Below are 143,227 nucleotides of genomic sequence, written 5' to 3'. Positions count from 1 at the left end.
AAAAGTCTAAGAACTAGTATTGAAAATGAGCTTAAGCACACTCACTTCATCACTTTATTGGGATCAATAAATACTTGATGAATTCTTCATTACAAGAGACAGTTTCATCTTTTTAAACTAGTCTTTTTGCCATGTTCACAAATCTTGAGTTAAAGAATCCTCTACGTATTATAAAATAGAAATGTCTTTATTTAATGGGCCCTACCATTGGGCTTCAAAGTTCTGGAGCACAAATAAAGACTCCCCCAAACAGAATTCTGAGTTAATGAGGTTTATTTCTGTTGGGTGTGCCGTATGTCACCGACACTCCCCTTGTCAGGACGCTGGTGGCCTTTAACTTGGGCAAGTCGTAGCACTCTATGACACCCATTACTGTAGCCTTGATTTGCTCTTCAGAGCCATCACAAGGGCATGGCACCCCGCCCTTTCCCACTCATCCCCACTCCAACCTCAAAGGGGAACTGAAAGAGGAACACACACTCTGGCAGAGTGGAGACAGACCAGAGAGCGTATGCACAGCCCTAAATACCCACGTAGAAATATCTACGTGTGCTGTACTATGAATGACCTCAAATCGGGGTCCTGAAGACAAGAAATCTGTCCCCTCTCTTGGTTACTCAGGACCCAGCAGTAAATGTACTTCACAAACAGGGATACCTGCCATTTCCCTGAATCACAAGAATAGCCGACACTTACTAAGCTTTTCGTATGTGCCAAGGACTGTTCAAAGTCTGTTATAAGTGTCTCAAGAGAGGTTAAGTAATTTGCCTACACTGACTAGTGGTCTAGCTGGGATGTGAACACCAGCAGTATTACGCTAGAACCAGACTCTTGTCATCTTTACACCATTCTCCCTCCCTTAACTTCTCTTTACCTCTATGTCTTCAAAATAACAGTAATAGTACCTTATTATAAGGATGTTGTGAGGATAAAAAAAAATCAGTAAAACACTTGACACAGTGTCTAGTACAGGATAAAAGCTCAGTGAGTGTTAGTTGCTAGGAATAGTAAACTTCCCCAAAGTCACAGGAGTAGGTGGCTGAAGTAGGACTCCAACCGGGAAGACTGCTCCTGGGGTCCATTCTTAACACTACCTGCCCTGCTGCTCCGAGGCAGTGACATCACAGGTGAAGTGCCCAGCTCTGTGCCTGGCACAGAAGGAGCACTCAAGAAGTGTCAGCCTTGATCCTCTCACATCTCTCCTTCTCCTTGCTGAGGGACAAACCAAGGCACAGAAACATTCTTGTTTAAGGTAATGACCAAACTTTGAAAAGAGAAGCCTGATTCAAATTCCACTTCACACTTCCTGCCTCATGCTTACATATGAGACAAAAAGTAAAGTACATGACATAGAAGACAATTTTTTTTTTTTGGAAGATTGGCCCTGTGCTAACATCTGTTGCCAATCTTCCTCTTTTTCTTTTTTCTCCCCAAAGCCCCAGTACATAGTTGCGTATCATAGTTGTAGAGTTGTAGCTCTTCTTTGTGGGACACCACCTCAGCATGGCTTGATGAGTGGTGGTAGGTCCGCAACCAGGATCCAAACTGGCAAACCCCAGGCCTGCCCATGCGGAATGCGTGAACTAAACCACTTCTCCACCAGGCCAGCCCCAGAAGACACAATTTTTTAAAATATATAAAAAAAAAAAAAAACAAAAATATATCACGTATTTAGCTTCGTCATCCTTCCCTGTTATCATCTTGCTTCATTGTGTTAAAACTACCAGGATGGAACGTGTCCCTAGTTAGTCATGCTGCATCATCTGCCTCGTGTCCGAGTGCGTAGCTTACTCACAGACCCATAGTTAGCTGTGTTAGGCACGTTGCACATTTAATTGTGCAATGACAGCATCTACTGTAAGCATGAACACTCAAGTTTCAGTTTTGAAGGAATTTAGTAACCACCTGGTAAGTCTTTAGCAATGTAATGCGCACTTTTAGGTTTTTCTCCTTAAGAAATCTTGTACTCTACATAGTGCAGAAAACAATCTCCTGACTTGGTCCTCTGATTCTCTCGCTGTGATGGAGTCATCTTTAAAATCATGAGGTGATCACTCTGGCCTTCTTGGCTTATCTAGATTTCAAATCAAACCTTAAATATATCCTCAGAAAATTCTTAGCAACTCAGAGTCTTTCCAGGAAGAAAATAGCACATGGTTCCATTCTTCACCACTCTCTTGTCTCTCTTCCCTCTTCCATGGCCACCTCCCCAGATCAGTCAGGAAACATCTCTAAAATTGTAATGATCTTCCTGGTGTCCACCATTCCCAGCAGCCCTGAACACGCCTTGCTGCCATACTTTAAAAACATGGATCTAGTGGAAAACATTTTACTGGTACGTCTTGGTACCTGAAACACTTTGTTTCACTCATTGCGCACATATCCATCTCGATTGTAGACCCTTTGACCTCTTGAGAGTGGAGGCCATCTTACTTATCTTAGCAGACACAGATCCTGTACTGGCCTAGCACACGGTAAATACATATGATATATTGTTGAATAGTGAATTACATATCCAGAGCCCATGTGGCTCAGTATTGGTATTATGTTTACAAAACACAGTTCAACTGGCAGAAATAATGAAAAATAAATTGCATTCTTTACTCAAATATCTTGAAGGACATTAAAAGAAATCCAAACATATCATCCACAGCAACACTTACTAAAACCTCCATTCTTCTCTTATTCATTTTCACCTTTACAACTGCTCCAACTCAGCCCACCTTAAGCTTCTCTCCAAAAGAAAAATACTTTCTCCACCATCGAAGTTTCAAACTTTTTCCTCTCCTCTTCCTTCTTCCTTTTCTCCTCAATAATTTATTATGTAGATGGATTTAGCTTCTGGACTAGCAAGAATGAATCCTTCCTTGGACAGGGAGGAAGTCCCTGGGTTGGGAAACTGGGTTGAAAATGATAGGATTCTTAGTAGGGGCCTGGAGAGGCAGGGAAACATACAAACACTCCTATATTCAAAATTTTATCTCATCACAGTTTTAGTAATAAAAAAATTTGACCATCCTTTTAAATAAGGAGGAGGGGGAGGGGAAGGGAGATGAATCATTGGTCTCTATAACCAATAAAGAAGACCTTGTCGTGTGCTTGCCCATGACTGTGTTCAATAGCTTCAAATCCACTCAATGACTCTTCTAAAACTTTCATCAATGCATATCTCTTTTGTATTTCCTTGGGGGAGAAAATGTTTCTTAAATCATCACCAAAGAGCACTTTTGTGAAGGCGGGATAGTTTAAATTGGTTCTGACATATTGGATTCTTTGTAAATATTGCTGACAAAAAAAAGGTCATCAAGAAATGGACCCTCATCTCCAGTTAGCTCCTACTTGTACACTCCACTCTGAGTTTTGTTGAACTGGAATCATAACCACAACATCAAGCTGAATATGTCTTTGGAGTAGAATGAAATAAGGGAATGAGGGACATCCTAAGAATCTAGAAGCAATTTTCTGGCCCTGGTAGTAGATGAGGACAGGTGGTAGTAGGTTTCCAGGTCTTAGAATTAATATATAACAGTAAATTAGGTAATATAGAGTCTCAAGACTATGCAGTAAAAGCATGACTACTTTTATGCTTTTTCAGGTATTTTCATGGGGTGATATTTTTTCTTCTGGATTCTTTCAGATTTTGGTAAATTTACGTTTGAAAATCCCAGTATATTTTAACTGGGCTAAAGGGAAGTAAGAGAAGGGCTTTATTTTGCCTCTTTTTGGGTCTGGGAAAAAATAAGAAGTAGTGATATCTGGGGAACTTGTAAGACCTAGATATGGAGTTAAAAATGAGAGAACTTTATAGTTTAAAAAACGTGTGTGTTTTAAAAAGAGATAATGAGGGAATGTAAAAATTAAAGAAAAAATGTTCAACCACCAACTTTTACCAGAATTTTTCTAATGAGAGATCAGCCTTGGGGCCGGCCCTGTGGCTTAGCGGTTAAGTGCACATACTCCGCTACTTGTGGCCCAGGTTCGGATCCCGGGCGCGCACCAACGTACCGCTTGTCTGGCCATGCTGAGGCCGTATCCCACATACAGCAACTAGAAGGATGTGCAACTATGACATACAACTATCTACTGGGGCTTTGGGGGAAAAAAAGGAGGAGGACTGGCAATAGATGTTAGCTCAGGGCTGGTCTTCCTCAGCAAAAAGGTGGAGGATTGGCATGGATGTTAGCTCAGGGCTGATCTTCTTCACACGCAAAAAAAAAAAGAAAGGAGAAAAAAAAAAAAAAGGAAAAAAGAAAAAAAAAAACAGATCAGCCTTTCTCATCTCTAGCTTTGTTCATCTGCATAAACCTCCCATCAATGTTCTTGCTACTTCCCTAGTTTTCCGTATTAGTTTCCTATCGCTGCCATAACAGAGTACCACAAATTTAGTGGCTTAAACAATGAACAGGGATTATCCAACTATTATTGGAGGTCAGAATTCCAAAATGGCTCTCAATGGGATAAAACCAATCCATCAGCGTGACTATATTCCTTCTGGAAGGTCTAGGGGAGAATTTGTTTCCTTGCCTCTTCTGGCTTCTAGAAGCTGCCTGCATTCCTTACCTCATGGCCTTTTCTTCCATCTTCAAAACCAGCAGGTAGCATCTTCAAATCTGTCTCTGATTCTGACATTCCTGCCTCCTTCTTTGACTTTTATAAGGACCCTTATGATTATATTGGGCCCACTCATGTAATCCAGGATAATTTTCCCATCTCAAGGCTTTTACCTTAATCGTATCTGTAAAATGCCTTTTATCATGTACGGTCATATATACACAGGTTCTCGGGATTAGGACAAGGACATCTTTGGGGGACAATATTCTACTTACCACATTTTCCTTAACTCTCTGATGTTCTGCACTTTCTGTGACTCCCACTTGACTGTTTTCCAACAAGACATTGATACATGAGATAATAACTCAAGCCACTTGCTTTCTCCACCAACCTACAGCGCTTCTGAGCATCAAAAACACAAGCAAACACCCACTCCACAAACTTTCTACTTGCAAGTGCTTTTCCTCTTGCCTCAAGCCTCTTCCCTTCCCTTTGCCTTCATCTTCATCTTTAGAAGTCTAATTTTCTGAGTCCCAATTCATATCATACCTCTTCCATGAAAATTTACCAGATCCCTCCAACCATGAATCAGGTATTCTCTTCCCTTTGAAATCCCATCACATTCTGCTTCCCTTTAAGTATATACATAATATGATACCTGTGTACACATGCACCGTATATATATGTATGATACCTACACATGTGCATGTAGTGTATATGAGAGCAAGTTTTTGTAGGCCTCAACTACATACAAAATTCTTTCATATATGCTTTTTCTTTGAAGTCTTACAACAACGTAAATTTGGTTTTAATAGCTAATTTTAGCTATAAGAGAACAAATCAGAGAGTTTAAGTTAATGTGCCCAAAGTCATACCCTTAAATCAAATTTTCTTTCTTCTGTGCTATGGCCCTTGTGGTCTCCATCCCATGGGTATGGTTATTTTAACCCTCCCTACTAAACTGAAACTAAAGTTACAGATTGTATCTTATCTCTTACATCTGTTATTATTCTCAACGCTCAATAAATATTTCTTGAGTTCTCAACTATAATTAATCTTCCAGGATTTTGTGTGCTATTCTATAGTGTACCTGTTCACTTGCATATGGAGGGTACCCTTTTACCCCATTAATTCATAATTTAACGTGGATTAACATCTCTTCAGAAATAGAATGCATGGTGTTAGCAATAGAAGAGATCATCTCAGTAAAGAGTTATTTGTTCTCTCTGTTACCAGTGAGAGAAAGTAGGAAAATTGGTTACGGTATGCTAGCTGAATAAACCTCTGAAATGTCCTGAAATTGTTAGTCAAACTGACCAATTGCCTGGTTGATGAGAAGTGCCCCATGGTGCCTAGCCAGGTACTAATATTTAACTATTTAATAGATCACTTAAAAAATATTGACTTAACTAATAAATACTTTAGTTGTGACTACTAAATACCAAAACAAGAAGTCAATTTGCCCAAATATTTTAAGCAGTCAACTCAGTGAAAAATATCAATCAAGCCAGTTATTTACTTGAATCAATTTGTTGTTAGATAAACAAGAAGGAGTTTATCAGTTAAAACAGAAGATCCACATGTAAACTCAAAAATTGTTTGAAAAAGAAGACAACTTCATTCTCAGCAAAAACCCTTCCATAAGTTGTTGACATGTTTTCAGGTTAAATATGGGGTTTGTTAACATGTACACTTTAAACTTCATTAAAACGCATGAAGTTGACTCCATTCAGTTTTAGGAATAAAATTTTATTTTATGTATTAATTTTTAAAAAGAAAACCAGATTTACCATTTGAATTATTCATGGAATCTGATTACCCAGACTACATTTCATTTGATCAGCCTAACCTTTAGAATCTATTGAATACAACGACTATTGACAGAGAATTTTTTTAAGCCAGTAGATCACATTAGATTGAATTCAGTACAATCCAAGTTCACAGGATGTTCTAGAAGGAAAACAACTATGAGTGATTTAATTATAAAGAGTAGAATTTACCAAAGTTAGTGCTGCCCTTTCTTATTGTTTAACAAGCTATGCAAGTTTGCCAGTTCTCAAACACTAAAAATATTACACATGCTGAAAAATGCCTGCCATACACAAAACTACATTTGTCAAGGGAAAGAAATCTAACTTCCACAATTTATGTAAGATTTTCCAAATTTGCACAACTCAAACTCAATATTCAATTTGCTATATACTCACAAATTGCTTAGTTGAAACTATTCAAAACAAATATTTTCATTATGCTCCTATGGAATAGCAGGTCAAACGGCATTTTTGGTAAGGTGCAAAGTGATGCTCTTAACTGTGCCTTATTTAAATACAGTATTCTCATATATGCTTTCCTTAAAGTAAAGAACACCATTGAAGGCCCTTGCTCTGTCTTTTTCACCAGGAACCATTTTAAACAGAGGAAGGACCTGAGGCTTGGTCCAGGTATCTTCCTCCTAATCTCACCTCCCTCAGCCCCGGTTGCCAACCGGCCTATTTTTACCCCCAGCTGCACCGTGGAGCTTTCCAGGGACTAGAGCTTGCTAGAATAGTCGAGTTGGGTTACATTTTGTATTCTCTAGAGTCAAGAATGCATTTCTTGAAAGAAGGTGTGCCCTAGATTTTAGAGCTAGATGGCTAGTCCTAAATTTCACTCTGGAGAAAAAAGTCTCCTCTGTAGAAGCCAATATTTGCATTACTAAGTCTTGTTAGGAGTCTGATTTTTTTTTTGGACAAAATAGAGGAAATGCTTTTCATGCTGAAAATGGGATCTTTGCTTTATTTATTTTCCTCACAAAACCTCTACTACCCTTCTACCCCTTCCCTAGGAACAGCCTTAAGATATTAAATATGCACTTATCACAGTGTACACTAATTACAGGGAAATAGTTCAAATCTGCTTTGAAAATGTTCGAATTCTCAAAAATTATGATAGAACATATTTTCCTTATAAAATGCAGTATATTGGAAATGTTAATTTACTACCATCAGGAACATATTAAGTGTTATTACAATCTCAATTCTGAGAAGAGAATAATAAAGAAGATTAAAGCCAATGTACGTTGGATTTGGATTGTTGGTAAGCTCCCTCGCTAGCTGAGAGTTAATTTTCTCTGACACGTGGGCCTCAGTAGAGAAACAAATCACTACCCATCATGTGCCTTCCAGGCAGAACGGTAAATTTTAAATGCTTGATGAGAAGGATCAGCTGTGTTTGTTTATACATCTTTTAGCCAAACAAGATTGTGAATTCCAGGAGAGCACAGTCTGTGTCTTGTTTCCTGCATGTAGTACCAGGCCTGTCTTAAGGTAAGGCTGCGATAAACGAAGGAATGAGGGAACATTTACCCAGATCCTAGGGTGAAGAGCTCTTGACTTTCCAGCTGCTCTCTTACTGCTCATATTGTGAAGCATCTCTTTAGTCTTACTTCCAGAAAATAGACAGGCAAGCAGGTAGGCACCTTTGGGCACTGAACTCCTAGTGAGTAATAATATTGTCTGTAGAAAGTCCACCTACAGTCCCAAATCTAATCTTCTCCAATCACCAGTTTAACTAGGAGAAAGTTCTGATTGCTGTGGAGAGATATCAGACTCGTTAAGACATGCGTTATTAAATTTGAATTTTTCAATTAAAAATGCACTTTTTAAATAACTACTGTGTGCCAGGCACTGTGCCAGCTGGTTAGGACACAAAAGTAGGTTATATGAGAGAGAGAAGGAGATGGAAGGTAGAAAAGAAAGAGAAGGAGAGAGGGGAGAGAGAGAGAGAGAGAGAGGGAGAGGGTAAGTGGTCAGAGCTGAGGAAGTGCAGAAGAGAGGTACTTAGCCTGTGGATCTAAAAGAGGCTTCCTGGAGGTGATGACTCTTGCTCTGAATGTTGAAAGATGAGATAGACTCATCAAAGCAAAGACATGCAGAAAAGAGATTTCAGGCTAGAGATATGGCTTGAGTAGTGGCAAAGAATCTCCAGTCAGCTGGAAAGGGGTGGATATTGGCAACCAGAGCAGCCACTTATTGCCAGAGTAAGGAATGTGAGGCAGGAATGTGGGCATGAGGCTGAGAGGGAGGTGGGTGCCCTTGTAGACCAGGCTGAGACTTTATTTGGAAAGCTGTGGTGAACCACTAAAGGATTATGTGGGCCAACTCTACCCATCTGAATTACCATGTGACCTCTGACTCTCCCTTTGACCTCTCTTTTTCCTCATCCTTCACCTCATGTATTTCTTATGCATGCTGGGTGTCCTTACCATGCTTTGGAAAGCGCTGTAAGCAAAAACATAGCCAGCTTAGACAATCAAGTTTTCTCCCCTAGAGATCTGGTATATTGTCATACGGGACAAGATGGCTTCCAATGCATTATGGTTCACAGGCTAGAATGCTCTGCTAAAACCAAGGACATTCACATGGAAAATGCCGAAGACCTCAACCCTTTATTCAAACTTTATGTTTAACAATTGACTTAATCCCACTAAGATCCAAAGTGGAGAAAAGAAAGGGAAGTTCACTCAAAAATTGAGACAATGAACTCTTTCAGGACACTGCTTTATTTCATCAATTACTTTGTTTTGTAGATAATCTTGCACGTTCTGGAAGCAGTGAAATCAGAGGTGGTTTGTGATCACATGTCCTCATATGATTTTTGGACCTAGGATGGCAGGAGCAGGGGTGGGGGTTGGTGATAGGACATGAAGGCCACAAGCAATATCAGCTCCAGAGTTGACTGCCAACTTCTTCCCCAACAATCTCTTGCTCCAGTTCTGACCTCACCTGCTTCTATTGGTGCCAAAAGGATCACAAACCCAGCACTCTTGGATGTGTGAAAGGCCAGGCTGATTTGAAAATACGTTGGTGCTCTAAAATTCACTTATCAGGTGTTATGGACTGAATTGTACCTCCTCAAAATTCATATATTGAAGCCCTAACCTCCAATATGACTGTGTTTGGAGATAGGGCCTTTAAGGAGTTAACTAACCTTAAACGAGGTCATAAGGGTGGAACTCTAATCCACTAGGCCTGGTGTCCTTATAAGAAGAGGAAGAGACACCAGAGATCTCTCTCTCTCCATACGCACACAGAGGAAAGGCCATGTGAAGAAACAACGAGAAGGTGGCTGTCTGCAAGCCAAAGAGAGAGCTCTCACCAGAAAACAACCCTGCTGGCACCCTGATCTTGGACATCTAGCCCCCAGAACTGTGAGAAAATAAATTTCTGTTGTTTCAGTCATCCAGTCTGTGGCATTTTGTCATGGCAAGGAAGACTAATACACCAGGATTATCAATACATTTCATGTAACCTCTGCCTTGCAGAATTCAAAGAGCTTGGCCCACGCTGGAGTAGACCCAGAGTACAGTCATGTGTCCCATAACAACGGGGATATGTTCTGAGAAAGGAGTTGTTAGGCAATTTTGTCGTTGTGCAAACATCACAGAGTGTACTTACACAAACCTAGTGGTATAGCCTACTACACACCTAAGCTATATGGTACTAATCTTATGGGACCCTCATTATATATGCGGTTCATCGTTGACTGAAACGGCTTTATGCAGTGCATAACTGTATACACAGTGAAGTCTTTTTTCCTGAAACAAAAAAATAAAAAACTTTCTTATTAATTTTATAGGAAACACACATGGGCATAGTAAAATGTTCATATACTACATATGGATTTGAAGAAGTTTCAATTCTTCTCATCCCAGACCCTCACTCCTGCAGTCCTCCTTTCCCAGAGGCAACCACAGAAAAATGTTACTATTAATATACTAGATTATAGACAGATAGATGGATAGATATAGATCCTCTTTTCTTATATGGATGAGAACATTCTGTATATACTGTTCTGAATCTTCTTTTTTTTACTTATCGTTATTTCATATAAACTCATTTCATAGTAGATATACATGTAGAAGGGCCTCATATTTTAAAAGTTATGACATATAGCAGTTATAAAGATGTATCACAGTTTATATAACCTGTCTTCTGTTGAAAGGACAGTTCAGTTTTTTTAATCTCTGTGCTTCAATGCAAATGATGCTGCAATAAAATAGCTGTACATTCACCTTTGGCACAAATACAAGCAGTTACATAAGATAAATTCTTATAAATGAGATTCTTATAAAATGAGATTTTGAATTCTGAAAATTCAAAAGGTATTTACCTTTTTAGTATTTTATATTTATTTTAGAAAAATTGCCAAATTCAGCCATTCTTCCATTCTTTCAAAGACAGCAGGTGGCGTTTAGTTGGGTTCATGGCTACCTCTCCATGATGTCATTATCAAGGTCTTTCCTAAACAACCTCCGTATGTCTAAGTGTCATATGACTAACCTCTTCCTGAAGTTGACCTAGGGAAAAATCCTTGAAGGCTGGGTCACCAGAGAAGTCATCTGATCTGCTGAGCAGACAGGCCTTCCCTCTGTTATTACACATGCCCCTGGAATCTTTTTCCCCTTCCACCCTGCTGCCGTGGGAATTGTTTTGACTCAACTTTTCAGATTCTTCTTAGTTTCTACCTGGGAACAGAAGAGACAGGGAATCAAAATTAAGGGCTGTGTTTTACTACCAGACACTAGGGAATGTGTTTCGATTTCTTTCCTAAGCCTTGGGGAGGGAAGATTATTTTCTTGAGAAAATATTCAGTGTCTTCATAGACACTTTGAACAGACCTGGCCTGCTTCAGAGGATCACATCAGGTTTGCTCAGATGAGTCAAATGTGTTTTAGCTTTTTATTCTCTTTATTCCCTCTGGGGAGGAGGAAAGTAATAAGAATCATTTGCACTACTAATCTCTACCGAAAGACCTGAGACTGTGAGGATTTTCTGGACTCTAGATGGATATTTTTCCCAACAAAAGAGGATCCCCTGGATAAGTGAGAAACAAACCCTGACCAATTCTTACTAGTTTCCTCTGATTTTTTTAAAACTTGATTTGGCAACTTGAAGACAGAAGTGTCAGGGGATTTGTAGTTTACTAAAATATCACACATTCTAGTCCATTCTACAATCCATAGGGGCTTCCTGAGCTTTTGGTACTGCAAGTGAACATTTCTCCTCTTGCTAAAATTATTTTTTATGTAATGTTTATTTAATATTTGAAATAAACAGCATTTGAAACATCTTTTCTTGGGTTAAGTGGGTTTTTCTCATCCTTCTGCTCTCAGCTTAAGAGTCACATCAGGGAACACTGATGACCATGACTAGGTCAAACCCCTGACTTTAAGATCACAGAGCAATACCTGGTCTTCTCCTTCTTAGCACTTAATACAGTTGAATTTTATGTTTATTTTACTTGTTGGTTAATATTTGATTCCTACCTGCTGTAAGCTTCTTGAGGGTACAAAGAGTGTTTGATTTTCTTCAACATGTGTTCTCAGCATCCAGCACAGTGTGAGGCATCGAATTGGTGTTCACTAACAATTAGTGGATTAACGTGTTGGTTATAAGTAGAGTCCAACAAGTGAATACAGGATCACAAGGATAATTGGGCGCCCAATGTAAAACTGAGAAGTAATTTTAGGTCATTTCATTAAATTGTAGTCTGATGTCAAGGGATAAATTAATCCAGAGCTGAAGGCCCAATACACAGACCCACATATATTTAAGTAAATCCATGGCTTATCGAAAAATATAGCCTCCAGCTGAAGCACCCTTCTTTGATGTGTATCAGTGGTTCCTGGATGTTTGGTCCCTGGATCAACAGCATCAGCATCATCTGAGAACTTGTTAGAAATGCACATTCTCAGGCATCAACCAGACCTACTGAATCAGAAATTCTGGGGCTGGGGTCCAGTAGTTTCTTTTAACAAGCCCTCCAGGTGGTTTTGGCACACTGAAATTTGAGAACCATTGACATATACCAATCTTATCACTTTCAAATGATGGAAAAGGAAGACCCATGGAAACATGAAGGCTAAGGTTCTTGGTGGAAACGAGAATAAAAATGAGGGAAAGAACTGGAGACCAGAGTCTACACGAGATTTTTAGCTGTGTTCAACAGCTCCCTGCTGAAAAAGCCTTGGAGAGAGGAGCTCCACCACATTTCCATTCTCACCATCATATCACTGCTTTTGTACAGTCTCATTTAGAGCCTTGACTATCTGCATACAACACACTTAAAATTCCCTTGTATACCAAAGATGATCTGAGAATAATTCCATCACTTAGAAAAGTTTGTTGAGATAATAACATGGAGACAACTGTAATATAAAATAGTAATAATAGACAATATTTATAGGAAAGAAGTAGCATATGATTAAGACTGCAGGCTAGATTTATGCTGCCTGGTTTTGAATTTTGACTCTACCACTTCCCAGTTGCATGATTTTGGTCCAGTTACTTTACCTTTTTGTAACTTGCTTTCCTCATCTATAACATGGAGTTCAAGAATAGTACCTTCAGTCCCTACCTCATAGGGTCGATGTGAGGATTAAATGAAATAATATATATGGCCTTGGCACATAGTTCATGTTCAATAAATATTAACCATATAATATGCAGAATGTATGTATATATTCTTACACACACACGCACAAATTGTCTTGCCCTCACAGCCTCCTCAGGTCGAATCTCAGGTAGTGTCATGTCAGCAGGGCTTCTGCTGTAAGTTTAAGATACAACAGTAAAGAGAACCTAGGCCTCTTACGCAAGAGAAACCATATGCGTCAATGAGAAGACACCCTGCTCTGCTTTCCCCCAACCCCTCTTTAACATACACACACCCCATCATGTTGAAGCAGCTGTAACCCCGGAACTGGAGCTGTGTTATGTCTGTTGTGAGACAGCTAACCTCCTAAGAGGAAGAGGCAGAGAAGAGTCCAGAAATTTCTGTCTTCCCTTTCTCCACCTGGGCCCATCATCAGCAGGGAATAAAAATTACTGGTGGGCCTGAAGGGTTCTTGTGACTGGGAGAAGGGAAAATCTCATCAGAAGGATGTGCTGTGGTCACCTCCAGGGCTGGGTGCGGATCCAGCTACACCTCGGTGGATCATCAGCATCAAGGAACCAAGTGAGAATGAGTCAGTCCTGGCTGAGAAAGCCCAGCTGCCCTTTTGGGGACTTCCCTGAGAAGAGAAAGAGGGTTCAGACGACGAGCAGCCAAAAAGACAATTGTTCACCCTGAATATCACGTATAGTAATCCCTCAGCAATGGAGGAAGATCATTTCCCATAAAAGTACCATGTTGGCAAAACCACATTTGATGAGAAAAACCTATCGTAATGGCGTTAAATATCTATATTTTTAACTGTAAAAAGAAGTTCTGGAAGGACATCAGTTTTCACAACATGTTAGATTCATCAAAACTCTGTGCAGCTGTGCTAGCAGGTGACCCTTCTGCTGAGTAAACCTGGGCTTCCATTGTTTGGGAAACATTGTGTCTGCGTAGGTAGCTGCTGAGGAGAGTTTACTACAAATTTTACATGGGAACCCTGCATCTCTTTCAAAAGGGGAAATTTAGAGTCATTCACATAGTCGCCCGTTTCCCTTTCAAGCTTGAGCAAGATGCTAGGGTAACCACCAACCTTTTCATAGATTATCACGACTTTTTTCAGGGCCTGGGCTACACGTACGTAAGAAAGTGGAGCATAAACAGATCTCCTCTCTCCGTTGGGACTGTCCTTGTACACTGTGAGAGAGAGAGAGGCCATAATTGCAGTCCTGATCTTCAGTTTAACTCTGCATATGGAAAAAGCATCAAAGAAATCCTTGGCATACAGATGCAAAGCCATGTTATCTCAAAACAGCACTTAGGCACAGAAACAAAGATTGTCTCTTTGGCCATATGTATTAACATGCACAGATGGATATTTGGAAAGATGTTCACCTAAAAGCCAATTGTTACCTCTAAGTGGTGATATTTTGGGAAATTTTACTTTCTCTCTTATGCTTTTCTATCACATTCATTTTTTTTATAATAAACATTTATTATTTTTATAGTCTGAAAAATGAAATAATTTAAATCTTGGGAAAAAGTTTTATTATGTATGTTGAAAGCCCTAAAATGTAATAAAAATGCAGAGTCACATTACTATGTTCCACCCAAACAGTGAAAGATACTCTCATACAAACACGTTAGATGAGGTTGTGGAGAGATAGGCACTGTCCCATGCTGCTGGGGGAAAGGATTAGATACAATCTTGCTGGGGAGTAACTTACCCATGTGTATCAAGAACATTAAAAGTGTGCATTCTAGATGGTCCAGAAATTCTACTTTTAGGAGTCTATACTAAGAAAACGGTTAGATAAATGTGCAAAGACATATAGTGAAACATGTTCATCAGAGATTTGTTTATAATATTTTCAAGTTGCAAATCATCATGGCAAGATGCAAATAATTATCTGCCATAATTATGTATGATTAATTATACATCATATAATTAAATAATATGCAGTCAATGCAAGTAATGCTATAAATGTACATTTTTTAAAAATCTGGTGTTCTGTTCACAATATTGTTACACAAAGAAAGTAAGTTACAAAAGTTGTGTAGTGTGAACTCATTTCTGCTTGACAAGAAAAACACACTACACACCTGTAGATTCAGACTCTTCTTTTTGCTTATCTATATTTTCTAATTTTTCTACAATCAACACGATTTACTTGTGAGATTAAAAGTTAAATATCAGATGGACTATTATTTAGAAATGTTTAAATTTGTAAAATAGTTCATGTGACACTTATGTGCGCGCGCGCGCGCGCGCACACACACACACACACACACACACACACTCTCTTATAATACAGATGGTTACTTGCTCCAGGTTCTGGTAAAGCCTATATATGATCTAGCACCAGCTTCGTGGGGTCCCCCTGCAACCATAAAAATAGTTACGTAGAGCTGATTTAATCAAATGTAATCTCTAGAACAGCACTGTTCATTTAACCACCAGTCAGCTATCTTTATCTAGAATTCTGTGATCTATTGGCACATCTAATGAGATTTTCTCATTACTTGCAAACTTGCAAAAGGCTTTTAACTGAGACTTCATGTTAACCACAGTTTGTAGAGAAGGATGCATTCAATAGGCATTTATTTTTGTTTTCAATATGTGCCTTCCACTTCAGTGTTCTTTAGGTAAGTGAGGGTTGGCTCCACGTAAGGGAAGAAAGAAGAAATTATGTTTTCAAGAAAAGTTTCATTCAGGGACAGAATGTCTAAGCTTCCAATTTGATTGACTGAGTCATTCCCATTAAGAGCAAACTGTAATTTTCATTGGAATAGAAATCAGTGTGATTTAACACATTCCTTTTTATGGAAGATTACATTTCACAGTCTATAAGAGGATCGCAAGTGTCAAAAAAAAGCAAAATTCTAACCAGTACAATTTTATGATGAAAATCCCTATTTAGGGCTGTATTTTATAGAAGAAATAAAAGATATCATTGAAGGGCAATACATTCTGTAAAAGAAACTTCAGTGAGAAATGCCTACAGAGAGAGTGTCAAGAGCTGTGGGGACACATAAAGATTGAGTCGTTTTTTACCTTATCTTAATTCTGATAAAGGTAGCTCAAAAGCCAACACTCATGCTTATCCTTTGGGAACGAAATGATCTGAACTGTGATATTTCTCCTTTGGTGCAGCAAATAAGTTCATTTTCTCACTTAATATTTTATACTTAAAGTTTTTCAAAGATCCACAATCTTCAGATCATATTCTGTTTTATGATCTGTAATCCTGTATGGAATCGCTGGGAGGATGGAAATCAAGAGGTAAAGAGTTAAAATATCATTGATAAATTAGAGGGTTTGGGTGGTAAGTTATTTTGTGTTAGTATTGATGCCTAGATATTCCTCTTTCTTTTAAATCATTTATTCAAACACATCATAAAAATGTTTTAAAGATTTGAGATTCAAGATAGAATATGGTCTTTCTCTAATGAGAATCTTGTCAGTATAGTAAAAAGACTGCTGAGTTGTATTATTCTGAAAAGGAAACTATGCAATTTTTCCCAGAAGTCCGAGTTTAGAGAATTGGTGTAAAGTTAACCATCTTCTTTCATAAAAACATATGTGTGCAAATAAAAGCATTTTATTTCAAAAAGATCAATAAAAATTGATGTTAGTTCTTACCCTAGGAGGAAAAAAGATTGTGTTCTTCTATTTAAGAAAAGAAAAAAAACTATTTATTAGGTTTATAGGCACACACGCAATTTAGGAAAAAACACTACTGTTACCTTGATATCAATGTCCCAATCTGCCTGTGACCTGTATTTACATGTTTAGTACTAGTGCTTGTGGTGATTTAAGAAATCCTATTGACGGTGGAGGTTTTTGTGTTTTTAATGAGAGAGAAAATGGACAAATGAGTCACTGGCAAAAGAACAGCACAGCTGTGGGAAAAAAAACTTCACCTCTAAAAGGAAGGAGGAGGAGTTTTTATAATAGTCAGAGCTGACAACTATAGACCACACTGAAGAGTGTTTGCCTTTACTGATATGGCTGACCGGCTTATGTAAAACAGGGGAGACTTCAGACATTTCCCAGCTAGTAGAGAATTGAAGACTAGAAGAGAATTGAAGAATTAATGGGTCAACTCTCAGAATGACTAATTTTATAATAAAAATTAACTTTAGTGAGAATTTGTAAATTATCAGCTGCACAAAATATGCATATATACATAGCTGCCATGTCTTGGTGACTGGGCCAAATGGCAGTCAATCATAGGCTGGCAACAACCTGGTTCTTGAACAAAAAGATAAGGTGAGCCAATCAATTTCCCTCATGAATTATAGCAAAGAAATACCTAGATTTAGGTATTTAGTTAATGGTGGGAGCTACAGCTTGAAAGCAATGACAGAAAGATGGAACCAGAGAGGCTCTCATGAGTCATGTGCATGCTTAAGTTATGAGGGAACAGAAATTATGGGTAAAGAAAGGAATTTGGTTGGTGGAAAAAAGACACTAGAACAAATGTGTAGAGAGAAGCAGAGATTCAGAGAGAGAGAGAGACAGAGACAGAGACAGAGATTTGTTCCAGAGCTTCCTGAACGTCTCTGGTCCTAGTTTAGTCTATGTGAGCCTTGCAATAACCTCTTTTTTTTTTTTTAAGGTAACTTAAATGACTTCTGACCCTAATTATCAAAAAGCTCAAACCATTAGGTTTGTTAGCATTAAACAAAACAAAATATGTTATATTTATGTGATATAGAATTATAACCAAGAGGATATAATCATTAAAGAACAAATTGTCAAAAATAGGTCGTCTAGTTGACCTCTGTCGTGTAGGCTTGCCCACAACGCTCTCACCTTTTTCTGATAACACCTTTCTGATTTTCCTTCAGGGACTACCCCACACCCACTGACCTCTCCCCTCTGTCACCACCTCCCCAAGTAGGCATGTGACTCAGGTCTAGCCAATCAGTGGATCCCAACGCCCAGACCACAGTGATAGATAATGGCCATAAAAGTCTTATATAAATTTGAACTATTTTAATTCTTGACAGAAATGTGGCAAATAATGTGTGGAGAAAGAAGGAAAAGTTGCAATTAAGATTTGGGGCCATAGGGGGCCTGCCCCATGGCGTAGCTGTTAAGTTCGTGTGCTCTGCTGTTGGCGACCCCCGTTCGGATCCCAGGGGCGCAACAATGCATTGCTTGTCAGGCCATGCTGCTGAGGAATCCCATATGAAGTGGAGGAAGATGGGCATGGATATTAGCCCTAGGGCCAGTCTTCCTCAGCAAAAAAAGAGGAGGAGTGGCATGGATGTTAGCTTAGGGCTGATCTTCCTCACACACACACACAAAAAATAAATTAAAAAATTTAGGGCCATAATAGTCTCCTAAATAATAAGACCAACTTCCAGCTCTGCTATTAATTACCCAAGTGACCCAAGTCAAGTCCTTTCCCTTTTCTGGGCTTTGGTTTCCTGTATATAAAATGAGGAGCTCAGCGTAACCGTGATCAGGGTCTCTTAAGGCCTTTCCTTCCTAAATCTCTAAATTTTTCTTAAGTTTAGAAATTCAGCAGTCATGTAAGCCTCTCCTTGTTGGGCATTTACAGAGGACCCAGTGCTGAGCCCGGGGATAGAACAAAGATCTGGACACAGTCTTAGCCATCAGGGAATTTGCAGTGGATGATTTTTTTTTGTTTTTTTGTGAGGAGATCAGCCCTGTGCTAACATCCGCCAATCCTCTTTTTTTTTTTTTGCTGAGGAAGACTGGCCCTGAGCTAACATACATGCCCATCTTCCTCTACTTTATATGGGACGCTGCCACAGCATGGCTTGCCAAGCAGTACGTTGGTGCATGCCTTGTATCCGAACCGGCGAACCCAGGGCCGCCGCAGCGGAGTGTGCACACTTAACCACTTGCGCCACTGGGCCATTGGGCCAGCACCTACAGTGGATGATTTTGAAGTAAGCAAAGTGTCTCCTCACTCTTCCTTGTGGTCTAAGGTCTTTACCTTACCACTCTTCTCAACCAATAAAACTGCCCTCTTTAAGAGAATTAATCAGAAAACGAATCTCCACTAATACGTTGCTTTATTTTTTCCCCTTGGAGAGGTTGCTATCTTCTTTCCTTCCTTCATTGCAGGAACACAGATGCATTTGACAGTCATTGACCACAGTTTCTCCAGAATCTGAGAGAAATAATGTTTTATTCATTTTTGATTTCCAGAATACCTCAGAATCCAAAAGGTGGAGTGACCCACTGAGTGGAGGCAAGATAGTACTATTGCAGATCAGAGCTATTTTGAAAGATCTCTTCCCTCAAATCACACTATATATAAGGATGGTCCCGGCTGCAGATCTCTTCAGCCACTTAAGCTGAAAGAACCAAACTGTGGCCTCTATATCATCAATTAGTTCTACTATTGCAGAGTAGACATTGTGGTGACTGGTTGATCTAGTTTTTCCAGGTGGATTAGGAACTCAGATCCACTGTGAAGGTCTTTGTATCAGACATCAAGGCTACTGCAAAGTCTTGGATCTGCGAAACAATATTACTCTTCCCTGCCCCAACTGGCCACTTTCCTTCTTCCTCACTGGACACTAGAAATTCCAAATACCTTACTAGAGCTTCCAGGTTGGACATGGAAGGCCTGGGCATTTTTTTTTAAATGGTCCATGTTAGCAAGTTACCTTCAGCTAGAAGGTGAGGGGAAGAGTTGGCTTCTCCCAGGGAAGCATTAGCACTTTTTTACTCTGCTGGATGAATTGTCTGCTGAAACTAGAACTGAATTTTCTACTGGCCTGACCACTCCTGGGGCTACTGGGCGATGGAATGGTTGGTTGGTAAGACTCATGTTCTGCAGCCTTTGCGCCCTTACTTCTGGGAGAACTGGGCCATCAAGGAGTGGGCACTGCAGGTGAGAGGTGGGGGGTGTGGGCAGAAATAAAGTTCCCAACACACCATTATATTTCCAAGGGTGAGCAAGTCCCTAGAAGGCAGAGTAGAGGACTTACTGGCAGAGGGATGAGGATAGGGAGGAAAATACACCTGTGAAGGTGAAAAAGCAGAAAAGTTGGAAACATTGTAGGAATAGGGTGAGAATTGTCAAAGACAAATTTACTACCCTCACAATTTTGCTTCAGTCAGATGTCTCCACTAAGTAGTAAACCACCGATTGTTCCAAGGTGGGGCCATCAGAACTCTTCCGGAACTGATTCTTTCCATTTGGGGAAGGGGAGAGTGGGAGATCTCAGGAAGACACAGACAAAGACTGTGACATCATTTACCCCTATTTTATCTAGGCATCTGTTGAATGTTTTTCCTCTTTAAGTGGTTGGAGACAATCCATGGGCTTAAAACCAATGAGAATGAATTGAAAGCTAAAAATACTCACCTATTTCACTGAGGAACTGGTTGGATTAATTAGGTTCTCTTTGTGTTATTTCTGGTTCAGGTATATTTAAATCTTTTTTTTTAAACAAAGCCACATTTTAATAAGTGAGCAGTTAGCAGTAGGGGGCCAACAAGCTGCTATAAACTCCTTGTAGTTTCTCTGATTCTTTGCGATGTCCTTCTACTACAAGTTATCATAATTTATTATAATAATGGAAGCCCTGATTTCCTAGAGAGACTGTGCTCTAACTCTTCTGAGAAACTAGGAAAAACTAAAGACTTAAAATTTTTTCTTCTTTCCTCTTGGTGTCCAATCTTGTTCTCAAAGCAAGTTTTGGTAACTGTGTTCTGGTTTTTATTATTAATTTTACAATTTAATCTTCATGAAGACAGAGATTGTTGCATGTTTTCTTTACTTCTTATCCCCAGGGCCTAAAGTATAGTAGGTATTCAATAATTACACATTGAATGAATGAATGAGTGAATGAATGCATGAATTATATAAGTAAATGGCATTTTTTGGCACCAATAGGTAAAAAACGCTAAGCTGAAATCACACTTTAGGTAGAGGTGTTAAGCCACAACTTTGAGCAGTATGATAAGGACATTCCAAAAGACAGTACAAAGTTGGAGTTCAGCACTTAGTGGAGTTTAAAAAATGCTAATTACATAAAATGAGAGAATATCTATGGAGGCACTTCAAAAATATTAAAAGTTATATAAATACATTATGACTACAATTTTTACACGTAAATGATTTGCAATCTTATTGTTTATCATGTTTTATTTGCAATAGATTTTGTGACTGAAGGCACTGTACTGTGATCAAAGGTGCCAAATAACATTTTTGAGTCTGTGTTAAATATGTGAAGTTTCCACAAAGGCATGAGGGTCTAAAACGTTTCCTAAAGAGGCAGATGAGTCAATGTAATAGCAAAGGGAGACTTCCATTCCTTGAGAGGCCACTGGGTAGGAGACAAACAGAGGCAGCCTCATTAAAATGGCTGGGATGCACTCATTAGGTCATTGGAAGGAATTCAGCAGTACAAGTGAGAGCTACATAAGCAAAAATTTTGAAGTTCACACAAGAAAGTCACATTTGAATGCTTTGCTCTTTTGGAAAGGGAGAAGTCCCTAGGATTGTCCAACTTCCTCAACAAAGCAGAGCTTGGTAAATTCCCATCATCTGGGAAGAGGAGCCTCTTCTTGCTGAGCTATCTGCAGATCTTCTGATTGTAGGAGGAGGCGAAAAAAGGTCATCAGATATGTAGGTAGACCAGCTGTGAACACAAGAGACTTGACGTTTTGGGGGAAAGCGAAATTGTCTAGGGATCAAGCTGGCCTTTGTGTGTCTCAGATTTCAATGATTTTAAAAGACTTTTAATTCACCTATTAAGTGTGGATAAATCCCTGAATTCTGCCATGCCGGGTCCCTGAAGCTCCAAATGTTTGATATAGGAACAGCTGTGGTGTGAATTAGTTGGTCTAAGCTTTTGGGCGGCTTCCAACTTGCCATTGCTCATGCCCTACAGGTCAAGGAAAGAAGTGATGTAATGCACTTAGCTGGGCCACTTTAATTACAATGGAATGGAGAGGGGGAGGGGTTACAGGCAGTGACAAGTTTAGCGCATGACTTGCCCTAGGGATGCAGGAAACAAAAACATCGACAACCATTGGTTGCGTCCACTTCCGACCCGGGTATCTAGCTGAGTCTGGAACCTTGAAACACTTATTTCCTGGGAAGAAGGGTGGCGCTAGCCTACAGAGCGTCAACCATAAACACACACATAACAGACACCCCCCACGGAGGCTGCCAGCGTCCTCCCTGCTGGGATGTGCGTGGGGCCGAGTACTTGGCACACGGTCCCCAGAAGGTTCCCCCAAAGCCAGCCACAGCGGCCCGGCTCGGCGAGCAGAGCCCAAGGAGGACCCGCGTCCGCGGAAACGGGTGTCACCCGGGCTCGCTCCAAGTGAGCCTCGCTGTCGTCATTCATTCGCAGTGTCCGGAGCGTCCTTCCAGCGGGGAGCTGGGCTTCGCCGCGGGTGCCAGTGCCCCAGCGTGGAGTGTTAACCGCGGTGGCCTCCAGGGCTCTGAGCGGCTAGAGATCAAAGGGGCCCGGAGCTCTGGTCGGCGCTTCGGGAGCAGCCGCGCCCCAGCCCAGCTCGGCCCTAGCCGCGGGGCCGAATCGGCTTGCGCCGCCCGCAGCCCTGCCCGCCGCCGAGCCGGATCCCGGGACTGAGCCACACCACTTCCTCCTCCCCCCGCTCCCCTTCCTCCACCTCCTCCCGCTCCTCCCGCCGCCCTGGGCCCCAGCCGGGCTGCGGAGCGGCGGGCCTGGGCGTCTGCGGCCGCGGGCGCGCGGGGGGCGGCGGCGCGGCGGAGAGGATGCTGCTCGCCGTGCCCGCGTCCTCGCCGTCCTCCTCGGCCGCCCGCGGCGGCTTTGTTGTGGCTCGGGCGCCGCGGGCCGCCGCCTGGTGAAGTCGCTTTCCGCCGCCGCACCTAGCGGGCGGGCGTGTGCCCGGGAGTGCGCGCCCCTGCGCGCCGGTGTGTGCAGGACCCGACCCGCGGCCCCATTGTGCGTCCGCCCGCGGCGCCCGGGAACATGTGGGTGAACCCCGAAGAGGTGCTGCTGGCCAACGCGCTGTGGATCACCGAGAGAGCCAACCCCTACTTCATCCTGCAGCGGAGGAAGGGGCACGCGGGCGATGGAGGCGGCGGCGGCGGACTGGCGGGTAAGGACCCGCGGCCGGTCTCTGCGGGAGTGGGCCAGCGCCCTGCGGCGCCGCCCGCGGCCCTGGGCTGCGGGCACCCGAGACGCCGCCCGGTCCCCCGGGGCTGGGCGACCCGCCCCACTTTGGTGCGTGGGAGGCATCAGGAGTCGTGATTTTCAGACTGGGCAAGAGATGCTTCTTTTCCTACCCTGTCAGGCTATGGGGCCCTTCGTCTACTGGGCGCCCCATAAGTGGGTGATGTTGATGAGAATGGAGATGAGTGAGTCTGGGGTGGGGGGAGTATGGGCCTGTATGAATTAAATGCAGTACGTCCCCCCGGCCCCCTTTCTAATAAATATCGCTTTATATATGGGCAAGAGGAGTGAAGGACGGTTAATTTTTACTTCATTTTCTTTACTGGTAATGGCAGGATCAGGTATAAAATGCTCTTTTGTTTCCAGGGAAGCAATCAGTAAGGAGCTGGTGTGGTCATTTCCTATATTAGTTATGACCGAAGAGAATGAATAAGGAAAAAGGAATTTTTTTTGTTGCACCTAATTAGACATAAAACAAACCAAGTTATCTGGTTGTGAAAAGAATTAGCTGTGTAACTGCAGTTTAACTATTTTAACTCAATCCCTTCTTCCTCGAACCCCCTTAGGAGTATTATTAATATTCTAACTAGTATTACTAAAGCCGTGTCATATCATTCAGGATTATAAAATCAGTCCGACTCGTATCCCAAGTAGTGCCATATTAGAAAGATCTTTCTTTATTAACCGACTAGTTTGCCTGGTGGGAGGTTACAAATAATCTTGAACTCATACCATACTAGAGAAATTGGACCTTCCCCTCTCTCTCTTGGTTAGAATGAACAGAACTGGGATAACTTTTTACAGTGAAAAAGTTAGAAGAAATAGCAGAGGTTTAACCAGGAAAGGGACTGCAGAAGAGAGATGAACCTTGACCTCTTCAGAGTTCAGAATATATCACCCCCAGGAGCTTGCATGCTAGGTAGATTGTTGCTTTCAAAATGCCCTGGTATGAACTAAAAATTCTTGATAAAGTATGTATTTAGCTGTGATTATAATTTATGAACTAGTTTTCTCAAGATTAAAATTCAAATGTCACATATTGGTTTGAAAGATCTTGCTAGTCCATCAGATAGCCTGTAGGTAATTTGATTTTTCTGCACTTTTTCTACCATAAAAGAGAAAGGAATTGCAGAGCTTCAGACCCTGTTCTTGAAATTCTGATTAGTGGTCTAGACTCAGAATTTTCCAGTTTATTTTATAGAAGTTGTCTGTATACATTAATATATAACTTGCATATCTAATATTCGGATCAGCCCAGATTATCCTTGTTTAAGTCTAAAACAACAATATAGAGTAGATACTTGACTGTATTAACAAAGAACATTTCCTGCTGGAGTTAACCCTCGGACACCATGTAACTACAAGATATTTATTTTCTAGAGTCATTCGCAATAGGTTATGAAAAATTCAGAGATACAGAGCCTTGTTTTTCTAGTTAACATTTTTATTGTGTTCCTACTGACTCTTAGAGCTGTAACTAACTACAGTCCATTTGGAACCTCATCACTGATGACTTATTTCAGACAGATAAAATTATATCTTTTTAATTGAGAAATCATAGCTATTGCACTTGTCGCTAGAAAAACTAAAATTATTGTCATGAGTAAAAATATTCGTGCCAACAAAGGCTATATTCAACCAACAGAGGTATTTGCTCTGATATATTGGTGCCACGTCAAATGTAGCAGGAACATTTTAGAGATCCTTGTACTAGGTATAGTATATTCTATTTCTAATGTGAGTTCATTCATGCATTCATTAACTCACTGAATCATTTAATAGATATTTGTTGGCAACTTCTGAAGTGTCAGTGTCATGAAGCTCACAGCCTAGTGGGGAAAGACAGATGTAGACAAAATAATCACATAAAGTAATATAAAATTGCCACTCCAAAAGGTCTCAGCAGACAACAGAATCCAGCCTAGTTCACATGAAGAGAGTTGAGTGAAAAGACAACTTAGAAAGAAGGAGGCAGAGTTAGCAGAACCAGTGAAAGTCACAGCAGTGGGGAGCTGTTAGCACCCTAGGCCTGAAAAACAAGAGGCAGGAATGATGCTACTGGAGTCCCTATGAGCTGGAGCCAGGTGGGAGGAGCTTGGGCCTCCAGAGAAGCAGCGACCCCCAGAAACACAGATCACAGCAAAAAGAGGGTGGAGAGGACATGCCCGGACTTCTCTCTTCTCCCACCCGCCCAGCCCCTGCCATTGCCTCTCATCAGTGGAACCCAGTGGAAGCCAGCTGGACAGGGTGTCCTGGTGATCTAGTCTCTAGAGATCAGCTTCCCAGAGATGGATCTGGGAGGTGGGGGCAAACTGAGAATGACGAGCACTGAGAACAGAGCATAATATTGGTTACCCCAGTCAGGGGTGGGGTGGGGTGAGGGCAAGGGAAGATTCCCTGAGGAAGTGACACTTGAGCTGAGAACTGAAGAAAGAAAAAAATCAGCCTGTGAGGACAGGAGGGAAGAGCAAGGGTTGGGTACCAGTTGTTGGAAGATCTCAGAACCTTTATATAAAGTGCATTATCTGGCCCAATGCCCCATTGTCCACTTAGCAAATGGATGACAGATGTGTGGGAAACCTGCTCAGTGTGAACTGGCCAGGAGCACTCAGTGTATGTATAGTCTATGTGCTTGGTAAGATGTTAGCACAGAAAGCTATAACAAATAATGGGCCACGGTGAGGACACTTGCGTTTTTATTTTAAATTGAGCGATTCTTGTCCCAATTCCAGGAAATACTGTAATGCATATATTGATGCAATGAAGTCTTCCATTGTAGATGCATCTGACTTATTTATTTAACCCTCTTTAACTGAGATTTCATACATATGCAGAAAAGTGCACAAAATAAAGATGCAGAGTGCAATGATTTATGACAAGGTGAACACCTTGCAGCCAACACCAGGATTAAAAAATAGAATATTGCCAATGCCCTAGGAGCCCGCCTTGTGACGCTTGCCCAATTACTACTCTCACCCTTCCCCAAAGGTATAAAAAACTATCCTGATGTTTTTTGGTAAATATTTCCTTGCTTTTCTTTATAGTTTTTCCAACAAAGAACATATCTTTAAACAATGTTTTGGTTTTGCCTGTTTTTTGAGCAAGGAATGAAATGGAATCATAGAATATATATTCATTTGTATGTGGATTCTTTACTCAGCATTGTTTGTGATATTTATGAATGTTCTTGCTTGTGGCTGTAATTCATTCATTCTCTATGCTGTACAGAAAACTATTATATGAATATACCACGATCATTTATCCACTATTTAGCCACTGTATTGTTGGTAGAACTTTGGATGATCCGTTTTGGGACATTATGGATAAGGTGGCTATGATCATTCTTGTATGTGTTTCTTGGTGCCTGTGGGCATACATCTCTATTTGGTCTAGGGGAATTGCTAGCTTATAGGTTATGTATATCGTCAACTTTAGTAGATAACACCAAACTGTTTTCCAAAATAGTTGTACCAATATACTCCCACCAGCAGCATATGGGAATTTCCCTTGCTCCGTATCGTTGCCAATATTGTCATTTGTAATTTTAGCCATTCTAGTGGTTTTGTAGTAATATCACATTATAGAGTTAATTTGCTTTTTCCTTACTGATGAAGTTGAGCACCTTTTCATGTTTATTGGCCATTTGATTTTATGACAATATTTTGTGACATGGTTTTTCAAGTCTTTTGCCCACTTTTCAATTGCGTTGTTTTTTTCTTACCGATTTGTAGGTATTTTTAACATATTCTGGATATGAGCTCATTGTTGGTTAGATGTGTGGCAAAATATTCATTCTGTTGCTTGCCTCTTTCCTCTCTTAAGGACGAACAGTGCTGCTTAATTTTAATGTCCAAATCCTTTATAAATTCTTTTTCCTTTATGGTTTGTGTTTTATTGTGTCCCGTTCAGTAAGTTGTTTCCTACTCTGAGGTTATAAAGATATTCTTCTATACTATCTTCTAGAAACTTTACAGTTTTAACCCCCATATTTATATGCAATTCACTGGGAATTAATTTTTGCATATTGTGTGAGGTAGGGGTTAAGTTTATGTTTTAAAGAATTTTATGGACATGCAGTTGCGCCAGCATGATTTATTGGTGAGTACATTCTATTTCCACTGCCCTGTAGGCCTACCTTGATCATAAATCAAGTGCCCAGATGTGTGTTGGTCTATTTGGGCTCCCTAGTCTATTCCTTTTGTCTAATAGCTATTCTTGCATCAGTACCACACTGTAGTTTTATAATAAGAGTTTACATTCATTAGATCAAATCCTCTTGTTCTTTGTTCTTTAAGAGTTTCTTGGCTATTCTTTGTCTTTAATATTTACACAACATTTTAGAATCAACTTATTAAGTTTCATGAAAACAAAACAGCAGCAACAAAGACTTCAACTGTTGGGACTTGGAGATTGCATTGAGTCTATAAATAAATTTGGGCAAAATTGATATCTTTATAATATTGAGTCTTCTGGTCCATGAACATGGTATGTTCCTCCATTTATTTGGATCTTTCAAAATTTCTCTCAGTGATTCATGGTTTTCTGTGTAGAGGTCTTATACATCTTTTATTATGTTTATTCCTATGCATTTCATATTTTTTCACTCTGCTGTATATTGTGTCTTTTTAAAATTTCATTTTCTAATTCTTTTTGCTGACCTGTAGAAATATGGTTGTTTTTTAATACTGACCTTGTATCCAGAATCTAGCTAACTTATGAAATTAATTCTAGTAGATTATCTGTAGATTTTTTTGTATTGTCTACATACATAATCATATCATCTGAGAATATTGACATTTTTATTTCTCTTTTTCCTAATCTTTATGCTTTTTAAAATTTTTCTTTGTCTTTTTGCACAGGCAAATTGTACAATGTTGAATAGATGTGTTGATTTTACATATCCTTGTCCCTTTCCAGGTCTCAAAAGAAAGATTTTCAACATTTGTTCATCAACTACAACCATGGTGATTTTTGTAGATAATTTTTTTTTATTTTAAAATAGTTAGTATTTCTAGTTTGCCAAAAGTTTTTAATTATATATGGATGCTGAATTTTTCAGACGCTTTTCTATATTTACTGAGGAAATCATATGATTTTTCTCTTTTATTCTGTTAGTGTGGTGACTTATATTAACTGATGTTCAAGTGTTTAATCAAGCTTGTATATATAAAGTAATCCAACTCTGCTGTGATATATTATTGTTTTTATATGTTTGTTAATATCATTTGTTAATCTTTTATTTAGGATTTTTGCATCCTTATGAATTAGTAGGATTGGCTTATAATTTTTCTTTTTTATAACATCCTTGTCAAATTTTGGTTTCAAGATTATACTGGCCCTAAAAGAAAGTGTTCATTCTTTGCTCTAGTTTCTGGAAGAGTTTGTGTGATAGCAGTATTATTTCATACTGACATGTTTGGCAAAATTCACTGGTGAGGCTGTCTGGCCAAAATTCACTGGGAAGCTTTCCTCGTGGGTTTGTTGAATAGAATGACAGCTATTCAAATATTTAGAAATTTTCTTTTACTGTCAGTTTTATAAGTTAAGTTGTTTATTTCTAGGATCTATCTTTTTCATCTAGATTTTCAAATATGTTGGCATAAATTTGTTAATAATATTCTCATATTTTTAATGTCTGTAGGATGTACTGTGATATTCCCCTTTTTTATTCTTGACATTGTTTTTTTGCCTTTCCTTTCTTAATTGCTCTTTCAAGAAATTTATCAATTTATGTCTTTTTTAAAGAATCAACTTTTGGACCTCTTGACCTTCTCTGTTGTATATTATTTTCTATTTTATTAGTTTCTTCTCTTTATTATTTCCTTCTTTCTATTTTCTTTGGGCATAAATTGTTATTTTTCTAGCTTCCTGAAAATGATGTTTGGTTAATTGATATTCAGCCTTATTTTCTAATATATGCATTTTAGATAAATTTCCCTCTAAGCATGGCTTTACCTACACTTCACAGCTACGTTTTGATATATAGTATTTGGTGATTATTTCATTTAAAATAGTTTCTATTTTCTATTATGATCTTCTTCTTTGATCTTGAATTATTTAAGTATATAGTTCTTAATTTCCAAACATTTTGCTATTTGTTTTATGGCGGTCAGAAACTGTAACTATACTTTATATGATTTCAATGCTTTTAAATTTATTAAGACTTGTTTTATGCCCTGTTGATCAGTTATTTGTAAATGTTACATGTTGTGCTTGAGAAGAATGTGTATCTTGCAGTTGCTGGATAAATGCTTTCTTTATGTTCATTTGGTCAAGTTTGCTACTTGTGTTTGAATCTTCCATATCTTAACTGATTTTTTAATCTTCTAATTTTGTCATTTACAGAGACAGGTATATACAATTCTTCCACCATAATTGTGGTTTTGACTATTTCTCCCTGTAGTTCTTAAAATTTTTGTTTTATGTTTTTCAGGCTATATTATTGGGTGTATATGCATTTATAATTGTAATATATTTCTGGTGAATTGGACATTTTATCATTAGGAAATGTTTGTCTGTATCTCCAGAATTGCTTTTTGCTTCATTATTATAGTTACAACAAATTTATTTGGTTAGTGTTTGTATGTTTATCTTTTTTATAATTTTACTTTCAACCTTTCTGTATCCTTGTGTTTTAGATGTGTCTTTTATAAATAGCAGATAGTTGATTTTTTTCTTAATCCAGTCTGAAAATCTTTGCCTCCTGTTTGGATTATTTAGTCAATGTACATGTGATTTGGGTTTAAATCTATGATCTTATTAAATGCTTTCTATTTTTTTCTACCTGCTCTATATTCTTTTTATTTGCCTCCTTTGCCTTTTAGTAGGATGTGGGGGTTGATTTTTTTTTTTTTTAATGATTACATTTTAAGCCTCTATCAGCTACAAGTTGTATATTCATTTCACTATTCTTTTAGTGGTCACTCTGGAGATTATAATGCATTCTTGACTTATCAAAGTCTATTTTATAATTGGTACTTTAATTTTATTTAAAAATTTTTTTAATTGGTACTTTTAATCTTTTTCCAGATAGTGCAAGAACCTTGGAATACTTTAACTCCATTTACCCTCCACCCCCAGTTTATATGCCATATTGTAATGTATTTTAATTCTTTATATATTTCAACCTAAAAACATAATTACAACTGTTTTAAAGTCTATATTCAGTTAGATTTCCACCCGTGTTTACCATTTTTGTTGTACTTTCTTCTTCCATTTCTGCCCTTTTTTCTGGAATCATTTTTCTACTGCCTAAAAAAACATCTTTTTCTCTTTCCTTAGTGAGAGCCTGTTGGTGATAAATTTTCTCAGTTTTTGTATATCTGAAAATGTCTTCATTATGCTTTGATTCTTGAAAGATATTTTTGCTTTGAATGGTTGGCAGTTAATTTTTTTAAAGCATGATTAAAGATATTGTTCCATTGTCTTCTGATTTACATTGATGATTTTGTTTTATTTTTTTTGAGAAATAAATTGTCACTCTGAATTGTTGCTCCTTGATAGATAATATGTCTTTTTTCTCTAGCTGCTTTTAAGTTTTTCTCTTTTTTTTGTGAGGAAGATCAGCCCTGAGCTAACATCCGATGCCAATCTTCCTCTTTTTTTTGCTGAGGAAGATTGGCCCTGAGGTAACATCCATGCCTATCTTCCTCTACTTTATATGGGACGCCGCCACAGCATGGCCTCACAGGCAGTGCGTCGGTGCGCACCCGGGATCCAAACCCACGAACCCTGGGCCGCTGCAGCGGAGCGCGTGCACTTAACTGCTTGCACCACCTGGCCAGCCCTAAGTCTTTCTCTTTGACTTTGGTTTTCTGCAGTTTTACTATGATCCAGCTATTTGTGGATTTTTAAAAATCCAGTTTGGGGTAGTAAAACTTGAATCTGTCATTGGTTTTGTAAACTTCACATCCACTGTCTCTTCAAATATTTTAAAGTCTCTGTTAACTCTAGTATCTTGAGCTGATGTGGGTCTGTTCTATTGTCTGTTAGTTCTCCTAGTTTTCATTCATGTTATTATATTATCCTTTATGCCTGACTACTTTTGATTATGTACTAGACATTTTATTTCTACTGTGTGGAAGTAATCTGATGCAGAAGATGATGTTATATTCTATAACAGAGATTTTTTTCTGCCAGTTGCAAACCAGAATCACTTTAATTTTAGGTATTCATTTATTTCAAAACTGAGCTGTAACCTGGGTTGTTTGTTACCGAGCCCCAAGGGACCCATGACCCACAAGTAGGTTCTTTTGCCCGGAGCCGCCCGTGCCAGTATAGAGACCAGGTTCGGAATAGCAGAGCAGAAACGTTATTCATTGATCAGTGAATGAAGGAGGCAGAGCTCCTGCTCTAAAACACCTTCTCCTGGAAGGGAAGTTGAGCAGGGTTCTTATGGGATGTAAAAGGGGAGGGGTCTCTGCACCTTTGCTTGGGGTGGGGCCGTTTGGGGCATGTGCAGATCTTCCCTTTTTGCACACGGCACCTTTTGCACACATTTCCTTTTGGGCACAGTACTCCATTGCCATCTTGGACATTTCTGGTTTGGACTGGTTCTGCTGTTTGACCACCTGGCGTTGTTCTGCCTTGGTTCCTATGAGCAAGCACAACATAAAAACAAAGCATTAGACATGGAAAATGTTTTCATGGCTGGCCCCGTGGCCTAGTGGTTAAGTTCGTGTGCTCCACATTGGCAGCCTGGGTTCGTGGATTCAGGTCCCAGGCATGGACCTACACCACTCATCAGCCATGCTGTGGTGGTGACCCACATACAAAACAGAGGAAGATTCGCACAGATGTTAGCTCAGGGTGAATCTTCCTCAAGCAAAAAGAGGAAGACTGTCAACATGTTAGCTCAGGGCGAATCTTCCTCAGCCAAAAAAAAAAAAAAAAGTTTTCAAGACTTCCCTGGGTGACAGTTTTGCCCACTTAAGATTCACATTTATGGTTAGGTTGTAGGCCTCTAAAGTCTCAACCCAAAAAGAGGGGGACATCATTAGCTTCTCTACCTGTTTGGTGGCACTGATTCCTCTCCTTGTCTTTCCAGTCTATGATCTGTTAAAAGCACACCCAGACTCTCGGCCACTCAGCAGCCCTTTCTGGAAGAGGCTAATGCCTCTCAAAATAAAGGTGCCCCACATATAGGGCTCTTCTCTCTGAGCCTGTCTCTTCTACAGGTGAGATAATTTGTCTCTTTTTAATTCTTTGATATTTTAAAGTATATTTTGTTCAGTTTGTATGGTGGTCTTCACTAGTGGATACTGGTACAAATTACCTCGTCTGCCATTGTCATGTGGGTGCTATTATTATCTCCATTTTATAGAAAAGGAAAGGAAAGTTATAGAGAATGAATGACTTGCTATGGGTCACACAACTGATAAGTAGAGGCCTATTTGCTTATGTATTTATTTATTTTTCTTTGCAAGACTAATTATAATGATATACATTAACGTTATTTCTTCACCACCCAACTTGAGGATCTAAAACACTCAAAAAATTTACATGCAATTTTAGGAGGTTCATGGATCCCAGGTAAATTAGAACATAGGCACTTCAAGTTAGAGGATGTCACCAAGAGATGGAGACAGTTTCTCGTTACACAAAATCAAAGAAAAATAATATCCTCAGTAAGCTGTTCTGTCAGAAATGTGTTTGAGTTCCAGCTGTGTTTAGAGTGCTGAACTTTATAAAGATATAAAAAAGAGAAAAGGCAAGTTTCTCTCGCTGAACCATTGCTAACTTAGTGATCAAACCTGGATGAATACATTTGGGAGGGCTAAGAACACAGGCATGGAGATGCTGTAAGGCTGTAGCAAATTGTTCTATCTGAGATAACAGCATTGGACTGTCCATGAATTAGACTTTTTGCACCATATGGAAACCTTCAGAACAAGGGAAATGCTCCATTTGATAACCAATGGAGGAAACCAGAATGTTACCCCCAAATATGCCTCTTTGACATAGAAATTATTTTGAGCTGAAGGCAATTAAGAAGCAGTAAATGCAGAAAAAGCCCCTCCTTTTCTGCCTAAAAGCAGGAGATAAATTCTTCTTTTACTGGAGACAGATTCTTATCAGCCCAGAGGAATCTGCAGACAGGCCTTGTTAAACTGACCCTGTCTTCCTAGTTAAGGAAGATGAGGGCTGCCTAGCCCTGGTTACTCTTACCCCTTTGTCTTGTCAGTTCTTCACAAATATATTGTTTCTTTGTCTACAGGTGTAACAGCTTCCTGCTCTGGTCACTTGTTTAGGTCTTCATTGTCTTGTGAAGGCTCCCATGTACTACATGTAAAAATTTAGTAAAATTTGTATGCCTTTCTCCTGTTAATCTGTCTTTGTCAGTTTTAATTTTCAGACCCAGCCAGGGACCCAAAGAGGGTGGAGGAAAACTTTTTCCGCTCCCGTACCAAACGATCAAAGAAGCCCCAGTGGTGACCTAAATAACAAGGCAATGCGCTTGAAGCTCTGTCTAGTTAACAGGTGCCTGTTTGGGGGCTAAATGCTTTCATTTGCTAATTTGTAAATTTTAGCAAAGTTGCTACTAGTTGCACTTAGCAGTTAATGCTTTTCTTTGTAGATTAATTATATATAAAAGCAAATAAAATTTGTGTTAGTTCCTAACAGAGTCTAATGTCGTAACTGGTGACTTCTGTGCCTTGGAGGGGGCAGTGGTCTATAGCTGTGTATGGGGTTGGCTCATAATACTTGCATAATAAGCAAGTGCTACTAGCAAGAAGCATGGTTAGACAAAAGCAGATGTTGCTTGCTTGTTCCATGAGTTCCTCCCCCTCTGCTTGTGATTTTGTCCACAGAATTATTTAGTCTCCCATTCCAGTTTGTCCTGAGATTACTTTATTCTACAAAGAAGCTATAAGAATAAATGCATATAATTTGCATAGGATTCTAGATGGCTTTTGACATCTTCTGGGTGTTTGTAAACTGGTTGCAAAAAAGTAGAGAAGAGAAAATTTGTGCCAAGCTTTCTTTCAGAAATTTGAGGGGCCCGCCTGGCATAATGGGTAAGTTCACACGCTCTGCTTCCGCAGCCCGCGTTCGGGTGTTCAGATCCCCGGCGTGGACGTAAACACCACTCATCAAGCCATGCTGTGGCCACGTCCCACATACAAAATAGAGGAAGATTGGCACAAATGTTAGCTCAAGGCCAATCTTCCTCACCAAAAAAAAAAAAAAGAAGGAAATTGGAGGGATTGAGGCTGACTTCCTGTTCTAGAGACACTGCATCTACTTTCCGCTTTGCTACCATCATGCACGCAGAGGACCCACTTCATGAAAAGATGAGATTTTAAATTATGGGATGGTTCCCAGGCCTGCACCCAAAAGCCTGTTTTGTAGTTATGTGCAAATCAGGAGTTTGTCATTTGGATCTAGGCAGCTTATGATGCTAACAGTTGTGGAGGGTGCCACCTTGAGGTCTGGGGCTGGAGACCGAAGCCCACGCGTGCCTCGTGGCTGCAGTGGAGTGCAGCGACTGCCAGGGGCAAATTGGGAAACCACCAGGGTTGCTATTTGCACAACTTCTTTGTGTTCTCCACCCCCTCAGAGAGCTCCAGTCTTGCAGTCCTTCCCTTAGTAAGCAGACAGCTAGATTCAAATCCCAGCCCCATCAGCTACCAGAGATGTGATTTGGGAAGTTTCTCCTCCTTTCTGAGCTTGATTTCCTATCTCAAATGGCTTACCTTCTAGCACCCCTTGCGAAGACTCTCTGAGATAAGTGATGTAAAATACAGAAAACATAAAGAGCCGTTCGTAGATGATGGCCCACCATTATTCTCCCCTTGCTGATGTTGTCCTGTGGGTGTTAGGAGGCAGCTGGCTCGGACTGCTTCACACCAGTGTGTGAGTCACTGAAGAGGACTGCACTTTACAGAGACCTTGCAGTTTTTAAAGCATGCTGTTAAAGCAAATGGATGACTTCTGATATTTCAGCAGCTTAAAAAAGTTAAGTCAAATGTTCAGGCTTTTTGGAGAAGGTAATTTTTGATCAGTAACTTTAAATTGTTCTTGTATCTCTCCCTCCTTCCTTCCTTCCTGAACATGCACATTTTGAAAGCTCTGCCAGTAAATACCGTATTCTCTCTCCTTCCCATCCTCTATCCACTCTCCTCTCTCTTCTCTCTCCTCTCCCTCTCTCTCCTCGCACAAATGACTCTCTGACAGGCAAACGGCGACTCCAGGGAGAGGACTGGGGTGGGAGGCAGGGGAGGGGCCACCTTTTCATATTGCTTTATATATATATAAAGATATTTGATTAATTAGTCAATCAGAAATTTGTGGTTTAGAAACATTGTCTAGTTGTTAAACCAGAGAACTGTGAGGAAGTCATAACCCACTTTCCCCATTTCTTTGTTTTCCTTTCCTGTCAGGTATGTGCTCAGAGGATAGGTCAGTCATTTTTTAAGGTGTTCTGCAGTCACTGGCTTCTGGTTTGCTTCAGATGACATTTGAGGTCTGGGCGTGAAGGTTATTTACACATCCCTTCAGGGAGCTAGGTTTCCTAGCTGTGGGAAGGTTCTCCTAACTCTCTGTGGTAGACCTGGGTTAGAAACTTTCATTTGGATGATTCAACTCTTCTACTTTCTGTTGGAGTCCAGGGAGCACAAAGCTAGGTGAATGACTATCCAGCCTCTGAGGTGAGGTCTGTGAAATGCACTCCTACCTTTTCAGCTCCATTAGTCTAAGGCTTGCCGGGCAAGTATTTGCTAGAGGGAAGGTCAAATAGAACATTAAGGACTTGATCTCTGTTTACACTCTAAAGAAAAAAAAAAAAGTGACTTTGTTCATCTCATTGCCTTTTTTCTAGATTATTTGCCTTTAATACTTCTTAATAAGGAAAACTCGTTACATTTCAGCAGTACAAATGAATTTTTTAAATCTTTGTGTTAACCTAGGAGCCAAGGTAGTCACTCATAAAAGTAAGTGGGACGTAGATTGACATTTGGACTCTTTAATTAAAGCATAAAAAGCAGAAATCATTAATAAGAAATCATTAATTCATTTATTCTCTTTTATTCCGTTGGCACTTTATAACATCTACATATCTATTACTATAATGAATAATGTAAAATACATTATTTCTAAAAGCATCTTTGTAATTTTCAAATCTATGGGGTCTAAAGCTAAATTTTAAAAAGTCATTGTTATTGTGGTCATATTATTTTATTAATGCCTAAGTATATGTATTTTTTATGAATTTTACAATTAGCATAGAGAGAGTATCAAGGCAAAGGAGCTAACAATTGCTGGAATCCCCTGTGGTTCAGGCATGCTGCTGAGAACTTTTCATACATCACTGATTTGATTTTCATAGCAGCCTTGTAGGTTAGACGTTATTCCCTCTATTATAGATGAGGAAACTGAAGCTCAGAGAATTTTAGTATCTTACTTGAGGGGACCCTGCTAGTAACAGGCAGAGTTTGGATTTGTAGTTAGATTTGACTGAATTTGGAAAGAGAAGGATAAAAAGCAAGAGGAAGGTGACATTGCAATCCATCCTTTAGAAAGCTAAAGGAAGCTGAGACCAAGTGAGTCCAGTCTTAGAAATGCAGTCTTGAGTCTAGAAACGAAGGGAACAGGCAGAGCAAGGCTGCACCTTCTCCCATGTTGTGATGTCATTGTTGTGATGTCATTGGCTGGCAGCTGGCATGGGTTACAGTTACATGACTCTCTATGTCGGGGAGGAAGTCTGAAAACTGACTCTGGATTTTCCTAAAAAAGGTTTTCAAACTTGCTCATTTCCAGCCTTCTAGCTAAGCTGTCTTTGGGCCCACAATATGGAGCCATTCCCAGTTATACAATTAAGACGGCATTGAACCTTGGAGTAGAGGACCAGACAAGGGAAAGGCGTGTTTGTGTGGATATTCCACAGAGACAACAAATATCCATGTTTATTGTGAGGGAGGTCAATCTCAAAAGGTTTATGGCTACCAAAGGAGGAAAAATGTAAATTTGACATACGGTATTGATTTTTATTAATGTAATTTGTGTCAAATGTCATAAAGATTTTCTTTATTTAGTACCTGCTTCTTTTCTCTTTGTGGACATAAAAACATTGAGCTTTTTATAGGATCATTACAACAGTTTGGCTCCCCAAACTATATTTTCTTTTGGAGATGCTTAAATGGGTGGGGATTTCAGGAGGTCCTTGAACAACAAGAAATCATATAATAGACTGGTGGAATTAATTAGGAATGTGTATTTTTCTGGAACTGAAGCTCCACTACTTTCGTCAACTCCTTCAAGTGAATTTTGAATCAAACAAATGAAGAGCCAATACGCTAAGGTCTTGCCTTCCTCAACTCTGAATTTTCTACCCAAGTGATTTTCAGGAATTTATTGCTATTGCTTGTACCAGGCTTACTGTAAATTGTAAAAAGTCTTATACTCTTTCCAGGTAATTCTGTTAGTCTTTGAACCAGTTAAAAATGTTCAGTTTGCTATACAGTGTTTTAACAATGGAAATATATCACTGTCTTTGAATACAATGATGAAAATGTTAGTGCTCTTTCTTACTGTTATCCTAATACCCAGATGTGGGACCCTTCAGCTACAGTTCTCAGTTTCTCATTGTGGGGAAGACCCTCGGGGTGTGAGTTTTGGTGGGGTGTGTTGTGTTGGTGGGGGAGAGAGAGGAGCAGCGAGGGTGGGAGTAGGAGGAGATGGAGCATGCCAGTGGAGGGTCTTGGTTCAGTCCTCAGGCTGAGGTTGCCCTGGCTGCTCCCTTCCCTGCAGATGCTCCTCTCAGGAAGCCTTCCCGGGGATGCTCTGTAATGTGGAGCACGCAGCTCTGACAGGTAACTCTCCTGGTTCGCCCTTGGTAATTCTCCTTCCCTATAGGAGGGAGAGAAGAATGGGGTCTGAATACAGAATTTTGCTCTCCAAAATTCAGCTTTCAGCCCAGTCAATGTGCACTTCTGATTGGATGGCCTGGCTATCATTACAGACCACGCACTCTGCTTCACTTAAGGGTCAGGATGCTAATCCTCATAAGAACTGCAAACTCCTCTTTCTTCCTATATCTTTATTTTGCATCTGGACCACCTCTAGTCTCTCAAATATGGCCCTGACTGAAGGTAACCTGTTATCTTTAGGAAGAGGGTGTCACATACCCTCTGAATTTAACCATTTATGTGCTGTCACCTGTTTATCTGAGCCCACTGTCCCCCTCCTTTCACTCTATCTGATAAAAGCCAGTTTTCCCCTCTTCTGACAACCCCCATCTTCATGGGAGATTCCATGGAGTTTTCATAAAGGCATCATGTAGTTTTGTTTTTGAAAAGATTTATAAATTTATGGGTTGTTCTTTTCAGAGCCCTGCTAACCTTATCCATGTGATTCCAGTTTCAGGGTGTGTTTGATCAAGCAAGCACCCCATGACTTTCACAACTTAAATAACTTAGGTTGTGCTCTTGATAGAAATATCTATAGTGAGTTGTGATCTGTCCCTCTTTTCTCAGTGCCAATAAAAACTTTTGCTTAGCAGAGGACACCTCTTACTCTTTCGTTTTTTGTGGACATTTCAATTTGTCACAGGGACTGTGTATCATTGGATGTTACAGTTGTGCTAAACTTTAGCACGTGTGCTTTTAAATTTTATTTATTTATTTATTTATTTTTCCCCCCAAAGCCCCAGTAGATAGTTGTATGTCATAGTTGCACATCCTTCTAGTTGCTATATGTGGGACGCGACCTCAGCATGGCCGGAGAAGCGGTGCGTCGGTGCGCGCCCGGGATCCGAACCTGGGCCGCCAGCAGCAGAGTGCGCGCGCTTAACCACTAAGCCACAGGGCCAGCCCAACACGTGTTCTTTTAAAGGCTACTTGCAGATTTCTGTTTCTATTGTGCTTATAACCCATTTTTTTAAAGTTTAGATGAACACAAGGATTTTATAAAGTCCTTAGATGAATACTTTTTTTTTTCTTGCTCTTACCAACTAGTTCTTTGTCTTACAGGATCCATAATGCGTACACAGAATGGGAGTATTTTCAAAAAGCTTAGTAAATGGGGATGATCATCTTTGAAATGTGCTTGGAAATGTCCTTCAAATAGAAGGTAAATGTCAAAGAGAGTATCTCTCCCTATTTGAGATTATTTATGGCAGATAGAAAGAGTTTGATAAAAAGACATTCTATATTTGTCTTTCATTGTAAATTATATTTGTGGTGAAGGAGTTTGAACGTTTTTGGTGGTTGCTATCTTAAAGGACTTTCTGGAATGGAGGAAATCCAACAACGCCATCTCCTAAATATGTGACCGTGGTTCTTAACTTTGAGACTGGTTTTTATCTGAAAATGGGGATGGTTTGTCCTACCCACTTCAGGTGTTTATTGTGACAGTCAAATGAGATGCTGAAAATCCTTTGAAAGCCACAAAGCATCAGTCAGGTTGAATATGATATTAGGATTCTGTGTTTCCAAATGAAGTCCTCTCTTATCAAAGTATCCTCCAACTATCCAACAAAATCAGGAACAACCACAGTGGCAGTATCCAAAATCTGCTGAGCACCCATCAGCTCAGTGGCAGCATGTACCAAGTAAAAGTAGTAAACAGCCTTATCACTGAGAAACAGTTAAAGAAGGAAGGAAAGAAAGAAAGGAAGGAACAGAGGAAGGAGAGAGGGAGGGAAGAAGGGAGGAAGAAGAAAAGGAAAAAAATGAGAAGAGAAAGGAAAAGAAAAGAAAAATGTTTGGTTAGGGGCCGGCCCGGTGGCGCAAGTGATTAAGTGCGCGCACTCCGCTGCGGCGGCCCAGGGTTTGCCGGGTCAGATCCCGGGTGCGCACCGACACACTGCTTGTCAAGCCATGCTGTGGCAGCCTCCCATATAAAGTGGAGGAAGATGGGCACAGATGTTAGCCCAGGGCCAGTCTTCCTCAGCAAAAAGAGGAGGATTGGCAGGTGTTAGCTCAGGGCCGATCCTCCACACACACATACACAAATTATGAAAAAAAAAAGAAAAATGGTTATAGTAACTGGGATGATAAATTGTCAGACATTTTGATTTTTAAATCTAGGTGAAACTGACTGTGACTAGTCCTTATTTCTTTGGAAATAGAGTATTGCATTATTTTTATATCACACACAAAGTTAAACACAAAGTGTAGGCAGTTCCATGTGCCTTGTGATTTCATGTAACTTTAGATTCCATGTACCTTGTTACCATTTCATTCCAGGACAGCTAAAGTAGAAATCCAAGAGAAAGCCTGCTTAACTGTCTTTGGGGGGCCTTGTGTCCAGATTGCCCCAGTACAATCAGGAAGACTCTGGCTTTATGGATATGAGTGTGTGAACGCACGTAATAAGAATTTACTGTTGTTTAAAGTTGTAGGGTTGTTTGCTGAAAGTAACAGGGAAACTGAAGATCCAGGCATTAAAACAAAGTTACAGTCCCCCCAAAACCCTGAAAGATCTAGAAAACATCCCTCAGAAAGAGAAATTTCTCTGGAAAGACTTTGTTTTCCTGGGCAAGTCTGGGCATAACACCAGCTAACTAAGGGAGGGATTAGTACCTGATATTTAATAACTCCTGGCCTTTTAAACTCAAATAATTATTTTTGAGGAGAGTGATGAAGGAGGAGATGGAGGGAAGAGGGATATTGCCTATAATTTAAAGGTCAGTTTTTTTTAAACATTTAACATTTAGGGATATTCTTTATTGCACAAAGAAATATTTTTTCCCAAGTATTTTGAAACACGTAGTCCTCTCAGTCTATCTTTTGTTTTTTCCACCTTTGATAGAGAGGTAGTTTATAGTTATAGATATACCTTTCATTACAATGAACAATGTTTAGTTTTTTAAGAGTACAAGGCAATGATAAATAGAAACTGATGGTCACCTCCAGTGTTAGGGAGACAACAGGGAGTGATGGGGACCAAGGCAAATTGGAGAGCCCATGCCCTATCGGAATAGCTAGTCACAGGCCATTATTTACACTGCAACTGTATGGTGTCACCATGATATATCTTATCATAATTTACAAATATATGCTGTTCATTGGATTGTGTCACTAGGAATGTTCATTCCCTGATAATCATTCAACATCTTCGAAATTAACCCTAAAGTATTACTGATTCAAATAATCACACTTTCCATAGAAAACCTGGTTCCCTAATACAGTGAGAGAATTCTGGGGCTTGGGAGAGTGTTGTATCCCGTGCTATAAACAGCTCTGGAAAGACTTGAGTTCTATAATGGAACCAGTTTTAACTGGCAAGGTTTGTTTCTTGACCAAGACCAGATTTCATTTCAGTTAATTAAATAAGCACTTAATGAGATGAGGTGAGAACTGAGCAGGGTTTTATTTATTTATTATTTAATTTTTTTAATAATTTTATTTATTTATTTAATGTTTCCCCCAAAGCCCCAGTAGATAGTTGTATGTCATAGCTGCACATCCTTCTAGTTGCTGTGTGTGGGACGCGGCCTCAGCATGGCTGGAGAAGCAGTGCGTTGGTGTGCACCCAGGATCCGAACCCGGGCCGCCAGCAGCGGAGTGCGCGCACTTAACCACCAAGCCACAGGGCCGACCCACTGAGCAGTGTTTTATTTAGGACTTGGAGAACATGGTTGAATAAACAATAACAATGTCCTAATTGGGAAAGGTGTTCTGATTTCCCATAAATCTTTTTGTACTTGTATTTGAGACATCCTACATTAGTATCCAGCTATTAAGGCAGAATGTATTTGCATATTTGAATATATTTGCGACAGTACAAAAATATCTGTGAGTGTTTGGTTTTCTTTCCAAACAAGACCTATGACAGGTATCTGACAAGGATGAGCAACTTGCTGACATCCTGACAAGGATGGAGACTTGCTGTCCTGGAAGTCAGCCAGAGAAGATGGGGTATAATTTGCCCCATACATCTAAATCCTATTCCCCTTTAATAGCTTAGAGCCCATTAAATATTATATATTATTCATACATTCATCAATACTCTTTTGAGTTTATATATATTTTTTTTTGTGAGGAAGATCAGCCCTGAGCTAACATCTGTGCTAATCCTCCTCTTTTCGCTGAGGAAGACCGGCTCTGAGCTAACATCTATTACCAATCCACCTCCTTTTTTTTTCCTCCCCCGCCAAAGCCCCAGTAGATAGTTGTATGTCATAGTTGCAGATCCTTCTAGTTGCTGCATGTGGGATGCGGCCTCAGCATGGCCGGAGAAGCGGTGCATCGGTGCGCACCGGGGATCCGAACTCGGGCTGCCAGTAGCGGAGTGCGCACACCCAACCGCTAAGCCATGGGGCTGGCCCTTGAGTTTATATTTTCAACTGGTATCACCTCTAGGGACAGCAGTCTAGTGTTTGAAAGTGTAGACTTGTGGTTTGGAGCCACTACCTGAGCAGGTGCTACACAAGGCATCGTGCACTTAGAAAATGGTGTCCCTTCTGAGCTGTGCCACGGGGAGGGCACAGCCCCCCGGGCAGAGCTGGGGCTAGATTTCAGCACCATCATCCCTCTTATCCAGGTACCTTTATGCAATGCACACACTGCTCAGAGATATAGAATAGACCTGTACTTGAGTTTGAAACCCACTTCTCGCTTCCAAACTCGTGTTTGGGGGGCAAATTGAGTTTCCCTGCCTCGGTCTCCTCGTCTGTAAAATGAGGATAAAAGTAGTGCCTATGTAATGGAGTTGTTTGGGAAAGTGTTTACAACAGCCGTTGGAACCTAGCGAGAGCTCCGTGCGTCATGGCTGTTATTATGAGGAGTTAGAGAGTGAGGAGTGAGGGGGGGTTCAGCCTACTGCACCCGGCTCCGTTCTGTTAGAGGATGATTTCCATTATCTAAAAGAAGTGGAGGCTCGAAGTGGCCATGCTTCTTTCTGGATTCAGCCTTGAGATCCAAAGCACCAGTCAAGAAGCATTTTCACTTCATGATGTAGTGGAAGGAGAAGAGGATTTGGAGTAAGAAGCCCTGGCTTTGAGTCCCAACTCTGCCAATTTCAGATTTTTCATGTAGGTATAATGTGAGAAGAATAACTGCTTCTCGGGATTTTCACTAAGATCAAACGAGTAATGAATCTGGATGCGCTGAAGTGCTCTGCGGATGTTTAGTTTAGTTTTGTTTTACTATGAGGTTGCATAGGGTTTTAGACCAGGTACTCATTCCACGAGACAGGCACCAGCTTGAAAACCATTTACCCTTTGGTGAATCAATCAGTTTGGTGGTTTCAAAGGGTTTTTTTTTTTTTTTTTAATGAATCAGAAGAAAATTTCTGGATTTTGGCAGTGAGACTCCTCATAATAATTAGTGATCCTAATAATAATCGTAATAACAATATATAATATCAGTTGAGTGCTTATTGAGAGTCTGGCACTCTCATTTGACCACCACAGCAACCTCAATAAGTAGCACTTACCATTATCCCCATTTTGAGGAGAGGGGGACTGAGCCTCAGGTCACTCAGCCAGTAAGTGCTTGAGCTGGTGGTGTGTGAACCCAGGCCGTCTGCCTTGAGTCCACCTGCTGAGACACTGCAGCCTACCTCCCCATCTCCCTGGCATTTCTGGAACCTCAAAAGCAATTTTAAATGGCCCTGTGGTCTGACGAAGAATGTGGCTGACCGTCTTTGGATAAAGGACAGATATCGTTTAACTTGAATTCATTGAGGACAGGCAAGTACTCTCTGACTGATTGCTTAGAATAACAGTTCAAAGCATATTCAGGGTGGACAGAGGTTGTTCTGGCAGTCGAAGGTCTCTCTGCAGTGTTCTCCATTTTGGAGTGGAGAGTACTCATTGTTCACATTTGCTACCTGTGGTGCTCAGCTGCTTACCATTGTGTGTTGGTGGCTTTGGTGTGCAAGGTGATGCATGTCCTATTTCTTGTTGATGTCTCCGATAGACAGTGCCATCAGCCCCATTATTTGTCAGGGTATCTGACATCTGATTTCCCCTGGTTCCAGCAGTTTAAAGTGGAGGCCTTTGTCCTGACCAGATCCCCTTGGTCTCAGAGTGGCCAGCTGTAGGAGAGGCGTTAATTGTCCAAGTGGTCTGGTGAAGAGCTACTCGTGATGGACCCGTGCAGGCTTACTGATCGTGTCCAGGACTGAACTCTCAGACAAAGCTTTCTAGTGCCTTGAATCAGAGTGGGACTCAAGGGTGAAGCTCTGTGAAGTTATGAGAAGAGATCAAGTGGGTGAAGGTATTTTCTACCTAACTAGCCAGGAGTCTGTGCAGGGAAAGACATCATTCCTGCCACTCGTTAACACTGAGATTTTTGGCCCCATTGAGGCCACAACAAAATGCCTGGGCAAGTTGGTAGTGATATCCCTCAAAAGAAAGTGCTTGCCCAGGCCCAAATGAACTAATTGCACCAAAGGGGATTTTTACAAAGGAACTTGGTAAGGGGAAAAAACTCTGTTGCATCATTTTTTATTCTATTTTGAAAACCAGGAGGAAGAAAAGCACAGACTCTTAAATGGAATTGAAGTTATCATCTCTCTAGTGCTTTCATTGGGCCCTTTGCTGTCATGATGGACAAGTTGAACTTTGGGAAGGTGGTTGAATGCAATCTCATTTTCACATCATTGGAATCCTCTAGCATTGGTTAAATCTCATTAAAACTGGGGATTTGTTCAAACCCTGAATATCTCTAACACCTTAGGAAAAACAAATAGCTAATGTACACCTTTACCCTCATTGCTTTTATGAGAGCTTCACCTTCTAAAATCAGTGAGGTCGTTTCACCATGTTGTCACATGAAACCTGAAATGTCAACTGAGAGAGAGAGGGTAACCAGTTAATGGCAGTTCCATAGCTATGGTGAATGAGGACTGTCTGACATTAAGAAAATTCAAAAAAGAGAAAGAGTAAGAATTAAGGATGCAAAAGGGAACAAAACAAATGCTAGAAGGATCTTGCATGGATCCCTGAATGGCACTAAATGCTGCCATATATTTGCATTACACATGCCTAAATTTTCATCCAAGGAAGTAGATTTCCACCTTTTCTAAAGTGGCTAACCTAAATTAATTGAAAGCTTTGGCAGAACTATTACTTCTCACCATTTAAAGTTAAAAAAAAAATTCTTCACGCAACTCAGAAACTTCTTGAATTTGAGAGAGAATTGTTTCCTTCTCCCCTTATGTTGGGCTGTGACCAACATTCCTGACTGATGTTAAACATGCTGTCAAAGGAATGTGCCTGAAGTGTGTAGCCAGTGACCTTCATCATCACTGTGCACATTGAGTGGGAAAGTGTTTACCACATTACATCCTTTATTTGCTTAAGTCCAGTAGAATTTACTTGTTTTAGCTTTAGCCTTGGCAACAGGCCAAATATCAGAATGACTCCCTATATGGCACCTGCAAATGACTTAAAAATAAATGCACATGAGAGCTCTACTGTATTTTTCTAGTAGACTATGGTTTTTGTTTGTTTGTTTGTTTTGTGAGGAACATCAGCCCTGAGCTAACATCCATGCCAATCCTCCTCTTTTTTTGCTGAGGAAGACCGGCCCTGAGCTAACATCTATTGCCAATCCTCCTTCTTTTTTTTTTGTTTTTCCCTTTTTCTCCCCAAAGCCCCAGTAGATAGTTGTATGTCATAGTTGCACATCCTTCTAGTTGCTGTATGTGGGACGCAGCCTCGGCATGGCCGGAGAAGCGGTGCGTCGGTGCGCGCCCAGGATCCGAACCCAGGGCCGCCAGTAGCGGAGCGCGCGCACTTAACCGCTAAGCCGCAGGGCCGGCCCCTAGACTATGGTTTTTAAAGAACATTATATGTGGAGAAAGATTTTAATTAGAAACGGGTACCGCTGCTTCTGCGTAATCAAAGAGAGGTATTAGAGATATAAAAGAGAGATCTGCTGGTGTGCTGGCGGAGTCTACAGGCATGCAGCTCATTTTTTTTTACCTTTTCCCCAGTTTCACTCTCTGGCTAATTCATCCCACATTTATTCATTTTATTCGTCCATTCACTCACTCACTCATTCATCCATCAAACAGATATTAGGTGCTTACCACATGTTAGGCACTGAAGACGTGAAAATATATGACATCATCTCTATGCTTGAGAGACTGGATTCAGCAAGAATCTGAACAGATGTTTAATACTGAAATGAGTTTTTTGGTTTTTGTTAAGACTTAATGAGAGAGGCTTTGAAACGCAGATTGAAATGTATGTGCCCTCTTTGGAGAATTGTTAATTGTGCTAAATGGGGATTATATCATCACGGATTGTCCACACTCTCATCCTAGGCCATAGGTGATTCGAGACTCTGCCCCAGGCTGGGGTTTGAGAGCCTGAAAGTGGGCACAGGAGTGGGGCCACGCTGCTCCTCAGCTGTGGGCAGGGACACAAAGGTGGAATCAAAAAGGTGAAGGCAGACTCAGGGACCAACAGTCTGACCCCTCAGAGGCTTGAAAATCAGATCCAAGGCAAACTTAACTTAAACCACTATGCCACCAGGCCTGCCCCTATATTTTGGTTTTATAATTGTAAATGAGCTTTGAGCATAAGAAGTTCACACTTGGATTTATGTTTGTGTGTATTTAAGTAACTCCGTTTTAAGAAAATGTAGTACTAGGGTGGGTTATGAGACTGTTTCTACCTTTAAGGTCCATAATTCGCATTTGGGAAACCGTAAAAGAGAAGAAGAGACCACAAATGATGATGACCCTTAGCAGCTCTCCCTCAAGCCTCCCCTAATGCTTGAGGTTAATGATTTATTAATATTCTCAGTAAAGAAGACCTTTGACACAGTCACAAAGACACTTTTTAAAATTTAAATAAATTTTGAATAACAATACATTCCTACGGTTCAAAAACCCAACAATATTAAAAGCTATACAGTGGAAAATTTCTCAGCCCTGTCGCCTACAGTATTAATTTTTTGTGTTCCCTCCCCAGATCCTTTTTGCACATACAAACACACACCAATGTATAGCTTTATCCCATCCTTTCTCCAGCGCTTTGTACGGAAGGGATTTTCTGCACCGTCCTTTTTCAGTGCAGAGTCTATCTTCCTATATCAAGACATAGAATGTCTTTTTCTTTTTTATAGCTGCTAGTTATTCCGTTATATGGCAGTGCCATCTCTTTAACCACTCTTCTATTGATAGGCATTTATGTTGTGTTGAAACATGGACTATAAAACTCACGCTGCAATAAATAACCTTGTACATGTCATTTAGCCAAGTGAAGCACATCTTAGAATAAATACCAAGAAGTGAAATGGCAGGGCCATTGGGTACATGCATTTGGAATTTTGATAGATACTGCCAAATCACCCTCCCTCGGGGTTTCACCAGGTTATACTCTCACAAGCAATGTGTAAGGAGTGCCCGTTTTCCCTGTCTTGTTAAAGAGAATGTCTTATCAAACTTTGGATTCTTGCCATGCTGATAAGCGAAAATGGCATCCCAGTGTATTTTTAATTTGCTTCTCTAAGTGATGTTGAACATTTTCCACATGTTTACAAGCCATTTCTGTTTCATCTGTAAACTGTCTGTATTCTTTGCCCGCTTTTCTTGAGTGGCTGCTCTTTTTCTTACCCACATTTAGGAACTATTTATACTGTGTTAGGAACATGAGCCCTTTGTCTGTGATCTGAGTTGCATCTTTTTTCCCCAGTTTGTCTTTTGATTTAATTTATGGTGTTTTTGCCATATAGAAATTTGGGAGTTTTATGTAGAAGAATATGTCTTTTTTTAAAATGGTTTCTGGATTGTGAATCATAGTTAGGAAGCCTTCCCACTCCCAGATTCAAAGGGGATTTTGAAAAAGCCTTTCAGAAACATTTAGTCACCACTACTGCTTAGGTTGCTTTCCTGGGCTACATTAGAGCCATGGGGCTTCAGAACTTACTATGGCTCCTCCTCCATCAGTCTTGCTATAGCATAGTTTCAGGGAGCTAAAGGTGGATGAGGATATTTTCAGTTGCCTATTGAACCAGTAACAGACCAACTCTGTCCTCAGCCCGTATTCTGTTTCTTTTTCTTGACACTATTTGAGAGGGTGGTAAGAGAGAAGAGTAGAGCAGAAATGGCCAGCTGACCCTGGAAACTGTGCAGTGACCTTGCATTAATCAGGCCTGTTTGCATGAATCAGACCATTTCACAAATGTATCATCACTTGCTATTTTTGTGACTTTTATTATCTTAAATTTATTGGGAAAGTAATGGTACCTGTATAGTTGAAAAGTAGCACTTTGATCATAAACTTGACATTTTTATGGAGATTATACATTAATATTTTCACAGTTCAGTAATTTTAAGAGCCTGTCCAGATTGGAAGGAAGCTGTCAAAGTCTGGGAAGTAATGATGTAAATTAGTTAGTTTGAGGCCAGATCTGTTGGTGATGCCTTCTCATGTTAAACCCTTCAGGGAAGGCCATGATGATTAAATTGTGGTATATGGACATCGTTTTTGTTTATGCCAGCCACCCAGGGCCTTGAGAAGAGAAGCGGAGAGTGCACAGCATATAAAGGGTAATTACTAGGAGTTATTAGAGTTTGTAATTCAGGATGCCACAATCATTCAGACACAGTAAGGCCTTTCTCATTTGAAACGACTCTAATAAGTAGGTACTATGATTTCCATCATGCAATGTAATTTGATAGTCTAAGAAAAAATGAAAAGCTCACCCCTTCCCAAAGGAGTTTGAAAGAAATAAAGAAGAGGGAGGATAGGAAGGGGGGAGAAAGAGGGAATGAGAGACGATGAGAGGGAACCCCAGGAGTAATGAGCCATAATTCAGTGAACAGGGAGGAGAGTTACTGGAGGAATCCCATGTTCTGGGAAGGAAAGAAGAAGGAGAATCAGAGACATACCGAGGAGGGGACAAGAGTGACATTTCAGACAAGGTGAGAGGAGTCTCTTCAAAGTAAAATGAAATAAATAAATAACAGCAGCATGGAGCAGAAAATAACGGTCTAATTGTTTTAACAATAGTTGAAGAGTGAAAGGTTTAGCATGGTATCACCTTTAAGAATTATCATATAGGCCAGAATCAGTGTTGTGTATCATATGTTATTTACCAGACTAGTTCCTCTCCATTAAACCAAGGGTTTCTTAAGCTCAATGTAGCATTACCATGACCCAGCCCAATACCAGATATATGGTGAGTCACTGTGTAAATGTTTGCTGGATGAATGAATGATTGGATGATAAATGAATTGTCTGTTTGGGGCATATTTAGATCTCTGACCTAAGTTCAGACTGAATAAAGATATTTATGGTCTTAGCTTTGTTATGATTTACCTATCTGTTTGTAGATTACCAATCTGTTTGTAGATTACCAATCTGTTTGTAGAACCAGATGGAAAGGTTAATAGAACGGGTTTCAGCAACCGTACTTGGGCACAGTTTACCTGCCACTGCTTCTTCTATATGTCTGAGTGTCTTTTCCCCCACATTGATGGGGAATGAATGAATGAGTTGAAAAACGATCAGTGATCATTGGAATTTCTCAAATGACCAAACACCTTTTTTAGTTGTGACATTTATTGTGGGCCCCTAGTTAGAACAGTAATTGGTTCATATACTCATGTGATATTATGTTCCTTTCCTTGCTTTCTTGCCATTGGAGCTATTCTGATTGTTGAAGCTTGGCTGGAGTAAACCTTTTCTCATCCCTCAAAGGTTTTGTGCTTCCATGGATTGGGCATCAGTTATTACTTCTGTAGATTGAAAAACAGCCTCCAGGCCTTGTGGGAATCCAGGACAGGAAAGGGATAAATCCTGGGTTGGTGATGGACAGGCCAAGCCTGGGAGAATGGACCTGGGAATGTAGACCCACTGAGACTAGGCATGTTGTCTGAGAAAGTCTCTGCAGAGGGCAGTTGGGCAGGACCTAGGCAGAGATGAGCAGGTATCAGCAAGAGAGAAGACTGTGTGCTAAGAGAGTTGGGATGTTGGGCAAGATACCAATATTCAGCCATTGGAGAATAATTCTAGACACTGGGTCAAAATGGTTCTAATCGGACCAGCAGGAAGATGGGGGTTCCTCAAATACTCTTTGTCACAAAACAGATCCCATGTCCAAGTGCCAGTGTTTCATGTTCTCCTACTCTAGGATTTAGGAAGATGAAGAAAGAGGAGATGAAGGAGTTAATTAGGCTCACAGGCTGGGCAACTAAATCAGGGTCAGAAACAGGCTAACCAGTTCTGCCAGCCGTCTCAAGGTTTCCAAGGTAATGTCTGTTGTGTTTCGTTTTAGCGGTGAGGCATGTTTATGAAAATTTCTAACAGTCACACAAATGGGGTTAAGGGATAAGGGGTTAAGCAATTTTTATAGATTGTTAGAAAAAAAATGGAAATAGGAAAGATGGCTGTGGGATCTAAAGTAGATAAAGACTGAAATAAGGTTGAATTTTCTGGAACTAGAGAAAGACCTTATTATTACTCTTTTTATTCTTACTACTTCCCTCTGAGCATCCTCAACTCCCTTAAAGAAATTATTCTAGAAGCTGATGAGTGAAACTACCATGGGCTTTGGAGGTCTACTGCCCTGGGCCTAGTGACTGGAGCCACAGCCTAAGTGGCTACGTGCCCACAGGGCAAGTTAACTTCACTTCTCTAAGCCCCAGTGTTCTCATCCATCAAATAGGGATAATAGTTGTATATATGTCATGGAATGTCGTGAGGATTAAATTAGAAAATGCATATAATGTGATTAGGATAGCAGCTGGCATATGGTCACTGCTGTTGGCCATCATTGGTGATATTGGGTTGTTGTTTTAAGGGTCAGTTGGAATAATATATGTATGCTTGGCACGTATAGTACATTTTCATTTCATTTCTCCAACCGGGTATAAACAAGGCTTCTAGTGGAAATGTGAACTCTTTCCCGAGGCCACCCCTGAGTCCTCAGTGGGGGGCCCTTAGGATCTCGAGAGTCTTCCCCATGCTTTGGGTCTAGTTATCTGTTGCCAGTTAGGTGCCAGGGTAATTCTGGAAACTTCCTTTGAAGGCTGGCCAAGCTCTATAGTGAGGGCATTTATCTTGGAGAGAAAGCACCTTCAAGGAACCAGGAAACAAGACTGTGTTTGCTGGTTAGGCCACAGTGGCTCCCCTCTGGGTGCATATGCCAGGAGCTGGTCTGCGGTCCCAGTTACAAAAAGGGCCCGTCATTCCCTTCTGGAGAATACAGAGAAAATACTAAACTTGCTGAGGCGGGAACTTGCCACTGTTGTTAGAAGTTTATGGGTCACCTCAAAACTCACTCTTCAAAGCCTAGCCCCGCTGGGAGAGAGTGGATTAAGAAGGCTTCCCCTTAATAGAAATAAAAGCAGCAGAGAACTTGCCACCTTCCCTGGGGTGGCCAGTATTACTGCCCGAGTAATACAGTGATATTCGGTTTCCCCACTGCACCTGAGAGTCCACGCCCTTGTCACCTGTGTGGGAAGCAGCATAGTGGACTCCCCTGGACAGTGAAACAACATCTGTTACTGTATGTACCCTTGACCTAAATGAGCAAATGATCATTTTAATGGTTGCTGTTAGTGTACACTGCGTCTGTCTTCCAAACCAGATCCTGTTCTCCTCCAAGAGAGCAGAGAGAGATTATATTTCCAGTGTCCAGCAAAGTGTCTTCTTCATGGGTGCCCTGTGTCCATTTCGTGATGATAAGGAGGAAAACACAAACCTTCAGGACTGAGACCGTGTTTATTCCCTCACTTCCTCTAGATACTAATAACCGTGATGACTACTTATTAAGATTCAAAACATAACCTTGGCAAGCACTTTTTTATCTAACTCTCAGTGTCCTCTGTAATACAAGAAGATAGAAATGTATGACCTAAAGCTCCTTTCTCACTCTAAAATTAAGGGTTATTAAAAAAAAAAATCCTAGATACATTACACGGGAAGATACTCTAGGGTTCACGTAGCACTTCCATGCACAGTATGTCATCTGATTTTCCCAACAATCCTGGGAGACAGACAGAGAAGATAAGTTATCCCTGACTTAGTGGCAGGAAACTCTGGCTCAGAGAGGCTAAGTGACTTGTCTAAAGTCACACAGCTCCTAAGTGGGGAAGTAGGAACTTGAATCCACTGCCTCTGATTACTTTGCACGACCTTGGGTGGGCCCTGCCATGTTAGAAATGTTCCTGTTTCCATCAAGGAAATAGACCAGGGTGAACATCTAAATCTTTCCCTTGGATGGCTGCGTACTATCCCAAATTTAAGTTTAAAGAACTTAGCTTTCCTAGGGGTTTTCCTGATCTTCTTGGAAATTATTTGAAATAACCATGTTATTCCTAATAAGCATGTAATTTCCTAATCGTTTGGCTTGTTCATTGTGAAAGTATTTGGTTGTTGTAGTTTATTCAGTGGACTCTCTGGGGGGTGCCAGGAGGCCTGAGACCCTGGGCATAGATTCTGTGGGGTGGCCCAGTGACTCACTTTTCTTTGGGGTCCATTCAGAGGCACAAGGAATAAGGATCAGAGGTCCTAAAACTTTTACAAAGAGGGAATTTTTCTGTCCTAATAAAAATTTTGCAAGAACTAGCACAAAGAGAAGCAAAGATCAGGCAAATGTCACATGAGTCACTTCCTGATGTATATGTTCAGATGTATTTTTTTCTTAAAAAAAGAAAAATATGTACATTGCATTTAAATAAAATAAAGCATATGTAGTGTAACTTTATAGGCAAACTATGGGAAACCTACATACCATCAGCTCAATTGAATGATATCAGTATGCATCGAAATTGAATGCATAGAAATTTTGTAATGTGCCATTAATCTGAGAGACGTTTTGTGCTTTATTTAGTCTAATACAGAGCTTTTCACCTATTTTCACTCATAGCGCACTTGTAGCACACTTAGAAATTGTAGTATTTTCAGGACACTCAGGATAATGCCCCACTCAGTTGCTCCTAAGGACTAAAGAATTTGTATGCTGCCACACTTGTCACCATCTCCTGGCATACTCTGGGAAGCCGTGGCCTAATAGAGAATTAAAAGGTGGGCCCTGCCTTTCCATCTCTCTCATAGACTGCACTGTGTCGCACCCCGTGGAAACCTTGAATGCACGAAGCACACACCTCTCCCAATTGCAGAATCTTCACGCCGTGACTGAACTGTGGAAAGAATTGTTTTCCTGATCTGTGTTCTAGATTTCACAGAGGCCCTGGCCCTCGACCAGCAGAGGAAAAGTTCTGGAGCCAGAAAGTGCTGTGATGAGCATCCTCACACTGCCCATGCCATCTTGATCTCAGCAGAGCGGGTGCCTCAGCGTATCGTGCCCAGTATCTTCCCTGCCATCCATGGTTATAGCTGACGTGCTGTTGGGAAATTAGTTTGATAGGCATAAATGAGATACTGTCACAATGGGAAAAGGTCTAAAAGGTGTGTCTAAAAGGATAAGGGACGGTGAATCAAGGAAGAATCATTGGCATTCTTGAATTGTTTGTATAATAGCTGTCAAATAGGAAGGCCTATGCAGTTTGAAGAAGCATCTTAAATATTGTTAATTTATAACTCGAAAATTAAAAAAAAAAAAACCTTAGGTTTTTCCTCCTTCCCTCTCTGTTTCTGTTTCTCTCTCTCTCTCTCTCCTTCCCCCCGCCTTAATACAAATGACAGAAAGGAAAGTTGGGGCAAAAATCTTCTGTCCGTATCTTCCGGATTCTGGAACATTTGTTGATTCTCTACAGAACTGTGATGTTTAGAATGGCATAACAGAATCTGAGGAGAGAGTGAAACTTTTATATTTATTTGAAGAGTATATTGGTTGAGAAACATTGGCATAAAAGGAATTCTTGCATGTGACTATCTTTTAAAAAGTTTTTAAATATTTATTTTGATGTAATCTTATTCTTTTATTGCATCGTAGTGTTTCGTTAAATCCAAAGATAGAAACCAAAATTTGAGAGTTTTTTTTAGAGCCCGCACTACTCTAAACTCAGTTTAAATGAGCATAGTGTATTATAGTATGTATGTTTGCATATATGTGTGTATACTATGTATGTATGTATACACGTGTGTGTATATATGTCATTTTTGCTTAAATATTAAGGAGCTAGGTGTAGAAGGTGTAATTCAGGGTGAAAAAAATATAACAAGACCTTCATTACTTTCATTTCCCCATTCAATAATAAAACAATGATATAAAAAATAATTTCCCCCACATTTTATCTTTGTTCATCAGTCTCAGAAGATACATGAGTCAGTGACATTGCTGGTATCATACTGTTGGTGTCATAATGCTCTGTGTCTGTTATGTCACAATATTGTTTACAGCATGAAAAAAGAACAGTTTCTTGGAAATGACTTTGAAATCACTTTGCAAAGAAGTGTCCCCCCCGCCCCCCAGTATACTGCTTTTATTATTGCCAGTGATCCTTTTTTTCTATCCATTATTGGTATTTTTCAGAATAGTTTACAAGCTATTTCTCAGCCATACCTGAACTATTTCTTAGGAAATCTCAATTGGATCTAGTGTATTCCATAAGAGACTCATCTACATTCACAGGTCATTTACATATATTGAAAAACATATAATGTTATGATAGACAACTTGACAGAATAAGGGCGTTAGTTGCTGCTGTACACCGGCTTTGCAAAGTCAAGCCGTCTTTGACAGGCTTCCTTGTTTGGTTTCTCTGCTAATGTTGGTACCATGATGTTCTCTTTATTTTCAGGTCCTCCTAGCTCAGTTTTCTCTTTAAAGCTTTATCTGGACCTTAGGTGAAGATTGCTTTCACTTGATCTATCAGAAACTGAAATTTCCCTGTGAAATACCCCTTGGTCTTATCCAGGTGACTTAAGGCTAAGCTAGAACTGGAATCCTTCTGAAGAAGGCATGCAAGTGAGTTGCATGCCTTCAAAGTGATAAGGTCACACAAAACTCGCAGCAGTCACACCAGGCTGCTACTGTATCTCTCCCCTGTAAATAGCATGATTGTTTTAATTACAGTTCTGTAGCCGCTATTTTTATCTGTTCTGGAATATTTGGATGCAAAACTGGAAAGCATATGATTAAATTGCTGTTAATGCCTTGGTACTTCATTATATAACACTTGCCTTGCTGTAGTACAGAAGGGAAGGAAGAGTCCAACGTAGATGAGCCAAGGGGGTTAGGCAGGGTTTTAGTTGGGCTCTTTTGGTTGCAAGGAACAGAGACTCAGGTTACCTCCAATACCTGGGTGTTGTTGCCAAGATACATGGGAACTGGAAGCAGGCTGGGAAAGCTGACAGGAAGCAAGACAGCAGCAGGGAAGTGGCTCCTCTCCTCCCGGCTCAGCTCCCTGGGATCACGTGGTCCGCTTGTCTGACTTCTACATTTCTACTCCCTTCTCTTCTGGCTTAAGACTGGCTTTCTCAGCCTCTGCTTTATCTCTTTTCTTTACCTCTGTTTTTGCTTCTGTATGAGCTCCTCGCTTGTTACATTCCCTTTTCATGGAATACTTTCATCTTCCGCTTCTGTAGCGACTTGGCTTTTCTCTTAGGATTTCTCAGCTCACGTTCCCTTGAGAGGGTGTGATTGGCCTGCCTCATCTTTCACTCGAGGCCACATCTGAGCCCTGTGAGTTAGCCCTGACCAGAGTCCCCGGTGAGTGGCAGCCTTCTTTTGTACAGTGTGCGTTCCTCCTTTCCGCCCCCTCCACAGCATGGTAAGGGGGACCAGTTCTAGGGGAGCCAGTGCCCCATTACAGAAAGTAGTAGGAGCTGATTGGTTACACAGTTTCCTCTTTTATAAAATCTTATAGCAGGGTCTTCATTTTGTTATTTCTTTGTCAATTCTTTTATTATTACTTTATTATAATACATGCACATTATAAACAATTGTAAGAGTACAAAGTATAAAGTCTAGTTCTAACAGTATAAAAGTTTCTTTTTAAAAAGTTCTAATTATCAAAAGAATCTCTGGTTTCTTCCCTAGGGGGCATCTCCCATATCGATGTCATTCCCCAGATGTCACCATTATTAACAGTTTAATGTATATCCTTCCAGACATTTCCTGTGTAAGCACATATAGCCTCTTTCTTTGCCTTGCTTATATATAGCTAAAGGCCACATCACAGGTACTTACAAAATAAGGAATACTCAGTGATGAAAGTAGTGAAACTAATTTCATTCATTTAATTTTTGTAGTTTTTATTTGGAAACTATAAACTTCCTGGCTCAAGATGAGCTCGTTGTTAAACACCTGGTCGCTACAGCTGGGTTAAGCAGTATGGTGCTGTGTATATAAATATGTATCAATTTGTAGCCTTGATGCACATCATATACTAGAGGAAAAAATGAACTTAGAAAAATTTCTAAAAGGCAAAGGCCAGGCCTCTCTCCATTGAAATGTGTTTTTTGAGGATACCAGTCATTTAGATTCTGACCCCTATCTGGAATATTGCATCCTAGCAACAAGATAGCTAACCATGGTTATCTAAAAAGAAGTAGCAGCTTTATTATAAACACAGTAAACATCTATTTGCTTGATGGCATGATCTGTCTTTGAGTAAAGAAAGCCCAAATTAGAAGGTTGGAAGTAATTGAGAAAACAAAAAAAAATTTTTTTTCATCATAAACATTTTGAGTGTACACTTGAGAAATTTTTGAAAACAACACAGAAATTAATATTATTTTATCTCCAATATGTTAATTTTTGTAATCTTTAAAAATAATGCATACATTATAATTTATAATATAGATAATATTATACTTGTATTTTGACGGATTGGGATCATATAGAACAAAAATTATAGTTTTGTGTTCTTTTTTTCACATAGCATACTAGATAGGTTTTGCCATATCATGAAATAATTATTTGAGGACATGATTTTAAATGTCAAAGTATCATTGTATAGATGTACTATAATTTATTTACACATTCTAGGTCATTACCTAAATGTAATTTTAAATTCATAATTGTTTCTGTTTCATAGTATTATTTCATTGTGGAGAAGGGGGTCCGTGAATTAGAAGAACGGTTGGCAGTCATCTTGGGGCAGTAAGTGGCTCCTGCACATGTGACCTGACAGAAGGGGTAGAAGGGCATCACGCCCAAGTTTCCCCCGAGGTGGTAGTTGCAGCTTATCTCTTAGAAACGGGTGGACTTCAAGGCAATGAACTGCTCCCACCAGCAGTGAAAGGGCTCCTCCATCCGTGCTCTGGAGGCTGACCTTGGTTGGCCCTGAGACTTCAGTTTCAGGTTTTCAGACCTGTCTCTGCAGACGAGGTTAGAATCAATACACCTTCCCATTACATAAATGGAAGCAGCCATAAATGTAATGAAACTGCACCTACATTCATCTTACTGGGTTGAGGGCTTGTTTGAGGAATTGGATCACACAGGTGCCTGGAGTGTTATTTATTTATTTTTGGTGAGGGAGATTGGCCCTGAGCTAACATCCATTGCCAGTCTTTCTCTTTTTGCTTGAGGAGGATTGTCCCTGAGCTAACATCTGTGCCAATCTTCCTCTATTTTGTATGTGGTAGGCTGCCACAGCATGGCTTGGTGAGCGATGTGGAGGTCTGAACCCGTGAACCCTGGGCTGCTGAAGCGGGCAAACTTGACGACTCTGCCGCTGGGCAGAGTCCCTGGAGTGTTTTTTGAGTAAATTCTGCCCATTGCTTATTGGTCTATATCAGAGCTGACTTGAATCCTTGACAAAGGTCTGACAAGAGATTCTCACATATTGAGGTATATGGGGTAACTATTTGGGTTCAAAACTGATTTAGCTTGAACTAAAAAGCCTGACTTAGGGCCTATCAAACGTACATTGTACATCTGCTGAACCATTCAAGTAAAGAATACACTCTCTTAAGAATGCATACTTCCCCTCCTACACCCTATTGGTATTAGCCTATTGGTAACGCCCTATCGGTAACGCCCTATTGGTAAAGCCGGGATTAGTCCCTTTCCTGACATCACGGTCACGTTGACCTGCTAATTTTTTTTTTTTTTGAGGAAGATGTTAACCCTGAGCTAACATCTGCCAATCTTCCTCTTTTTGCTGAGGAAGATTGGCCCTGGGCTAACATCCATGCCCATCTTCTCCACTTTATATGGCACGCCGCCACAGCATGACCTGCCAAGCGGTGTGTCAGTGCGTGCGGGGATCCGAACCGGCGAACCCCAGGCCACCGCAGCAGAGCGCGCGCACTTAACCGCTTGTGCCACTGGGCCAGCCCCCTAATTTTTTTTGTGTGTGTGAGGAAGATCAGCCCTGAGCTAACATCCATGCCAATCCTCTTTTTGCTGAGGAAGACTGGCCCTGGGCTAACATCTGTGCCCATCTTCCTCCACTTTATATGGGATGCGGCCTCAGCATGGCCGGACAAGCGGTGTATTGGTGCACGCCTGGGATCCGAACCCGGCCCGCCAGCAGCAGAGCGCGTGCGCTTAAACGCTACACCACAGGGCGGCCCATGACCTGCTAATTTGCAACTGAATACCTCTTTGAAATTTTGATAAAAATGTATCCTGGGTGTATTTAATGTATATTCTTTGTTTTAAAAAGATAAGACTGTACTGAAAACTATGCTTCTCCAGAACGCTTTCTAAAGCCTTCCTGGGTTATAATCTTCACTCTGGCTCAAGTAAATTCACCTCATTTCTCTTATCTATAGAACGCTTATTGGTTATTTTGCGTGGACAGGTCTGAGAACAATAAGCTCGTCTGTGGGGATGAAATCACCTCCACACTGCTGGGGTCAGGGCGGGCCTCCTGGGTATGTGTCCTGTGCTATTGCACAGGGACCTCTACTTAGAAGGGTCCCAGGCTTGGTTTAATATTCTACTGTGGCTGTGTTGAAATTCTTAAGAATTTTTGGGCAAGGAGACCTGCCTTTTCATTTTGCACAGAGCCCTGCAAACTATGTAGCTGAGCCTTACTGAGGTGTTAAATAAGGTATTAAGAAAATGTTTTCATGATTCGTTCTCAGCCACCGCCCCAAAGAGAAGGAAAAATCAATTCCAGCTGCCCTCCCTTTTTGCAGGAGGAGGTGCGTGTGACTTTAAGAGACTGGCCTGCAGGGTGAAATGGAGCAGCTCCTGGAAGACGTGGCCTTCAGGGGTGCTGGGGAGGTTTGAGCAGCACAGACTAATTGGCTGCATGACAAGGGCTCTGCAACCGACGTGCTCTTCAGATTTCAGTCTTCTGCTCTGTTTGTTTAGTTATAAACCAGCCTGTGCTTTATCTTTTGTGGTGGACTATATGAACGTCATGGCTTCTATCTGTCCTTTTGAGCCCTAACTTTCTGGGTACTTATATAAGTATGAATTTCAAAGACCCTGTGAGCCAGAATTAGTTTGAATTGCCACAGTGGGGGGCTCTGCCCCTCTGAGTTTTGTCATTCTGCCCCCTTGAGCCTGCTCCCCTCTTGGTGAGAAATGAGTCAAAGGTCTCTCAGGATCACCTAATGCACTAGTTTAGACTCTCACACTTTTAAACCAGTGCCCCTTGGGATAAATATATAAGGAAAACTCATACCTCCCAATATTCATGTATTCTTGGCTTCAATTAAGAAGTGATTTTGGGGCCAGCCCCGTGGCTTAGCGGTTAAGTGCGCACGCTCCGCTGCTGGCAGCCCGGGTTCGGATCCTGGGCGTGCACAGATGCACCGCTTCTCCAGCCATGCTGAGGCGGCGTCCCACATGCAGCAACTAGAAGGATGTGCAACTATGCCATGCAACTATCTACTGGGGCTTTGGGGGAAAAAAAAAAAAGGCGGAGGATTGGCAATAGATGTTAGCTCAGAGCCGGTCTTTCTCAGCAAAAAGAGGAGGATTAGCATGGATGTTAGCTCAGGGCTGATCTTCCTCACAAAAAATAAATAAATAAAGAAACACTTTACTTAAAAAAAAAAAAAAGAAATGATTTTCTTGAGTTTTCTTTTAGTTTGCAATGGGAAAATAATTTTTTTCATCTCCCAAATAAAATGTTATATTATAGAATTGAATGTGCTCTTTAAATCTATACATATGATTCTAATAAACACAATTCTGAGACAATTACTGCCCACCAGTCTCCCCTTCCCTAATTTAGTGCTATTTTAAAGCGCTCGGTTTGTTACCATTGCCTCGAGCTAAAGAACAGAAATTGAAATTAAACATTTAGAAATTTAGAGCAATTTCTATCGAAGTAAATAATTAAAAAATTGGAGGCTTGTATTTTGTCTTTTTTCATATTATATAAATATTGTTTAGTATTTCATGTGTACCATATTTTACAAAAGTATCAGTCTGCCACAGATTGGAAACTAAAAACAAACAAACAGAAACTGATTCTTAACCACAAATAGTTTAAGAAGTGCTCTCCTAATTGAGACATACTGTCCTAATGGACGGAGTCAGCAATGTTATTTCCTGTACTAATAGAGTTCTTGTTAATTCATCTTTCCACAAACAGTGGAAAGCCCCACAAACAGTGACGAGCCCCTGTGAGAAAGAGAGAGGGAGTGTGTGTGTGTGTGTGTGTGTGTGTGTGTGTGTGTATGTTGTGTGTGGTAAGACAGGTTCCCTCCCCTCAAGTAACTTGTATTTTCAGGCAGCCGTGATATACGTCTGGCTGGAATGGTGTCATGAGAGGCAGCTGTTGAAGTTGAGAGGAAAGAGTTGTGGATAGCCTGTTCACACCAACAACAGTGATTTGAACTGTGCTGAGAAACCATTTTTACCTAAATATGCTAGAAGGGTTGGCAAATATGCAATATGTATGAAAATAAAAACACTCCTAGACTCTTCTACATTGAAGGTGGAATCCTGGTATTGAGATTGCTCTCTCCCTTGTAGCCAGTAGCACCCATACTTGAGAAAGGCTGTTACACTCTTTGAGGTTATGAAACTGAGAAAACACATTGTCCCCATCTCCAGCCCCAGCCTCCTCTCCCAGCAACCTCCCACATCCCTCACCTCCTTACGCAGAGACAGCCATCATCGTCCGTCTCCCTCTCTCATACACACTGGCTGGCCTGCAGGAGCCCCTGTGTATCTTCACATTGTTTACGGTGACACCATGAACTCAGGTGCATGTATAAATGCAGAGCTGACCCTCACCTGGCAAATCCAGCATTCCCCTTCACAGCTGTGCACACAGAATACTTTCCCTAATCTCTTACCTGGTCCCCTGGCCAGTATGGTGTGCCAACATAGTGTTCACCAATCTGTGTGTTGGAGGCAAGAGTTTGAATTAATTAAGTCTTTGGGTTTTCTTGTTTTTTAGCAACAACTGCTAATCTCTGGACTAGTTTCCAAAAGTAGGAGAATAGAAAGACTTGTGCTTTCCCTAAATATCTCTGCTTTTGATCCAACTTAATTCCGGATAAATCTGGATACTCATTAAAAAGTGACAAATTACTTCTGAAATTAGAGAAGTATCAGGGTACAGAGTTGCAGATGTGAGTTTGGTCTGCGTTATCTCACACTCTCTGGGATGGAATTTTTAGCCTTCTTCTCAAGTCTTGGTCTCCTTTCATTGTATGATTCTTAGACAATTGTAATTATTTAAGGCCAATTTGCTAGAACTTAATATATTGGATAGTGTGGTACAAAGAGGAATAAGCTCTGAAAATAATTCTTGGTTTCTCCTGGTGTCCATCAAATTGAAAACTTTGTGGCCTATCTTATAAATATTCAGCATAAAGTGCTGGACGTTAATGTAGGCTTCGGGAATTCCAAGGTAAATAAGGCTGTGCCTGCCCTCAAGGAGCTCATGGACTGGTGGGAGGAAACTACTTGTTTTTTTTTTCAGTAGGAAACAATGTGATATCCACCTTAGTAATATGAAGTGCAAAGTGGTTGGCACATCTCAGAAAAGGGGACAGTTAATTGCCAGGAGGTTTGAGGGGTTGAGTGTTGAGAGGATGGGGAGGGTGTTGGAGAAAACGGAACAAATGCATTAGGTCACCTTGACCTGCATATTGAGGGAAATAGACGTTTGCCAGAAAGAGAAAAAAGGCAGGACATTTCAGATCAGATAAAACAAAGCCTTGTAGACTTTCACAACAAACAAGCAAACAAAGGGGATTTCTTAAGAGAAGTGTAAAAATTATGATGTGGCTGGAGCTTGTACACCTGTCAGCAGCTGCTTCTGGATGTTACTGTGTAATTACTTTCTATCTAATATCGTGTAGCCCACGTAAGTGCTAAGACTTACAGGGAATGTACCAGTGACATCTAGGGAGCAGCAGGCAGAGGACGGGGGGGAAGCAGGGGACCTACAGAAACTGTCTGTCTTCCCAGAGAGTAAGTCAGATGTGGGAGTGACGCAGAGCGGCTGCGAACACTGATCCAAAAATCTTGCGTTTGTGTAGAAGACACATAAAGAAGTAAATCCGAGAGTACTGCCTCTCTGGCTTTTGAGATATCAGTGTCTGTTTGCTGAAATGAGTCGGAATCCAGTGTATATATTAGCGGAAGCCTCTAAATGGTAAACTCTGAATTTCTGACCTAGACTCTCGGCAAATGTCAGCACAGTAGGAAAGGTAAATAACTCACGGCATAGGAAAGTGGAATGGCCAATAAATTGGAAAAGATGCTCAAGTCATTAGTAATCAGAGAAATGCAAATTTAAACAACAAATTGATACCATTTCTCACCCTTGAGATAGGCAAAAATAAAAACAATCTGATAATAGCAAGTGTTGGAGATATTATGGAGAAACAGATATTCTCTCACTTTCCTGGTAAGAGTGTAAATTGGCACAATCACTTTGGAGAGCAATTTTGTAATACCTAATAACATTTAAAAATTCAAAAAAATTAGCCTGTGACCCAACAATTCCATTCTAAAGAGATGTGCTCTCATGTTTAAGGATTACGTACAAAGAAAATGATCGCAATGTGTCTGTTAGAGCAAAAAATTGGAGATAAACTCAAATGTCCTTTGTTAGGAAAATGGATAAGTTATAGTCCGTTCATACAGTAGAATATTACACAACATTTAAAATAAATGAATCAGATTTACAAGTATAACCTGGGTAAATTTTACAAACATTAGATGAAAAAAATAGGTTGCAGAACAATATCTACTCTTTATTAATGTAAATTTTAAAATACACATCAGAGTTAAATCTACATTCATGTGCATACATAGGGGGCAATAAAAGTGTGAGGACCTGGATGGGAAGAATACAAAATAGTTTGAGACTAGTGAATGGAGAGAGGGAAATAGGATTCAGGAGGCACAGAGGGGACCTTCGCTGTGTGTGTTACCTTTTCTTTCTTTAAAAAAAAAAAAAAACAGATCTGAAAGCAGCTAAGGCCAAATGTTAAAATCAGAGTGATGGTATATGTATTTTGTAATTTTCTATACTTTTCTGTGGTTTTTAAATATTTCATTAAACAATAGTACTTAGTACATATCGGGCACTCTCGGAGTGGGTACTACTACTGTTTCCATATCAAGACGTGGGCTGAGGCTAAGCCCGCTTCCCTGCCCACTCTGGCACGGTCTCTGTAGATCTCTGCCTCGTCTCCAGCTGGCTGCATGGCTGAGGGAATAGAGGGCAGCTGAGTGATCTCTAGGATCCTGTCCACTTGAACATTAAATTATTCCAAGATCATCAGTAGATGCATTGATTGTTGTCATGGGTACATTCCTGTGTATCCATCACTCTCCTGACACATCCTGCCCCCCACCCGCACCCGCAGGGTGGTCTGCCCAGGAGCGGAGCCGTGACTCTCTATGCGTCACACACCCTCTAGTGCCCACAGCTGGGTGGGAAGCCTAAAGGTAACAGTTTTGCAGAGTATTTCCTGAATCTCTTTGAAAATAGCACTTTTATGTTACAAGATGCCGCTGAACTAATGTAATAGGTAGATGCAGGGAAGAGTTATTTTAAGGGCCATAATTTGATTTAGTTATCTCAGGCGATCAAAGATTGTTTAACACCAGAAATAGCTGACTAGAACAGCTGCTAAAACAAGGCTTTGTGTGGGAAATGATGAAAGGTTCAGTGTTTTGACAGCCATTTCAGAGGAATGAGTAATAAGACTTCTAAGAAAATCCTGATTGCTGCTTTTTTTTGGATTCTCTAGACCAGATTTCCCATCTTCTAGTATTCTGTATGGATGGAGGATGTAGAATGAGTATTTTTTCTTTTCCAGTGTCTTGACTCCTTGTATCAATAGAATTTAGGCAGCATGGTGATAACTTATTATTTAGGTGTTCAAAAAATACGTCACTTGTCCATTCATCAAACATGTGTTCAGGGCTTACTGTGCTCCAGGCAAAGTGCAGAGCCAGGGAGTCTGAAGGAATCAATTAGACCCTGCTGTCAAGGAGCTCCCAGTCTGGAGAGAGGAGAAGAAATGGAACAAGGCAAAATCTGCAAGTAGTTTTAAGTGAATGCAGTAAGTATTTACAGAAGCAGAACTTGGAGGGAGATCAGGGTTAGAAAGAGGTGAAATTAGTTTATTAGGAGTCTGTCGTTTGAGGTGGTAGGAAGTGAGAATTAATGGACGAGCACAACCTTCTGACGAGATTTTCACGTATTGGGGTATATGGGCAAACTGTTCGGGTCAAAACTGGTTCACCTTAAACTAAAAAGCCTGATTTATGGCCTAGCAAACATACATTGTACATCAGGTTTAACCATTAAAATAAGAATGCATGCTTTCCCCCCTGCAAAGCCAGTGAGGCCCTGTATTAGTACTCCTAAATTAAGTTCCCTTTCCCGACATCAGGGTCAGGTTGACCTGCTAATTTGCGACTGAATACCTCTTTGAAACTTTGATGAATATGTATCCTGCGTGTGTTTAATGTATATTCTTTGTTCTAAAAGGTATAAGACTGTACAGAAAACCATGCTTCTCTAGAACGCTTTCTTCCTTTCTGGAAAAGACCTTCCCAGGTTATAATCATCACTCTGGCTCAAGTAAAACCTTATCTCTCTCCTCTGTAGAATGGTTATTGGTTATTTTGCGTCGACAGTTCCAAATGGAGGGAAAATACTGGTCAGTCTTACAAAGCGAAAGGTTGCTTGTGGGTTAATATGGAAGAGTGTATTGATTTGACTGGCCAGCTGCATACCTCAGTTCACAATATTACTTTCTGTTTGGATATCCAGTTTTCAAACAATGTTCACAAAAATTTTCTAATTTTATATGAGTCTAATGTGAGTATTGCAATATTATACTTTAAAGTCTGTGATTTACTTTAAAATACTTCAGCATGGACCCTGTGGTAGGTGCGCGTATACCTGTTAGTTTTCCTCTAAATCTTAGTGGAAGTTGAAGTTGGTGGCGCCAGTCGTGAATGCACATTCAGGATTGGTGAGCTGGCATCTAATCAGAAGCCCTCACTCCAGGGGTGCAATTAAGCAACTCAATATTCTTTATCTCTGAGTGATACCAGAGGTCTTGTCAATTAGATTAATGGATGTTGGAGACGGATTTTAATTGGGGACATTTGTGGTGATCAAGATGGGTGGATTGAGTTGGACCTTTTCAGAGACCTTCCTTCCTGTATTAAAGAGTACAGAGGTCTAATGAGACATTAAGGATGGGAGAACAGGCCTCCAGAGGCTGGGTCTGGGAGTTGGGAAGTGGCAGAGCCAGGACTGAAGAATTCCAGAACCAGGACTACCTCTGTCGGCTGCTCTGGCCACTGAGCTGTGTTTGCGGTTGGAAGAATCTTCATCTACCATGACACTCGTTAGAGGCTCGTTAAACCACGTAGGCTAATCTTTGACTGCAACTCTGACTCTAGACTGAGGTTTGTGTGCCTCAGGACCAACGTATGTGACGCTTCTAGTATTTTGGGCATTTTATTTCTTCTTTTGATTCAAACATTCAGTTATTACAAACATTCAGTTATCATGAGTGATTCATTATGTTTTTAGTTAACATAGAAGAGGATGCAGTTTAGCCAACGTTCTTTTCTGTTTTTCCTATTAATCTACTCTTCTTCCATCTGCAGATAATTGAAAAGTAATTAGAGGTCTTGGCAGCAAATCTGAGTCACAGTAGAGAAAACAAAGATGCACACGTGTGTGGCATTATGTGAAAATCTACCCCTTGGAAAACTCTGCAGGGTCTAAGGATTTTATTTTTAATGTGCTTCATACGGTCCAGAGCCAACAAATGAATTAGTTTCCACTTTAGTGAAAGTTTGTTTCTCCTGGTGTGTTCAGGTCAGCTAATGGTCACTGTGGTTTGGAGTGAACTAAATGGATTCCTGTCCTTGGACAAAGACCAAGGACAACTGTAGGACTTCCCCATAGCTTACCCCTCTTAGGCTTCTTGATTAATACCCCTGGCTCAGGAAGGCAAATGCTATTATGACCACTTTACAACTGAGAACATCAAAGCAATGAGAAGTGAAATGGCCTGTCCATGCCACAGAATTGGTTATAACAGAATCAGAGCCAGAACTGAGCTCTTCTGAATGCTAGTTGACGTGTCCCTAGCTCTTTCCATGACCCCAGGCTGCCGGAGCAGAAGGAAGTGAATTTCAGTGGTATCGTGCATATCAGGGTATTATTTGGTATGGTCAGAATTAAACCTCAAGACGTCATTACAAGACAACACATCAAGAAATACTGGTGCTGACAGCTTCAGAAGAACTTGTGGTTCAGAGTCAACAGAACATCATGAAAAGCCTGCTGGAGGGCAGGCACTGACCTTGGTGCTTTCTAGTGTGCTAGAAGTGGGCGAGCAGGGAGGCTGGGGGCCGTTCGCCTCCCCTCCCAGCACCAACCACCATCAGTTCCATCCCAGAGCCATCCTCAATAAACATGCAATCTAAGTAAAAGTCAAAACAAATAAAGGGGTGTCTGGCAGGTTCTAGACAGGTGCCAAACCCCTCCTTCCAACCAGCCTCTTGCCCCTAAGTCTTTTTTTTGTGTGTGTGTGAGAGGAAGATCAGCCCTGAGCTAACATCTGCCAATCCTCTTCTTTTTGCTGAGGAAGACTGGCCCTAGGCTAACATCCGGCCGATCTGCCTCCACTTTATGTGGGACGCTGCCACGCAGGGTCTGACACGTGGTGGGTCGGTGCGCGCCCGGGATCCGAACCCCGGGGCCACCAGCAGTGGAGCGCGTGCGCTTAACCAGTACACCACGGGGCCAGCCCCCCTCCCCTAAGTCTTATTATATTTAATCTTCAAGAACAACCTTGTAATCATGGTATTGTCTCCATTTTACAATTGAGAAAACCAAGGCATTGGAAATAAATTGTCTGCCCTCAGATAAAAACAAGCTAGAGATCCTGATTGGTCCTTCCAAGTCCAAACCCTGCTCTATGCTGAGTTCTATCTGACTTTGTAATAATTATAGGCATGTACTTTATGAGAATGTTTTGGATTTGTCCTACCACGTAAGGGATCTGATTTATTTGACCATGTGGAATTTGTGTGTGTGTGTCCATGTTATTTTAGTATAGTGTAGAAAATGTTTGGTGTCTAATCCCGACTTGGTGTGGATAAAGGAAGCACACCTTCCTGGAGGGGGAGGAGAAGTGGTTATAAGAGAAATTTGTACTCCTGGGAAGAGAACTCTTCTTAAGTGAGCATTGATGTACTGGGCATTTGTATTTCTCACAAATAAATAACTAAATTCATTTGTTGAATGGTCAGGCTTGCCTGGACTTGTGTGATGTGAGCGAGTTTCCCCAGGGCCTGGCCAGATCACTGAGGTTCCCAACCCAAAGAACTCAACTCTCTGCTACCCAATGCCTTTCCTGATCCTCCACCTAATTACTGCATCGTTGCAGAGTGTAGACCAGGCTCCAGTCATCTCTGGTTATAATGATTTATGTGACAGATGGAAAAGGACTCTGCCATTGAGATAGGAAAATGCTTGTTTCACAGCCCTTGTTCACTCCTAAACATAGCATTAAAACGCTGCTTGACCTGCTCCCTACTAGATTATGAATGCCTTATGGACTCTGTCTCATTCAGCTTTGTGCCCACAGTTTGCCTTGCACTTGCTAGGTACTTAACGTTTGCTGAGCTGAACTGTATTTTTTCAATACAAAAGAAAAGTGGGGCAGATGAAAATAATATGTGGGGCAGCCTGGCACACTGACTCAGATGAACATGACTGGTTCCTGTGGCCTTGACAAATTACTCAAATTAAAGATTTGTTTCTTAGATGAAAAAGGGAAAATAATACACATTGGGCATAACGTAGGTGAAGCAGAGACCCCAGCATTTAAGTGCATAATACCTTACTTAATTTGAAACAGGCATTTATAAATTTCACCATATGCCAGGGACTGATCTAGGAGCTTTGTTAGCCTCCCATTATTTTTGAAACCAGCAGACTGTCTTTCAGCTCTTGTAGTTTCTCTTGGAATTAGTTGGAACGAGTAACATAGGGCAGACATCATCAGGTCTAAGAGGAGAGTTTTGTCAAGGTAGGATGCAACAGGAGATGGGTTGTTGGGAGGTCCAGCAGAAGGGCTGTGTTCACACCATCTCTGGGAAAGCACTGAGGAAATCCTTACTCATTTCTCCCCCCTCTCCACCCTCAGGCCTCCTGGTGGGTACCCTTGATGTCGTGCTGGACTCCAGTGCCCGGGTGGCTCCTTACCGAATCCTGTACCAGACTCCAGACTCTTTGGTCTATTGGACCATTGCCTGTGGTAAGTAGCAATATTCTGAAATATGGAGAAAACTTATAATTAACAACTTTCTGCCGGAAGAGGAGGAACATTTATTTGTGGAATGCAATCTCTTGGTATTTCAGGGTAATTAGCCTTAGCCATTTCAACAGATGAACCCCCATATCTCAATGGCTTAACACAATAAAGGTTTCTTCTCACTCTGGTGAAGTCTTGTTTGGATCTGTGGCCTCCTGCATCTGTAGTGACACCCTCTGGAGCACACAGCCTCCAAAATCAACTTCCAAGGGAAAAGTGGGAGGTGGAGGCACAACCACATTTAACTTCTTTGGCCCAGAAGTGTCACACACCACTTTCGTTCACACTCCGCTGGCTAGAACTAGTCACATGGCCCCAGCCTAACCCCAAGGGACACTGGGAGATAAAGAGGAAGTCGTGGAATACTTGAGTGTACTAAGTAATACTTATATCCTAGCACACTACTTCCTACTGAGTAGGGATCATTTTTCTTCTGATGATAATCTGTAACAATGTGGCTGTGCTTAAAATGGTGGTGAACAATCATCCTATTATTGGATTTCTCACAAGAATTTCTAATCTAAAGTGGACAAGACTTTTTTCAATCATTTGTTTGCATGTGGCTTTTCAAATAACCATAGAAAAAGCAAGGGCACTGGACACTTTATTTCATTTTTTTACCTCCACTTAATTTTTTTTTTTATTTAATAGACTTTACTTTTTAGAACAGTTGTAGATTTACAGAGAAGTTGAGCAGATATAGTTCAGAGGGCTCCCGTATACCCTCCAAATACATAGTTTCCCCTGTTATTAACATCTTAGTGTGGTATATTTGTTCCAATTAATGAACCAATGTTGATATACTATTACTAAATAAAATTCATAGTTTATTTAGATTTCCTTAGTTTTTACCTGAAGTCCTTTTTTTTGTTCCAGGATTCCAGCTAGTATACTATATTATATTTAGTTGTCATATCCCTTTAGGTTCCTCTTGGCCGTGGAAGTTTCTCAGACTTTCCTTGTTTTTGATGACTTTGCCAGTTTTGAAGGATACTGGTCAGGTATATTGTAGAATGTCCCTCTACTGGGATTTATTTGATGTTTTTCTTGTGATTAGGCTGGGGTGATGGATTTTTGTGAGGAAGATCACAGAGATAAAGTGCTACTTTCATCATATCGTGTCAAGCAAGGATACGTACTATCAGCTTGATTTATGACCGACGATGTTGTCCTTGATCATCCAACTGAAGTAGTGTTTTTCAGATTTCTCCACTGTCAAGTTAACTCTTTTCTTCCCCTTTCCATACTGTCCTCTTTGGAAGCAACTCACTGTGCACAGCACACACTTAAGGAGTGGGGGGTTTTAATTTATTCAATTATTTTTATCAGTATGAAATCATGAATATTTATTTTATACTTTGGGAGAATCCAATGCTACTCTATTTTATTGCTCAAATCATTCTGGCTTTGGCCATTGGGAGCTCTTTCAGTTGACTTGATTCAGTTTTTAAATTGATCTCTCTACTCGGTAGGAAACAGTGCTGTGCTGGGATCTAAAAATATAAAGATAATTAGATCCGGTCTCTGCTCTTGAGAACACAGTAAATATTCAATTATAGCCCAGTGTGTACAAGTACCATATGGTGCCATTTGATTGCAGGGCACCCAACTAAACACAGGAATCTCCACCAGCCTTCTCCCTAGGTAGGGGAAGTTGTCTGGGGGTGATTTCAGGCTGCGGGGAGGCTCCGCTGCCCTAGTAATGCTCCCTCAAGGATTTAGTAGTAGCCAAAATTCTAACATTGTAGTTGTATCCCTTTCAAGTCATTGTGGTTCAGATGCAAACTGCCCCATGAGAAACAATGGAATCTATCAGTCATTTATACATTCCGGTGAATGAAGAAATGGCATCTGGGTTCAGGGAATGGAGAAAACCACCTAGGAGTGAAGGATGGGGATTGGAGTGAGAGGAAGGAGATAAAGGATAAAGGAAGAGGGAAGCTGGGACCCTGAAGAAGACAGACTCACCAGTGTAACCCAGGCTCCTGTAAGACAGCATTCCAGCCATCTCTTCGATTTATTCAGTACAAAGGGAGACGGCCCAGTAGTTACTGTAGAAGGGCAAGTGCCCTGTGGTAGTTGGTTGAGAAAGTGCCACATTTAGTTGGCAAACAATTTAGAATAGTGTTAAAATAGACATTGTAGCCAGCAAGTGAAGAAGCAAAAAGAAAGGAAATTAGAAATTAGGCAGAGCTACTAAACCACTCGACTTAAGAGGGTGTGGAAAGGACATTGTGACACACTCGCTCTCCCCTGCCAGCACTTCCACCACTTGTGCCCAGAGGTTTTCGAGATCCTCTGGAGCCTGAAGCTCCTCAGAGCCCTTGGATCTCTCCTTACAGTGCTCTAGGCTCCTGGCTCTCCCAGGTCAATGTGCGCGGTGCTGAGAGCAGCTGGTTGGTGCCTCTGTGACTCTTTTTCTAGCCCCTCAGCCCTAACCTTTGTTCCTTTCCCGTTGCCTGACATCACAGTACTCAGTCTGTTTCTGGGGCTTTGCCATTCTACAAAGTAGATGCTCCTGTGAATGCTCATGTGGGAAAGAGACCAGAGTTACGAAGCTGAGTTATTCCTGAATTATTCCCCAAGCCAAGGCTAAGGAACACTAGGCAGTAAATGCTGCTGGCATAATTTATGTCATAAAGAGATGTACTTTCGTTTTCCCAGTAAGTAATGCCTGTCACTACTACGTGATCTCATTGTAATAAACCCAGAACGGTTTTAGCCTTTGTGTGTGTTGATTACCTGTAGAGATAGCTCCAGAATTTCCTTGTGGAAGACCCCACGGAAGTTACAACAATTGTGAAAGTGTCTTCCACCCATTAGTTGTTCTTTCTTATTGATTTCCGTTTAAAACCCAACTTGCTGGCTCCCTTTCATGAGAGGATTTTAAGAGCAGAAGCTACTACTGTAAAAAGATTTCTTTGATATGCTGACCTTTCGGTCTGTAATTTTAATGTTGTTTTCTCATAAACTACAAGGTTGTTATTTGGTGGGACAGTGTGTCGAGAGCTTTTTAATTTGCTTGAATTTCATGAATCGTTGCTGTAAGAGAAGCTTCAGCAGAAAATTGGATGAGTCTAACTCACTATGCTGTAAAATCCATGGGATTGCAAAACCTTGTTCTATGCCTCGCGCCTTGTAAATCTTCAATATGTGTAAATTGAATTAAAGGGAGCATCTAGCAACAATGTCTTCACATAGACCGCTTTCTGTTGAAGAGTAGTAGTCTTAGTGTAAATCCTAGTTGTGTGATTTGCCTTAGACTTGGGCCACATGGAACCAGGCAGGAGGAATCTTTGGACCTAGTCTAACTTACTGCTGATATATGTATCACTTGGCCCTTGGCAATATGAACCATACAGAAAGAGGAGGTGGAAAAAAGCAGAAGTTATTTGGTGAGACATTATTTTCATAGGCTTCTTTTTATTATCTTCTAACAGTCTGTATCCAGATTGGTTTGAATAAATCGGTTTTTTACATTTCCTTGGCATTGAGATCTTTAACTGGGAAGGGCAGCCAAAAGCCTTCCTAAGTAATGACTTTCTTTTCACTACTACCCAAAATGAGGCCACTCGTCTCTTTGGTTGGTGTTCTCTTGTACTGTCAGTTCTAGCCTACTGAATTGCATTTTGCTCAGCGGTTTGTGCAGTAAATTATACTTTTTGCCATCTCTAAGAACGTAAAGGAGGCAGTACTGTAGGAATTTGTCCCGCCAGCTTTGTCGAGCCGGTTGTACTCTGACTATTCCGGTTGTACTCTGACTATTCCGCCTATCCCCCGTCAATCAGTTGACTGACTGCTTTGCACGTGAGGCTCTCATTAGGGACCTAAACAGCTGCAGGTCTTCCCCCAACAGCTCCCAGAGGTGGGAGAGAGGCCAGCCCTTTGCCCTCCTTGGCCTTCAGTGGACTTAAGTAGAAAGCAACCCATTTGGCTCTCCCCATTAGAAGAAATGGAAGGTTCTAACATTAAGAAGGGTTATACAGCCTCACTGAACATATGGACACAGAAATGCAGGTAATTCCAAGGACGTTGTCTAAAGAGGAGCTCTGGGACAGCTGGGGAGAAGAGTGACAAACAGAAAGACAGAAGGAGCTGTTGACAGTTCCCTCTGGATACACTGACCTTCCAACAGGCCTGATAAAGGAAATGAGCTGGAAGGTATGCTTGAGGGACACCTCACTGATAACACACCCTGAAAGTGCCTTGATTCGGCTGCCGGTTGATTGTTTCCTTTTTCTTTACCATTCCAGAATCTCATCTGGGCCTAGATGGTCCTTTGTTTTCAGAACTGAGAGATATATTAGCCACCATCTTATTCAACAGTCTTATTTCAATGGGATACAAGAGGCAGAGTGAATTGCCCAAGTTCACATCGCTGGTCAGTGCAGAGCTGAGACCAATTCTCAGGTCTCCCCCACTCCCAGCCCAGTACTTTTTAAGCAGCACCATGCTGGCTTTTATGATTAAACATTCTTTTGGTCAGCAGCTGGTAAGGCCCAGAATTTAATTAAAGATTGCTAATTGGTTCTGGTTCTGCTTCTGCTATTTCTCTTCAGTAGAGAGAGAAAATGTTGGGTAATTTAGTTGCCTTCCACATGAGATACACATAATGTGGAAGTTGGTCGATATTTCATGATCCTTTCTTGGTCTGTGGACCTCAAGAACTATTCTTGTATCCTTGGGAACATAGCAGCTTAACAAAAAAAGAATTTGGTTTTTTTTTTTCTTTAAGCAATACATCTTCATTACAGAAAATTAGAAAATATAGATAAGCAAAAAGAATAAAAAATTAAAAGCAATAATACCATATCACAAATCATCACCTTCCAGACTTCTTTTTATAGACAAGTGTGTGTGTGTATATACATATATATGTATAGACTTTCCATATCAGTAAAATATATTTCTATAATGTCAGTTTTAATAGGTAGATAATATTTTGTTGTATATATAACATAATTTACCTAACTGATATGCTATTGTTGGAAATCTAGGTTTTTTCCCCCCCAATGGTAACTGCATTTTGAACAACTGTAGTGAATATCCTCTAAACAAAGTCTTTTCACAGTCCCTTAATTACCACCTTAGGATAAATTTATAGAAATAGATATGCTGAGTCAAAGAATATGCGTGTATATAAGGCTTTTAGTGTCCCTAGCCTGACTGCCCTCTAGAAAGATAGCCATTTACATTTTCTCCATCAGGTAGAAGAGGACCTTGGCACATAAGTAAAATGAGGACATCAACCACTGATTCTTACTGCCAAGGTGGGTAAGCTCCCTGGGCCTCCCTTTCCTCCAAATGTTTATAAAGCTGTGAGCATATTGTGACGACCTGTAAGAGATTCCCCGCAGTTATGTGAGAAGCTTGTAATAGTCACACAAGGAGTTGTTCCAGGCATGCCTGACTTCAGGAATATGTACACTTTGCAATCCAGACATAATGGTGCCAGGGCCAGAGAGATTTCTGCTGGATGTATGTTAGGCAACAAACAGCTGATTTCTTAGTGTCCTGACATCAGAAATCTAAAATATCTTCTGCATCACATTTCAAGATGAGATCTATATGTTTTGTGGCTTATGATGAAAATAGCAAAAGTAACTGTTTATTTAGTGCTTTGTATGTTCTAGACCTGTGCTAAAGACTTTACATGTATTATCTTCTTTAATCTCCAGCACAAATCATTGTGGTAGGTGTTGTTAAGTACATATTACAGATGAGGACTCTGAAGCACAGAGAGGTTAAGTAACTTACCCACAGTCACAAAACTAGTATGTGGCAAGGTGGGGACTTGAAACTAGGTGTACTTTTTTGACGTCAATGTCTGTATTCTGAGCCATTGTGTAATATTGTCTCCCTGATAACCAGTCTCCTTATTACTCCAGATAACCTAACCTCTGGTTGTACTCATCACACTTCTAAAATATGTTAGGAGGTGGTCAAGTGTAGCACTTGAGAGCATAGGTTTTGGAGCTGGAAAAGTCTGGATTTGATTTCATAGAAATATGAAAGCCTCAGTTTCCTCATTTATGAAAGGATTGTAACTGGAGCTGCTCATATGATTGCTGTGAGGTTACATGCGGTAACAGGTCTAAAGTTAAAGCGTGACGCCTGGCGTTAGTCAGCACAAATAAGTGAGAGATAACATTATCCTTATCTTTCTTTTGAACCTGTTTATAATTATAGCTTTAATTAGATGTGGATTTTTAAAACATAAGTCTCCTTTTGTTTCTAAAAATGCTTCAAATCACCACATGATTTTTGGGTTTTATCTTTTGCCCTCTCAAAATACAAGTTTGTCATTTTTCTGGGTATAGAAAGTACAATGGTGGCTTTGAAAATACATACAGGGACAGTAGGGGTTACTCTAGTGTATTGAGTATTACTCTTGCCTTCATTTGGGATTTAAATTTCAAAATTATTATCTTTGTGGCTAAGGTTGTGTTTGGATAAGGCCATAAAATAGATGATTCCTTCATCTGGTTCCCTTTATTTAAGTAGCTTCAAGTGTTATTCATTTGAGGACTGGATCAGCTCTGGGATCCAAACAGCCACATGTTCTCATATCTGAAAATACTAGGTTGGCTGCTTTTTGATCCCTAGGAGGTTTTGTGGGTTTGTTTTGCTTTGTTTTGTTTTCTGCTGTGTTATGAGTGGTTTTTATTTTTGCGTATACACACAAATATATACCTACACACATGCATACACACAGTCTTGATCAGTGAAAATTTACCATCTCAGTTATTCCGGAATTTAGGTTTTTAAGTCAGTGCTGTAGTTTCAGAACCAAAATGTATTATTAATCATGCATTGCAAAGAAGTATCCACCGAATATCTGTCAGTGGGGCCTTAAGCCTTTGTTCTTAATCCTCAGAGGCCAGATGTGATAGAATCAATGTGTGCATCCATCTTAATACTTCTTCCTTTTTGTGTCAAACAGACTTTACATACTTTAAGATACATTTCAAACTAGATGAGAAATTAGTCTAGGATAATTTAATATTTTTTGTCATCATAAATAATGTTTAAATTTTGCTCAGATATATACACAGGACCTGTGGCTAATATGCTAAAAACACCACTCTGGGGGCCGGCCCCGTGGCGTAGCGGTTAAGTGCACATGCTCCGCTGCTGGCGGCCCGGGTTCAGATCCCGGGCGTGCACCAATGCACCGCTTGTCGGGCCATGCTGTGGCGGTGTCTTATATAAAAGTGGAGGAAGATGGGCACGGGTGTTAGCCCAGGGCCAGTCTTCCTCAGCAAAAAGAGGAGGATTGGCATGGATGTTAGCTCAGGGCTGATCTTTCTCACACACACAAAAAAAACCACTCTGAACGATAAAGATTCCCATTTTTCCAAAATTAATTTCTAGATAACCTTAAGCCCATCAAGTGTTGGTCTAGGTTTACCAAGACAGAATGCTTTAACTCGGATTTCCTGAAGGCTTCTCATACCCAACACCAGCTTTCTCTGTTGTTCCAGCTGATTGCACAGTCAGGTCAGCCTGGTTTTCCTGCTGAATCTCTGTAAATGAAGCCTTTCCAGAAAGTCGACAGCCAAGCCCTTCCTTTCTCTTCTGAGCGTCTAACACATTTTGCTCAAACTGCTGGGTAAATAGACCAGTCCCTTTCAGTCATGGCAAAAGAGCTTTCTGTTATCTCACCTTAAACAATAGCAGAACAAAAGTTCCGAGATCTTAAATATTGCAGCACTTGTACTTATTTTCCAGAGAAATGAAAGAGCCATTTATAAGGAACATATAGGATTCCAACTGCTTCCTTTGGAATCTTGCTGGTTCCAAAGAGTGGTCTAGCAAAAGAGACAGCTGCTCTCACACTGTTAACAGGACGTTTGTGCTGTGTTCTCTGAGAGGTGACGTGGACCCTTTGTTTGTTCTGGCGTCAGTAGTAGACAGAAGTAGACACCTGCTTTCAGAAATATTTTTTTTTTTTTTTTTTGGTGAGGAAGATTGGCCCTGAGCTAATGTCTGTTGCCAATCTTCTTCTTTTTGCTTGAGGAAGATTGTCCCTGAGCTAACATCTGTGCCAATCTTCCTCTATTTTTTTTTTTGTATGTGGGTCGCCGCCACAGCATGGCTTGATGAACGGTGTGTAAGTCCACGCCTGGGATCTGAACCCATGAACCCTGGGCTGCCGAAGTGGAGCGCATGATCTTAACCACTATGCCACCGGGCCGGCCCTCAGAAATAATTTTTACTAGATTGGCATCTTCAGAATTTGTCTCATCTGCCAGGGAAGAGAATCCAGCTCTGCCTATGGGCGTCCTCATAATTCTAGTCTTCAGAACCTGGAGCCTGGAACACCTGTGCTCATTTATTCTTTGTCCATTTACGAAAGCGTTCAGAGAATGTGGTGCATTTGCATGGTAAATATAAATGTAAAATGTACAATTACATTACTCTCTCTGGAAAGTATCTGTTGGGTATAGATAGGAATCCATAGTTAATTCTTGAAACTACCATTGGCTAATGGCATTTGTGTCTTTTTCTTTCTTCAAATAGTATATGGTGATAATGGTTTCATATGACAGTACACAATGTTCTTCTTTATCTAGAGCCCAGTCTTCTGGAACTTTGGAATCTTAGGTCTGGTTGTAGCCAGAAGAAACCTCTTTGGTAGTACGGAAGCAGGCCTAAAGCACCAAGTAAGCTGAAAGAGTTGAGGACCTAAAGATACTGAGATTTGCCGCCCCAGTGCCTCTCCTATACATGGGAGCAGTGGCTGGTGATAGCACTAAGAGGCCAGCTTTTTCATGTGACACTGACAAGTGTGGGAGAAACAATAGGAGATGGACGATAGAGGGGAAACTGAACAAACAGCAGCAGTAGGAGGGGGGCCAGTGCTGTTAATGAAAGACCGAATATGGGGATTTATATTCCAAGCAGAGAGAAGTAGAGAAAAGAGCCAGTGGTGAAAATGATGTTAGGTGATGGAAAGTGGAGGTTATAGAAATGATGGGCAGTGGGGCAGGGTGGAGAGCAGGAGGTCCTAGGGCAGCAGAGAAGACAATAGGTCAGGAAACAGTGTGGATAGTAAACCTGAACTTCAGTACGAGTGTTCAAATGGCTACTTGAAGATCAGGATCAGCCACGTAGACCTCATATGAAACTCGTGAAAATTGGAGGTACAAGTAAATGTTTGTTGAATGAGTGCATGCTTGCATACCCCATTTCTACCCTGGGTTGTGTGTGTGTGTTGGGGGGATGTACTTATATGGATACGTGCATAAAGAAAACTGAAAGCAGTGTGTGCAAAACTGAAGGCACACCTGTTCTGCCCTAGGTCTTGTAGCTAATGGGCTTTTCTATTCAGGACAACTGAGAAATCGTGAGGTTGAACTGTGGTTGGATTCCACGGCCAGTGTAACAGAGTTTGTGACTCCCTGGTAAAGGGCAGAGCACAGTGAGTTCCACGGCCAGTGTAACAGGGTGTGACTCCCTGGTAAAGGGCAGAGCACCAGTCAACAGCCAGACTGCCCTGGCTGAACCAAGGGCATGTGTGAAAACCAGCCTCTGGAAGGCACATCTGTGATCAACATAGGCAGGGGCGGAGGAAACACAAAATCAGAGGCTGGAAATTGTGCCCCATGGGTCTGCAGAAGCTCAGCAGTCCTGTGGGTCCCCAGGAGTACCTCTGTCCTAAGGTGTACACAGCTGACAGTGCCAACAAGCACAGATGGGACAGCGGGTGGAGGGCGCATGGCTGGCATTTACCTTGGATGGGGCTCTATCTGTGTATCACAGCCGGTCACAGCTGGTGATGGTAGTGACCTGTTTACAGACAGGGCGCAGTATGTTTTAGAAAATTTTCCAATGACTGTTTAAACTTTTAATGTCTAAAATGTTTTAAAGCTTGCTGGCAAACTCCAAAATGATTCATTCCCTAAATATTCCAAATGGGCATTGTGTACTTTGCGTCTGAAAGGTGTTTTCTACTTTCCAAGGTGTATCTGTAGACATTATTCCTTGTGATTTTTATAGCATTGCTCTGAGATGGGTAAGGGTTTGCTTTTGTTTTTCATTTGTCTTCATTTTACATGTAAAGTGTTTGGGACAGAGAGGGAAGGGGACCCAGGCATCCTGAGTTCTGGCTCTTGCCATGACACTGTAGTATAGAGTCATTGATTGCTTTTACATGTGCTTGACTGTGGCCCCGAATGAGTGAGCCATGAAGAGCCACAGACTATCTATTCTTCAGCGTTTTCATGGGGCTGCCTCTCCACTCAGAAATTTGCTTTTCATCCTCTACGTAAGCATTCCATCTAGGCAATTTTGGTGTTTAGGCTTAAAGTAAAAGAAAATGAACTTGGATTTTGTTTTGCATTTCCTCAAACAGTGGCTCTGAAACCCCTCTCATTCTCTAAGAGACTTTAGTTCTGCTCCCACAGTTCTGAGCATGATGGTAGACACATTTGTGTCCCCCACCTTTCTTTGTCAAGAATCAGAGTAAGATTCTGAGATATATTGAATGACTGGTGACAAAGAACACAGCGAAAACATTTTTAAGAAATCAATTAAAAGATAACTTGGAAATCTAAGGAGAGGCCTGAAGGGTGAATCAGTGGAATCACAAATCATTCTTTAATTCTGGAATGAGTGATACATACAATTTATGTATATGATTTATAAAACACTGTTTTTCTGCAAGATCGTTAACAATCCCTGAGCAAGAAAAAAAGGAAAGAGAGTTTATTTCAGTATCTTTACAACCGCGTCCTGACATCACCCCATTACGCCCTGCACTTGTGAGCAGAGTGGTGCTAGGGCTGTTTAAATTTGGAGGTTGCCAGGCGAGGTGGCTTATGCTTCTTGTTACTGCCCGAAGTGCAGTGACTTGGTCGAGGTGGTGAGGATGACCTCATCCCATTACATTTCAAGGCAACTGTGCTCATGAGAGCCAGGCTGCTATTCCCCAGTGATGGTCCATTTTCACATCTCATTCATAATTGAAATGAGTGAGGATTTTTTGCCCATTGTAGGAGGGGGTTACATCATCTCCAGTGGTGGACCAAAGCTCTCCTATCATTGCAGCTTAACAACTGTAACCTTGGATCCTAACAAGGTCTCAGTTACCCTGTGAAGTGCAGGTTCTAGGAAGGAGAAAAGAGGAGGATGGTGCTAAACTTCCAATCCAGAAAAGGGAATGGGAGAGACATTGCTGCCTTCTGATCTCAAACGATGTCTGAAAAGTTTCTGGACTCACCTGATCAGACTTGACTGCAACACAGTCCTTACTCTTGGGTTTCCACATCCTTAAGCATCTTCTGTGTATCTCCTCTGGAGGAGAGAAATCATTTAAAGACAGAGTTGTTGGAACAGTAGTCTCCTGTAATGGCATTGCATATTGATGAAGTGAGCCTGGTTTTTTATGTATGTTTTAAATTCTGCATTTATTATTATCATTTTTACATTCATACAGGTGGTTCCAGAAAAGAAATCACTGAACACTGGGAATGGCTTGAGCAGAATCTACTGCAGACACTCTCCATCTTTGAAAATGAGAACGACATCACCACATTTGTGAGAGGAAAAATACAGGTAGTGGGTGTTTTGTTTTGTTTTTAAACTTTTCAATTGGAAATAATTTAAAACTTATAGAAAAGTTGTGAAAATGGGCAGATATATGTATTTTTCTTATTTCTCTTTAATTCTTACACATAAAGCTTCATGTATATATGCTCCTTTGCATTTGGTTTTTTCACTTCACTCCTGAATAACACTCCATGTAAGTTCATAGAGATTGTCCACATTTTGTTGTTGTTGTTTAATTTTAATAGTTCTGTTTTTTATTTTGAAATAATTTTTAGATTTACAGACGAACTGCAAAGATAGAGCAGAGAATTCCCATAGACCCTACTCTCAGCTTCTCTGAATGTTAACATCTTACGTAACCATGGTACATTTATCAAAACTAAGACTTTAACATGGACACAATATTGTTAACTAAACTACAGCCTTTATTTGGATGTTGCCATTTTTCTGCTTCATGTCTTTTTTTCATTCCATGATCCAATCCAGGGTCCCATGTTGCATTTAGTTCATTTTTTTTAAGCTGCATATTATGCGTGTATGCACCATAGGTAATTCAGCCACTCTCCTATGCTTGGACATTTAAGTAGTTTCCAATATTCTGCAATTATAAGTAATGCTACATATATGTATATGTATATTCATGCATATGTATTTTTGTATTATTGGGCATGTATCTTTAAGATAAACTGGTAGAAGTGGGATTGCCAGGTCAAAATGGTAAATGTCTGTGTTCTTTTGCTGAATGTTGCCCAATCCCCCTCCCCAGGAACTGCACCATTTTACATTCCCACTGGCATATAGGGGAGTGCCTGTTTTTCCACAGCTTCACCAACAAGGTGGATTATCAAGCTTTTGAGTTTTTGCCAATCTGACGGGGGAGAAATATTTTGGTGTTGTTTTAATTTGTATTTATCTCATTTATGAGTGAAACTGAACATCTTTTCATATGCTTAGGGGCCATTTTTGTCTGTTCATGTCTTTTGTCTCTTCTGTTGGACTTTGGTCTTATTTTTCTTTAATTTTTAAGTTTTTTTTAATATAAAGGCCATTAGCCCTTTATTGATGACATATGTTGGAGGTATTTTCTCTCAGCTTGTCATTTGTCTTTTGACTTTGCTCCTGATAGCTTTTGTCATGCAAAGTTTGAATTTTTTATTTAGTCAAAATTAGCAATTCTTTCTGTTATAACATCTGGACTTTTAGTCGTAGTGAGAAAGACTTTCTTTGCACCCAGGTTAAGGAGGAGTTCTAGGAAGTGATCTGACATGTCCTTCTCATTAAAATGCCACAGAATGGTCAATTTCTATTTTATTTCTTCTACTTTCCTGAACTTTTACATGAATATGTAGTAATTTTATACTCAGAAAAAAATAAGGAGAACAATACAAATGGAATTTCATTGTTCTGTGGAGTCTGATGTTTTTGAAGGAGACAGCTGAATTTTAACTGGGCCACAGAAAATTACTGAGGAATGCATAGTACAAAAGCACATATGATAATATCAGCTTCTTCCTTACTCCCAGACATTACCCCTCAGAATGAATATTTTATCACTGCTTCAAGATTGGTGATTTAGTCTGTACTCTATCCTTATTAAAGAGATTGAAAGAGTAGTGAAGGAGATAAAAATGAGAGAGGGGGAGACATTGCAAAGGACTCAGTGTGAAGTTAGGGGGGAGATGGCAGCTTCCAGACAAAAAAATTATTCTTGAATAATTGAGAGTTGTTTTATTGTTAAAACCAATCAGATTTTATAACATCTTCATTTGGTTTCTAAGTGATGTATGTGGATTTCTGGGAAGTCATGTAAATGGAGAGAGTCTGAGGATCCCTAATTTGATCATGGCGAAGGGTCTGGGTGAAAGAGGGCAGCCGATTGGTGTGGTACAGACATGCAGCATCTTCTCTATCCAGGAGCCACTGTTGAGGTTCTCAATTAGCTTTTCCTAGTCCTCCCTCAAATGTTATCATCTTTGGGAAATAGGTACAAATAAAGAGCTATAGGAAGAAATTGAAGCCTAGAAGTGACAATAGCCAGGAGGAAAAAAAACAGAAAATAAATCAAGGACCAATTATGTCAAATAGCCATTCTTCTCACCATTTTCATTATACCAAAAATGTCAGACTTAATTCCCCTGAAACCAATTATGAGGAAGAAATTGCTGTTAATGCAATTATGTGTGAAAGAATGTCATTCATGTGCAAATGAATGGTTTAAGCATTCACAGATTGTCCAGTAATGAAGGGAACCAACAAATTTGTTTTGAGATCCAATTAACTTTCATAAATTATAAATGTAATAATTAATTGTGGAGGCAACCATAATCCAAACGCCATAGATAACATTTTGTGTATTTCTTTCTTGATTTCTAGTATGCATTTTATCAAAGTATTAGTCTCACTGTACATATAATTTAGTATCACGTCTTTTTTCCTTGACTGCTATCTACTATATTGTTATATAATTTTTAGTTGTTATTTTGATAACAATGTTATTCCATAATTGACCTTACCACTCCTCTCTTTCTAGATGTCTCCTTAGCTTCTAGACTAGTGGGGGCATGCACAAGCAATGATACAGTGAACACTTTTGTTCATATAACTTTTCCTGTAGTTTTTGTTTTTTTCCTTTGGGATAGATTACAAAATGTTGGTTAATGGGTTTACACATTTTTAATGGACTTTAGTAGATATTGTCAGGGTATTAGAATCCCTGTGCGATTGCATCATTGCTGACTTTCGGCATTATAGTTGTTTAAGTGGTTTTCCAAATTTAATAGGTAAAAGTTGGTGTCTTATTGTTTTAATTTTCTGTCTTTGATTGATTATGAAGTTGAACACTTTTTCATATTTGCTAAGTTAATTTTCCCCTTTTTGTGGATTACTTGTCCATGCCCTTTGTGTATATAATTGAACATCCCTCATACTTGGATCATAGTAATTTTCCAAAGGTATGTGCAGCTGTTGTCTAGAACCCCGGTGACCCATTTTATATTATGTAGAACATACAGGAAGGAGATATTCCACCGCATCATCCAGTCCACCTGGCTAGAAACTTATAGCAAACTAAAAAGAGGTACTGCGCTCTAGACCCTCTCTTTTCTTAGAGGTTGGAAAGTTGGGAGTGGAGCCTTATGGAGACTATTATCCTCACTATTAAAATTAGTTGGCAAGGCCTGGTCTGTTGATATTAGTGTATTAGGCCCCAGAGTGTTTTGAGTGATGTTTCATAGTTCTAAATCCTCACAAATCCTCTTATATTTAAAAATATTTTCTTTTTAAAATTTAGTTGAGCATATTAGAAGTGTGATTTTTAGTAGATCTTTTAGATAGCCTAGTCTGAACGTAATGTTTTTCCACTCAAAACATGGGTGTCATTTGGTTTGTTATACATCGCTCCCTACTAATATTCTCCTTATTCTGACTTTAGGTAAGAGCCCTACTACATGGTCCAGGAGAAGAGTAAATGTTAACCCACTTGAGAATCTCCAGGCTCTGAGTTGGTTGGCCATTGAGATTGCCTAGGGACCCAACTGCTACTCCTTATTACTGGGTTCTCATTCAGCACTTTTATCTATTCATTCATTTATTTCTTCTTTCATTCTTATCTATTTTTTTATCCCCCCTCTAAAGACATTGATAACTTCAAAATGTCACATTGGCTGTAGGTATATTTGCCACCCGGGAAAGATTTTTCCATCCCTCTTCCCTCTGAAGTGGCTTCTTCTCCTCCCCATCCAGAGGTAGGGCCCTCATGCTGCCTCCTGGTTCCCTAATAAGCATTCTACCAAAGTCTGCACATCGCTGAAATAGCCTAGGTCCAAAATGGATCTCCCGTGAGCTCCATCAAAGTCAACATCTCTATTCTCTCAGTGGAGTAATGTCAGAAGTAATTAGAGGAAACAACCTTATGTTAGATACTCTCAGGAAAGTACATTGCTATTTCCAGTGCCAGCCATACAGCCATCCTGCTTGACTCAAGAACAGGAGTCAGCAGCTTGGTACTTAATTTCCCAAGGGTTGCTAACTCTTACACGATTTTACATTAGAAATCTGCAACTCTGGAGGACACAATAAAGACTAAGGTATGTCCCTTAAGATACATTCTAATTTGGAAAGACAACATATACTCATTTAATAATCTTTTACTGAATATCTTTTAGATGCTAGATACTGGTGATAAAAAAGTGTTCAAGACACTCTCTTTATCTTTGGAACTCATTTTTAGTGGTAGAGGGACATATATTTTCAGCCAATGTAGGAATTAAGAGAACATGGAGGTGAGACTGCTTAGTCCTCCTTTAGGATTGGGTTAGTTTCACAGAGAACGTGATTTTTATGCCTAACCTGGAACGACTAATTTGGGCAGATCAAAAAGGATTTTATGGCATGAGATCCAGATTGGACTTTTTCCCTCTTTCACTGATATAGCCTTGGACATTTTTAAGCTTGGAATGCTATGTCAGATCTCTGTTTCAGAAAGTGGCCATATAAAATGGAACAGAGTGTGGAAAGACCGTTGATGGGCTGCCAGTTGGGAAGCTATGCAGTCATTCCTGGTCTGTATAGAGGAGCTTAGGGGTGGTTTCCTATTAGAAGAGTAGGTTGGAGACTTGTCTTGGGGTTGTGTTACATGGTAAGCACACCGTTTGCTGTTATGGTTGTTATCGGTGTATTCGTTTTTTACTAGAATTGACTGGTGACGGAGATTATGGAAGACTAAAGTCCTCCCTCTTGCCGTCACTCCTTATTACCACAACTGCTGGCAACAGGGGTGAAAGGTTTGGCAGTAAAAATAAAATTCTAGGAAATAATTTCGGTATACGATGCCGAAAAACAACAGTCAGTACTTAATGTGGGGAAGGAGAATCCTATTTGAGAGAAAGTTCACAAGGAGGTGGGAACTGGACCAGACTTTGGGGCTTGGTAGGATTAATGAAACAGAAAACAGTCTGATTTTAGATTTTTTAGGCACTCAGAGCGTCAGGACCACAGGCAGGAAGGTGGGAAAGCACATGAATGACATATTCAGGACCTGAGGGTGCCTCAGGGTGGCTGGGCAGAATTACTGATGGGGAATTTTGGTCAGATTAGTACAGTGAGAGAAAAGGTTGCAGTGTTGGTTGGATCAAAAATGTGCGTGGTGTAGAATTTCAAACTTCCTACTGTTGGTAGTAGGGACCCGCTGAGGATTTTGATAATAAGAATTTTGTAGTCAGAAAAAGTTTTAGGAAGATACATTTGTAGGGAGCATCCGGAATATACTGGAAGCATAAGAGTCCAAAGCAGGAATTCTAGGTATGAGGCATTTGTAATTTTCTATCCTTGGAATATGGAGGGCTCGGTCATGTCAAGGAGAATCCAAGAGGTTGCCCGATTTAACACAGATACTCAGTGATACTGTTGGAATCTGAAGCCAAGACTTTCATGCTCAGAAGCTCATGCTTTTCCAATGCTTCCTTGAGATCATAGAAAATGAAGAGGAGGTGAGAGGGATTTGATGATTACAAAGTGTAAGATGGAATTCAAGGGAGGATTTTCTATCAAGAGATATACGTAGAAGCCAATTTTCAGGGAATTACGGAGGATAACAATGAAACGGCTTCTCAAGCTACTATACTGATGAAACAGTAGATTAAGCCAGTCACTTGCTATGCAGATATTTCATTTGCTGTCCAAAATTTGTGTGTCTAATATAATTTTTGCTCTCATATTCACCCCTTTTCTGTTCAAATGGTTGCTGTTCCTTTTTTCTAGGTTCCTTGATGCTATTCATGGTCCTGAGACAGTGGACCTGTGGCCAAGTGTCAGTTAATGACATGCATACTGATCTTTCTTTCCTCTCTTTTAATTCATGGTGGAATTTTGTTGGTTTTTGAGCAAGGCAGAAGTTGACCTTTGGGGTGACTCTTTCATGTAAGCTAGGAAAAGCAGTAGAACCAGCAAAACCTTTACATCTCCTGATTTGTAAAGTAAAACTATGGGCTTCATTTTAAATGAACTTAACAAAATGATTAGCACCAGTAAACATCTAATGGGATCTATATGGTCATTTCAAAATCTTTTAGTACACACATGCTACTTGTTAATTGGCTTAGAATTTGGGGATTGGCTTTGAAAATAATTCGTCGATTTTTTTTTTTAATTCTAACCTTAGAAATTGTTTTTTCCTTCCTAATATGTACAGCATAAGGAAAAAGGCAGCTCTAGTCATGTTAATATCAGTTGTATGCTTTATGCTTTATTTCTGCCTAGGGCATCATTGCAGAGTATAACAAAATCAATGATGTGAAGGAAGATGATGACACAGAGAAGTTTAAAGAAGCCATTGTGAAATTCCATAGGCTGTTCGGGATGCCTGAGGAAGAGAAACTCGTCAACTATTACTCTTGCAGCTACTGGAAGGGGAAGGTCCCCCGTCAGGGTTGGATGTACCTCAGTATTAATCACCTTTGCTTTTATTCTTTTCTTATGGGAAGGGAAGGTAAGTTGGCTAGAATTTCAGAGGGAAGCTTTGGAAAATCTACTGAGGTTTGCCCTGAACTCATAAACCATATCAAAGTACCAAAAATAAATCTGTAGTTAAAACTGAGTCAACATTATTTTTTGATAATGTAATAAGTGAATTCAATCATTTTTGGTTCAGTATTTGTAAAGAAATTGGTCGTTAGAGAATAAAGATTCACCAAAGATATAATTAACTTAACAGACATGGACTTAAGTCCGTAATGATTATGAACTCAGAATTTATGTGGTCCAGATTTGTCTCTTAAAACTAACAAACAAAATAACAATAAATATGGACGCACAAACTCAAAGGGGTTCAGCGAGATTGGGGGTGGGGTTGTGAGATTGCAGCATCTTGAAAGGAATTTAAGGAGCCAGGTGTTGACCCAGCCTTGTTCCCTGTGCTCAGCCAAGCTGGTTATCCGGTGGGTGGACATCACTCAGCTTGAGAAGAATGCCACGCTGCTTCTGCCTGATGTGATCAAAGTGAGCACAAGGTCCAGTGAACATTTCTTCTCTGTATTTCTCAACATCAACGAGACCTTCAAGTTAATGGAGCAGCTCGCCAACATAGCCATGAGGCAACTCTTGGACAATGAGGGGTTTGAACAAGATAGATCCCTGCCCAAACTGAAAAAGAAATCTCCTAAAAAGGTGTCTGCTCTCAAACGGTAGGTGACAGAGACTGAGCCTTATAGACTTTAGAAACAAGATACCCATCCATTCATTTATGCAATTTAACTTTTTCTGACCAACTTAATGGTTTTCTGAGCACTTTTCTGGGTATAGATACAAAACTGCAAAAGACTGCCTGAGGCGGTCACAGTTCTGTGAGTGAGGCAGGTGTGACCAGCTCTGGCACAGTGTGACGGGACCTCTTCTGGTCCTATGAGCAGAGTTCTGTGGGCGCACACACGAGGGGAGGGGGCAGAGCGGTCGGAAAGGCCTCAGTGGAGGCTGTTTGGAGCTGGACTTTCAAGAGGTAGTACAAGTTACCCATGCAGATTCAGGAGGATGGATATTTCAGGCAGAGGAAATAACATGATGGGGGAAGCACAGGGGAAGAAAACGGAGAGAAGTCAGTCCATCACATGTCTGACAGGTGGCAGGCCCTGGGATGAGGACAGGCTGCAGACAGCCTGGAAGTCTGGAAGTGGGAGTAGAGCTCGAGAGAGGATGAGGGAAAAGTTGATGCTCTAAAATGTGACTGTAAGCATGCAGTTACCCCTAACTGAGATGGGGAACGAGAGAAGGAAGAGAGTGTCCAAGGGAGATGAGAGCTCAGTTTTGATCATGTGGGGTTGAGTTGCCTGCAGGACATCGAGCTAGAGATTGGTCCAGTAAGTTATATGGAATTGGAAATCATTGGCATACAGCTGGTGGTTGGAACCTGACGGGAAGGGGTCACTGCCCTGAAGATGTCTGGTGATTTGAGACATGTCTCGATGGAGTGGTGGAGGATGGATGGTGTTACTGCAGTGGACTAAATAGCACACAAAGGCAAGGAAAGGGAATTAAGCAAGTGTAGACTGCTTTTTCAAGAAATTCAGTGGTAAAAGAGAGGGGATTGCTTTTTTAGAATGTAAAAGATTTGAACATAGGATAGAATGAAGTAGGCAGAGGGGAAGAGTTTGGTGGTGAGGATAGGTGCAGGACCAGGAGGGAACATAGAGATAAAGCTATAAGAAAATGAATAACTTAAAAAGTGACCCCTTGTAGGACATGAGAAAGGATGCTTATATGTGCTTTGAAACAGGGAAAGGCAGTAAGAACAGGCGAGGATGGAGGTAATTTTGAGATAGGAGGGAGGGGACTGGAGGGAGCTACTGCTTAATGGCCTCTCTTTCCTCCATGAAGCCAGCCGGAAACTAGACCATCAAGGGGCCGAGGTCAGGTAGAAACTTGAGGGGAGAGGTTTAAACAACCAATCCGATGAACAGGAAAAAGAAACTCACTAGGGAAAAGATTGTAGTCACCAGAGGACCCAGCTGAGGTTGGAAACTCAAGTTGTCCAAGAGGTGTGTTGTGCCTGTGTTTCAGGCAATTTTGTTGTCTATTCAGGGCGGACAGTGACAGCCAGCAGATTCATGTGGCTAGTTTGTGCTCTCCTTAGATCTTTCTTAAGAGATAAGGCCCCAAAAGTGGCTCTGGGGAAGTGTAAATGTAATAATCTCTTTAGAAATTACTGTATTCCTTTGAATGAGGATGAATTTCCTGTCCAGGCCTAGTTTTCCTAAGATCTTGAACATTACAGATATTGATTGTAAAATAACTGCACAAAGGACCTAAATATATTAAAATAATTTTGTTATGCTTTTGGGTCGTATGTTGGAGTTAACTCCAATAGAAAGTTAGGAAGGTAGAGATAAGTCTGGCAAGATTGAGGAGGGGAAAGATGCTGGGGAGCCTCCATTGCTACATCATTTTGAAGGTGTTGACACATTTCTCTTGTGTGAGATGAATTACCATCATTGCTTTCCAGCGATCTTGATGCCAGGGCAAAGAGCGAGAGATACCGTGCACTTTTCCGGCTGCCCAAAGATGAAAAATTAGACGGCCACACAGACTGCACCCTCTGGACTCCATTTAACAAAATGCACATTTTGGGGCAGATGTTTGTTTCCACAAATTACATCTGCTTTATGAGCAAGGAGGAGAACTTATGTAGCCTCATTATCCCACTCCGTGAGGTAAGTGTCAAATGAAAATAGATATTGTGAGTTGCATTTGTAATACTTTTCTGTGTGAACCAGCAATATTTTTACCAGCAATTGGTTGACTTTTAACCATAGGTCAGTGTTCATAATTCTTTGGTGGCACCTGCTGCCCTTTCATCTGTTGTCATTGCTCTAAGTGACTATGGGACCTGCAAGATTTCTTCTTCCAGAGACCGCCTGGTGTTTAAAAAAGGAGATTTTGTAATTATTCAGGTCTGGTGAAGCCAACAGATCAGGGGTGACCGCCATTGAAAAGGTAGCTTGTTGTGCGCCCAGATCCCACTAGGAGGGGGCACACCACACCATGGGGACCACACGGGGAAGAACCAGGGTCAGTCAGCAGACAAAGGGAGCCGGGAAAATGTGGGCAAGAGCCTTTATTGTGATTTCCGTGGAAGAAATACGCAAAGTAGGGTAAACAGGCTTAGGATTGTCTAGTTTGAATAATTTCAGCAGGTTCTGGAGCATAGAGGCTGTCCCTAGTTGTCTGGGTGATTTGGTGAATCACCAAGCTGAATTGGTGAATCAAAAAGAATTCAAAATGTTGAACAATTGACAAATCGAGTTCTCCTTCTTAGAGGGTGAGCTAACTGGTATTATAACACATTTTGAGGCCGGGATATGTTGTTGGGTGTGAATTCGGAGATAGATAATTCATCAGTACTTACATTTGGCTCTGAAATGGATTTCAGAACTTTTTCCAGCAAATGTACCTTCTTTGCCATAGACTGTTACTAAACTTAATTTTCTTCGTCAAGTACTACCTGAATGTAGTAAAGCAGAGTTACCTGGAATGGCTAGGGAAGCCCATTTGGGGATTAAGAATGTACCATGGATGTGCCATTTATGAATCTTGAGTGAGTCATCACTGTTTATCCAGAGGTGAAATGAGGAGCAGAGAGGGGCTGGAAGCCGCTGTCAAGACGTCTGCTCTCCTGTTCACCTCCTCCCAGGTTTTGGGTCCAGCAAGCTCTGTGTACATTTTACTGTGATTTAGTGTGAATACAACAGTGAGAGCTCAGGGAAATTGAGAGAAGGGTGATTGATGTTCTCAGCCCATCTTCTGCTTGCTAGTTTTCCCTAATAGGTAGTCGGGCAGAGATAATCCAATCATACTTCAGGGTAAATCAGAGGAAGGACAGTAGTGGAGGTAGCATTTAGAAATTAGCATGTTGTGGTTGGAGGATGCAGCTTTAAAGAAATGCTCAATGAGACAGCAGTGCCCCTCCCTGTAACCTGATGAATCACTGAGATCTATTAGCAGTAGTTCTCTAACCCCGACTAATGGAAGAAGCAAGTGACTTAATGTAATTTTTATTACCTTTAGGTAACCATAACAACAGAAAAGCATTGGAGTGGGGCCTCCACCCTCCATCCAGGGCCTATTTGAGTAAAGAGTGGTCTCTCCGTGAACTGGGTGCCTTCCAGAACTGAGTTAAACTGATTGATCAGCTGGAGCCTCTGTGGGAACATCACATTCTACTTGGAGTGGCCACTTTTTGGATTGTAGGCTAGGAATTGTTGTTTTTTTTAATTTTTTATTAAAAAACTGAAATATTGACTAGAGGTTGTTAACATATATTCCACATATAGGCTTAAGGTAGACCTAATGGACAGATGTTAAATGATGACACAGAATCTCATTGCTGTAGATTTTGAAGACATTACTGAGGCAGCAAAGCAGGAGGATAAAGTGAATGATTAGGTTCCTCATTAGAGAGAGATTCCAGATGAAGTCTCTCCTCTTTTTTCAATCATAAATTACCTTGCAAATGTTCCATATTAACCCCCCAGATTTGATTAAATTCCAGTCTATTTTATAACCCAAGTTGGTAATGAAAATGTGTCTCCTTATATTGTAGAATACTCCACTATAGCTGTTATCCTTTCCTGGTGGCACAAAGCTTGTAGGATAGAATTCTACTAGAACTTATTTGTCAGTGAAAAATATTTTGTAACCCTTGTGAACATTCCTATGTTTTATGTGGGAGCTTTATTATTTCTATATTCATGATCCAGTTAGATAAAGGACTTTCCACTTTGACTTTATCGAGAGCCACATGGCTCTCTGTGTTTTAGGCACAGAACTTGAACCTTTAGTTCTGACCTCTGTCTTGTAGTCCCAACACTTGGTGATCGAAAGAATCAGAAAAAATTTGTTGTCAGAAAAGGTGTTTTTAAAGGTCTTTTAAAAATAAGCATTGTTTCACACATGCCTTAAGTGTTATGGGAAAATTCTTTTCATGATAAAGAGAGTTTTTTTTTTCTGTTTCTCTAGCTTTTTTGGCATTAGAAAAAAAGTTTTTATGTGCAACTCCAGGTATTTCAGAGGATTCCTTTAAAAATATATAAATATATATAACTATATGTATTTATAAAGTCTGAGAGTAGAAGTCATGTCCTGCAGTTTTCCCTTTATAGGTCTCAGCCATACCCATTTTGGCTCTGGGGACCATGCAACTTTTTAGGCAACTCCAATAGATTTCTTAGCCTTGAGGGGGAGAAAAGTTTTTCAAGTTCTGCTATGGAGGAAATGTATTTCACATGAAAATGCTGATGAGCAGGTTAAAGTTGAACCTGTCTAGACTGCTTGCAGGTAGAAATAAAGAGGGGAAAAGAAACTTTAAGTATATAGTCAGAGCTGCTGCAAATAAACCATTTATCTAGGACTTGCCTTGAGAGTTTTTTCCTAATGTGCTAAAGAAAAAGTTTTAATGCATTTATCCTAGTTTTCAGTTGATGAAAATCCTATTATAAACCATCAAGTATATGTCTTCAGTTCAAAGCTAAAACAGATGTCTCCCTCTCCTACTTTTCTCCCGATCTGGTAGACTTACTTCACCCCACACACGCGTGCACACGTGCATGTGCACACACACACACAGACACACAAAGTCAGCCAGTGCAGATAGGGTTGCAATTAAGCTGTTTACATCATGTCTGTGCAGAATCGAACCTGTAAAACTTTGAAGTGGTAGGAGGTGAGGATGCAAAACCCTGGAGTCTAATTGAGACAGTTGAAGGATTAGTGGTGTTTTGAAAACCATCCCAACATTAAGCTTGGTAAAAGGAACCAGGATCATGGGTTGTTTTCTGTCTCTTATGGATAATGCAGCAGCTAGGAATCCTCTCTTATGACTCCATGACATTTTAATGAAAATCAGAGAATTCCTTCTCAACCTCAGCACTATTGATGTGTTGGGCCAGACTTTGTTGGGGGCAGGCTGTCCTGTGCCCTGCCAGACATTTAGCAGCCTCCCTGGTCTCTACTAGTAGATACCAGTGGTATCATCCACTTGTGAAGCCAAAAATGCCTCCAGATGTTGCCAGATGTCTCCTGTGGGGGCAGAATCACTCCCGGTTTAGAACTACTGCTTTAGAAAGACCAGCAAGATGATTTCAGCTTCTGGTATGAGCTCCATTTTGACTTGTTATGAGCTGTTTTATTTTATTGGAACAAAGTCAGAGAATCTCAGTTTGCCTCGATAAAATATGGGTGGTTCTTGCAGAATAAAAAAGTGCTGTGTGGGGCCGGCCCTGTGGTGCAGCGGTTAAGTGCGAGTGCTCCGCTGCTGGCAGCCCAGGTTCAGATCCCGGGTGCGCACCGTCGCACCGCTTGTCAGGCCATGCTGTGGTGGCGGCGTCCCGTATAAAGTGGAGGAAGATGGGCACGGATGTTAGCCCAGGGCCAATCTTCCTCAGCAAAAAGAGGAGGATTGTTATGGATGTTAGCTCAGGGCTGATCTTCCTCACTGAAAAAAAAAAAAAAAGTGCTGTGTTCCTTCTTTAGTACTGCTCATAGGCTATTGGGTAATCCCTGGACAGTAATGCTTGTTGTTTCATGCTTCTTTTCAGGTGACAATTGTAGAAAAGGCAGACAGCTCCAGTGTGCTCCCCAGTCCTTTATCCATCAGCACCAGGAACAGGATGACCTTCCTATTTGCCAACTTGAAAGACAGAGACTTTCTAGTACAGAGGATCTCTGATTTCCTGCAACAGACGACCTCCAAAATATACTCGGACAAAGAGTTTGCAGGAAGCTACAACAGTTCAGATGATGAGGTCTGTGGAAGACACCTGTGGGTGTTTTGGTGTGTCTTATTGCTCTGCCTGGGAGTGCTCAGCTCCTTGTCCATTCTCTTTGATCTTCAGGCTTTGCAGCTGTGCTAAGACAAACTACCTACCCTGATGCCCAGAGCAATATCTCATTTAAATCTTGTGGCGTTTGTATTTGGGATCATATAGCTGGACAGAACTTTACAGATATCTGGTCTAACCCTCTTATTCTACAGTTGAAAAAGTTATTAAGTAACTTATCCTGGTTACACAGCAAGAGACTCTGGTTCATATCGTGACATTGATGAGAATGCTGCAGAGGTCACTAAATAAAGTCTCAAACCCGAAATACAGCATGATGATGGTTTTATTAAGATAAAATATGTATTGTGTCCCTGTTGAATTAGGCTCTGGACCAACACCCAGGGAAACTAGAGCCACAGATGATATGTGACTAGCTCAAGTGATAGAGCAAGTTACTGGCATGTCGTAAAGATGGTGAGCTCACAAGTAACATCCCTGGCCCTATCCACCTGCTCCAAACTTGTGTGGGCATTTTTGAGACACCAGAAACTAGAGAAGATATGAGGGAAGTGATTCCATAAACAACTGATCAGAGAGACAAATGGCCAACCAGTTTGTTGCAAAAATATGTCTAAAATATGGAGGAAATCTATTTTGAACACGGAAGCTTTGTCGCCTATGCCCCATGCACCTGTCTGATCCTTGCCAAAATGCTGGCTTGCTGCCTTTCTCCTGTTTCTTGGGAGCCATGATGTACCTATTGGTATCTGTTCAGAGGACACTGAAGAAGTAGATTCTACTGCCCACACGCTTCCAATGCCTTGTTCCTCTCTCCATCAGCAGGTGTATTCTCGGCCCAGCAGCCTCGTTTCCTCCAGCCCCCAGAGAAGCACGAGCTCAGACCCAGATGGAGAGCGCCAGTTTAACCTAAACGGCAACAGCGTCCCCACAGCCACACAGACCCTGATGACCATGTATCGGCGGCGGTCTCCTGAGGAATTCAACCCCAAGTTGGTGGGTGCCTCCTGTTCTTCCCTGGAACTTTCTATATTAGAACAATAATATTTAAAAATGTTTTTTAATAAAAGTAAACTCATAAATATCTATGTAAATAGATAACTTTCTATAAGTAGCAGCTGATTTTGTTCTAAATATGTCACTAGGTTTCAGAGTGGCTTCTTTGTAGGAGACGAGAGTTATAAAGGATACAGGTGACATTGTTTTGTCTTGTTTTTAACTTAAGTCTACCAACAAGTAAGTACATAATTTCTAAGCCCACATTTAAAAAACATAACTCACTTTCACTTGGAGGTGTAGACATAAAGCCATGAATATAATTTGCATTCTGCTCACCCATTGCAGGTACGTGGAATTCTGACTCTTGGCCAGAAAGCTTCAAGGCAGATCTGTACACTATGATAGATGTGTAAAATTAGAGAAAGATTCCATGTAAACTAACACACAGACAGAGAGAACATTTGGTGGTTACCAGGGGGAAGGGAGTTGGGGGGTGGGCACAAGGGGTGACACAGGGGTGCATTTATATGGTGACTGACAAATAATAATGTACAACTGGAATGTCACAATGTTATAAACTATTATGACATCAATAAAAAAAATATTATCATTACAAAAAAAAACAAAACAAAAATTAGGGGAGGATTCCAGAAAATCTGAGTTCTTTATTCTTATGAGTTCTGTCTAGGACTTAACCACCCCATCTATGAGGGGAAATGTTCTGACCTTCCCTTGAACCTCTCCTTACTGTCCTCCAAGTACTTTGGGATGTAGTAATGTTTCATTATCCCTTTCAGGCCAAAGAGTTTCTCAAAGAGCAAGCCTGGAAGATTCACTTTGCTGAGTACGGGCAAGGGATCTGCATGTACCGCACGGAAAAGACGCGGGAGCTGGTGTTGAAGGGCATCCCGGAGAGCATGCGAGGGGAGCTCTGGCTGCTGCTCTCAGGTACAGCCGGGCGTAGGGTGGGAGCACTGGCCCAGAGTCTTCGGGACCTGGGCTTCCCTTCCGCCTTGCGTCATGCATCAGCGCTTCTTTCACATATGCCAACCTCTGCTTCAGAGCGAAATCTTATTTCCTCATCAGAGTGTTGAAGACCCTCAATTACTCCATAGAAATACAGGACACTCCTTCAGTGGCCCAAATGTCAAAGCTACCATCCCTTGAGTCCTCATAACCTCTTCTGTTTCTTCACTAATGCTATTTAGGAAAAAAGAGAACCTGAAGGAAAAGAGTATAATACTTTGTGATTTTTGAAGTCCTTTTTTCCTTTCTCACCTGTGTCAACTTCATTGAGAGTGTTTAAGTGTGGCGCGTGGTCAGAGCAGTCATTGGCATCGGGGAGAGAGGGAGGAAATGACAACAATAAGAAAGCCTCTTCCTTGAATTTCACCACTACTTGAATTGGCCGGTTACCACTGGAGATGTGAGGAGAGGCCAGAATGTGCACCACAACTGAAAGTCTACCCAGAGCACACTTACACTCCAAGCTGGAGATGCCAGGAAGGACGGAAGGGGACATGTCATGGACCTGTGGGAAACATGTGTCTTCCTTCACTGTCCACAAACCAGGCTCATGCCCGAACATAACCCTGGCATGTCAAACCTTTGAGTTCGCTACAGAAACCAGAGTTTCTTCAGGCTAAGCCCATCCATCACTCCTTCCCCCCAGCCAGCAGCATCCAGTGTATCCCAGGGATCTATTCTGTCACAAACATCAGGGCATTCCTTCAGGTGTCACCAGTCTTTACTTCAATATAAATCAGTTGCTCTACCTCGTTAGAGGCCTGACATGTAATCATTCTAAATAGACTTATGTGAATATTTTATTTGAACCTAAGATGGTCTGACACAAGTGCTGTTATTAAAACATTTATTTAAAAAATGACATTAAAATTGAAAGACTATTTACCAAACTTATAGGAAAGCTGTAAAAAAAAACACCTCGTAGCTCTTTCTAAAAGTAGACGTAAATGGTAATTGCCCCTAATAAGATGTATTAACATCTCAGAAGTAGGGGAATAGAATCCTGAAAAATAATTGGCTTTATCTGTTTCATGTAAAATTAGTTTCTTCTATCCTCATTTACATGTCTTGTTTTTCATTTTTCTTAAGTAGACCAGCCATAGGTTCTCATTTAGAAACCCAAATTTGAGTCAACTCATCTCTGATTACAAATTCAGCCCAAGAAGATTCTTACCATCCAGACTTCTGTCTTCCTTGTGTTTGTTGAACTAGTCACCTTGACAGCCTGCTTCAGATCCCTGACAGAGTAAACAAAAAATTCCATCTTCATCTTCCTATTCAAATTAGAAGTTATTTACAGTCACAGTTTAGATGAAAATGAAACTCAAAATGAGCACCAGGAAACAGTGTACAACAGTACACAGCCTTGTTGCAGAGACATTTTTAGAATTAGACCACCCAGTGTTTTCTTTTTTTTTTCCTCCCACACCCTTCCCACCCAGTGTTTTCTTTAATGGTGATGGGCTCCATGAGGCCAGAGGATGAAGTGGTCTACACACCATCTGTGTTGGGTAGATAACTGAGCCTATGTTTCCACCCAGTTCATGGGGGTGGGGTTCATGTGGAGGCCAGCTTGCCCATGGGGAGAGCCCAGCTCTTGGCAGGGGAACCCTGCCTGGGTCCTGCTCTGCTGCTCGTGACCCTTAAGACCACTGCCCCAGGGCCTGGCTCGGTGTACCCACTGAAGTGCAGTGCAGGCCAGATGGCAAGAAATGCTTGCAAATCTCCCTTGAGAAAAGAGCAAAAGTCGATGTTAGGTTGCTGTCAACCAGACTGCCTTTTCCAGGGCAATTGTGAGTGATATGGCTGGCTTTCTGGGTGACCATCAGTGACAAGGACTGGGCCAGCCCAGGGGTTCTGATTTGTAAACGGTGAAATATGAATGTTTACCCTGGCACTAAATATATACACACACACACGTATACACATATGTATATACATACATACATATATGTGTACATATATGTACATGTGTATATATAATTTTTACTTATAGATTATATATAATTAGATGTAGATATTTGCATATGGGGTTTTTGTGTCTTCAAGAATCTTAAAATGTAAATATCCCCAAAACCAGTGATTCTTGGCCTACCTCTCCATCCCAGCCCCATCAATAACTGTGCCTCACTGCTGCTAGCAATACCCTCACCACCCCCTGCAATTAAAAAGTCCCTCCAGGTAGTCTGGTACCTCCTCTTGCCCTTCAGTGTGGCTACTTAAGCCATTCAAAGCTTATGCTTTAGCAAGTGGTGTTCAGACTTGTTTTGCAAGGCAGAATCTCCTTTTTAAAGTGAAATCTTAAGGAACCCCAATAAAATAAAAGCAAAGCTGCTATGTTTGACGTGAGGTCTGAGACAGGCGAGGTCTCAGCTCAGCTTACTCTGATTACCTCCCCCCTCTACTCATAAGCAGCCCCTCAGGATTGTCTGTGGAAGTTCCTTGGGACACAGTTTTTTAGCTTGGAAACCTCCACTTTACGAGGTTTTTAAATAGCCGGCTTACTATGGAGCTGAAAGAGGGAAGGAGGCCACAAGTAAATTTACCAGTCTAACTGCGATTGCAACATACCACATCGTCTACGGAATTTCATTATTGTTGTGCAAACGTCCATTGAGTGGTGGGAAAGTGAAGAGTTTTGGTCAGGAAGTTGCGGTTGTAGACCAGAGGCAGGGCTTCCACTTTTTGATGTTGTATCTGTTGGGTATTTCCCAGGTGCCATCAACGAGAAGGCCACGCATCCTGGGTACTATGAAGACCTCGTGGAGAAGTCCATGGGGAAGTATAATCTCGCCACGGAGGAGATCGAGAGGGATTTGCATCGCTCCCTTCCAGAACACCCAGCCTTCCAGAACGAAATGGGCATTGCTGCTCTGAGGAGAGTCTTAACAGCTTATGCTTTTCGAAATCCTAACATAGGGTATTGCCAGGTACATGTCGCAGATGGTTTAGACTGGAAAACAATTGCTTTATAGCCACTAAGTAAGAAGAAGAAAGGCTTTATGGTTAACAGGACCATCACTGCACCAGGGTTTCTCAACTTGGGCACTCTTGGCATTGTGGACTAGATTATTCTTTGTGTGGGGCTGTTCTGTGCTTTGTAGGATGTTTAATAACATTCCTGTTTAATAACATCTACCCACTAAATGCCAGTAGAACCGCCTAATTGTGACAACCAAAATGTCTTTAGACATTGCCAAATGTCCCCAGGGGAGCAAAATTGCCCTGGTTTGAGAACCATTGCACTGAGCAGAGGAGCCAGGAGACAAGAGTGCTCTTTCTGGATCCACCGCTGTCTAGCTGGGTGACCTTGGAAAGTCACTTCTGATCACTCTCATCCCTCCCTGGGATAATAGAGAGCATATCTGAGCCCCAGGCCTTTAATTCAGGATTCTAGGTTCCACAATGCTCCTACTTTGCATCTACCTCAGCAATAATGGCCTTGAGACTATAACTTTTATATGCTATGGTTATATTTTAATACACATTAAAATAAATGCTTAACTCGGTATAAAAAATGTCGCCCACATACCAAGTAAAATTATTTCTTGTACTAGTAAATATACCACAGTCTGGGAAGTTCCAAGGTAATGTGACCTTAGATTTAAAGGCCACATATTCAGAGAGGACTTCCCTGATCATCCAGCTAACAGCTAAAGCAGGCTTAACTCCTCTACACACACACACTCACACACACTCACAGAGTACAGGTCTCCTTGGACCATGTTACAGTCATGCGTCACTTAATGAAGGGGATACAAAATACATTGTTAGGCAATTTTGTTGTTGTGCAAACATCCTAGAGTGTACTTACACAAGCCTAAATGGTATAACCTACTACACACCTAAGCTATATGGTACTAATCTTATGGGACCATCATCACATATGTGGGCTGTCCTTGACTGAAAGGTTATTATGCAACACATGACTGTATTTTATCTTTTTAATAGCACTCAATTTAAATATACCCCAGAATTGATTAATCTTTACATCTTTATTCTCTCTCTCTGACACCAGCTTTTAAGCCCTGTGAGACTTGTCACCACTGTGTTCCCCCTCCCTGTCCCCCAATACCGAGTCCAGAGCCTGTTACAAAGTAGACCCTCAAAAAAACTTACCTTGACTGATGACTAAGGAACTAACCATGACCATAATCATGTACTAGGATTGGCAGATTAGTTCTCAAGTGGAATTTTAATTATGATTTCGCTTGGGAAAATATTGAGTAAGACTTACAAGAAAGAGCCTATTAGACTAAAATTCCTTTTTTGACATTTACATTGTAGAAGTCTGATGAACACTTACTGGTTTCTAGAAGATCAAAAGAAGTACAGGAGTTAGTTGGCCTCTAATATAATAGAGTTTATATTTATCTTTTGATCTTCCTCTTTTTAATTAAGAAGACTATTAAAGTAGTTGAGCCTTGAGTGGTTATGAGCTATCTGATAATATCTTTTAATAAAGTAGGTCACTTTAGAATTTAAATCACTGTTACCTATCACTACCACCCTTATCCAGATGAAAGTAATGGGTGAGGACGCCAACTTTGAAAGGTTTCATTGTTCTCTGAGGAAAGCCTCAAGCCATGTGTACTTTGTTATAGAAACCATTATGGAAGATTAAAAAGGAAATATTTACCTCGATGAATTAATTAAGGATTAAAGACACTGAGATTTTAGCTGGTTAAAAGCTTTGTCAAATAGCCTTTGGGCAAAGTTTTTGAATGAGGCTTTGGGAAGGGTGGTGGCTAGTCTTTGGTGAATATTGGTGGTCATGAGGACCCTTCACAGTTACAGACTCAAGGACTAAGAGTTTTCACATTTTTAAAAGGTGGTAAACAAAACAAGACCCAGAATAGTATGTGTGTATAACTTGAAAAGCCTTTAAATATTTGTTATCTGGCTTTTACAGAAGAAGTTTGCTGGCCCCTGTGAGACTAGCTCAGTAATTTTTTAGGTTAACAAAATTGCTTCTGTGTTAAAATGTGTTCGATGTATTTAAAATGTATTTGATGACGTCCTCGTATTCCTTTAGGCCATGAATATTGTCACATCAGTGCTGCTGCTGTATGCGAAAGAGGAGGAAGCTTTCTGGCTGCTGGTGGCTCTGTGTGAGCGCATGCTTCCCGATTACTACAACACCAGAGTTGTTGGTATGTGGGGATGTGGTTAACATTGTCACCCATATCTCATCAGGAAGATGTTTCTAGATCCGGGATACCAGCTGGAACACTGTTTCCAGTCACCATTTGCCAAAAGAGTTCCAGGCTACTCCAGTTTTCCAAAATGGGAATGAGAGGGCTTGAATCAATATAGATTGTACACGAAGGAGCCCTATGGCGCTTAAGAGAATACACATGTATCACTGTTACAGAAATTATCTTAGAAAACATTTGATGTGGGTGTCACTCTGTGGCACATGAGAGCTTCACCAGGCACACAGACTATCAACCCAAAAAGGTTTGACAAAAAATTCTTTCACAAAGAGGATGGAATCTATGGAAAGAAGTATTCAAAAAAGGAGTGGACAAAATAGCATATAAAAATTTATCCAAAGCTAAGTTTCTAAGGTATTTTTCAGAACTGGTTTCACTGTGAAGCAAACAACGATTGTGAGCATTTAAACAAATAATTGCTGTTATTCCTTGTATTCCCCTCAAGTGTTAGACATTCATTTAGCAGGACAAGCTTTTCGTTGGTAGTATAGTAAAATGTATGTTTTATGTTTCCCTCTTGTGTTCTGTCTTCACTTCTAAACCTTTGCACACTAGTTTGATTCATTGGAAATATTCTTCAGAAATGTAAGTTCATGAATATGTACAGCTGGAATGCTTTTACGTTTAAGAAACAATCGTTTAAAAAAACGATTCATATGTGGGGACCATGCATCCAGAAGAGCAATTTTTTCTTTTACATAAGGGTTTGCCAAGATATGGAGCTGCTTAGACATACATTTCATGCCTAACCAGACATTATGTTGCCAACAAAATAACTAATTGTCGTGAAAACTTTGGAAACTGACTTTTTCAACAATCCTTATAGTTATCACGTTATTGCTCTTTTATGGTAGAGAAAGCAGGACAGGAAGACCCCAGAAAGAAGATGCAGCCAGGACTAATCTGGTGACTGAGCTGTGTTGGCTCCTTGGTCTAGTAACTAGTAACTAGTAGCATAGTAAGCACAGAATAGCTAGAGAAAGGAGCAGAATTCTGTCTCAGCAGCAATTGTCAGCTGGATTATTATCCTCAAGCCATTTGAGTGGGTTCATTAGTAAGAAGATGTAGTTCGCTAACCCATGGCCTTTTGTGTCTACCCCTGCTACAGGTGCCCTGGTGGACCAGGGTGTCTTCGAGGAACTGGCACGAGACTATGTCCCACAGCTGTACGACTGCATGCAGGACCTGGGCGTGATTTCCACCATCTCCCTGTCTTGGTTCCTCACGCTGTTTCTCAGTGTGATGCCCTTCGAGAGTGCAGTTGTGGTTGTCGACTGTTTCTTCTATGAAGGAATCAAAGTGATCTTCCAGTTGGCCCTGGCTGTGCTGGATGCAAATGTGGACAAACTGTTGAACTGCAAGGATGACGGAGAGGCCATGACCGTTTTAGGAAGGTGAGGGACTGAGCTTCACTTTGAGAACCTTGTCTGGTTTCCATGTATTTTCCCCTTGGTTTCATGAGTCATAATTGGCTCAATGGTAATCATACTGCCCACCTCCCTCTGTGGCGGAGGATTTATTTTCATATGCTTTGTCTTTAGAAGTTAAGGGAGTTTCATTTTGTTCTTAAGGAAATTCTTGTCTTCTGTTTTTAAATGCAGAGTGTGCAGAAAATAGGTGGAGAACTGTAATGGGAGAATTCCAGTTTAGCCTCCCAGTGACTTCTGGTTCATTTCTTCTTCCAGATATCTAGACAGTGTGACCAATAAAGACAGCACGCTGCCTCCCATCCCTCACCTCCACTCCCTGCTCAGTGATGACGTGGAGCCTTACCCTGAGGTAGACATCTTCAGACTCATCAGAACTTCCTATGAGGTGGGTCTTGTTTCCTGGCTGAGTGTTACAGCGCTCTGAGGATGCTTTGCGGGGCTCAGCTGGACGTGTGCCACACACTTCCGTTGCTAACCATGGGTGTACCTGCTTCCTTTTACCTTCTGATAACTGGTTGTGAAAGTAAACAGCTACCTGCCAGCTGATAGCCTTGAGCTCCAGAGATGGACACTGAATGGGGCCCAGAACTTCTGCTGTGTCTAATACCATGGAGCAAATGGCGTGACAGGCTCTGGCCCTCTGGTTCTTTGCTCTGCCCGCCTTGAAGCCTGATCAAGTAGCAGCTCAGATTCAGCTCTGGGTGGATTGAGGAGGGACTGTTGAGAGCAGGGAGGGGGAGGTTGACCTGCACAAATCAATTCATGTCTGTTCTCATGTCAGGTACTTAGGTCTTCTCTGAACTAGGCACACCAATCCTCATTGAATACCCTGTACGATCCTCGAGAAGAACCAGAGTCCTAGGATTCCTCTAAAATTGCTTGGCCTGGGTCAAGGAGGTGTTTTCTGGTCCATGATGACCGTGGATCTGGTCCTGAGTCCCAGAATAGAACTAATGAGCTTCTAGGTAACGTGTACCTCATAGCATCTGGTGGTTTGTGGAGCCCCAAGGACTCAGTACCCACAACACCTCATGGTTTCTTCATTTCCTGATCCTTGGCTCCACAAACTTTTATAGAAATGATCATTAGGAGAGCATGAATATTCTGCTGAGCACACTCTGCCCTCTACAAATGTTTTGGGATTCTATGACTGGAGATTGCCAGCATTCCAACTAGCAAGAACCTGGATAAGGGAGAAATGGTGAGCGATGGGCTGAGGTCAGAAGGTCTCTTAAAGTCAAAATTTTACTGCTTTTTTAAAAACATTGGTGTGGATCGAGAAACATTTTCAGAAATGTGTGTCCTTAACTCATAATGGGAGAAAGACTGGTCACGTTTTATTTTAAAATTTTTTCATTGAAACTCCATGTACGCTAAAAACAAAAGGTTTTTTGGTATGTTTTAGAATCATAAAAGTAATGCATGTTTATTGTAAAAAATGTAGAAACTATAGAAAAATATGAAGAAAAGAATAAAGGATATCCGTATGAGCATATCACCATGTTTTCCTCAGGTATGTTTTTGTATTTGCATTATACTTAAAAAGTAAGTTTCTATTGGGGCCAGCCCAGTGGTGTAGTGGTTAAGTTCACACGCTCAGCTTCAGCAGCCCAGGCTTTGCCGGTTCGGATCCCAGGCACGGATCTACACACCACTCATCAAGCCATGGTGTGGCGGTGTCCCATCTACAAAATAGAGGAACATTGGCACAGATGTTAGCTCAGGGCCAATCTTCCTCCCAAAAAAAAAAAAAAAGTTTTCTACTAAATAATGCTTTGTAACATTCTGTTTTTCACTTAGAACATACCATGAGCATTCTCTAATATATTAATATCATTTGAAGGCGTGGTTTTAGTAGATTCTCACTATTCTGCTTTAGTGAGATACCAAAATTTATCTAACTGGTCCCCTTTCATTGGACATTTACTTTGGTTACTTCCAAATTTTAAGTATTATATGGCAAACTTATATGATATTGTTATATATATCATATGATAGATATATTATGATAAACTTGTACACAAATATCACATCTCTGATTATTTTCTTTGAGTCCTAGGAATGGATTTACAGCAACAGATCAAAAAATATGAATTATTTCCAAGCTACTGGCACACACTGTCCAATTTCCATAAAGATTGTCCCAATTTATATTTCCCCAGTAGAGGTTAAGAATGGCTGTTTCACTTCACTCTCTCCAAAACTGGTTATCATCATAATGCTTTTTTTTGTGTGTGTGTGTGAGGAAGATCAGCCCTGAGCTAACATCCATGCTAATCCTCCTCTTTTTGCTGAGGAAGACCAGCTCTGAGCTAACATCTATTGCCAATCCTCCTCCTTTTTTTTTCCCCCAAAGCCCCAGTAGATAGTTGTATGTCATAGTTGCACATCCTTCTAGTTGCTGTATGTGGGACACAGCCTCAGCATGGCCGGAGAAGCAGTGCATGAGTGCGCGCCCGGGATCCGAACCCGGGCCGCCAGTAGTGGAGCGCGCGCACTTAACTGCTAAGCCATGGGGCCAGCCCCATAATGCATTTTTAAAAAAAACCATTACTCCAGGACTTTTGGATAGTACTCTATCGGAAATTTTGGATGGTTATTTTTCCAGAAAAACAACCCATGTGATTAAAGGCAATAGTTATTATTATACTTGTAGGTTGTTTTTCTAAAAGCATCCCCTGAAACCTTTATTGTTTAGAGAATTCTGGACCAAAGTAATAAAGCTTTGTATGTGGAAACTCAGCTTTATTCTCGACAGCAGATAAGCTAACATCATGCTGAAGTCAGCACTTGGCATTTTTAATGGGAAAGAGAAGAGAATGGAGACAAGGCCAAGGGCTGGTTTCCGTTTACGTCCTGTCTGGCTGATCCCTAGTGGTGGCCGTTAGGCTGCCAAACATCCTATCGCGGGACACAGCAGCAGTTTCCTTCCTCTGCCTAGGAAGACCCTCTTTTATTTATATCAATGCCTACGTTACCTGGTCTTTCAATGCACAATGATTGGTTTTTTGTTTTCTCTTCTCTGCTTAGTGTCACGTGCTCATAAGTTTCCAGTGGCTCCCAGTGCCTTATAGGTCAGCCTAAAGGGACTACCACAAACTCTTGCCTATCTTTTTTTTCCCCTCCTAACCATTAGATTGGTGGTTCTCAATCCTGCCTGTGCATTAAAATTGCTTAAAAAAATTTTTTTAAGCCAACATTTTACAAATATAAATTACCAGTCTCCATTCCAGCCCAATTACATCTGAATCTCTGGCATGAGGCCCAAGAATAAGTATTTTTTAAAAGTTCCCCAGGTGACTTCCGTACCCAGTGAGGGCTGAGAATCACTGCCCTACATGCAGAATGGGGCCACTAGTTGCAGAAGCCGATTATAACCTGGTTTGGACTGAGGCATGACACCAGAGTGTTCTAAGACATGTAACGCATTTCTTTCTGTGCTTTGGGATAATTAGCCAGGAAAATAGAAAAGTAGGAAAAATACTGAAAGCACATTTAGCTTTGAGATCTGGGCAAGGACTCCCCAGGTTGCTGGAGGTTGATCTGATATTGATCAGATCTCACCTGGAAAGTAGATATGATGATTTTATTCATGAATGCCCCATGGGGAAAATCTCCCTTATTGTGAGTTCTCCCAAACCCCTACTGAGAGGAATTGTGCACACAGTTTGAGAGACAGTTGCTTTCTATGTGGGCCCTCTGTGTGAGGCTCTGGAGTTTTGTAGAGTTATACAGAAGTAGAAGACAAAGTCCCAGCCCTCAAGTTTGACTCATAGACCGAGATGACCCTCCTGGAAGGCAGAGGGGCACATTAATAAAAGATTTTACAGCAGGCATACGACCCCCACAGTTTCTCATATTCAAGATGACCTAGCCCATTGGGTTTAATCTGAGAAATGTTAAGCAGGGAAAGGATGTAGCTAGTAAAACACAAGAAGGAGTTTGTGCAGAAGGATAGACAGTTATGAAAGTTCAGAATAATGTGTCGGGCTTATTAATGATGACGATAATAGCTGCCACCCATTGAGAACCTGCCCTGTGTGGGGCAGGGTGCTGGGTACTTCATAGACAGCCCTGCCAGGTAACCAATTTTAAGCTGAAAATGTAAGGTGAGAAAGGTTGAGCTAGTTTCTCCAAGCCACATAGCTAGAAAGTAGCAGAGTCAGGATCCAAATAAGAGCTCCCTAGCATTAAAGCCAGAGCCTGGGGGTTTGTCTGGATAGAATGGAGATGGAACTATAGATGTACATATGGACATGAGGTCATTTGGTCCAGTAGAGGCTGGTTGGGGGGGGGTCTTGAAACCACTAATTGATTTGCAAGGCAGCCAACAGCCACTGGAAGCTGCGGGAAGTTTTTCTTCAAGTACATTATTTCTGCTCCCTGTGCAGTAGAGTGGAGTGGGGAGAGCTGAAGCAATAGACTAGCAAAGAAGATACTATGGTTGTGTCAGTGGGGGAAGACCCAAGAGATGCAAGGAGCAGTGTTTGTCTATTCATTTATTCAGAAAATCTTTATTTAAGATTTTATATGGGCCGGCCCAGTGGCTTAGCGGTTAAGTGCACGCGCTCCGCTGCTGGCGGCCCGGGTTCGGATCCCGGGCGCGCACTGACGCACCGCTTCTCCGGCCATGCTGAGGCCGCGTCCCACATAGAGCAACTAGAAGGATGTGCAGCTATGACATACAACTATCTACTGGGGCTTTGGGGTGAAAAAATAAAATCTAAAAAAAAAAAAGATTTTGTAAATTCCTGTCTTACGCCAGGCATCATACTCGGCCCCCGGGATATATTATCACACTTGGTGTGAATTTTTTTCTTTCTTCATTTTTAATGTATAGATATTTTCAAGTACAGTAAAGTCTAAAAGATAATATAATGCATTTCCATTAACCTGTCACTCAGTCCCAACAATTATCAACATTTTACTTATTTTGTTTCATCTAACTCCCTTTTTTGTTTTCTGGGAATATTTTAAAGCAAACTCTAGACAGCAAATTATTTCACTCACAAACCCTTCATTATGTATCTCTAACAGGAAGGGCATTTGGGGCATGACATTTTTTGCTAATCCATAGCTTAGAGTTCCGGTTTTTTTTTTTTCCTGAGGAAGATTTGCCCTGAACTAACATCCACTGCCAATCTTCCTCTTTTTGTATGTGAGCCGCCACCACAGCATGGCCACTGACAGTTGAGTGGTATAGGTCCACACCCCAGAACCGAACCCGGGCCGCCGAAGCGGAGCTCGCCGAACTTAACCACTAAGCCACCAGTGCTGGCCCTAGATGTCCAATTTTAATTTTTAAAAGTTTGTTTGTCCCTCAAAAAAAAATGTAGACTTGTAAGTTAGTTATCATCAGTTGTCAGTATAACCTTGGTTATGACATTGGCAGCACATTTTGCCTGATTTAAATATTCGTGCTTTTTCTTCCTCCTCTTCCTCCTCCTCCTGTTGCCAACAGTACCAGGAGTAACACCAGCTGTATGCTAGTTGCTTTACCTGCGTAGTGCGTAAAATTCTTATACCAACCCAAAGAGGTAGGAATAATTTTCCCTATTTTGCTGAAAAGGAAGCTGAGGTTCATCAGTTTTTGTGACATTTCTGTGAAATCTGGGGCTTGCCTCCATATCTGACTATGAAACTGTGCCTTTCTGTAACGTCCAGCTGTCAGAAGCATGTCTGCTTGATAGAGGCTGAACTTTGCATTAATGTCTATTTAAGGAAGATGCTCTTCAGCAGAGTGGCAAGTTCACACGACATACGAGGCAAACACCAAGTGGGTGAGGGGTGAAGGGGTGGGAAAGGGTGGGCTGAGGTGGGGGGGGATGGGGGCAGTCTCTCTGCCGCCTGAGGTGAGGAACCGTTGTTACCAGAACTTTTGGGTTTTCAAGAGAACTTGGAGGTCTTGATTTTATTTGAATTGTCCTAATTTTGAAAATGCTCGCTGGGCCAAAGAATGTATGTTGTGGACTTTCTAGCCTACTGACTGCCTCTTTATAATTTCTACAACTTTTAAAATAAATTTTAGGTAAACATATAATGATATAGGGCATCATGCTTAGAGTGTTTCATCCCCTATCAGAATTAGTGATCACAAACCTGAGAGTCAGATGATATTTTCATGCCCCTTTTACAGATAATAGAACTGCAGCCCAGAGAGGTTAAGTAACTTACCCAAGGTTCCCCAGTATGTTGGAGCTGGGATTCAAATCCCAAATCTGTCTATCTTTAATGTGCTTCACATTATTTCTTATGTTTTAACCAGCACGTTCAAGCTATAGCTAATATTTAGTCAGTTCACATGGGACATTTTTTTATACTGAAGCTAGCACGTTTTTGTAATTTCATATTTACCTTACGTGACAATGGCTTTTCTAGCCTTTTCTGCTGGGCAAAGCCCTCAAAAGACATAGTACCCTGAGGAGCACAAATTTGGTTATAAAATATGGGCCTGCTTTCTGACAAAGAGTTATGAAGGTGTTACATGGATATGCATATTATCATGAATTTAGACTTCTTTAAAGATCAGAGGACCCTCGAGAAGGTGACCCATTCAGCAAACCTAACTCCAACAAGCAAAGTCCTCAGGCTGACTTCATATCCTGGTCCCTTCTTGTCTTCTCCTTCTCATTCTCCTCTTTCCTCCTCTCGAGCGCCTGTTCTCTACCCAACACACAAGTACACATGGACAGACAGATGCCACCTCCAAACAAGAAGGCAGGGTGGAGTTTAGGGGAAATCCTCCTTTGGCTGTATTTGAGACTCTCTCTCCCATCTCTTGTTCTCAGCCTCCTATAACTTTATGCTGTTTTCTGTAAGTCCACAGACTCATATCCCATCCATTTCTCCCCTCTCCCCCCACCCACTCTTCCAAGGCAGAGCCTCACTCACTACTCTAGGCATTTGAAGATTTTCTGACTAAAGAAAGGGCTCAGGGGGCTGGCCCAGTGGCACAGCAGTTAATTGCGTGCGCTCTGCTTCCTCGGCCCAGGGTTCGCTGGTTCGGATCCCAGGCACGCACCAACACACCGCTTGTCAGGCCATGCTGTGGCAGTATCCCATATAAAGTAGAGAAAGATGGAAACGGATGTTAGCCCAGGGCCAGTCTTCCTCAGCAAAAAAGAGGAGGATTGGCATCGGATGTTAGCTCAGGGCTGATCTCCTCACAAAAAAAAAGAAAGGACTCGGGCCAGCCCTGTGGCTTAGCGGTTAAGTGCACGTGCTCCGCTACTGGCGGCCTGGGGTTCGGATCCCGGGCGCGCACTGACGCACTGCTTCTCCGGCCATGCTGAGGCCGCGTCCCGCATACATCAACTAGAAAGGATGTGCAACTATGACATACAACTATCTACTGGGACTGTGGGGAGAAAAAGGAGGAGGATTGGCAATAGATGTTAGCTCAGAGCCAGTCTTCCTCAGCAAAAAGAGGAGGATTAGCACGGATGTTAGCTCAGGGCTGATCTTCCTCACAAAAAAAATGTAAAATAAAATAAAATAAAATCTGTTTAAAAAAAAAAAAAAGAAAGGACTCATGTGTGAATGGTTCTCAGTCTTCTGGCTAACAGTAGTGAACTCCATTCTATAAACTGGAAAAATAAGTACCCCACAAATTCAGAAACATGTAAAAGGCACTTTCAAGCATGATTTCAATGACCTGCTCTTATTTAAAAACAGAAATAAACCATAGAGTTTGGATATTAGAAACGATGCCTTTTGTGTTTCAATAAATTTTGCTGTGTTAGACAGATTTGTTCAAATCATTCCATGGACCTATAGCCTAAACTAAGATTTTTTTAAAGCTGTGGCATTTGAATATTTCTAGTCCTCTCTGGAAGATTTAGAAAGGAGGAGCCTATTGAACTTGATGGAGCTGGCCCTTGTGGTCTCTTTTTGAAATCTGTGTCTGTTCTCCATCATCCCTGTCTTCCCAGCAATGCAAGGGAAGGCTTTGGAGGGTGAAGGAAATCACAGAGAGGCTGCCCAGTATGGGGAGGGGAACCCACTCAGGAATGGTGGTGGGAGTGGGAGAGGCCAGACATAGACTGGGAATTGGGGACAGACGCGGCTGCTCCACTTCATTCCTTTATCTGAGCTACTTGCCCCTTGTCCCAAGTCTGTGGGGGAGAAGGGGTGCAGACAGGGTGGTGAGGGTGGTAAAATGAAGGGCTGCATTCCTGTTCGTTAGTTGGTATCAGCAACTGGGAGGCTGGGGGTGGTGGTGCAAAGCAGCAAAAAGAAGTACTGCCTGCATTGAAAATTTCCTCTCAGCTCATCAAGTCGTTAGAAATTAGGTTAGAAAATTAGAAACAAGCCACAGAAACATTCAGATAAAAACTGAGTTGGAGAAGAGATGTAAATGAAGGTAGGTAATTTTGTTTATTATTTAAATAAGAAGAGATTTTAGAAAATTAAAAAACTTTAGGCTCCTTCTCCTCCATCACTAAATTCCATTTGTTAGAAAAAGTATTGTCGTTGCATTAGTAAATTGGTTCTCTTCGTGAAACTGAAATGTGCAGTGCCGGGGAGAAGGTATTGTCAGTGGACCCTTGCCCTTGTTTTGGGTATTGGGAAATGTTGGCTCTGGGATATACTGAGCCAACTTTTGTTTACCCTATTTTTAGCATTTCATTCTGTCAGAGCCCCTCCAAAAGGTAGGGAGGAAGGGAAAAGAGAAAAAGTGAGAGAGAGAGAGGCAGACCAAGACCCAGTCATTCTCATTACTCATTCTCATTTGGAAATCCTCCAGAAATAGCCAGGCAGGAACTTACAGTCCATGGTTTCGTTTTAGGTTGGGACCGTTTGCTCCAGATGGAAGGGCCATTGTATTCCATTGTGTTCTGTCTGTGGCCTGGCTGAGGGAGGGGTCCTGCCCAGCAAACAGCAGGATCCATTTCTAGTTGAGGAACAGATGTTAATTAAATATGAAATAGACAGGGCTCTTTGAATGTCACGCTTGGGGGGAAATAACTCTTGCTTTAGCGATCTGCAAAGATGACCAAGCCAATGTTTAATATTAGTTATTCTTATCGGTATTTTGTATTAATGTACCTTCATCTCTAACGGCAGTTCTATAAGGACAGTTTTGGGGTCTCATTTTACAAAGGAAGAAACTGAGGGTCAGAAGACTCAATTGAATTGCCCAGAGTCATGCAGTGAAAGAACAAGATTAATAAGATAATTAGTGAAAGAACAAGAATTTGAGTCAAATTTTGTCTAGCTCCAAAATTTATGTTCTGTTCTACCCAGAGACAAGGAAGAACTTATTGTCTGATGGAAGGGTAGATGGTGGAGTTATGAAGCTGGTGTCTGAGCATCAGACCTGTAGCTCGGTCCCTGTGGAACTCTGGGTAACTTATTTAACCTCTCTGAACCTTGGTTTTCCCATCTGTAAAATGGAAGTAACAGTACCAACTCACAAGGTTATTGTAAGGAGCCAGTGATATGGCATGTTAATGTCCCTGCCAGTTGTAGGTGCAATAAAATTTAGTTTCCTTCTGGCTCACAACTCATGTTTTTTTGTTGATCAAAGGCATACTGTGGGTCAGTTTGAAGTAAACCCCACCATCTTTCTTTAGCAGGTGCAGTACTTTGCAATGAATGCTTTCCACTCGTCTGTTAGAATCAAAAGAGTTACCTTCCCTGAGAGTTTCACTTTCCCATCCAAAGATTTAATCCCAGAGTGAATTAGATGTCATATTTTTTGTCACTTTTTTTTTTTAATAACTAATGGCAACCGCTCCCAACTGATTCTGAATTCTGGCTTCTCAATGGAAATAAATATTGCGTTTTTCTCTATTATTGAGAGATGTCTGACTCATTCTTTAGAAGGTGCTTCTCTGGAGATGGGAAAATCCTGCATTTGTTCGGTCAAGACCCGCCCAGTGCATTACTGGTAGAAGATCAATTGGTCAGGTGCAAAGATGTCAGTGTGCTCTTTTATCTTGATTATCAGAAAAGAATGCTTGGGTCGAAACTCAGTTCCCTGGATTAATCCTTTCAAAACAGGGGGAAAGTAGAAAGCACTAGAAAGGTGAAGTCTTTAGCTGTAAACCCCAACTTGGGAGACTGTGTAGTTCAGAGTCTACCACCTGGAGCAACCCATAGAGAGATGCCATTTCTAGGGTTGCCAGCTAAAATACAGGACTGGGACATACTTAGTGTGCAAAAGTATTCATTGTTTATCCGAAATTCAAATTAACTGGGCATCTTGTATATCCTGTGTTTTTATTTGCTGAATCTGGCAACCCTAGGCATTTATTGAGCACCAGCTATACTCTGTTAAGTCAGAGAGGTGAACTGCTGGGGCATTTCCCAGGGGTGGGGCTATGAGTGCGAGTTCTAGAATCAGCCTGGGTTCAGACTTGGCTTTACCACTTGCCAGCTCTGTGGACTCAGGCAAGTTCATGATTTTTGTTAAACTTCCGTTTGCCGATCTGTGAAATGGGGATGAGGTGAGGACTTACTTCCTGAGATTATCGTGAGGATTCAAGTGTCTTCAGCAAATACATGTTGAGCACTTACTAGGAATCTGCACCAACCTCAGCTCTGGTGGGCACAGTCTCTGCACTCATAGTAAGAGTGATGGGGATAATAAATAAAAACCAAGTGTAAGGCAGTAATTAAGTTTAAGTCAGAAGGAACACAGCAGGGTGAAAGGTGTGATGTGCTGTTCCTCTGAAGGTTTGTGTTTCTGGTGAAGTGGCATTTAGCAGAGACACATAAGACATGGGGGAGCAAGCAAATAGAGATCTGAGGGAAGCACATTCCAGGCAGAGGGGGCAGCCAGGGCACAGGCCTTGGGTGGCAAGGGAGCCTGCATGACATGCTTGAGGAACAGCAAGAGGCCCCTGTGCCTTGCGGGGTGGGTGAGAAAAGGGTGGTCAGAGAGGCAGCCGCGGAAGGGGGAGAGCACATGGGGCTTGTGGGCCTGGGGAATGACTTGGAATTTGACCCTGAGTGAGCTGTAAAACCACTGGAGTTTTTGTTTGTTTGTCTTTAAGTTTTATTTATTCTTATTGAGATATAATTCACATGCCATAAAATTGACCTTTTAAACTGTACAATTTAGCGATTTGTAATATATTCATGGTGTTATGCAGCCATCACCACTATCTAATTCCAGAACATTTCCATCACTCTGAAAAGAAATCCCATCCCCATGAGCAGTCACTCCACATCTGCCCTCCCCAAGCCCCTGGGAACCACTAATCTACTTTCTATCTCTGTGGATTTACCTATTCTAGATATTTTGTATAACATGTGGGCTTTTGTGTCTGGCTTCTTTCATTGGACATAATGCTTTCAAGGTTCATCACTTTGTAGCATGTGTCAGGACTTCATTCCTTTTTGTGGCCGAATAATATTCCATTGTGTGGGTGACCACATTTTGTTTATCTGTTCATCAAGAGCCTGCATTTTTTTTCCGATTATTTTATTGAGGTCATAATGGTTTATAACGTGTAATTTCGGGTGTACATTATTATTTATCAGTTTCTGTACAGACTGCATCATGTTCACCATCAATAGTCTAATTTTTATCCGTCACCATATATATGTGCCCCTTTACCCCTTTCGCCCACCCCCTAACCCCCTTCCCCTCTGGTAACCATTAATTTGTTCTCTTTATCCATGTGTTTGTTTATCTTCCACGTATGAGTGAAATTGTTATTATTGTTTTAAATATGTTAAGCAAAATAAGCCAAACTGAGAAAGATAAAACCACTGGTGTTTTAAGCAAAGGAGTAGTACCATCTGACTCAGGTTTTGGAAGGACCACTCTTGCTGCTAGGGGGGAAAATAAAGGCGCAATGCCCCACAGAAGCAAGGAGATCAGTTTAGAGGCTATTGTGAGAGACAACAGTGGCTTAGACAAGGGTGGGAACGGTAGAGGTGGTGAACAGTGAGTGGGAATCCCGAGGGAGAGGTGTTGGTAGAGAAAAGAGGTCTAAAGACTGAGCCCTGGAGTTCTGTGAGGTTTAGAGATGGAGAGGAGACAGAAAAGGAGTGGCCACTGAGGTACAAAGAGAACCAGGGGAATGGGATTAAATGGAGTTAAAAAATGTAAATTTGTGCCAAGCATCATAATAAGCAGTTTATGTTTTAGCTTTTGTATTAGTTGGAATACAGGCTAGGCGGTTGCAACTACAGACCCCAAAATAGATTAAACGAGGTAGAAATTTGTTTTTTTCTCACTTTCAGTCTGCGTAGGCGGTTCAGGGCTGGTATGGAGCTCAGTGGTGTCAGGGACCCATGCTTTTTCTTATCCACTCTTGAAAAATGTCTGACCCCTACAGGAAGGGGACAGGGTGGGTGTGCTCCTTTCCTTTTATGGGCTTTGTCCATAAAATTTCTGCTCACATCCTATTGGCCAGAATCTAGTCACCTGGCCACAACAAGCTGCAAGGGATGCTGGGAAATGTAGTCTTTTTCTGAGCACCCAGGTACTCAGCTGAAATTTTGAATTCGGTAGATGAAGGGAGACCAGATGGATATTGGTGAGTCAACTGCCAGTCTAGGCGACAACCATTAGGGGTCTGTCACATTTGACTTGGCTAGATAATGCCACTCCTTATTTCATAAAAGGCATTCAAAAAGTTTCAAATTCTCTATACCAATACTGTTCTTAAACTCAAGGGGAATTGCTCTTGAGTCACCAGGGTGACTCCCTGGTTGTCACTCACTTTTCAGATTGCTTCATTGTTTTCTGTGCTAAAATGTTACACCATAACTTCAAAGCCACTCTTTAAAAAAAAAATTTTTTTTTTAAACTTTTATTTTGAAATAATTATAGATTCACAGGAGGTAGCAAAGAAATTTACCGGGAAGTCATGTGCACTTCCTTCTCCAATCCCCTTCTCTCCCACACTAACAGCCTCAACAACCTCATTACAGAATCAAAACCAAAAAATTGACATCACCACAATCCACAGAATGTGTTCAGATTTCACCAGTTGTACATGCACTCATTTACGTGTGTTGTGTGTGGGTGTAGCTCTGTGCGACTGTGTCATATGCATAGCCTTGCATAACCACCACCACAATCAAGATACTCAAATGTACCATCACCATAAGACTCCCTCATGTTACCCCTTTATAAGCCTACCCACCCGTCCCTCACTTCGTTGCTAACTCTGGCAACCACTGATCTGTTCTCGATCTCTAGAATTATGTCATTTCGTGGTTGTTACATCTATAGAAACATGCAATACGTATCCTTTTGAGATTTGTCTTTTTTCATTCAGAATTTCTTTGAGGTTCATCCGAGTCATTATGTATATCAATAGTTGTGTTTTTTTAAATTTCTGAGTAGTATTCCATGGTACAGATGTACAAAGGCACTCTAAACCTTGTGTTTAGCATACCCATGTAACTGTTACCCAGGTCAATCCCAGGACCCCAGAAGTGCCCTCTGTGTCCCCTTCCTGTCACTATCCATCCAACCAAAGTTAATAATTGTCCTGACTTTTAACACTGTAGGTTAGTTTTGTCTGATTTTGAGCTTCATAGAAATGGAAATATACAAAATGTGCTCTTTTGATCCTGATTTGTTTTGCTCAGCAGTTGATTGTAAGATTTATACAGATTGCTCATTTTCATTGCTGCATAGTAATCCGTGGTGTGACAGTACCACAATTTATTTATAAACCATAACTCTACTGTTAATGAGCATTTGAGTGGTTACTTGCTTTTGGCTAATAGTGGCACTGTGAATATTCTAGTGTATGTCTTTTGGTAAAAAAATATATATGCTTTTCTTTGGGGCATATAATTAGGAAAGGATTTTCTGGGTCATAGGTATATATCTGCTGACTTAGTCGATACTGTCAGACAGATTTCTAAAATGGTCTCACCAGTCAATACTCTGGGCAGCAGCGTGTGAGAGTTTTGGTTGCACCATACCCTTGCCAATACTTGATATTGTCTGTCAGCTTTTCCTTTATCCTTTAAATGTGTTTAGACCTTGCAGCCATTGCTTCCATGGTTCAATCTTCATGCTTTAAGCAGAATTTGTCTTTCTTTTGTACCACTAAGATGTAAAACCTCACATATTCTTTCACTACCTTGATTGATTGAGATTGAGATTGAAAGACTCATTTGGCTTTTGAAATTCAGTTCAGTAAACACTCAGGCAGTGCTAGGCATTTTGGAGTTTGAAAAGATAGCCAGACCACAGTGTCTGCCATCCAGAGGCAAATCATGTAGGTTTCTGGACCAGGACAAATGCTCTTGAACTAGAGATCAGGGACAGGGAGCCTCACATCAACATTTCTTCCCACTTCCCAGTCTAATAGTTAGCGTTGGATACTTCCTTTCTTCTTGTCAAGAAAATTCTTCCTTTAAGGCATTTTTTCATATACAAATAGCCCTCATAGCCGTATTTAACTCCTCTTCTTTCCCATGCACTGTTGATTTGAGGAAGACTCATTTGGGGCTTTGAAATTTAGTTCAACTGTTAAGAAGCATGAGAATTTCCTGTTATTTATTTATGGTTGTTAAATGGCTTTAAAATAAATAAAGGTAATGTAGTAAATAAAGGTGTAGTCTAGGATGCCTGTCACGTGGCAAGAAGTTTCTCAGATGTATCAAGATTGTGTCTGCATCAATCCTGCAGGCGTGACACTCTGTGCTTTAGCAGATTTCTCAGAAATATCCATACTGCTCCTTTCCAGAAATTTGGAACTATCCGGGCAGATTTGATTGAGCAGATGAGATTCAAACAGAGGCTGAAGGTGATCCAGACACTGGAGGATACTACGAAGCGGAATGTGGTAAGTCCTTTGAGAAATGGCGTGTGGTCTTCCTTCTCCATCCTTCCTCACGCTCCTGTGGGCACATACATGCCTGCTTGACAGACTGAAGATGATTTAGAAGAAGAAAATCAGGAACTTTCCCAAAATGACATTTTTGAGTTTGTGAAATTCATTCTGTTTATTCTTTTTATAGGTGCGAACCATTGTAACAGAAACTTCCTTTACCATTGATGAGCTAGAAGAACTTTATGCTCTTTTCAAGGTGAGTTTCAAAGTAAATTCATATACATTCAGGGGAATAAAAGTTCACATTAATAATTCAGTTAGTTCTAGATTTTCTATTAAATTGTTAAGGGATAGCATGAGTCTCAATATACGTAAATAGGAAGATAGAGCTGAGAGCATAAAAATGGAGTACTTAATATGAAAAATAAATATATTCTTATAATTCATTTAAGTTGATGTTTTAGCTTTCTTCCACTCCATATTTTAGCTGTTTCCTTGGACTTAAGAAAATAGGGTGTTTACTTGATAATACTCATTGGATCGATGAGTATTATCTTCTGCCTGACATTCTTATAAATTGTAATTTCCTATATTAAGCTGTATTAAGGCACCCTTAAAAAGAGATATATAGCTAGAATAAGAATAAAGCTGATCAAATGTCTTAATTGGTTAAATCTCTGTGATTTCTGTTTCATAATTCAGCCCATACCAATCTTGATCCTGAATAAGAAAATATGTTAATAAATAAAGCAATGTAGAATTTTTTTCTTCTGGAAAAAATACTTTTGCCATAGCCATCATTGTCAGCATCATAGGTAAAAATGTGGCAATTGACAGGAAAAAAGTTTTAAAAGATGCTTTTTATGCAGGTACCAATTTTTATCACAATCTCTAATTGGGTAGCTTCTTATATATGTGGTCATGCATCGCTTAATGACCGAGACACGTTCTGAGAAATGCAACATTAGGTGATTTTGTCATTGTGCGAACATCACAGAGTGTACTTACGCAAACCTAAATGGTGTAGCCTACTACACACCTAGGCTATATGGTACTAATCTTATGGGACCACCGTCGTATATGCGGCTCGTTGTTGACCAAAATGTTGTTATAGGGCTCATGACTGTAGTGGCTTTCACTGCCAAAACTAAACTTGGCTATATTGAGGACAGCTAAGGTAGTAGAGGAACAAACACAAAGGGACAAACATAAAGATCTGAGCTGAACACCAATAGCTCTTAGAATCAGAGAATGTGATAGCTGGGAATATTTTTGCTAATGTTCCCACTTACCTCTTAGTGACTGGAGGGCACCACTGTTTTATTTATTTTTGTTTCGCTAGTGCCTACTATAATGTCTCTCCCTGCTAGGTGTTCGAAACATGTGTGTTGAATACATAGGTAAATTAGTGATCAGTTATCAATCTAGTACAGTCTCTGCGTGCTTCCTATGCAGACGCCAAGAGACTAAGGTGTCATCGATGGTTAGTGATGCGCTTTGTGCAGCCCAGCAGCATGACCAACAGAGGGGACAACAGTGCCCCCACCAGCTTCCATTCAGCACTCGAGAGTGAAGTCTCTATCCTGTGCCATCCCATTCATGTTTTATTCATACATGTAAAGCACTCTAGCTAATTGCTTGGTGTAAGTTGGTTGTCAATATAATGATCCAACTTATATCAAAACAAAAAAATATAATGATCCAACTGAGGTCCGATTTTAAAGGGATACTGAAGACCATAAGAAATCTGCTTCACAGGGTGGTGGGGGGAAGGGTCGGGGTTTGGGGTAACTAAGCAGACGTGGGAGTAGCAGCTGGAGGCAGCAAGACTGTGGACAGATAATGGGAAGGGCTATGAGATCAGAAAGAGGAGGTTGAGGGGCCGTGACTGAGTGGTTAAAGTTCTGTGTGCTCCACTTCTCTGGCCCAGGTTCGTGGGTTCAGATCCCGGGAGCAGACCTACTCCACTCGTCAGCCATGCTGTGGAGGCATCTCACATACAAAATAGAGGAAGATTGGCATAGATGTTAGCTCAGGGCGAATCTTCCTCAGGCAAAAAAGGGGGAAGATTGCCAACAGATGTTAGCTCACAGGAGTCTTCTTCACCAAAAAGAAAAAAGAAAGAAAGAGGAGGCTGACCTTGGGGGACACCAGGAAAAGGAGGACCAGGGCTGGTTGTGCAGAAGCCCCAGATCCAGAGATCGCTGAAGCCATGTCTTCCTACCTGCATTCTGGTCTGTGCACCTCCAAGTACCAGGTGTACCCTGTAGCATTTGTACCCTGAGGATATACCTGAAGAAGACAAGCTTTTCTTACACTCCAAAGCCCTGCCCTGAGGGTGTGTTGACAAACACAAGTTCCCCAAGTCTACTGAGCCACCCCAAAGAAGACCCTGAGACTTGGTGGGTGTTAGGAATGGGAAGGAGTTTCTGGTTCTGCGGAACCCAAGAGAAAAACTTCAGTTACAGACTCTTTCTTGAGTCTTTTGAACACTTTAATTGGCTTTAATTCATTTGAACAAACATTTATTGAGACATTACTATGTGTCAGACACCTGCTAGACTTTTAAGTCTTTAAAAAGCTGATTTCTTGGGGTTTTCCTGCAGATAGAAAGGAAAGATGCAGTTCTCTCCCAAGGAGCTTACTGCTTGGGCTTTGGGGTAAAACTTGATGGAAGAAGGTCAAAGGCTGCCACCCTGAGGCAGATTTGGTGGAAAATGTGGTTCAGGGCCCCTTTGTCCTAGTTTCTCTTGAACTCTTTCCAAATTAGTCCTTTGGTCCTTGTTCAGTCTCAAGGCCCTTAGCCACCAAATGATGGAGTATGGGTCTCATCAGGAAATAGGAGATGATCTGCATGGCTTGTCTTTCCTGATAGATGTGAGCACCAGGGAAGTGCCTGTACCCATATTCAGGCCTATTTCTAGAGTGACTTGGGTGCTTTGGTTAGGAAGAAATGCTTTGGGTAACCTTTATCCACTGACGTAGCTCAGGTAAAGAGGACCCCTCCTGGGGATGTATCATCAACACGTCTCACCCACGGAGGGTTTCTGGGCATCACCAGTGATAATTCAGAGTACAGCTCAACCCACGGCTACTGGGACCTCAGCCTCTGCCTCCCTCCCTCCCTCTGGTATCACCACTTTGTCTGCCCCGAAGCCAGGAATGCAGTCTCAAAGCCCTGGTGAACTTGGACGCGCTTCCTTTATTCTCCCATGGCTGCATTACAAAAAACCTGGCCTTGGCTCTGCTCTCCACCTCTCCTTCCTCCTCTCTTCCCTCCTCCCACTCCTCTCTTTTTTAGGTTATTAGCTACTATTCCCAGTAAACAGCTTGATAAAGACATTGGTCTTCTTTGCTCCTTTCTAAATAAGAGCCAAGCTTAAGTACTGCACAGTCACAACTGACTCCCCCTCTTTCAGAACCCCTAGGCAAGGAGGAAAGATCTGTTTCAAAGGTGTTTTTTTCTATTGCAGTATTTGTACATGCTTGTAGTGAAATACTCAGACATATAATAGGGAATAAAGTAAAAATAAAGTCCCTTTTTCGTGCCCCTCCTGTCTCCCCCACCCACCATCCTGAGCTAACTGTAAATGTCTGGGGGGAGGGATGTCTTTCTGCACCTTTCTATTACATGTTTTATCTTTGCAGTCTTCCTAGAAGGGGTGTATGTTTCTACCAGTGTCAATATGACCTCATGAATAAAGAGGCTGCCTTGTTTCCAAGGGCAGAAACAGGAAGCTTTTTGTTGGATCCAGATCTCTATTCTCCTCACCATAGCGGTTCCTACTCATAATTTTTCTAGAGCTGTTTTCAGATGTGTGAAATAGGACCCCACATTTGTAGCTTGAATACTGTATGACTATGACTATATTTATGTGATTGTGGTGACCAGGAGGCAGGGAGTTTATGGGACACTAAACCAGGAATTAGGAAACCCAAAATCTCATCGTGACTCTGCTTTGACTAACTGGCTGGATGACCTTGTGTGTCAGCCACTTAACCTCTGGGCTTTATCATCCTCACCTAGAACACAAGGTGGTCAGATTGCCCAAATTACAGATCCTTTCAGGTTAACATTCTACTTATTTCTTTTAAGTAAAGAAGTCGTTTATCTTCATAGGAGTTATTTCTTAAAATGCTTATGAGTATGTGTGTAAGAGGGAAGAAAATGGGGGTTGGGGGTGTTCCCCTTCTTTCTTCACCTGCTTCTAGTAATTCAACTGGATCTTTCGTGCCAGCTATCAACTGCAGACATGGTTGCCATGGAGTTGGTGGGGGTGGTCTAGTGGAGATACACGTAGACAAGGAGAAGAGGGAGGGGGCCCTGAGACCAGAGCATTGCCCCAGGCGATGCGTGCGGGTTGACCGAAAACCTTTTTCCAAACTTGAGGGAGGGCCTCTTCTTCCTGGTATTCGCTGTGGGATAGAGTCCCCAGTAGTCATCCTGTTCTTTGATTTTTCAGGCAGAACATCTAACCAGCTGTTACTGGGGCGGGAGCAGCAATGCGCTGGACCGGCACGACCCCAGCCTGCCTTACCTGGAACAGTATCGCATTGACTTCGAGCAGTTCAAGGGGATGTTTGTGCTTCTCTTTCCCTGGGCCTGTGGAACTCACTCTGACGTGCTGGCCTCCCGCTTATTCCAGTTATTAGATGAAAATGGAGATTCTCTGATTAACTTCCGAGAGTTCGTCTCTGGCCTAAGTAAGGACGTGATGTTAGTGCACGAGTTTGGAGGGGGCGATGGGGCAGTCACCTCCGGGGTCCTCAGTGCTGCCCTTGGGGCCACTGCCCCCCACTGCCATAGAAGATTGGGTTTAGAGGGCAGAAGAACACATTTTAAGGTTTGCAAGCTGGTTGTAAAATATGTTTTTGGTTAATGGATACATTATATGATTAAATCATTGCCTTCTACATTAGACAGTCCTCAGCACTATTAAAATACATTACCAGAGAACTCACAGGGCGATAAAATGCCAACTTAAACACTGAAGCCACAGACCATGATAACTTTACAAGAGAAAACGAAATATTTGGATGGATTGCTTTTCTTTAACAAAAAATATATTTATATTGCATATAATATATTTCATAAAACATTTTCATAAAGGGCTGAAAAAACCACAGTAGCTCTGCAGTCGAAATGGAAGTCTTTTCTCTCCATTTTGCCAGGAGAAAGGACCGTCCATCGTGAGAGCGCACACCCACACCTCACACCTCACAAGCGGCATGTGCAGTGCTGCGTGTCAGCCTCGCTGTCTGACCTGTTCACTGCCCTGTATTCTTACTGGACTCTTGTTCCGTTTATAATCGAGCAAAATAGCTATGTGGTAGTCAAGCTTGACCTACCTGATGTGAGGTTGTGGATGTAGCAGGCATTATGTCAGGCTGCCAGAATGAGATAAAAAGGAAAAAATGTTTTATTCTAACTGTGCCCCTCTGTGACCTTGGGCCATGTAGTTTAAAACAACATGCCCTAGGAAAGATGAAGGGGTGAGACATGAAGTCAATGATGATTCCAGAGTGCCCTAAATCTTTAAGAGTAATGACTGGAAGGCTTAAAGGCCAGAGGAAGCGGATGGTTTTAAAAAAGGCAAAGATAGGGGCCGGCCTGGTGGCGTAGTGGTTAAGTTCGCGTGCTCTGCTTCGGCGGCCCAGGGTTTGTAGGTCCGGATCCCCTGTGTGCACCGATGCACCACTTGTTGAGCCATGCTGTGGCAGCATCCCATATGAGGAGGATGGGCACGGATGTTAGCCCAGGGCCATTTCCTCAGCAAAAAGAGAAGGATTGGCATCGGATGTTAGCTCAGGGCTAATCTTCCTCACCGGGAAAAAAAAAAAAAGGCAAAGGTGAGATCCTCTTAGGTAAGAAAAAATTATTTGAAGCACTGATATTTATGCTTGGAAGGGGGGGCCATGGAGGAAGTGGCCTTTATTAAGGGCAGGCTCTGTTCAGATGCTTTAGAACTCGTTCTTTATCACTTAATCCGAACAGCAGCCCTTGGAGGTCCTAATCATAATGGTAACGGACGTTTGTACAGCATTCGCTCTGCTCCAGGCACTGCTCTAACGCTTTATGTGCATTTAATTTGCCTCAAGGCACACAACTGCAAGGTTGGAGGCACAGTTTGTGCAGTTACGATTATGCTTCATTACCTACCTGCTTGCTATCATTGTCCCCATTTTCAGTTAAAGAGACGGAAGCTCAGAAAAGTTAAGTAACTTGCAGGGACAGGAGTTTTTAGCAAGTCTTCAAATACATATCTGTTCTTGAACTGTTACTACCTGCTGGGCCCAGGATTCAAACGAGGGCTGTCGGGAAAGCTTATCGTTTTCTCGCTACTCAATGCTGAGGACAACTAACGGGACTTTTTTAGGGAAGAGGGAGGTATTAAACAAGGAATACGTAAGTACATTCTGTGTTTTTAAAAAGTGAAACAATCCAGACAAGGCTAAAGACCTCTTTGGCCCCATCCTAATCTTTTCTGCCCCAAGGCAATTACTTATCATACTGGTGTCTATGGAGAGGGGAGTATTTAAAAATTATCTTTGGACAAGAATAAGGAGGAGGAAAAAGAGACATGTTCTGCATGTAGAAAGTCGTAGAAATATTTAATTTACTAAAGTTTAGTCAACTCCAACAAGGAAAATACTCTTCAAAATCTTCAAGAAAGGAAAAGGAGGCTTGAAGTCCAAGATAAGAGAAAACATTGGAAAAGAGGGCTTTGGCTTCTTAAAATGCAGTTGAGTTCTTGAGAAAAGTAAACTATACCCCAGGTTACTGGGAGAGCTCTCAGAGCTGTTGTCAGTCTTGTGGGTCAAATATAGTTATGGAGGAGCCGGTCCTGTGACGTAATGGTTAAAGGTCCGTGTGCTCCGCTTCGGCAGCCTGGGTTCCCGGGTTTGGATCCCAAGTGGACCTACTCCACTTGTCAGCCATGCTGAGGTGGTGACCCACATACAAAATAGAGGAAGACTGGCACAGATGTTAGCTCAGGGCAAATCTTCTTCACAAAAGAAAAAACATGTATACTTATGGAGACAGACAAGTAGACCAGAAATGAGCAATTCTGTTCGAGTTAAAAAAAAACTAAAAAATGAATTCTGGAAAAGATGGATCAGTAACTTTAATGTTAATCCCCAGAAAGTTCCCTCTAGAAATTAGTGAACAGATGGTCTATATGGAATTAAAAATGAAGGATTAGTATTGAAGCCATAAATTAGCTTATCTCCTTTTCCAATCGTGTCGATGAAAGGCAGAGTCTCTAAACATGTTGTAGATGTCATGATACAGCCAGTCATTTGACAGATAACTCATTATAAATGGAAAAGGTGGAGGTGTATGGAACTCTGTGATTGCGTGACTGGCTGAACACTGTCCCCAAAGTGTGATGGTTAATGAGTCAGTTTCAACTGAGAGTTCGCCCTTGGGCTTGGTATTCAACCTCTGTGATTGTTTCCTTGTTTGCAAAATGGAGTTATCATCAGGACTAAATGAGATAGTTCAAGTAAAGCTTCTAGAACAGTGCCTGACTCAAAAAGGGTTAGTTATTATTGTCACTATGATTACTATTCATCCCCCCCTACTGGACTGAGCAACTTAAACCATAAAGGTAAAGAAGGCATGCTTACCAAATATATGGGCTGTACAAAGCTGGGAGAGAAAGTTAGTATTTTGGATGACAAAAACAAGATTAAAAAAATGCAAGGGGAGGAAATGATTGGCAAAAACAAATTGATAGGGATAAATCAGAAATCCTAAATTTTAAGAAATGATTGCAAAAGAACCAGCTAGGATGTCTGTGTATAGTATAGTGGTTTCAAGCATGGCATCTAGTGTCAGAAAAATCTGAGTTCAAATCCTGGGCCTGCCACTTACTCGCCTGTGACCTTAAACACATTACTTAACATCAGTAAGCCCAACTTTTCTCATCTGTAAAATTGGGCTAATAATATGAAACTCCAGAGTGAAAGTATAAGAAATTGAATGCAGACTTAGGCTATATTAGTAGGAGTCAAGAACAGTTCCACTATTCTCTGAAGTAGACAAGAGGCTTCTGGAACTCTCCGTCCAGAGAGATACTGATTGACAAATTAACACAAAGTGGATATGGGTAAGAATAGGAAAGGGTATACAAACCATGGGTCATATGAAAAGTTGAAAAATTTGGATAGATGTACCCCGGGGAAGATTAACGCCTTGAAAAGATAAGCTTGAGGGGGACAGGATAGTTGTCCTTAAAATATGAAAGATTGTTGCATTGAAGAGGCAATAGACCTATTCTCTTTGGCTTTAGACAGTAGAATAAGGGGAAGAGGAGAAGTTCTGAACTTTTTTTTTTTGAGTCATGGACTCTGAGATCTGAAAAGGACTATAGATATTTTCTTCCCAAAAAATGACATATACACATAGACACAAAATTTTACATATTATGGGGTTCGTGGACTTTATGAAGTTGAGACTGCAGATTAAGGATCGTGAGACTAAAGCAAAAATGAGTAGAATGAGATGCCTCTGGTTGTGATGAGCTCCCTGTCTCTGAGAATGTTCAAGCAGATGCTAGATTCCTATCTTACATGGATGTGTGAGGGGAGACCCTACGTTAAGGGGGACATCCGACCAGATAACCCCTGATGTTCCTGCCAACTCAGATTCTATGATTCCTCTTTTCCCAGATCTTTTAATCTTCACCTAGGTGCTCTGAGAATAGATCTTTACAAAGGATTTTTTGATTCCTGAAATACATATGGACTTTAAGGGAAAAGGTAACGGGATTATTTTGTTTGAGGCTATGGTGATATAGTGGCAGATAGGTTAGGATAAATGAAGAAACATTTAGGAGAACCCAAAAACAACTAAAAAGGGTTTCTAAAATGAGTAATTTGAAGCAATCTCAAACATATTTTGAGATTATTTGTGAACTCCAACAGCTATTTAGAGTGTTGAAGCCCAGTCCCATGATCTTTCTTATTAATAACATTAGTTTATTATGTGCCAGGCACTATTCTAAGCAGTTTATATGTATTAACATATTTAGGTCTCACATTTCATGGGTCCTGATGTCCAGACCACTGATAGAATCTTCTGTTTATCATCTGGCTGCATGGAGAGGAAATTGAAGTACAGAGAGGTTAACTCTCCAAGGGCACGTATTAAGTACAAAGGATTTGAAGCCAGACATCCTGGTTCCAGAGCTCTTAACCCAAATATGTCCTGGCCAGACCTTATGTCACACAATGTCTTGGTTTCAGTTTGTAAAAAGTAGACTTTCAGGGGAATGCTAAACCCGGAGGGGTTACCAGCACACACGAGGCATTTCACATCGGTACTCATGTGACTTCTAGGTGCCGCATGCCACGGGGACCTCACAGAGAAGCTCAAACTCCTGTACAAAATGCATGTCTTGCCTGGTAAGTGAGCTCCACAGAGCAGCGCCTGTACCTGTAACCATGACCTGGCCTGAAATCTCTTTTCTGCATGTGACCTGTTTGCCTCTTTTTGATATACAAAATCACTCCTTGGTCACTGAGAATGAACTGAACAATGACTATTTCCATAAGTTCCTGAATCCACATATGCTTGATTCTGTGGTCATTTACCTGTTTAAACAATGAGTTGTGGTAATGGGAAGAGCAGACTTCTGCAGGAGAAAGGGTCAGTAGCACTTGGTAACCCATGGGGTACAAGAGTTGGTAGAGAGGAAAGAGAGGAGGAGACTGAGATTCTGGGTCTAGGGGAGTCATTTTACCACTGACAGAAACAAATGGGAAAGATAGTGAGGTTTTGAGTTCAGTTTTCAACAAGGTTGGCCTCTAATCGAGATATATCTAGCAAATACAAAAATAATAACAATAATACATAGGAGAGATCGGCACTAAAGATAGAGTAAAACTATAAATTTGGGAATTATCTTTATAGCTTACAATTTCCTAAAATTTTGTTCATAAAGCATCATTCCACAGGATTTAGGAAAGTATAAAAAGGAAAATGTAAAGAGACACTTTGGCATGGGGTTGTTAAAAAGGAGGGTGAAGTTAGTAATGAATGAGCCCCCCGCCCAATAAGGTTTTAGAGGCTGTAGGCATTGAAGGCCCCCCAGTGATGTGACCCCACCCCACCTTTGTCACTTTAGCTTCTTATCCTCTCCTGTGTCATTTCTTTAACAATTAAAGCACACTTTCATTGAGTCATGGCCCTGCCAACATGAGGATTCTCTTTCCTCCCCTCTCTAGAGCCATCCTCTGATCAAGACGAGCCAGATTCTGCTTTTGAAGCCACTCAATACTTCTTTGAAGATATCACCCCAGAATGCACACATGGTAAGTGACTTTCCTCACCGGGGGTACTATATTTCATTTCTACAGAGCCCTCCGTTACTAGAAAAAGTTGCCTCCAAAGCTAGTCAGTCAAAGAAGTGTGTGAATTCAGTTGTCTAATACGTTACTTTCTTTTCAAGTTTTTGAAGGTGGACAATTACAGTCGAGCAGGTACTTCTGCCCACTGAAGGGACCGTGTACCTTGGGTCCCAGTGGCTCAGAGAAAGCGTGTCCTGTAGAGCTGTGTACTTTGCTCCCCTCTCCCCACTAGGGCCAGGCTCATTAAGATTATCATCCTATTATTATGGTGCGATCCAGACTCAGGACTAGCGTTTATCTCAGAAAGCATTCTCTCATATCTGTCTTTGCTCTGTAACAGGCATCAGCAAACTTTGGCCCCTGGGCCCAAGCCAGCCCACTGCCTGTTTGCACAGCCTGTGAACTAAAAAATGTTTTTTATTTTTAAATAGTTTTAAAAATCGAAAGTAAAATCATATTTCACGACATGGGAAAATTATATCAAATTTAAACTTTAGTGTCCATTAAATTTTACTAGAACACAGCCAAGCTCTTCATTTATGTCTTGCCTGTGGCTGCTTTCACGCTTCAGTGGTGGAACTGAGTAGCTGAGACAGAGACCGTGCGGCCTGCAAAGTCTAAAATATTTACGATCTGGCCTTTTACAGAAAAAGTTTGCTGACCCCTGCTCTGTGTGGTTGTTAGGTGTACATAGACATGATCCAACTCATTGTGTATATCTCCACATTTACATGTTAAATCATGTACCGTTTTGTCCTGTATGAATCTAGGCAACGTCTCTCAGCTTGCTGCTGCAGCGAGTTATTTACCCTCTAATTCGTCATTAGAGCAGCTTCATGACTTCCCCAAATCCCAAAGTAACTGTGGGTTGTTGCTCCTGAGTCTTTTGCCTCTTAAATCTTGCCATCCCAAAATAAGCACAGCTTAGACCTGCTTTTAACCTGTGAGCATCTAAGTGACTGAGGAGAGAGGAATGAGCCAGACCCAGTCTTACTATTATTGTTAACACAAGTTGAGGGTAGGAGCTTTGGACAGGATGCTAGCTCTGTATATTGTCATCTAGGTGACCTCAGACAGGTTCCTGCGTTTCTGAGTCTCAGTTTCCTTGTGTGAAGATGGAGATGATAGCTATCATATTGGGTCTAGTAAGGACTTACTGAGATAGTATAGTAAGGCTTTTAGCATAGTGCCTTAGCACATCCTACAGTATTTTTAACATTGTGAGCAATCATAGTTTGGCTGCAAAATGTTTGCCATGTCTTTCTTATTGGACATTCATTTCAGAAAAGGAATCACTTGTTTCAAAAATGCTTCAGGCATGGTCACAGGCCAGTAGCATTTAATATCATTAAAAGATACTTTTTTAAAATTGTTTTTCTGACTCCAAAAGTACTATTGCTTTGTACTGAAATTTTTAAATATAGATAAAATAAGCCAAAGATGTCTTAAAAAATCTTATAATACAAAGCTAACTGATAATTAATATCTTGAAATATTTCTTTTCAGTCTCTTTATTCATATAATTATAATAATAGATCATATATATATAAAACTGGGATCAAACTGTTTATACAGTTTTGTATCCTACTTTTTTCACTTAAAATCCATTGAGCATGTTACCATGTCATTAACATTCTCTGAAAACGTGGTTTTTAAATGGCTGTATAATAGCCATTGCGTGGCTTTACCATACGTTAACTATTTTTGAATGTCTACTTGTTCACTAAATCATTTTCAACATTAAGAGGAGAGGAATTTCTCAATGACATATAGTACATTGTCCTCACTCTGTCTTAAAAGCTGCTGAGATTAATTTGACACTAAGTGCAGTAAAGGTCACATGTCTGGCAAACCAGCCACCTTTTGGTTGGCCGAGGAAGTGCTGGAATATGACAAACTGAATGGGAATCTGGGGTGTTGTACGCTTCACTCTTTTGAAATCCTTATGTGCCCTGTGATGTCCTGTTTTAAGAAGGAAAAAGAAAACAAGCTATAAGTGGTTTCCTTGAAAGTCATGTTTTTGAAATGCTAGATTATATAGCATATAGCATATTTTTGTTTTCTTTTATAAACGTAGATTTTAACTTCTTTTCAAAAAGTAAGTTCTTGATCTTTTGCCGGGCCTGACAGCAAGTCAATCTCATGTAAGCAAAGTTCAGATGATAATATAAGAGAGAGGGGAGGGAAATCAACATTCACTGGGGCAGGCACCACCATTTTATAAGTGTGGAAGACTACATGAAATTGTTCGTTTAATTCCTAATTGTGCACTGAACCCCACTTGTGACAAAGAATTCCAGGGGAATCCTTCACCTAGAGATAGGGTTGTCAGATAAAGTATGGGACACCAAGTAAAATCTGAATTTGAGATGAACAACAGATAATTTGCTTAGCGTAAGTTATGTCCCGTGAGATATTTGAGACTCACTTATACTAAAAACTTATCTGTTGTTTATCTCAAATTCAAATGTAACTCGGTATGCTGGGTTTTTGTTTTTCTTTTGTTTGTTTTGCTAACTCAGGCAGCCCTACCTAAAGGTTTTTTAATTTTCTACTACAAATGCTACATCTATGGGTTTATTTTACAACATTCTGCTTTTTCCTCCTGACTCTCTCTTGGTAGTGGTCGGATTGGATAGCAGAAGCAAACACAGTGCCGATGATGGCTTCGTGACAGTGAGCCTGAAGCCAGACAGAGGTACCGACTTTCTCTTCTGTGTGTGTGTTTACCTCACCGCTGGTTGAACACTTATTTCTTGACATTTGGGTTTTAGGGAAGAGGACAAATTCTCAAGAAAATCGTAATTATCTGAGACTCTGGACTCCGGAAAATAAATCCAAATCAAAGAATGCAAAGGATTTACCCAAGTTGAATCAGGTGAGTGCTTAACAGTTCAGTTCATTCATTCCAAACCTTGAAGCTCTGTTTTCAGTTATAGATAAATGCAGAATGAGTATCCTCAAACACAACTTGGGGCACTTAATTAGTGTCTGTTTGGATCTATTTTGTGCATGTTTTTATGCATCAAAAATATGCTTGGTTGTGAGAAAATGATCTCCTCAGAGAAAATGTGAACCATGAAACATTCAATTTTGAGAGTACATGCATTCTCATCCCAATCATTAAAAATACCCTCAGATACTCAAAAGACAAGCTCATGCCGTTTCAAAATCACTGTGCTCAGCTATAAAGATGTCTGGCGTATTTTTTTCTTAAAAAACTGAAATGTAGTGAGGGAGATAAAACAATATAAATAATTATAACACAAGATGAAAATGCTACGTTTCCTAACGGAAGCACAGATAAATCATCTGGGTAGGGGGCGGAAGGCATTACTTCTGTCCAGGGACACTGGCAGATTTGTCATGGGAGGGGGGATTGGAGCTAACCTTGGAAAAACTGGGCTGCATACTAAGCGTGTGGACATGAAGTGAGATGAGATCTGGGATTTACTTAAGATACTTCAACAAAGGATGAAAGAGTTAATGAGCAACTGGATAAGATAGTCATTCTTGACTCTAGATGATAGTTGCATGAAGGTTTATTATTTCATTGTTTCTACTTGCACGGATGTTGGAAATTTTTCAAATTAAAAAAATGGAACCATCAATAAAGAGACTTAAAACAACACATCAATCCACCCTACGTATAGGACTTTCCGGGGATCTTGTGAGAGTCTAATATTAAATGGCTTTGCAGTCCACTTCAGTCCTGACTTGGTGCTCCCCACGAGATGGTCACACTGTTTGTGTTTTCCCAAACCACTTTTCAGGGGCAGTTTATCGAGCTGTGTAAGACAATGTATAACATGTTCAGCGAGGACCCCAATGAGCAGGAGCTGTACCATGCCACGGCGGCAGTGACCAGCCTCCTGCTAGAGATTGGGGAAGTCGGCAAGCTCTTCGTCGCTCAGCCTGCAAAGGAGGGCGGGAGCGGGGGCAGCGGGCCAACCTGCGACCAGGGCATCCCAGGCGTGCTCTTCCCCAAGAAGGGGCCCAGCCAGCCTTACGTGGTGGAGTCCATTGAGCCCCTCCCGGCCAGCTTGGTGGGCGAGGGTGAGGAGCACTCCCTGGGAGGGCAGATGGAGGACATAAAGCTGGAGGACTCCTCGCCCCGCGACAACGGGGCCTGCACCTCCATGCTGATCTCTGACGATGACACCAAGGATGACAGCTCCATGTCCTCGTACTCGGTGCTGAGTGCCGGCTCCCATGAGGAGGACAAGCTGCACTGCGAGGACATTGGGGAGGACACAGTCCTGGTGCGCAGTGGCCAGGGCACAGCGGCGCTGCCCCGGAGCACCAGCCTGGACCGAGACTGGGCCATCACCTTCGAGCAGTTCCTGGCCTCCCTCCTGACTGAGCCTGCCCTGGTGAAGTACTTTGACAAGCCCGTGTGCATGATGGCCAGGATCACCAGTGCAAAAAACATCCGGATGATGGGCAAGCCCCTCACCTCGGCCAGTGACTACGAGATCTCAGCTCTGTCAGGCTGATACACACGCGCCTTCCCTGGGGAGGGGGAGGAGAGGGAGGGAATGGGTCTTTTTTATGTTCTTCTGTGTTGGGGTTTCTTTCTTTCTTTTAAATTAAGTATTTATTAGTACCTGGCTTAAAGCCTAGTGTTTTCATAATATAATACAATGAAAACTGTTGGAGAAATATTTAAACACCTCGATGTAGGTACAGTACACTCTCATGTTGGGGGGAGGGGGATTTACCAGAATACAGTTTATTCAGTGAATTCCAAAAAAACATGAACCTGTCCGTGATATGTGTGTATTATAACTTCTTAATCTTGCTGTTGAGCTGTATACATGGTTTAAAAAATATTGCTGATTAATGCTAAATAAGGCAGCAGCGACTTGGCTATTTGGTCTTCTTAAATACAGTTAGAGCTGTGAGGAAAATGAAATGCCACAAACACAAGAATGTTCTTAAATGGAAAAGGCATTGTCAGCTGGTGTAAATCCCATACCATTTTAGGGAACATTAAAAACATTTTTTAAGATTTGAAGTATATTTCATAAAAGTCATCTATTCGAAAATCACATTCAACAGATGTTCCCTTCAAGGGGAAAACATTTGAGGTTCTAAACAATCATGAAAGTGTAAATGATTTTTATGTGACGCCAGAATAACACTTCTATTTGATCAGTTCGAACAAATACCAGACCAATTTTGCATTAAAAAACTGTTCTGATTATTTAAGTCAGCTGACTAGAATTCAGGGAAAATGAACAGTCTTTTGTGACAAAGAATCTGAAAGTGGCAACGAAGATGACAGAGGGCTGAGGATTTTTTTTTTTTTTTCTTTTTGGAAAGAGTGAAAGTACTGATGCTTCTGATACTGGATTTTCAGCTTCTTGTTACTCATTGCAAATAAAACAAAAAATAAAACAATAAACTTTACCATTTCCATACTTTCCATAGAGTCAAGAAATTATACCATGTACCACATAGGACCGTCTTTCCAGTTAAATCCTGTAAAGTAGAGATCATGTAAACTGAAAAATCTGCAAGATAGCGTAACTGACTGTTTTAAAGCAGAACTTGTCACTTTATCTAAAGGAGTAGTATGCTCTATCTAGTTCCTGAAAGGATGTGGAAATGAAAACTAGCACACCTGCACTTTGATTCTTGCTTCTTTTTTATGACTATTATAGTTTGTCTTTTACAGATGTTGGAGGTTTTTTCTCCTTACTGTTGAATTTGTAATCATGGTCACATTTTCTTTGCATATTCAGAATATTCCTTTCAACACATTCCTTTATTTTATTATACATTGTGTCCTTATTTTAGCTGTTGCTGCTGTTTTTTTATTTTGTTTACAGAATGATTTTTAAACTGTCAAATGAAGTAGTGTTAACCTCAAATAGGATAAATGTGAACAAATAAAATATATCAGATACTCAGATGTGGCTTTCTCTTGGTGCTTGAGTTCCTGCCTGAGGAGTAACGTTGTTCTTTCGACAACTTTGCAGAGGGAATTATATATTAGGCAACCATTTTGACTAAGTAAACAAATTTTTATAGGCAAATATTTTGGGTTAAGAAATACAATATGCAAGCATGTGCATATGAATAGAATATTTAAAATAAGGAAGAGAATTTTTATCAGTTATCTAATTATTTAACTTATTCTATGTAAGTGAAAAAAGGGTGAAAATCCCTGTTTAATCCTTACTAGTACACTGTGATACCATTTGGTGTGTATTTAATGGAGTTACTTGTCATTTATTTGATTTGACTCTAAGATTGTTAGACATTACTTCATCATGTGTTTTTGTCTTTAAAGTCACTTAAAGATACCTCAAGAAATAACTCTGTAAATTTTGATACTCGCACCCACCTGTCCTCACCTACATCAAAGATGGGTTTGGGAGGGCAATAAGCTTGCGTTTAAGTGTATAGCCCTAGATAAACGAGGAGTCAGAACTTTCCATTATCATTGAGAAAAGGACTATACTGAACAGCGCATCACTCTGAATGCTCTATCGTATTATTGGTGCTCTGTCATAATGTTGTAATATTGTCCTATATCCAATATTGTCCAATATCGTAATATTGTCCTATTTGTTCAAGCACGTCATAGTGCTTTTCATCACAGCAGCAGTATACTACATAATGGGAAGGTTTGGTCTATTTGCTTCTAACAGCTGCATATGGAGGAGCCCTGAGCCTTTGAATTGATTATTTCCAGCATAGTCTGAGACAAACAGGCTTGTCAGCTCATTTCTCCTCAGCCTCCAGAAGGCAGTCAGTGCATTTCAAGGAGCATTTCCTGAAAAAAGATTAAAGTTCCTGTCTAGTTTTTAATGGTTGTGTTATGTCTGTTTAGTATCTCCATGGATTATCCTGGTTATTTCAGTTTATTGTGGTTTACTCTCTCCTTCTCTGAACGGTCACTTTCTGTCTAGCTCTGTGCAGATTAGTTTCCCATGCTAATAATCATTACCCCGTCACCACCATGATGGTGGGTTCAATGTCTATATCCCAAAAGACTTGAACTGGCGTCTCAGTGAGCTTCCAGCTTCAGAGCACTGGACACTGGCTTCAGTGGAGCTTCCACATGTGAAAACTCAACAGAGAAAGCTACTGCTAGGGGGAAAGGAAAGAACCATTTGGAGCCTGGATGCTGAGAAGGGAGCGTGCCAGGAAAAGTGAGCGTGCCAGAGAAACCACAGATGCAACCACGTCATTCCATCCAGCATTACTTCAAGTCTGATTCTGGGTAGGAGGGGGATGAACTATGTGGAAGTGCCACAAAGGGAGCTGTGGGCAAGGAGAAGGCTCATGTGCCAACACTGTCGTCACCTCCCGCCAAGGTGTGCAGGGTGGGAACCCTGGCAGCCCGGCAGACGGCAACTCCCAGCATGCTCTTATCACGGCAAGCAGGGAAGGTAGCCAGGCTTCTCGTCCTCACTGACCTGTCCCCAGAGATTCTATAGCAGCCACCCAGTCTGAGTAGGGTAGCCTTAGCCTGGTCTCCCATCAAAGCTTTGTCTAGGGGACCTAAACTTAGAGCTTCTTTAGTTCTTGGGTCTAACAGAGTGCAACTCATGGGGAGTGTTGGCAGCTGCCACATTCTCCTACCTCTGGTTAAGGGCTCCTCTGATGATTGTATATTCTTCATTACCCATCCTGTAGGAAGGCTCTTTTGTTACAGCATAGCTTCTAACCTGAAAAGAATAGCAATTGATGTGGTGAGTACAAAGGATTTCACACTATTTTCTGCTGTAACACGACTCTTTTACGTAATGTTTAGGGCCCTGTGCCTTTTGTTTAACATATTCTTGACAGTCTGATTCTTTAAAAGGAAAGTATAGGGAGCCAGACAAAGGGATTTGTAGATAGGCACAGAGTGAGCATAGACAGCCAGGACGAGGCTTCTCTTCCCGTGGGCTTTGTTAATACCGCTGGCTGCCAGGAGACGGGTCTGCACGGCGGGAGGAGCAGGTGGCTGAAGGCTAAGCTGTAGATTATTTGAGCTTCCTGGATTCACAACTGCTTCCTTTCCTCACCCTCCACAGAGAGGCTAGAACTCTGCAAAGCTAAACCCTGTAGCTCTTCTTAGAATACTTCATGGGCAGAGTATCAGCTAGACTCATGCCATATCCCTAGGACTGGTCTGGAGATAATCTTTTGGATAGGTCTAGCGAATCCACTTATTTCATGAATATTGACCATCTACTATGTGCCAGATACTGTCCTGGGCACGGAGAGTATAGCAGCGAATGACACAGATCAAAAATCCCTGTCTCAAGAGAAATTTGCATTCTGAAAAGTGAGACAGACTATAAACAAGATAAATACCATGTATGTTATGTTAGTCACGTAGGGGGTAAAAAACTAAAGCAGGATTTGAAATGCTGGGCTTGGGAAGGTGGTCAAATTTTAGATGAGGTGATCAGGGAAGACCTCACAGAGAAGGTGGCTTTTGAGTAAAAGCTGAGGGAGTGAGCCATGGAGATATCTGGAGGGATTACTTTTCAGACAAAAGGAACGGCAAGTATGAAGGCTCAGAGGTGGGCAAGTACTTGGCAAGTTTGAAGAACAGCAAGGAAGCTGTGGATGGAGCAGAGGCAAGGTACTAGGCAGAGAGGTAACAGGGACCCACATCACACAGGGTCTAGAAGGTCAACAAAAAGACTTGAGCTTTTAACTGAGTGAGATGGGGAGCCACTGAGGGGTTCAGAGCAGGGGGGAGACATGACCCAGCTTAGGTTTTAGCAATAATTCTGACCCTGTAATGAGCATTGAGGTAGATGCACAGGATGGAAACAGGCAGACCAGTGAGGAGGTCACTGCAGGATTAAAGTAAGAGTTGGTCATGACTTTTCCTCCACCCTCACTCCTGAGGCCTGGAACTAGAGTAGGGACATATCCGCCATATCCTAGTGATCAAAGCAGTTACAGGCCAGGTCAGACTCAAATGGAGGGGAGCTAGACCCGATCTCTCAGTGAGAGGTATGTCCAAGAATTTGTGCCTCCTCTATTGTGTCACATCTACCAACCTTCTGGGTTTTCCTGTGCCTTCTCCAACATTCACTAAATACTTGAGCATCTGGCTCACAGGTTTCTTCTCTGCCCCAATTTTTGCTACCATTCAAGGAACTTTAATATCTGCAGAGGGAAGCCAGCAAACACTCCAATCTTGATTTCTGTGACTTTCCATCTCCAGCTGTACTTCAGAAGTATGACCCTCCTAACTTTCCAGCTCTGTCACTCCCACTACACTTGCTCTTGGCACTTCTAGTCTCTTAAACCCTCTATTGATCCACAATATCTCTCACTGATTTTCCCATTCCAATTTGATCCTCTTACGATCTCTTCAACCACTGTTTTCCCAGCTTTCTCAGCTCCAAATTCCCTAATCTATAGTGGCCAGTCTGCAATCCCCTGTTGGGGAAGAGGGAGAATCCCCCTCTGCCCTTTCCCTTAAGGTTCTTCTGGCTGGCCAAATAATTAACAAGACAGGTTAGCAGGAGAAAATAATACCAAGTTTAACAACATGTATACATGGGAAAAACCAGGGAAACTGAGTTTCTCAACAAAATGGCAGAGATTCTCATCTTAAATACTATCTTCAGCTGAAGACAAAGGAGGATGTTGGGGGTGGGCAGTTTGGGATTTCAGAGGGGAAGAAGACAATTTACACAAAGAGGGAAATGTAAATGTTTGTCAGACAATGCTTTGCGGGTCCACCTATAGAGAATGTGGCCGGAGAGACAGGAATTATAGTAATCAAGAGTATGTAGATTTAAGTCTTCTTCCACCCTGATAAGAGTTTTCACAGATAAGGTCACCCCCCCTCTTCCCACTGCACAGAGGGAGATACCTTTACAAATGTAAATATTTGGTAAACAGAACTTTGAAAAGAAACTTTTAGCGAGGACCCTGTCAGTCTGTCCATACCCAGAGTTAAATTCCTTTAGGCAGTTAATGGGGGAGGTCAAATGTGTGTCAGAGAAAATAAAGGTAAAGAGATATATTTCAGGGTGGCCAATCTTGATCTCCCACTGTCCCGCCTTTGAAACTAAAAGTTTCACAGTCCTTTTGAAACTTAAAGTTGTTTCATAGTCCAGAAGCTGAGTTGGTAGACTGTTCCATCTTACTGAATACATTTCTTAGTTCTGATAATAGATCAGTTCAATTAAATTCATTTTAGAAGGTGGTGATGCAGGGAGGCTCCCAAAGTTAGGCCTTATATATTGTGGAAGTAAGCAATCAAGTATTTATTAAGAAGAATTTCTATGGAAACAAAAGAAAAACAAGGTTAATGGTTGGAGCAAATTGTAAACCAGTTTCTGAGTTCAGAGGACAGCCAGTTAAGAAGATTTTTAGATGTCAGTGTCAAAGCATCTTTTGCAGTTTAAAATGTCTCTGATGATGTCATCGGATAATCTCTTAAGTTTATATTAAGTCCGTTGGCTTCAGTTTGTAAGGCTTCAGGACAAAGGGCAGGTTTAGTTCTCAGTGATTCCAAATGAAAATGATGGAAAAAATCAAAAACATTAGTTTGGAGACCTATAGCCAGATATTTCAGGAGACTAGAAGATATCAGGATCCAGTCCAGTCAACAGATGTAAAACAAAAACCTTAAAGATAATTAACAAACCTAGGATCCAATATCCACAAATGTATACTATAGTTTTTATTGAAATATAATTTTTCTCTCTAAAATCACCCTCATTTTTTATCAAAGCTAGCCAAATTAAAACTAACTAGTTTGTAAAATAAGTCTAGTTTTAATAAATTTGGCCCAATTATTTACATAAGTACAGCAAGAATAGCCATTGATCATATAGGCTCCTTTAAATCTGCTTTCCTGGAACTTTTTATAAGGAATCTCAGATTGAACTTAAAAGGCCTCTTGAGGCCAGGAAAGCCAAGCCAAGAATTTTGTCATCAGACTTCACCTGCAATACCTACAGATTTGGGTGAATTCCTCTCTTCTTGAGGTTTCCCCAAAATACTTCGAGGTTCCTTGTACCTGCCAAATAAGTGACATTCTTTACTTATCCTGGTAAGTGCTGCTTGGAACATAAGGTACCAGGCCAATATTTCCATGTGTCTTTATTCCATATAAGTTCAATCTTCATTCCTCAAAAGCTGTATGGTTATATCGCAAATATGATGTTCCAGTCACAGCCTTGGTAATATAACCAGTGTTTCCAATTGTGTCCTGTTATAAGGAGGACAGATTCTTATTGAACTTATGCAAATAACTATATTGCCATGAAAATAACAATACTCACTCACTAAGAGTTTCCAAATTTTGGAGGGATCAGGTAGAGAGAAAAAGATAAATATTTCAATTTCACTTACAAAAGTATCATTTACCAAGTTGCTATAAGTCATAGCTAGCTCAGGAGAGAAGAGAAAAAGTTTTTCTTAAATCTGAAAAAACAAAACATTAAAAAAATCAGCAATATTTTAAATGAAAATTCATAAAAATTAGAATCATCCTCATCAGTTCATTCAGTCCTATGCAATCAATTCTTGATCCTGATCTTTTTGTTAGAAGCTTCATGAAGTTATCAGTCTCTCCATCAGAGTTCTGTAATTTCTTACCAAGTTCAGTTTTATGATCAGAAAGTTTATCAGAAGCCTATACTCCAGTGTAAATGTCAGAGTCCTTTCCATGAATTTTTCTGAAGTTGAAACATATGTAAAAGCATCAGGGTAAAGAAATAACTATAAACAAGACCCCAAAATGGCAATTGACAAAGAAATTTGGTTAATTTTGTGACATACAATACTTTAAGTAACAATAACCAGAATTATGACTGATAACCAGGATGGATCAGAATTTCAGTAATGTTATACAGTTTTAAAACGCCTATATCAATAACATTTACCCACACAATATCATCTAAGAAGGTTTATCATTAACACTTGATCAAGTATGAAAACAATGCTCACTATGAAATAATGCTCAGTTATTCATTTGAGAGACAACAGAAACAGTCCAGGGCAAACAGAGAGTTTAAAACAGTCAAAAAAACCTCAATAGAGAGACCTCAGTCCTTTTGAACATAGGAAATTATTTTAACAATACATAGATCCTTTGTCTTTTAGGTAGACTTACTCAAAGGTAAAGAAACCTTTTATAACCTCTCAGATGAAAAGTTCAAGAAAAATCATCCGTTTAAGAGAAAGAAGACCAAATTGTAATTTTGTACCAGCTTACTTCTGATACTAAAACTTATTTACTTACTTTGATTTACTTTAATCCCAGCCAACTTGACCATGTATAAAACTCCTTTTCCATAATTTCTCTTCCACAAACCTTTTATAACTTTCCTTGTATACAGAGCTGTTTTCCTTATTAATTTTTAGTAACTTTAATTACATATTAGAACTTTAAACCCTTAGAAACCTTAATTTGTAAGTAAAAACTAAGTAAGCAATTATAAACTTCCTTTTACATTGGCATTCTGTGGCTTGGAAAATTTGTAAACACTTCATAACTTCTAGAAACATGTTACTTTATAGTACAATCTTTTAATAAAACACGTTTTAGTTTTAATAAAACACCTTTTAGTTTTCCTGTAATAAAAAGCCAAAAGTAGACAAACCTGCATTTAGCAATCAATATCTAATATCTAATCTTATTTGGAAATGATCTAGATACTCAATGAATTTTTATCATAAAATTTAGCAAAACTCTAAAGTTTTAAGTCACCAAAAAGAATCTGGAAGCTGTAACCACCATAACACATAATTATTTTTAAAAGTTCACCCAACATTAATCATTTTCACATCTATTTAGTTTCTTGTTCCCAATAATTATTTAGATTGCCTACAAGACTTCATAAGACATTAGATAATATTAGCCATCATTTAAGTTATTATTTTTGTTAACCCCACTTCTGTAATAGAAATAACATCAGTTTTTCTACAAAATTTCATGTAAATTTCATCACCTCTTATACCTCTAAACATAGTTTTCATTGGGACTTTTATCAATAGGTCTTGTCTTATAATTTTGGACAAGGGAAGCATTCCCAGTCAGACATTTTAAAACATACTCAGCCAAAGTTGATGTAACCTCTTTACATAAAATTAGCTCAAACATTTTAACCTTTATGATCTTATCAACACTTACACTTTTACATGTTCTCAATTCGATTGTAACCTGAGTCAGGGTCTTAAGGCTAGTCAAATTTTTCTCTTCTTCTTTTTCTGGCCTTTTCTTAGGTACCAATTAAACAATTATGTGAGAGCTCTCAAAAATATTTTTCGCCAATTTAGAAGTTTTTCCAATTTAAATGATCCATCGTCTGGCCACACTGATGAGTAGGATCTTAACCTTAACAGCAACTCATCCCAACCTTTAACTATGGACGCAAAAGGTGTCCCCAGAAGAGATCCAGAGAATTCACTCCCAAAATAAGAAAGCACAACAACAGATGACAAAGACCCCTTATAAAGCAAATGGGACCCCTTATGACAAACTTCCCTGAGAGCAGGCACAGCCGGCCAAAGAGAGTTTCATGGAACCCCAGTCTGCTCGACTGGCCACCAAGGATGCACACCAGTACATACATCTTCTGGATGGCGGAGACCAGAAAGGTCACAAAGCCAAGCTCTCAAGACATAGAACAAGACAAAAGCCCAGACGACAGGCTTATAGAGACGCCTGTGTAAATGACAAAAAGAGAGACAGAGATAAAGACTGTTTCTGGGAGGAAAAGAATCAATTATCCAATGGGTACCCAACCAGATCCTAGAGTCACTGAGTCCAAGAAGCTAGCTTCACCAATATTTTCTCCTGTTAATCTAAATTTAGAAAGAGAAAACTCACCACTCTCACTTCCATTGGACCCCGGGAGACTGACATGGTAAGAACGCTCACCTCCTGCCGGCTCTTGTCAGGGTCCGAGATCTCTCCGCTGCAGTCCTCCAGGAGTGAGCAGTGCCCAGCCGGTGAAATTTTTGCCCCACATTGGGCACCAAAACTGTCAGGGAAGAGGGAGAATCCCCCTCTGCCCTTTCCCTTAAGGTTCTTCTGGCTGGCCAAATACTTAACAAGACAGGTTAGCAGGAGAAAATAATACCAAGTTTAATAACATGTCTACATGGGAGAAACCAGGGACACTGAGTTTCTCAACACAATAGCAGAGATTCTCGTCTTAAGTACTATCTTCAGCTAAAGACAAAGGAGGATGTTGGGGGTGGGTGGTGTTTTGGGATTTCAGAGGGGAAGAAGACAATTTACATGAAGAGGGAAATGTAAATGTTTGTCAGACAGTCCTTTGCGGGGCCACCTACAGAGAATGTGGCCGGAGAGACAGGAATTATAGTAATCAAGAGTATGTAGATTTGTCGTCTTCTTCTGTCCTGATAAGAGTTTTCACAGATAAGGTCATCCCCCCGTCTTCCCACTGCACAGAGGGAGATACCTTTACAAATGTAAATATTTGGTAAACAGAACTTTGAAAAGAAACTTTTAGTGAGGACCCTGCCAGTCTGTCCATACCCAGAGTTAAATTCCTTTCGGCAGTTAGTGGGGGAGGTCAAATGTCCGTCAGAGAAAATAATCAAGGTAAAGAGTTATATTTCAGGATGGCCAATCTTGATCTCCCACACCCCAAATCTTGAGTCATTACAAACATCTGCCTTCGTCAGTCACATCTGGGCTGCTGAGCAGCCAGGTGCCGCTAGACGGGGGGAAATTTACACTGTATAGATTTGTGCTGCTACAAGTTTCTATTTTTTGTCTTCGGATGAGTCCTGAATGCCACTATCCCTTTCCGTGTTCTTAATCCAATCTTCCTAATCCCAAAATAGCTATTTTAATTCTTGACCACTTTCTCCAAACCCCTCATCCTACTCCTACCCCTTCCTAGGTGAAAAATTTGATTCTGAGTTCACAAAAATAATTGGTGCTATCAGTTGCAACTCGCAACTTTTAGCTCCTCCGCTACCAATTTATCTGTGCCTGCAATCTACTTTTCTCCTGCCTCCATCCTGGAGAAAAATTTGGCTTCCTTTAACCTCTGTCTCTCTTTTATCTTCAACATCTTCTTCACAATGGATTTCTTGGCCTCATATTGTAAGAGTATTTATTCAATTCCTTAGCTCTGTTACACACTGTACTTACTGACTTATCAACTACATGACAGCCAAACATCATGAAAGAGTGGTCTAATCTTACTGCCTTCATTTCTTCAGTTCTAGACTTAACTTCAATTCACCTCAGCATGACTCCTGGGTTCACCGTTGCACTGAGACTGCTCCTGCTGAGGGCACCAGCGATTTCCTTATTGCTGAATCCTGTAGATCCATGCTGGTTCTTAACTTACTTCCTCTTTCTTTGACATTTAGATCTGTTGACATTCCCTCATTAAAATTCTTTCCTCCCTTGCATAGTCTCTGTGACAACAACATCTTCCAGATTCCTTTTTTTCTCTCAGACAAATCCTCCATCAACTTTCCTGGGCTGCCTTCCTTTTCCACCATTTAAATGATGGGTACCACAAGGATCTGTCCAAGGTCATCTTCTCCACTACTTGCCCTGAAGGAGCTCACCCACTTCAGTGATTTCAACTCCTGTCTGTCTGCTGTTGACTCTCAAAGGTTATCTCAGCTCAGACTTCTCTCCTGAACCATTTCATTCAACAAGTATGTATTGAGTGTCTTGGGTGTTCTAGGCTTTGTCCACGCTCTCATTTCCTGAATGTACCATATGCACCTCAAAAACTGGACTTTTATTTTCTCCCCATAACATGTTCCCCTTTGTTATTCCCTAGCTTAATTAATAACACCAATATCCATCCAGTATCTCAAGCCAGAAATGTGAGTCATTCTTGATTCCTCCTGATTACATATGACCCAGCGCCAGTTACCTGTCCATTACTTCTTCCAAACA

At 40.9% G+C, this 143,227-nt stretch overlaps 1 protein-coding gene across 3 annotated transcripts; it reads left to right on the top strand.

Annotated features, from left to right (window-relative positions):
• The first annotated feature begins 22,091 nt into the window (after window positions 1-22,091).
• On the top strand, window positions 22,092-133,262 carry TBC1D9 (TBC1 domain family member 9). Of its 3 annotated transcripts, none has more exons than XM_058550115.1 (21): window positions 22,092-23,059; window positions 68,522-68,632; window positions 80,130-80,248; window positions 86,498-86,726; window positions 87,159-87,420; window positions 89,232-89,439; window positions 93,322-93,528; window positions 94,390-94,560; window positions 95,361-95,511; window positions 98,305-98,519; window positions 100,625-100,742; window positions 101,914-102,199; window positions 102,491-102,620; window positions 116,905-117,003; window positions 117,179-117,247; window positions 121,455-121,695; window positions 126,337-126,402; window positions 127,225-127,311; window positions 129,971-130,045; window positions 130,122-130,225; window positions 131,121-133,262. In XM_058550115.1, exons 1-21 carry the CDS (start codon window positions 22,930-22,932, stop codon window positions 131,841-131,843), a joined length of 3,801 nt encoding a protein of 1,266 aa, XP_058406098.1. In that variant the 5' UTR covers window positions 22,092-22,929; the 3' UTR covers window positions 131,844-133,262. The 3 variants fall into 3 exon arrangements, with proteins under 3 accessions (XP_058406098.1, XP_058406097.1, XP_058406099.1); XM_058550114.1 differs by having other exon boundaries at window positions 94,387-94,560; XM_058550116.1 differs by lacking the exon at window positions 22,092-23,059 and adding an exon at window positions 34,331-35,123 and having other exon boundaries at window positions 94,387-94,560.
• The last annotated feature ends 9,965 nt before the right edge of the window (window positions 133,263-143,227 follow it).

The sequence above is a fragment of the Diceros bicornis genome, chromosome 11 (assembly GCF_020826845.1).
Source record: "Diceros bicornis minor isolate mBicDic1 chromosome 11, mDicBic1.mat.cur, whole genome shotgun sequence".
Lineage (NCBI taxonomy): Eukaryota > Metazoa > Chordata > Mammalia > Perissodactyla > Rhinocerotidae > Diceros > Diceros bicornis.
This window is presented reverse-complemented; position numbering and strand designations above follow the sequence as displayed.

Excerpts from the sequence above, each read along its gene's own strand:
- TBC1D9 (XM_058550114.1), top strand. The coding sequence starts at position 22,930 with ATGTGGGTGAACCCCGAAGAGGTGCTGCTGGCCAACGCGCTGTGGATC. Across the intron at positions 23,060-68,521 it reads CGGCGGCGGCGGACTGGCGG|GCCTCCTGGTGGGTACCCTT; the intron begins GTAAGGACCCGC and ends CTCCACCCTCAG. Across the intron at positions 121,696-126,336 it reads AGAGTTCGTCTCTGGCCTAA|GTGCCGCATGCCACGGGGAC; the intron begins GTAAGGACGTGA and ends TGTGACTTCTAG.